We start from the raw sequence: 103,726 nt of genomic DNA, 5'->3' as shown, positions 1-103,726 counted from the left end.
AAATAATCTTATTAGAAGATTCTGCAATTGTCAATGGTACATGATTAACACAAACATGTATAAAGCTCTGAATTATTCCCATTTAAGAAATTTATTAAAAAACTTGCCTCTAAATTTTTTAAGAATCTTGATTCTCACGATAATGAAGCAGTTCTTGCTATTCCTAAATACATTCCTAATGTTGTTACTTTTCAACAATCTCAGCATGGTTTTTGAAGACAGCACATTTATTGGACATAGAAAACGAAAAGAAAAGAACACAGGTATTTACAATTACGCACACAGCATCTTGTTCGCGGGAGGAATGGTGCCGGAACGAAGCGCCAGAAGCGGAGTCACACAGATATTCCTACGCGAGAAAAATAGTCCGCTCGCTTCATCCCAACACACCCCTCCTGCGAGTGACATTTTTCGAGCCTTTATAATACACGTAAAAATTAAATGCACACAACAATACAAAAAATTATATGTACATACAAAAATTAAGAAATTAACGAAATATTTTTCACAGAATACTTTAGCTTTTCTTCACTTACAGCTTTTGTAAGAAAATCTGCAATTAAACATTCTGTTTGAACATATTTTAATTTAATTACATTATCTTTCAACAAATCTTTCACAAAATGAAAACGTAAATTCATATGTCTTGATTTATTTGAAGACCTGCTGCACTTAATCCACTGAATTGCTGCTTGACTATCTGAATTTAAGGTTACAGCATTATTTATAAATTGTTTACAGTTTAACTCAGTTAATAAGTTGACAGTCCAAATAATGTCTTTACATATTTCAGAAATAGCAAATAACTCAGCTTCACATGTTGACGGACTGACACTTTTTTGTTTATGACATTTCCATGAAATTAATGAATTACCTAATTTAATTACACCACCAGAAAATGATTTGCCATTTTCTGCATTCCCCCAACTAGCATCAGAACTTGCATTAAGAAAACCAAACATAAACAATTTTTTATATTTTGAACCCATTAAATATCTTAGTACTCTTTTAGCTAAGTTATAGTGCCTTTTTTCTGGTTTATGATTAAATTGTGACAAATATGGTGTTACAAATGATAAATCAAGCCGCGTTCTATTGGCTAAATATAAAAGTTCACCAATTAATTCTTGATACATCGTGATGTCAACCAGTTCATTTGTGGAAGGGAAACTCTTATCTTCTCCTTTTACAATTGGAGTTTTAACACTTTTACATTTTTCTAGATTATGTTTAATCAATAATGATTCAATATATTCAAATTGACACAGACCAATACCATTTTCATGTTTTACAATTTCTATACCTAAAAATTTACCGGTTTTGTTCTCTTGTAATTCAAATATGCTTTTGATGCTATTTACAATCTCTTGATACATTTCATCATTATTAGAAAAAATTGCTAAATCATCTACATACATACATAATATAAAAATATTTTTACCAACAGTTTTAATGAATACACAATTGTCAGAGGCCAGTTGCATCAATCCTAATTTTTCTAATTCACCTTTTATAGTCATATACCATTTTCTACCAGATTGTGGTAAGCCATAGATACTCTTTTGCAACTTAAAAACTTTTTCATCTCCAACTAATTTTTCATAACCAGGTGGAGGTAACATATAAACAGTTTCTTCAATATCACTATATAAATATGCAGTTTTGACATCAAAGAACTTAAAAAATAAATTTAATTTAGATGCAAGTGCCATTAACATTCTGAAAGATTCGATGTTCACAACGGGTGAATAAGACTCGGAAAAATCTTTATTTTTTATTTGATTAAAACCTGCTGCTACAAGTCTCGCTTCATATTTTTTTTCACCAGAGTTATCTTGTTTTAAAGAATATACCCATTTACTTTTTATTAGTTTTGTTTTTGCAGGCTTATTTACTATTTCCCAAACTTCATGTTTATTTAACGAATCCAATTCATTTTTCATTGCTCTTTCCCAGTTCTTCCAATCAGCACTATTTTTTGCCTCTAAGTATGTATTCGGAATGTTATAAACTACATTAGCTGACATTTGTTTAGATTTGACCCTTTCCGAATGTCTGACTGTAATCTGATTTAGGATATTATTACTACTTGATTCAACATCTGGTGTTTCGTTTTCATCCCCTATAGCGGCGTCTGTCTGACGCGAAGTTCTACTATGGTGTAGAATTGATGAATCACTATTCTCATCCTCTGCCGATTCATCAGGAATTTCTAAACTAGATATTTCATTTTTTGTTTTTTGATTTATCTCGCATGCCGCTGGAGAAGTTTCAAGCAGTGAATTAATATCCCAAGTTTCTGCTTTCGTTTTCCCCAAATACGTACTACCTTTTAAAGATTCATTGAATTTAACTGATCTCTCTTCTATTATTTTTCGGCTTTTTATGTCATAAATTCGATAACCCTTTCTTTCTCTAGCATATCCTAGCATTATACCACGTTTCCCTGGAACTTCAAATTTATTTCTCATTACTTTCGGAACGTGAAAATAAGCCACACAGCCGAATTTTTCAAGATAATTTAATTTCGGTTTTCTACCTGTCCAAATTTCAAGGGGTATTTTTTCTTTTCCTTTACGTGGGGTTACATTAGACACTTGGGTGCTACAATTAATGGCTTCGGCCCAAAATTTTAATGGAAGCTCACTTTCATATAACAAAGATCTAGCCCTTTCTAAAAGAATGCGGTTCGCCCTTTCAGCTTTACCGTTACTTTCACTATTGTATGGAATAGTTTTTTCATGAAATATTCCTGAATTAGCAAGATAAGTATCAAGTTGTTCATTTACAAATTCTAAGCCATTGTCAGTTCTTAATTTTTTAATTCTTTCATCGGTTAAATTTTCATATTTGGCTTTAAATTGTGAAAATATATTAAACACTTCATTTTTATTTTTTAAGAAATAAGTAAAATACATGCCAGAAAAATCATCCACCAATATCATGAAATATTTTGCGCCACCAAATGATTCAGGTTGAATAGGACCACACAGATCAGCATGAATCAATTCAAGAATTTCAGAACTTTGATTTACATCAATATTAGCCGGCGTCCTGGCATAAGGGTAGCGCGTCTTCCCCGTGATCTGGGCGTCCCGGTTTGGGCATGGTTGTTCTTCTGTTATTCTATCTGTGAGATGTGTGAATGTGCCCTCCTGTAAAAAGGGGTTGTGCAAGCGAATGAATGATGCGTGAGTGGCAAAGTCGTACTCTTGGCCCTAGTTGGCGCTGCTATAAAAAATAAGAGACGTTCCCCCTCAGGCTTAAATCGCTGTCTTCGTAACAGCGGGCTTGTCAGTGGCAAGTGCCATAAGAAAACAAACAAACAACGTCAATATTAGGATGAGTTTTTCTGGTTATCTTACTTATGTCACAAGTTTCACATCTAAAATCATTAATATCAATATAATCTTTCATTTTAAGCATATATTTAGGATTTAAATGACATAATCTGTAATGCCAAATCTCATAATTACTAGTGGATTGTTTAGAAAAATAACACTCTGAATTATACAATGGTTCCAAATATAATTCTAATCTATTGTTATTTTTAAATGCTTTAGTAACTAAATTATTATCTTTATCAAAAATCAACATACAGTTATTATTCGATTTAATTTTACAACCCTTATCCATCAAACAAGTTACTGACAATAAATTATATCTTAGTTCAGGAACATAGCTAACATTAGTAATTGTTAAATTTCTAGGATTATTACTTACAGTTTTTGTTTTAACTGTTCCGATTCCCTCGCACAAAATTTTAGAGTCTTTACCAGCTAAATAAATATCACTTGTTTCAGGGATTATTTTTTCAAACAACATACCGTCTTTGGCCATATGACAAGAAGCTCCACTGTCCAGCAACCATATTTTATCACTTAGGCTTTCTTCTTGATGAGAAGTAGTAAAGACATCACTAACACTTCGTCGTTTTGTTGATTGATTGGCACGATGTTGTGCATTTCTCCTTTGATTATTTTCATTACATGGAGCACTTCTACTAGCATTTTTATTCCTGTAAAAACAGTCCTTGGCGATATGATTTGGGCGTCTGCAGATGTAACAGAGCCTTACACCAGAACTTTTGTTTTTTCTAGAATAAAATACTTCCGCACTGATTCCTTCAGCGCGAGTACTCGTCGGCGAATAACAGGTATTTTCTTCTTCACGTAAAATTTCTAATATTTCGTCCATTGACTTGTCACGTTGGGTTTTTAGAATTTCTCGCACTTTAGAGAATTTTCCTTTTAGTCCGCGCACTGTATAAAAAACGAGCTCCCTAGGTGTGACATCCAGTCCTAAAGAATGACATTTTGTAGCAATTCCTCTTGCTCTGGCAACATAATCATTTGCCGATTCATTATTTTTCATTTGGAGATTTTTCAATTCATTGCCAGCATCCATTTTGCGGTCTTCTGCTTGACCCGTAAATGTTGACTTTATTTTATCCCAAAGAATTTTTGCATTTTCCTCTGCTGCGAACTGTAGGGCCTGTTCGTCTGACAATGATAATTTAATGTAAGCAACGGCGTCAGAATTTTTCTGGTTCCATTCTGCTGCATCTTTTTCACTTAGATTATCTGGTTTCACCACGGATATAACAGAGTCCAATCTTTTCAAACTCAGCGCTGCCTGTGTTTTCAATGCCCAAATAAAATAATTAGTTCCATTCAGCTCAGGGACATTTAATTTATCCATGCTGGAAATTTCGTTTTTGACAGTTTTGTTTCAGTCACACAGTTCATTTAGAAATTTTAACGAAACATTTACCACGAACCAGAACCACGCTCTGCTACCAATTTGTTGTTACTTTTCAATAATCTCCGCATGGTTTTTGAAGACAGCACATTTATTGGACATAGAAAACGAAAAGAAAAGAACACAGGTATTTACAATTACGCACACAGCATCTTGTTCGCGGGAGGAATGGTGCCGGAACGAAGCGCCAGAAGCGGAGTCACACAGATATTCCTACGCGAGAAAAATAGTCCGCTCGCTTCATCCCAATACCTAATTTACGTATTAAAAGGCAACGTAATATTCTGCTTTAACCCCCCTTTTTTAGTTTTACTGCTTAATTCAAATTCAACTTTAATTTTTTCATATCTTTAACCAATTGCCCTGTAGCGTTTTCCCAATCCTTGTTGCACCTCCTATCGCATCCTGACAGCCAACAGAAACTTGAGCTTCATCAAGCACCTCCCATCTCATCTCCAGCTAATACTACCTAAGCAACTTTGGACTTTTTCGAAGAAGATCACGGCAAATACTGAACTCAAGGCTTCTGGCAAGTCCTTTCATCTACCGGAGATTAAGCCCCAATCCTAGGAGTTAGGCGGTCCGTTAAACATATCATTAACCAGCTTCGGGGAAGTCGTGTGTGTGAGAAGTCGGAGTCGCCGCAAAGTAAGGAGTCTTCCAGAGAATAACGAAGAAGCAGCGAATTACTATCGTTATATGGAGCGTGTACTGAACTGCTGTGTGCCGAATCTTGTCGTCCACTGTGTCGTCGTATATGTTGTGTAGTAGCCAGTTGGGAGAAGTAGTGAGTCGGCAACTAAAGCGAAAAGTTCAGCCGTTGGAGAGACGGTAGAGCGAAGCTCCCAGCATCACCTCTCTTGCTGGATTCTGTCTGGCCGCTTCGTGCGCTGTGGACGATTACTACCTGTGGGCTACTGTCGTCGTAGTGTGCTATCCTGTGTTCGTCTCTGCTGTAAATATTTGTCGTCTATGTATTCGTCGTCTTTGTGCTGTCCTGTCTCTGTGTAAATAAACGTCGTTGTTTTCTACTGATTGTGTGTTCTCCACGCCATGTCACTACCACTATCCAAAAGAACCCGGCGATATAAGAAGAACATATTAACAATAAATAAGGAGAACATATATAACAATATTATTAATATCACAAATAATAGCATTTTCAGCACTTTTTATTATGGTTGCACAATAATCAATGGATTTTCCGAGACTCAATTTAAAGCATGCAACACAATTCAAACTATAGCCCTGAGAATTGCTTTAGGCCTCCCAAAATGGACCCCGAATGTTGTCCTTCTGAAAATTGCTTCTCAGGAAATTCTTTCTGAAAAAAAAAATCAAGAGATTAGCTTCCCAGTTTTTAATTAAACAAATTGCCAATGGTTTACATTCTCCACTTTTAACAGAACACTCCCATAATAATCAGGAAATTCAATTAACTACCAAACAGAAAAAATCTATTTCGCTTATACTCAATAATTTAAACGTTTATACCAACCAAATTATCACCTTGTCTGAAAAACCATTGATTAATTCTAATCACATTGAAATTTTCCTTATGGATTTTAAATTTCAAAATAAAAATCTCTTTGATTGAAATTAACAACTATTTTAATTAAGGCATTCGGAATTTCTTTCCTGAACATTTTATCATTGCTACTGATGCATCCAAAACACTCCAGCACACCTAGTTTTTCTACCATCCAAAAATTCACGTTTCGAGTCCATCATGTCAATTCCATTTTTACTGCAGAATGTTTAGTCATTGCTGAGGCACTAGATGTTCTCGTTGTTCCTGGAAAAGATTGTCTGATTCTTACAGATAGCTACTCTGCACTTAAATCGTTTAAAAATATCTCCATACAGTCGCCAAAAGTTATTCAACGTATAGCCTCCAAGGTTGAAACTTTAACCAAACTAAATCAAAAAATATCCTTTCTGTGGGTACCTGGTCACTCAAATATAATCTGGAACGCTTGCAGATCGCTTAGCCAAAGAAGTTACGGAAAATACACCTTGGATTGAATGGATCTCTCCTGAAGATAAAATTTCAAGCCTCAAAAAAGCGTCGCATCAGATCGCAATCAATAATTATAGAAGCAGTAAATATTTCCTCGCCTTAGGAGACATCCCTAGCATTGAAGCATTATCTTCTTGGTCCAAAACTCGGAGGGAAGATGTTGCTTTGGCCAGACTTATCAGTAAAACAATTATAACACATTATGAATGGTTTTAATCTCCAAAATGATCCCCTTTGTCATGAATGTAATGTATTAATGATATTGAACACATAATTCTTTCGTGCAAAAAGTATACATATTATAGAGACAAGTTGTGGACTTTTCTATAGTTAGATAAGCAAGATACCTCCTTCAAAAATGCTTTGGGTAAAATTACTGCAAACAAGATCAATCCGCAAATTTCTCTTTATCTCAACATCTATTAATTTTATTGACTACATTCTGTTGTGGTCTTTGTGTCTCTTTTCTTTATTCAACATTCCGTGTTGCGGGAACTGTCCGTCTTATTGTACCTCTTCTTTTCACTGGAACTTTAGAATCTCGAATATGTACTAAATCGCATCATCGCAACTGCTTTGTAACTGTTAACTGACTGAAACTTCATCTGGAAACAGGGGATAACAGCCATTGTTGCTATAAATCCCGATATCCTACGTCTTTTAAGCAGGCCAGATGGAATTACCTTTAACATGATTCGAAATTTGAATATCACTTCCCTTTCTAATCGGTTATTTCTATTCGACAGAATCTGGACTGAGAAGAAGTAACCTGCACAATAGCGTGAAACTATTGCGATTCCAATCCTAAAACCTGGCAAAGATTCATTTAACCCTCTGAACTACAGGCCAGTTGCTCTTACAAAATATGCTTATGTGAGATATGTAAGACCTTCGATCGTATAGCCAACACTCGTCTCATATACGAATTAGAGAACAAGAATGCATCTCCCCAGTTGCAGAGTGGTATTCGTATAGATAAATCTACTTTTGATAACCTCGTATTACTGGAAACCAAAATACGTAGCACTTTTGTCAGGATGAAAAATCTTATTTCCATAGTATTTGATATTGAGAAAGCATGCGACTATGTTTGGCGTTATGGCATACTTTCAATACTTATTAAAATTTGGTTTTAGGGGAAACTTGCCTGTATTATATATAAAAAAAAATGTCACATTGAGCTTTTAGTTTATGTGGGCCACTTTTATTCAGGCTGTGGGAGTTCCACAGGGAAACATCCTCAGTATTACATTTTTTATTATTCATCTAAGTCAAATTTTAACCCATTTGCCTTCATTTGTGTTTTCTAGACTACGTAGATCATCTATAGATATTATGCCAACGAAGTAGCAAAGATCCAATTGAACAATAGTTACAGATTGCCATAAAAAATTGAGAGCTTGGTGCGATAACAATGGACATACAGTCTCTCAGAAGAGTCGAAGCTTGCACTTCTGCCGAAAGAAAATCTTCACTTCGATCCGAAGGCTTCTATACGGAGCATCTTAATTCCTGGAGAATGAAATATGGTTTTTGGGAATGATTCTCGATAGGAGAATCATCTTCCTCCTTCACATTTCATACATGCGGAAGAAGTATTTTAAAGGTAAGTATTTAAAAGTATAAATTAAGTATTTTAAAGGTAAAATAAGTATTTAAAAGTAAAATATTTTAGTATTAAGTATTTTAAAGGCATTCTCAAAAACATCCTAGGGTGCCGATCGAACATCTCTACTCTGTATTTAACAAACAGTCATCCTCTCCCATATTGATTGCAGCTGCATCGCTCATAGTTCCGCACGGCCTACTGTTTTATGGCGACTGGATACATTCCGCATTGAGAATCTGCTAAGGAGCATTTCGTACTTCAGTAAAGAAGAGCTTGTACATTTTTTTGTTACCAGCTATGTCTTCATTTAAGGTATAAAAAATTATGTCCCTAACCATCCCATTTGACACAGGAAGCTTCCAGCAGGTCTTCGTATATTATTTGACGCCGGTCCCTCTTATATTCTCCCAGTCGACACAGCCAAAATGCTCCTTCATGACTCGGACCTTAACGATATTCATATTAAGGCTGTGAACTCTTTTTAACTTCCCACCCTGGGCTGATCCGCAGTTTTCTTATTTGTTGTTGCTAATCTCCATGGGCTGACTTAGTCAGACCTAATCCAAAAATCCGTTGACAAGAAGAAAGTCAAAAATGAGGAAAGGAGAAGAATACATTTCTCCCCAAAGTCCTAAACAGTCTAGAATGTTCAGCAGAGGCCTGATGTTGGCAGCATTACGGGCAAAGAGGGTAAAATTTTTCAACCTGAGAAAAGAAAAGACATTTAAGGTGGCCACTGGCAAGGCGCGACAGGTAAGTGTTGGTTTTTCTATCACAAGGAAGAATTATGGACTGGCCCGGCTTATTGGCTCTATACCAATCATGAGTAGGGGGAACCATCCAATTCTTCTTATTTAATAATTTCGCCTGAGAGAACAGTTCATTATCGCCTGACAGAACAGCTCATTAGAAGATGAAGTCGCTAGGCTGCTTCCTTTCTTTGCAAGCCTGTCTGCTATTTCGTTACCAAGTAGATCCACTGGAAATGAATATCATGTTGGAGTGAAATCTGCTTCAACTTCTGAAGAATAGACAAACTAAATCTTCTTATTTGAATCCCTTTACTGGATTCGATAAATCATCAACTCTGTACTGACGATGTAATGTTGTTTTCAACAGCTTTACATCATCGTTATCGGTATCTTTTGTACTATTTTTCATGAATGCCCAAATCAGATTGATATATTGATTGTGGCATCACACTGCCATATAATAGTGTCATCGTTTGCATATCTGTTGTTCCATATTTATCTGTAATATCTAAAAAATTTAACTTTCTATTCAGGAAATTTATTATTTATACCGATAGCATAAACGCTTTGGAGACACTTTATCACTATAACAATTGAATGCATCCGGTCGCTATTCGCATTTTGTTTACTTTACGTACACGAAAATAAAAAGCTGTTTAGATTTAAAGCATGGTCCAAAAATAACGCAAAATTTGAATTTGCTACCATTCGTGCAATAAAGTGTTGGCAACACTATTATAAAAATCATTTGACAATTGATGGTTTAGGGTTAGCAAAAATGGAGCGTTACATGATAGAACAACGTGTTTTCATTTAGGAACAATATTTCAAAAATAATGAAGGCCTGGCGGCCACAGTTCGAAAATGTGAGAATTGGGCCCTTATATAATGAGATTTAACACCACTGGATTTTTTTTTTTTTTTTTGAAGTCAAAGGCGTATGTCAACAAGCACGTGTGCACCGAAGGAGGAAATTCAACGCTGCATCAACGAAATTCAACCACATTCATGTAAAATGGTCATAGAAAAGTTCGACAAAAGTGTGTGTATGTGCCAGCAAAGCTGTGGAGACCATTTGTCTTATGCGTTATTCCATACATACTTATAATGTGCACTTTATGATTCAATTTTGTCTATGACAAGTGCCATCAGAAACAATATAAAAATACAACAATTTAAAGGGGGGGGACTGTATTTTTTATTTAATTCAAATCTTGCGTTAACACGTTGTTCTATCGTGTAACGCTACATTTTTTACTAACTGTAAACTACCAGATGTCAAAATAAAAAATAGGATTGCCAACACTTTACTGCACTAATAGTGGCAAATTCAAATCTTGCATTAATTTGCGGAGAAAATTTAGTTTGTGTAGGCATTCCTGGGAATGAAAAGACGGACAAAACTGCAAAAACTGACAGCTTTATTTGAGGAATGGACTTCTGTTTTGTGACGTTAAGATGGCATTCTCCCTTCATGAGGCATGGAATCTGTAGATTTATATTAAACTATGTGGTGAAGCTTTATAAGCCAGATAACCGCCTCTGGACAAGAGTGATCGTTTTTGTCTAGTGGACAATTTACTACGAACCATAAGGTTACGAGTTCGGTCCTCGCTATTACCAAATCACTACAGCTATGTTCTATTAAATCTACTATTGGTTTGTGGTCTGACTAGTCTTCATATAAGACACATTCACAGTTATTTCATTTTTGGTGATAGGTCACCAATGTATCTTGCATGTCATGTTGATTTTAGAATCAAACACATTTTTACTGTATGCCTGCTTTTAACTTTCAATGTGTCTTCTTTTTTCATACATCATGATCAACTTTATAAGACCTAGTGGGTTTAATACAACTTTACTAGACCATTTTTTTTTTTTTTTTTTTTTTTGCTTTGTAAAAGATGCTTATTTTTATAATTGTCTTTAGCACTTTTAACCTTAAGTTTGTGTTTTGCATTGTTTTATCTTTCGAATTAGTTTTTGATTTTTAGTTGCAAACACATTACACCATTGTCTGTTTATTATTTGAATTGTCATATTTTATGCATTTCTTTGTTGACACCATTGCTTTTATAATCTGCTCTATAACTTTACCATCTGCTTGACGCAACATAGACAAATAGGGCTTTGGCACCAAAATATTGAAGTAACCATCACCACTCTGAGCAATTTTATGAATTCTATCTGCAAATTTACTGTGATATAAAAAAAATGAACACAAATTTATATTTTCATAAGATTTTTCATATTTCAATCTACTTAAATTAAAAGAGTTGCAACCATAAATAAGATAATATGGAACAATGACAGAGGTCACTGAATTTTGAGTGTCTTCTGTTGAATTACTTAACACACGTAATAAATTTTTAAAAAAAAGAGATTATGAAGAAAAGACTGTTCAGCTTTTAAGTACAATAAAAATTATATAAGATTAATATTGATTTCTCATTAATTATACTTAATTTTCTTATATTTTGAGGCTTTTAAAATTAGTAATTCGAAAGGAGTTTTCTAAAATTATTTCTAATCAGGATGGCCATCATTTCAGCTGTTAAATTTTCCCTGATATTTTTTTGGATGTTTTTAATGTCTTCAGAATATTATTGCTTTATTTTAATCTCTTATTTATTAACCAACACTAGAATATACATGCCTATTTACACTGAGATTTAGCCAACCAGTCATATCTCAGAACTGTTTCTAAGATTTACAAGAAACAAAGAAAGATGCAGTACAAAAACAGCATTAACATCCAATATTTCATAAGTGAACAGAAATATCTCCCAAGAAATTCTAGTAAAATACTTATTTTATTACAATAAATTGTTTAAGAATTTATAATAAGAGGTCAACATTTTACATCCAGTTAAAACAGCATTGTCTATTATAACTCAAAATGCACACTGTCCCTTTCATAACAAGTAGTATAATCGACTTGACGTTGTAAGTAAGGGAATCAATGAGCTGGTTAACCGTTACAGAACAGTAAACACAATTTGAAGTAGAATTTAAACTAGCTGCACGACATTTATTCTTCAGAATATTAAAGGAACATTTTAAATATAACACTAACGATGCTACACACTGAAAATTTCCATCACTCAGAAAGTTAAATATAAATCTGCAGCCCTCTGGGCACATGCAAAGACTTGGATGGTCTCTGTTTTTGATTATCAGTAAATGAATGATTTTCATTAGTTTCTAATGATGTTTCGTTCTACTTATGTAAAAATACCAATGAACCATCAAGTTTGATAAAAAGTACCAATATAAAAACATTTCCAGTTTTAGAATAAATTTCCCTGACTTTTCTCAATCTTTCGGAATTTCTTGATGATTAGAGGTTTTTCTGGAAAGCTGGCCACCCTGCTAAAGTATCTGGGATAATAATTTTACAGTATCAGAACTGATTCAAGCTTAAGAGGTTTTTCAGATTTTAATATTAAAAAAATTGTTTGCTGGAGTTTAAGCATGAGGGGAGGGAGCAGATTTATACAACTAGGCTATGTGAGCTAAGCTTTTAACATCACCTATCAAAATGCACTTAAATATTAATGGAACTGATTTTAATCTTTTGTGCAAAAAACCTTTTCAAGAAATAAGAAGATGGCAGAAAGCAATGCAACTTATATACTTTTTTGAATAATTACTATTTTGATTTTACACAGATCAAGTAAATCATGAGATGTTGTTAAAGAGGAGGAATAAGTACTAATTCAATAAAAAGATTACAACTTTATTCAAAAAATAGTAATTTACAAATGATGACATGTGTCAAACATGTGGAATTCAACAATGATGGAAAAAAATCACAGTTTCAAAATCATCACAGATAGAGCAATTATTCTTGTAATTGCAGAAAATACTCCAAAATAAAAATTCCATTAAATTACTACTTTGGTTTGCAATACCTGTAATATGGTTTATGTGAATAAATGACTAAACAGTAATGAATAAATCCTCCATTTAGGATTTAATGCACACACATACATATATATATATATATTTATATAAAACTTTAACATCTATATATATAAACCATATAAAATTCTCTTGTATATGGCACTGATGAGAAAGAAATGTAATTTCAAAATTTAAGAATACTTTCTCTGCAATGAAAGATTTTTAGTGATGAAAAGAGATCCAGGAACTACAATGAGGCACTTTTTTGGGCATCGCATCTGGAGCGACAATAAGCTTCATATTTTGAAAGAAACCCTTTGCTAAGAAGTGTGCAAGAAGATGGCCTTCTTTCAGGATTGGCATCAATCAATGAAGAAAGGAAAGAATAATCTTTAGGCAAAATAAGTTCTTGTATCTGTAAAAAGAAGAAATATTAATTTAAATGAATTCCTAAAGAAAAACCAGTCCTAATTTTAGATTTACAATATGATTTAATGCCACAACAGTAGAAATCAGTTAATGAATATAATCATTTTAATAAGGATATTTATTATGACATTAATTTTTATAGAAGCATGATTAATTTCATCCCAGAAATATCAAAAATTTCATGTATCTCAGTTCTTTTCTAAATATTCTAGTGAACAGTTTTATTCAAAAGTAATATGCAATTTATAAATCACAAATTAATTAAAATAAAGAATTTCTTTAGCAAAATGTCTTTTTTTTTTTTTACTTTAAATATATATATATATATATATACTTATAACCTTAACCAATTACTCACTGCATTTTAAAATCTCTGAATTTAAATCTATATGTATAATGCAAATTTTTTTTTTGTGTGACAAGCACTGTAGCAAACAATGAATGCCTTTCTTTTGCATCAACTACATTTAAATTATTTGCTTTGTGAATTTTTAAAAACATATTAACAAGCACCACAGTGCAAAAGTTTCTTAAATATCTTTCTTTTCATGTTGCTAATCCTGATCTTTATTTTCAGAAACATCTATTGACTATCCTCAAACATTACAGATAAGCCAAAAATTGAACAACTATGTGGCTTTTATTGTGCATTGACTAATTAAGTTTTTATATATTTTTCATAATTTGTATCTAATAATGATTCATTAATTTTCACATCAGAAGACTATTCAAGGCAAACAGAAACTACAGATGTCATTAAAAATATTCTGCAAAAATAAATAAATAAATATAAAAAGAAATAAGTTTTTATTAAAATAACATATCATACATTTATAACAATATTCCAAGGTAATTTGAATTTTGTTGTCTCAATTTGCAAAGAGGTAACTATAAATCCCAAAACCAAATTATATATATGTAGCAAAATTAGCAATATATAAAACTCATTAACAGTACCAATATCCAGATAAAAATGAATGTACAAAAAGATTTCTTTAGAGAATGGTCATAAAACTGAGATATGTAGATCTACAAAAAAAGTGGAAAGGAAGCATACCAGTAATCATAAAGAGAATTTAATTTTTAAACTCCATTTCCAGATATTAGATCCGATATGAACTTTTACACTATATCCATTTATATATTTAATATAAATATATTCTGAAAACTCTTAACTAATACACTTTATATCATTCATTTATTATTCTGCATAGTATTATAGTGAATATTAATGTTTGTTTAGAATATTTAAAACTATAGAAATCAGGTTTACTGCAGAAGTGTAAAATCCGAATACATTATTAACACATATTTTTAAAAGTTAATAATAATCTATAACTTCAGATTATATATATAGTTTTTTTAAAACCATGCATCATATATGACTTTACAGTTAATCCACAAATAGTTGAAAGAGATCAAAGATCTATCTTTAAGAGACGTGAAAAGGAAAATAAAGTAAAATGTCTTTCTGTTTCTTCACCAAAATCCTTATTTTAAAATCTTTTATACTGTGATCAGAAATTTAATAATAAAACTTAAAATAAATGTACATAATACTGAACAACAAGAAGCTTTCTTTACAATTTTCAGTTTCCTTCTTTAGTAGATGCAACAAGAAATTTTATATAATAAAAATATTACAAATATATATTTATTTACTTACAATGCTTTTAAATGCAGTTATGTTTGGAACACCATCTTCAGTTAGAGTAAATGACAGATTAGGAAAAAGAACCTAAAAATATTTTGAAAGAAAATATACAGTACTTATTGTAAATGCACATATTCAAAGGGAATTTAAAACTAAATTTGATATGCAAAAACAACCTAAAATATTTACAAAACTACACAAGATATAAAGTCAGAATTACTATGTTGAGCATTTTGTATTATTTAGTATATTTTAGAGTTCTGAGCAAATTTATTACAAAAATGAGTATGTTTTAGTGCTTATAAAATATTTAATATACTGGGGTAATTTTATTTACTTTCTATTACACTATTTTCAAATGGTTTATTTTTTTTTTTATTTTTTTTTTTTTTTTTTTATTTTATTGATTAGCATGTAAACAGATCAATTAAACAAATACAATATATTCTTCAAGACATGTAAGGCAAAAGTTTCTAAAAATATATTTACAAATCGTCACTCACCATATCTATATTTATAATAAATCTGAATGTGTGTGTGTGTTAGGACTCTAAAAGCCAAACCATTTGGGCTGAGTTACCAGATTTGGCACATGTACACCCTGGAGATAGGGGAAAATGCACTTCAGGGCAATATTTTTTCTGAACTTTTAATTTGTAATGAAAACCGAGTCCAGTATTTTTTAATTCATACAGGAGCAAGATTCTCTCTATTTTTTTTTTTTAACCATGTTAAAAAAAAAACTTCACTAACTATCAGCATTACTGTGAGCAAGGATTCAGGAAGAGGGTACTTTCAGATTTTTGTGTTTTTCTGTAGTTTTTCACTGTATATTTGTAACTCCATAATTCCACTGCAATTGAACTAACATGGCCACTTTTTGGAATGCTTCTAGTTAAAAGTTTGATTAATCTTTTCTTTTGCTCTAAGGTCATTTTAAATAACGATTCACTACAACATGTATACTCCATGATTAAAATCTTATCAACTTTGTGATCACTTATACAGTTTCTCTGTAAGTAAATAAAAATTTAGCTTACTTCACTTTGCACAAAAGATATTTATTATATTTAGTGATGGGGAGAAATGTGAAATTTCTGAGCTGGGGCATCTTCCTGTGATGTTCTAACGCAGTGGTTTATGTCATTTTTATCAGTGGTAAATGGAAGAAGAAATACTGCTTTGTCAATATCTTCACAGTAAGCGAGAAAAGCGAAACTGGGGGTCTGGGAAGAGGGTATTTTTGACATTTTTATTGTACGAGACCCATACTTTATAACTATATATCTACATTCTCAAGTAATTTCCATAGCAACTACAGAAATTCCACAATTGTTTGAGAATTTGTGCAGGGAATTACAAACATGAAGTTAATTAAAAGTGATTAAATTGAAAATAAACACAACAAATATATAGAATTATAGAATCAATAAGTTACCAGAAGTGGCTAATATAATATAACACTATAAAAACTGACCCAAAGCACAAGGCATCCAAATCCATACATATCAGCTGATTCATGCGCTGCTTTGATCTCAGGCGGCAAGAAATTTATACCTTTGAAATTAACTCTTTCATCCACATATTTCTTCACAGGGAAGGGGAAAAAAAAATGCAACAAATGAATAAAATAGTGCATTAATTCAAAAACAAATAAATTATTGCTGTTTATCATTACTGAATACAATTTTTATTATTATTATATTTACTATCAAAATTTTTAATAACTATAATTACTAGAAATGCTGGAAAATTTTTTTATAATCAGACACTATTATTACCAAAATAAATAAATAATAACAATAAAAAAAAATCCTTGTCATGACTATTAAATAGTTGAAAATTCGGTACAATCAGCAAGACATACATGGATGGTAAGAGGGCATATGTGAACATGCACAGTAGATTTACATTAAAATTTTGAATTAATGATCATTTATACATTTCATCACATTTTACATAACCATACATTTTTATTTCTAAGAAAATATTTTATTTGAACAAATAATATGATATATATCACTGTTATTAAAAGAATGAGAAATTATTATTATAACATTTTTCAAAAACTTGAAATATTTTTACATATAAAAATAAGGGGAAAAAATATAGAAAAATTACTGCATTATAATCCAAAAAACACGTACACTTCAAAAGAATGCATTACACAAAATACTGAGTAATACTTAACATTCATAAAAGATTGAATATATACCTTCTGGAATATTTATTTTTTCCAAGATATGTTTTATTAAACAGTAAAAATTAATTGTAAATTTTTTGTTAAACAGTAAAATTAACAATCTTGCTAGAAATTATTTTTTTAATACCTAATACACAAAAATTTAATACCCAAGAATAATAAAAACACACAACTCATTTTCAAGAATTTTAAACCTTATCTATAGTTCTGTACTGAGAAGAAACTTTTGGTGATATTTTTAATAACTAAGGGAAACCCATGGCAATTGGTGTGTGTATAGTTTGCTATAGATAACGGTTTTGCATTTTACACTTCAACTATTAGAAGTGCAGCTAATGCATTTTAACAAGTGTTGTAAAAAAATGAGTTGCTAGTAGAAAGATAATGTCATGGAATGTAAAGAATTAAGTTAAGCTATCAGATGTTTTTAATTAATAATCTCTAAAATATTAACCACAAGTAATCTCTCCCTCTTTTGGATTTTGAAAGATTTTTTTAGACCAAACAACTTTACATGCATCTTTGTAAACAGGGCCAATGGATTTTGAAATTAGAAGAAAGTGTCAACAATATGATTTTTTTTTCTTTTATCATCAAAATATATGCTTATATTTAACTAAAATAGCATTTAGTTGAATATAATTAGTTCATTTATTATACAACTAGTATTATCTAATAAAATGGATATTTAAAGGACTTTGCAGTTCATGCTTTGAGTTCTTTTAGATCATTAAAAGACATCTTAGCTCAGAAAAATAAAATTCTAATGAAAATTCAGGGCAATTGCAAGAGAATATCTCTAAAAAACCTTTTATTCAAATTATAAATTGAAATAAATAAATTATATTCAAATTATTATGGATATAAAATCATATCTAGTTTTAATTCAAATAAATTTTCATATGATAACAAAATAATGGAAAAAATCTAAAAATTACATTAAAAAAATGATCTCAGAATATTTTATGCAAAGGTCATTTGTTTTTAAAGAACTTTTTAAAGATAAATAACACATACATATTTTAATACATATGAATAAAAATTTTCACAATTCTAAATGAATAATTAGAATATAGTCCACCATCCCTTTAAATGAAAAAAAATATTCTGTGGCATTTAAATTAATATTCAAGGAATAATATCATCAATATAATTATTCTTTAGAAAATATGCATGTTTGTTATAATTACAATTTATGTATTCCGAAGACTCTAAATTTTATGCTATGGCTTCAAATAAGTAGGGCATTCTATGAAAACTGAGGAGGGGAGAGACTGAAAAGCTAAAATTTTTACTAATACATGGTGCTGTTTCAAAGTCATTGGTAAATTTTGCATACAACAGTTGCATAGAACAATTGATTTGAATATTTTCAATTAAATAAAAAAATGAAGAAATTCGGTTTTTTTCAGCACCCCCCCCCCTCTTTTCTTCAAAATACTATTTTTGAGTACAATTTCTTATAGCTCATATCAAACTTTCTTAATGTTATTTCAATAACTTTTGTCAAATCATCCTTTTCAAACAGTTTAGCTATTACGATCACCTGATCGCACACAATTTGATTTTTAATTAAGGTTTTTAAAAAATAATGTCTAAAGACAGTAATTTAGACAGTCTAATCTGAAGGACAGTATTAAATTTCAATCCCACAACACACTTTATATACTGGACAGATGAGAGTGGTCTTTGGAACTGAATTCGGATAAAAATAATAAGAGTTCACTGAACATGCATGTTGTTGTTTCTGTTTATTCATCATCACAGGAAAAAATATTTTTATTTTTGTATGTATACACTGATTGCATCATGTAAAATTATCTTTTTTCCCTCTAATGTTTGGAGCCATATATTTAGCTCTAGTTTTTTGAATAGGCAATTTTATAACACTCTGTATTTGCTTTCAAGCAAAATTTGAGAAAGATAATGAGCACACTTCATGATTCTGGAAATTTCTGATTAAAAAAATTAAGGACTTTAGCTACATACAGATCATAATCAGTCCTAATTATTACAAAAGTAGGAAAAATATAACACTAAAACTAATTTATGCAAATGTAAAAATAACAATTTTTTTTGTTTTTTTAAAATTATTTGAAGAACATGCACAAATAAAGTAATGATTACTTACAGAATCAAAACAGAAATCAATCAAAGCCTTCTCATTTTCAATGACTATAGTGGTTGGATGGACAGCATGGTGAACAAAGCCCGCAGAATGAATGTCTTTTAAACCAATCAAAACTTGTCGGAGGATACGACATGCTTTTTCACCATCACAAGGTGAAGTAGGTGGAACATTTTTCAACAGAGTACTTGTTATAGGAGGCAAAATAGCACAAATAGTATTTTCATTCTAATAAAAAAATCATATAAAATTACAAAAATATGTCTAACTTCAGAAAATCTCATAGCTGATAATTTTTTTAAAAACAAAGTTATGGATTATTATTTTTGCAACAGAAAAAAGTATAATTTTACTAGTTCATGTTTATAATTTTGAAACACTTAACATTGTGTCCAATAACTACATAAACTGAGTTGCTTAAAATGATGCTTGCCAATTCGTATTGTCTGTCTTATTGAATCTATAAGAGCATTAGGCTAAGCGTACAACAAGAGGATAGAATTTCTTGCTGTAATCCATTTTTGTTGTTGTTAATATGAATTTGAGACTAGCAAAGAAATAGAGCAACTAAATATTTCAATCAGGAATGTGACAATATAACAAAGTACCATGACAGTCGATCTAATGCCAGGATAAAATAATTTAATGTGCAAAATCATTTATATTTAAAGATGACCAATTCATTTTTTTTTGTTTGGTTGCTATGAATTAAATTTCGGAAAATTATCTGTGATTACAATTTAAACAAAATATTTACGGCTGAGAAAACTGCAAGCAAAAATCGTCTTATGGCAGGAGAAATTTGATAGAAAGTTGAAAAGATATAAATTGTGGCACAAACTGAAAAAAAAATGACACTCAAATTTCTTGTATCTTGAATTTCATCCTACTGCAGATTTAGCCATCTGTAATATCAGTTCCTTCCAAAAATGCAAGATGGTCATATAAAGATGTCACTGACACCATAAAATTTTAAATTGCAGGAAAGCTGACTGTTTTTAATGAAAACAATGCAATTGGAACTAATATAATGAGACAGATGAGAAATAATTTAAAGAGATTAAATCTTACAAATTCTAAATTTTTGAATGCTTATTGTTTACAATGAATTTTCTTTAGAAGCCCAAAGAAAACCAAAATTAAATTTCTTTTTCTGAATGCTCATGGAAAGATGTTCCAACTGTTAAATGTTATGTAAATCTGTAACAGTTATATAAAGTTATTTTAGATGTGATTTTCACAACAAATAAAATGTCATTTCTACTTATGAATAATCATATAATTCCAATAATGTCTAAAAGATAATAAATATTTCACAAGTAGCTTATCAAAAACTCAGATTAATGAAAAACTTGTAATTTTCCTTCATTTATAATTATTTACATTACATATTCATAATGTTTTCTAAATTAAATCCATTTGAAAAAAATATTAAGACATTTTCAAATAATAAAAATGTAGAAAACAAACATCCTATATATAAGCATAAAATTACAGAGAATCAATACTTTGAAATACAATAAAAAATCATTAGTGTTAGTAAAGTCATAACAGTATAAGGATATAAAATCATAATAATGTAAACATTATAGGGTTTGCTTAATCTACAATAAAGCAATTTGATTATAATATTATATACACAATAACAGAAAAATAAACAAACCTTAAAAAATAATGCTTTGATTTTAACTATATGGTCACTTCGAACTTCATTCCATTGAACAGCTTTTCGAATGAAAGCATTACACTCTTCTACATTTTCAAACGAGTATTCCTACATTAAAATGACAGCAATTAGATAAAGACATATTTTCAGAGAATTCAGAGCTAAATAACTATGAAATATTTTTAGAATAAAAAGTAAATTTCTCAGTCTTAAAAAGCTGATGCATTTAATTTTCTGTAAATAAAAAAAAGTAAGATCAAGAAATTAGATTGAGAAATTTAACACTAATACAAAGTAATATTGTTCGAAATATTTATATTCTCTCATAATTAAAATAAGTTCAACTAGACTGCATACCAGTCCCAAAGAAGTCTTCATATACTGTCCTTATTATTGTTTTATATTCATGGGCAACTTACTTTTATTGTGATTGGTTCATCATTAATATAAGATTCATATGAAAACTCTCCTCTCTGGCCAGCACCAAAATTCAGAAAATAATCAGGTCTCCAGTTTTTTAAAAGTAATTTGTTTTCCTTTAAATAAACAACATTATTATAATAAATTCAAATATTGCCTATACTTATTTTATATAAATATTCATTACAATATTTAAGAAAATGGACATAGTAAAACACAGAACAAAGTGTACTAAAAATCTACAGTTATTATAAAATTTAAAATTTCTAATAAATAAACAAATATTTAATTGTTAATTAGAAAACTTTTATTAAATTTCTGAATATTTTAGAAGGATTCCAATTAAAATTTGTCACAAATAAAATTTCACATTTAAAAAGGTATCCTCTTAATCTTTAATCTTACATGCACAAGTATTTTGTAAATATATCTAATAGTTAAAGAGAAATTTATCTGACTTTAGAAAGCAAATAATAATCATATATTAAATCAACTTAAATTTCGTTTATATTAATATACAATATAGTAGCAACATGATTGCTACTTATACTGGGCAAATGTCTTTATGAGATGATTACAGTGACCCCCAATAAGGGCACTGCAATTATGAAACACCCTAAGACAAGGATGACATGAAGACAAAAACGTCTCCCAAATTTCCATGCTATATCAATGAGAAAAGGTAAATAGGTTCTTCAAAATGTGAACAGTGAAACATGTTTTCATTAATATTTAAACACGAAAATTTAATTATCACTTATAATCACTTACAATCACTTATAAAAAGTAATACCTACAATGTTAAGATTTTCAAACTTTTGCAAGCTATATAAAAATACACACTAGCATATACTTATGATGTAATAACTTTAAATTATGAACAGTTTATAAAAACAAGAAGGAATTATATTAATTTTTTTTTACTCTTAAGTGAACACTGACATAACAGCTTACATTACAATCAAAAATGAATCTTAATTGACATCTTCAAAATAATAATATAATCTTCAAATAAGATAGTAGTAACAATCCTTCGTGAAAAAATATGCTTAAACTTACTAAATAATTCTGTAAATTTAATTCAGGAACTTCAATAAACAGTTCTGGAAAATGGGATTCTGCTGCCTTGGCTAAAACTCCCTAAAAATTATGTTTTTTGCATTACTTTATAACAACATTGCATATTAAAACATAAAGGAACACTATTCAAAATACAGAATACATATTTCCATAAACTATAAACCACTGACTTAGATTTAAACAAGTATAGTCACCATGAATGAACTGATAATAATGAGGTTAAGTATTGCTTTAGACAGAGTTATGTCTTGTCTTGAAGCTACACAAAAGCTATTCTCAAATGGATATTATATATTTTGAATCATGATCAAATAATGTCCCACTTTCCAAATTTTCACATGTCAAAATGTTTCACAGCAAACTTAAAACAAACCACATATATCTACAATCTTCAGTGAAATTAGATTGTTAATCCACAATTCCCATATTTCACCTACATAACGCCAAGATACAAAATTTGCAGTTTTACAGTTAAATTTCTTGTTGTTTTTTGTCAATCTTCATTACCCTCTTGACTTATTAATTAAGAAAATTAATATATCAGACAATCAAATAAAAGCATTTAAGCAAGTTTGAACTGCCTAGACAAAAAGTAAATAGAGACCATCAATCTTCCAATATCTTCTTAAAGCAAATATGCTTCTTCAACCCATAGTTTTGCCACAGACACAACCACAGACTATTCAACAGTTCTTCAAAAATGATCAGGGGAATATTCAAAGTATAGTTAATTTAATGTAACTGTTTTTAGTTATTCACATATTTCTTAAGTAGAATTGAAAGAAATCCATTATTTCTTGTTTGGTAGAATGACTATTGAGAATTTACTTGAAAATTTTCTAGGATCTTAAGAGCCAATCAAAATTTGTAAGAAGATACCCGAGGCACAATTTGCATCATGTTAAAGCAAATTTAAAGATAACATTCTTATTTATATAAAACCAACATTTTCATTTGATCTTTAGCTTGAAATACTTAAATATAAGAGTCTACAAGTTATTTCTGAAGTGAACATAAAATATTTTCAAAGAGGTGGCTTACACTACATGAACATACTATTGTATTAATCAATAAATTCAAACAGAATCTATTTCCAGTCAAAAAATAAAATTAATCTCAAATCATTAAATATATTTAATTTGCCAACTGTATTGAATGATCCACTATCAATGGGTTTTAGAAATATAGTTTTCAGAACTCATCAAATTTTAATGTATTAATATTAAAATTACCATTTTAGTTCTACTAATCAACATTTTTTTTAAAAAACTTTTTCCATACAGAAACAGAGTTTTAACCTGAGTCATGGGTTGGAAAATTTGAATAAAATACTGTCAGTTAAATGAGAAAAGTTAAAACTACTTAATTATTTTAAGGTTTATAAACCTCTTTATTTAAGCACTATGTTTAAATTGTATGATTATGTAACACAAGGAAAATTTACATGCACCATCTAACTAAAAGATCAACAGATAATAATTAATTGAAAATATAAATTTTACTATGAGCAAATCTTCTTTTAATAAAGGACGATGAATTTGTTGTCTCAAAGCCAACATTTCCTGCTGTGCATCATTCCCATAAGAATCCTAGAAATAAATATAATTTTTAGTGAGGACATTATAAACATTTAAGACAGCTTAGATAATATTTTTTTATTCTAAGATTTAAAAAAAAAAAAAAAAAAATGTAAATTTTACCTCTTTATGACAAAGTTCTTCTGTCAATGTATGTACTTCCTTGCTAGTACCTTTTAATTCATCCAAAGTGTTTTTAATATCAGGTAGTTTGTTTAAATCATTGTATACAGCGTAATAATTCTCATAATGATCACATAAAGAATCAATTTTTTCTTTATGGACATCCAGAATATCTAGAAGGCATTGAATAACAGAATAATTTCCAGAGTCCTTATTCTAAAATGGAAATAGACAAAGTTATTAATATTTTTAGGTGTCTAGTGATAAATGAACCACTAGAATAACAGAATAAAAGTAATAATAGATTAAAAGAGAGTTCACTTACCACAGTTAAAGTCTGGATTTCTTCTTCTAAAGCATTTCCAAAGATTGTTAATGCTTTCTTTAATTGATCATCAAATGATGTAGTTTTGCCAATGTTATATACATTAGAATTAAAATTTGAAACTTCATTTTCTTCTAAAGTATTTAAATGAAATTCCTAGAATAAAACACAATTACATGAATGGAACTGAAGCATTTCAAGATAAATTTTTAATAGTAATTAAAGCAATAAAACATTAGATCAATCTTACAAAATGACGTGGCACTTAATTTTGTATGAAATTGAACTTAAAAAATATTTACATTTGTAGAGAACACAACATCAGATTATACAATCGCATTTGTATGTAAAGTTATGCAGAAAGTACAATTATTTAGGAACATTTTATTCTTCACATATAAATTAAAAAATACTCTGAATCAGAACTGAAAAGTAATAAAATAGCAATAAAAAATTACAAAGAGTATACCTTTTTTATGGTTGATAGTATATCATCAAACTGCTGATGAGCTTGATCTGTTTTTGCTCGTGTTTTAGACACCAAATTCCACCGTTCTTCCTAATTAAAAAAAAAAAAAAAAAGAAAAAGAATAAAGTAAATGAAAAAGAAAATTGAAGCAAATGCAGGGGGGGGGGAGATTTCAGAATTTTAAGTTAAAAATAAAAACACTAATTTAATATTTTTAAAAACAATTATTTAGAATTGTGTATCAGGAATAGCTCATATAAATAAATCTATTGTATTTATCTTTAAAAAAAAAAAAAAAAAAAAAATTGAAAGACAGATATAGTAGTTTTAAATTCAGTTATGAAGAGCTAGATTGTTTAAATGTTTTCACCATCTTCTAGGCATGAAAATAATTATTTAACTAAACAAAATAAATATTTTATTTAGTAAAAGACGTGTAATATACATTCTTACATTTAATAGGATGAAATAGATTGAGGTAGTAATTGCAGTTAATGATGTTAATAAAAATAATAAAAAAGGTTAGAATGCAAGTTCTACTAAAACTGCTTTTCCTTTCATATCACTATTCAACAATGGTTCCTTCAGTGTATTGCACAACTCTAATGTGAATTGCATGAAATTAATGTAGCACGTAATGCTCTAATAAAAAAGAAAATATATTTTTTAAAAATTGAAATTTAGGATATAAAATTTCATATACTACAAAGACAAACACAAGGAGAATACCTCTTAGCATTATGACTCATGCTAAGAACAGCTATTACAAATTCTTTTAAAATTTGAAATTAGCAAATAGTTAAAATATGACCATATGAAAATTCTTTAGACACATCAAAGAAAACTGCATTATAGCAAAATATTTCAAAGTAAATAAATATAACAGAAGATTCCCTTGTTGAAGACATAAAAATCAGAAAGTGCACAGATTACAATGCTATTTATATAACAAGCAATAGACTGAATTAAATGATATACAATCTAACAAATTCTTCATTTATGAAGCATTAAGAAATAAAATGGCATTATAACTAAAAGTCAAATACTGTTACTAAAAACTTAGTGAATATATAACAATAAATAAAAATGTAGTGTGCAAATAATTGCTTTCATAATAAGCAAGGAATTAGTAAGGTACATAAGATAAATAACTCAAATATCAATAATTCAAATCATCAAAAATCTAAACTATTCAGCGCCCCAAAATTTTTTATTAATTCAAGCACATGTGTTAATATTTCATACTGAATCAATGTTATGAGCGGTAGAAGATTGTTTCTTAAGGAAGGGGTAAAAAATTAAATATATTGCTTGAATGGAAATCAAAACTCCTTCTTGCTAACTATTTTTCTTTAACTATAAGTTATACTATTAAGCTTTAACTATAACTTTAACTATTAAGGCAAAAATGTTTTAAAAGTTGATATCAAATATCAGTAAATTTGGTTAAAACAAAAAATAAGTTTATCATGCAAAAAAACTATGTTCTGAAAATTTTAGACCTTAAATATCGACAAAATTCTTACATACAAATTAGAAGCAATTCATTCACCAACCTTTACTTTATTATATTCTACAATAAGTTCATCAATAGTTTCAGGTTTTTTCGGAAGTTGCACATTCATCCATGCATTTGAGTTGCTTTCTAGATCAGTTATGATTTTCTAAATCGGAATATAGAAAAATATATAGTTATAGCCATCATAAATAACTAGAAATAATATCTATAAAAAATACAAGTATCTATTAAATTTAATCTTTTAATACTCATACAATTAAAATTTTATGATATGTTAACATCAGCCTAAGTACAAAGTTAATCAATCCTTAGTTAATTATCAATTGTAATATTTTTGTTTTTCAGTTTTTAAGATTAAGTGTGGCTATATTCATCATACAATTTATATATTTAAAATAATAGGTAAATCCAAAGTAAAGAATCCCAGAGCTATCCACAGAAATGATTTTACCAATTTTTATTTTATACAAAAGCCCATAACACCTTGATATGTTATCAATTGCTTGTTCTACATCACCCATAATTTTTAAAAGAAATCTCACAAACATAACTTCATTGCATACTCTCTATAGGGTAGAACATTCAGAATCCCCAGTCCACAATCGCAATATTAATTTTATTTTTTTTTTTTAAAAAAAAAATAACATATGAAAGCTAATGCTCTTAGACATATCAATAATGACTGTCTCCTCCATTATTTTCTATTTTCAAGTGATACTACAAAATAAAAAAAATTTATTAAACTGACAGCCAACAACTGTACCGAATTTGCTAGCTTATTCTGCCACTTTTCAAGCATGCAATGAATCAAAATGTTTTATGCTTGGTGGGCAACTATAATTTAAAATAGTAGTTTCATTTGGTGTAATTAAATGTAATTCATTAAAGTTGGTTGGTATGACCATGTTAATGCTATTAATATGGTGCACAAACTGCAATTATCAAAAGTGGCTAGTGAGGCATTAAATCAAATCAGATGTAGGACAACTGAAAGATTATCTGAATAATTGCCTTCATTTTCTATAACATAAAATTACATTTTCAACATCACTAATGTGTTCATTTTAATTGTTTTCTATTGTTAACTACCTTAATAATGCAGAATGTTAGACAAATTTTTACTGATTTACCTTTGAATCTTTCTTTAAACATTTCTTATATCTCAGATATGTGGAATTGGACCCCCTGTTAACATTTCCACAAGAAAAACAAAACTAATAAACAAGTATCAATTAAAACTTTTATTAATGATTATATTCCCCTATATTGGATATTATTGTCATAAAATTCTCATGTTAGATCCAAGATTGGAAGCATAAATGCTACATATATAAGAAGCATTATAGATGACTTCAACAGCGAGGAATTATTAATTGTTTTTGCTGTTCACAATATTATATTTCTTGTTTTTCAGTTTTTAATTATAAATCTAATGCCTTCCTTTTCTGTATAAAATAATACCCAGTAATGAAAACAATTCCTTATGTTGCACTTTTTTTATCACAATTTTGAGAGAAATTCATTTATAGCACAAGGCTTTGCAAGGTTCAGGTTTACATCTATCCTTAGTTGAAAAATATATGTCGTTTTCCCAGCTTAACTATTGCAATTTGTATCAAGTTTACCCATGTTTAACAGTAATATGCATTTATAATTTGCAATGAAGTCCACAGCAGATTTTATCATTCACTGATTGCACACTGATTTAAGGTTGCTTAAGTCATAAAATTGACACTATTCAAAAGTTTTGCTTCATCTAAAGTGAAATGCATATCAATATCATTTTCTGATTTATAACTATAACGAAATTGATAGTAATACTTGTGAGGAACTATTTGAAGTTCTTTTTCAGCTATGTCTCAATATGCTTCTTATCCATTAATTTTATGGCTTTCAATTCTTTGGGAAAATTTTTTGTATTAAAGAATTCTCTTTTAATAGATGCACAAACAATTAAGTAATTCTGCCTTATTTGACACAAAAATCATAAGAGCTATGTTTTTAATCAAATTTTGTAGATTAGTTTTGAATGGTTCTATCTCACTAGATTGCACCTTGACCTGTATATTTTCCATTTCCAACTCTTTAACTAAAATGTGTTCACTTAGTTTTCACTAATTCTAACTTAAAATCATTGTCTAATTTTTTAATTGCTAGTTTACTTCTTTTTTTCTTCAATTATGCAATCAATTACATTTTACACAAAATCAATATTACTTTCATAAATAACATAATTTGCAGCTAGATTTTTAAATCTATAATTCTAGTTTAATAATCCACTAGGTTTTCAGCTCACCTCTTGATAACAGCTTTCATTAAAAGTTATGAAAATCAAAATAACAAATCCACACAATTAACAGAAATGCAGTATAACTAACTAATCCACAATATTGACTCAACACAACTAATGTAGTCATTAATGTTCACAATTAGGTATAACTGCATTGATATTACATCACAATTAACAACAAACAGATTCACCAATTTAAACACAAACTCACACTATCTAAACCAAATTTAAAGCTATTAGTTCCACAAATCTTCCTCATTGCACACAAGAGAAACTATATTTAAAATTCCACGTGTTTAACTTCTGACACCATGAAGTAGATTTATAATGGATAGATCCCAATTACTGACTACATATCATAATACTTGTTGCTAAAGTTAGTCAAACTTAAAAGCTCACAAGCATATGCTTAAAAGTAATTTGCAAAAATGTGAACTATACAAGGGAAGAGTAAAAGACTAAATACAAAAGATAAGGAATGCATTCAGCATCATCTATAATTTTCGACACAGTTATCAAAAACTGAGAAAATTGAATGCAGCTCATAGAGCAGTTATTTTTTTTTTTTTAAAATAAGAAATCTAGTACATACAAAGGTTTATTTCTAAATTTGAAGACACATATTTTTGTGAAACCACAAGCATTTAACCCTTAATTTACCAACGGCACTTTAAAAGAACCATTTAGATATGGCTAACCTTCACAATATGATTATTTCTTTCTAACAGTGTTTGAAAGAACATATTTCCAATAGAAAGCAGAAGATGCCAACTAAAAATAACATTAAAAATCTTTTATTGTTAATTTAAATAACTAAATTATTTTAATCAAAACAGTTTTATTCTTCTTCCTGGGTTTATTCTCTACCAAAACTTAACTAATGGCTCAAAAATAAATTTGAAAAATTAATGGTAAAATAATTCAGTAAATAAAAAGTCAATTTTTTTTTTTTTTTTTTTTTTTTTTTTTGCATAGCATAATATGAGATAAGTCTATTACAAATATATTTCAATTCTTTAACTTTTTTAAAATTTTTAATTCTGAAACAGATCCAAGTGACTTTTTGTAGATAAAATCAAAATTTATAATTTAATTGGGTTTTTCATAGTTAGCACATATCTCATAGCAGAGAGTTATATATATATTTTTTTTCTTGGGGGGGGGGACTTAAATATTTTTTTCTTTTTTGTTACAAATGATAAATATATCCTGAAGATGTTGCATTTTACAATGCATTACCACAATTAGAAGATATAGATGATTTAATCTGCATGATGATAAATATTATCATTTAAAAGACAATTTTCCTCCATTAAAATTTTAAAAATAAAGCTTCACAAGAATACTTTAGTAAGCATAAAAATCAAATAGGTTTGTAATCCTCTAATTTAAACAAAATAATCATTACAAATAATAACACACATAAGAAAACTTTATCAAACAAGAGATCAAACAGGAGATCCTTAAAAAATGAGACCTCACATAAGGATTGTAATATTATTCCGATTTTATTTTAAAATAATTACTTGGATCTTCTCTTTTCTTTGAAATATTGTACTGTCACAGCTTCCTAAATAATCCTCAAGTTTGTTAAAAAGGTCAACTCGGAATGAATCTCTGGCTGATTTTAAACAAGTCAGTCTTTCCTAGAAATAAAATCAGAATCATATAAGAGCATTAAATAAACGCACACATAATGCACTAATATTTTAAATAAATGAAATGGATAGTTTAAAAAAAATCCAATATTTTACCTCAAAAGAAGAAGGCAATCCCATGTTAGTACAAATTTCTCTTCTTTTTTCATTAACAAATCTCTTTAAATTTTCTACAGATTCCCAGTATTTTTGTGATGCAGAAATAACACTTTTAATAGATACTTCAGAGTGCACAATAGTAGTAATTTCATTTTTCAGCAACTCTACAGCGGAACTTATAATACTATCATCAGAAGATTGAGATACTAAACTCCTGATGTTGTTAATGAATTTCAAGTTAGGGTGAACTGAATCCAGCTAAAAAATTAATATAAAAATTAAATGAAATACTCTAACATTAGAACAGTTTCTAAATAATATTGCAATACACATTAGTAAAAAAAAGCACATGAAGATTGAATTAATTTCAGAAAGTCAGATATATGTTTGTAAAAATGAAAGAGGAGTTGTAAAAAAGGTATACATGAATAAATACACTTGGAATAAGGAACAATTTTATAAAGATTCTGTATAGGTGGTGGTGGGAGAAGGGTTTAAAAAAACTTTTGATCGGGACAGCCACCATTTCTGTGGTTTGAATTTCTCTGACTTTTCCAGGTTTTTAAAGAAATTTCCCTGATATTTTTTGGATGTTTTTAATATCTTCAGAACAACATTGCTTTATTTTATTCTCTTTAAATAATGCACAATATGTTCACAATTTTATTTGAAAAATTGTTCTACTCTTTTAACTAAAATTAATGTAAAATAAAATGTAATTATCAGGGAAAAACAACAACAAAATATTTCAGCTAATATTGAAAACCCTTCCACTTTTTTGCAAATGTATTAACCAACACTAGAGGATACATGCCCATACAAACCGACTTTTAGCCAACTAGTCATATCTCAAAACTGTTTGTTAAGTTTACTCACCAAAAAAAAAAAAAAAAAGTAGTGAAAAAATATACACACATTTACGGAGTGCTTAAGAATGAAATGATTTGTTTCCTTCCAGTGGGGTTTCCCTATCCATAATGTTCACCAACATCCAATCAGAACTAAACAATAATTTTACTAACAAAAATCTCCTTTATAAATACAAATGAAATTTTTGCATCAAAATGAGAAAAATTCTTCAATGAAATCGAAATTGCATTCACTTTTAGCTCACCAGCTATAATAATAAAACAGATTGCACAATGTTTAACCCATAAAATAAAGGAAAAAAGTAGAAAATTGGCCCTTATCAATTTTTTTCTTTGCAGCTTAAGAAGAAAAATGTTACAGAAGTATAAATTTCAAAAAGATAATATTAAATTTTAGTGTCAAACAGTTTCGTACACATCAATCCGCGTAAGAAAAACACTGCCCTACTCTTTTTTTAATAAATCGTGAAAAAATTACAAGAGGCATGTGTACCTATAATGTATCAAACAAATTAATTTCATGTGTTTAACATTATTTTAAAATTATAAAGAATTTTGTTGAATGTATAGGAAATTTTAAACGAACACAAAATTTAAAAAAATGTTAGCAATAACATCTGTTTCATGATGTCCATAGGATTCATTAAGATGAAGAATTTAGTAATCTGTGTTTATAATGCTAAAGATTAAATAAACACACACACAAAAATGTTTCAAGGAAATAATAGCAATAATGCCTGATACTTCAAAATTCAACAAAAATATCTCCAAGAAGAGGGGGAAAAATTATTGAAAAATACTTATTTAATTAAAATTAGTTGTTTTGGAAATATAATAATGGGGCAATGTTTTACAATTGCCATGATAGATTTGATGTTTGAAAGAAGAAAAGGGGAGGAATAGCTCCATATATATCTTTTTAAATAAAAGAGCTCATTAAAGCTTAAAATCATAACATCAATATGAACTGGGCAGGATTAAGCTGCCCTTTACAAAAGTATGCAAAACAATTTTTGCTAATTATGTTGATAACTTGTTGTTGTAGTGGGAAGCAAACAAAAACTTTTGGCAAAAATATTATATATTTATACATATATACAATTGGTGGACTACCAGTTAAAGTTTGATTTTCATTAGAATTCGCTAAAAATTACACATTTATAAAAAAAAATTTCAGTTTAATAATAAATTTCCTTGACTTTTCCCTAACCTCCCGGAATTCTCTGATGATTACTGGTTTCCTGGGCAGTTGATCCCGATGCTGATTAATAAGTAGTTATATAATATCAAGTATCTGATTTTTTTTTCAGTTTATGAACATTCCAATTAAAGAATTCACTTTTTTAAATATTTGATATAAAATTTAAGTTTTCTTAAACTATTGATAGATTTCCAGTTAACATAATATGAATGCATAGAAATCTATATATGACATGCAAAAAAGCATACAAAACTAAATAACTAAGTATTTCAATAAGTTTGTTTTATGAACTTCGTTACAAAACATGGACACAAATAATTCAATGTAGAGATGATTATTCAAGCAATTCTTTTTTTAATACATAAAAAGATAAACAAAATCTGTTTTTATGAAATGCTTCATACTACACTCTTTTTTAATCTCATACATAAATTTAAGGGTTTTTTCTGTCATCCCCCCCCCCCCGATCTTGAAGCATTAAAAAAAAGTGAGCTTACTAACCATGTAAGCAGAAGGCTGACTGGAATTCTTTTCTTTAGGTGAAGCCTCCAATGAACTTTTTCTAACTATATCACCAAGTTCACTACCTCTTTTTATTATCATTTTTGGATGAAATTCATTGTCTTTTCTAACTTCCTCAGCAATTCCATTGCAATATACTTCTTCACTCCTTGGGGATCCTTCCTTAGACTTACACTGGTTTTTCTGGGTCTTTTTGTTGTTATTTGCTGCACCATTAACAGGGGGTTCTAATGCTTTTGGTATATAAAGGGAAGATGCACAAGAATTGTAATTAGAAGATGCTCTATTTTCACTTCCACATGCATAAGCTCGACTTTTTGTATTTAACTCTTGGTTACAGGATTCAAGCCTAAAATGAAATATAATTAATTCAATTATTACAAAATTGGTGATAATTTAGTAAAAATATGTTTAGATATTAAAATATTAGGATCAACCAGTCCCAAGTCTTTTAATAAAAACTTATCTTATTTTTAATTGATAAATTTTAAATAATTTTACTTAACTTAAATAAATTTTTTTTTATCAAAAACAGAATAAAGTAACACAAATAACAAAGTAATGTTATGATTTAAATATGTAGTGAGTAACAATAATTTTGCTATTCAATCAACCCTTTAAAAATAAATAATTTTAACCACTGATAATATTAACAGAATCACAGAAGTTACCTCACAGGTTTGGCGAAACCCTTACTAATGATGTCTGAAATTACATCTTTGCCATTACAAGAACACCAAAAAACATGATATTCCATATTATGTGACAATCTTGCAGATAGGGTCATTCGTTTATTTACAAGCTGATGAAGGCACGATCTCTAAAAAGTTAATGATTACAGAATTATAAGTTATATTTAAGCATTATATTCATTACAATGAGTAAATATAATATTTTCAAATGAAAATGAAACAAATTTTTCAGTAATAGATAATCCATAGCTAGTAATAAGCTTTTGTTTTATATAATTATTTATAAAAATCCTTTATTTAATTATTACCTTATTGGTTGCCTTGGTATCACAGACTAAATGGGACAAAATAAATTTTGATGCCATTGGAGGCACCTTTTGTAAAGATTCTGGTATTTCAATAATATTCTGGTAGCTAATTTCTTCTCGATTTCCAAAATCAATGTAACGAACACAGCACTACAAAAACAAATGGAGTAATAATTTATAAAAGTTCAAAAGTGTAAAGAGCAATAACACATATTTAAATTTTCAGAACATATCGCATAAAATTAAAATGCCATTAAAAACAAAAGTTTCTGAAAATGAAATTCTTGTAACCAATTACCTTCCTGCCCAAATTATTCTTATTTAACAAACTTAATTTTTACCAAAATCAATTATAATTAAAATACTTTTTCTAACCAATCTTATCTTTTAAGTAATAAAATAATATTGACCAAAATAAGAAGAAAATACACACAATTATGCTCAGACACATAATTAATAAGATATCATATCCAATAGTGACTGTTAAAAATATCACACAATAAATGGAATTTTCACCAATGCCAGATACTATAACTGTTATGCAAAATTTCTACCTAGTAAGAAATGCACATTTTTTTTGTTTTAAATTCTGTACTAATTTGATTCCTTTGAATATGAATATACAGCCAATTCTCAGATACAGAAACCTTTGTGCTCTTGCACATGTGATTATTGCACATGTGATTATTATGTGTGATTTAAGCAAAATAAGAGTGAGATGAAAGAAATTACAAGATGGAAGTCAAGGTCAAGGCCTAACAAAAAATTCTGGAAATGTGCAGTTCTGAATTTGCTTCATCCCTTTGTGGAGTGAAATCATCTGAAAGTGGTGGGATCCTCAAAGGAAAAATATCTTCTAAGAAGCTGAGCTCTCTAGTGTTTTATAAGCAATGTTTAAATTTGTTGCTTTATATAAGTACTCCAATATAAGATACATTTCTTGTATTTAAAATTTAAATCTATAATACTGCAACTTGATAATTTTAAAGGCATGATTTTGACATGAATAAGAAATGGAAAGAAACTTTCTGATAGCATGTCCAAAGAATGAATTTAATTATGTTTAGTTTTTAATAAAGAGAATTTCATCTTGGGAAGTTATTTTGATGTTATAGAAAAATAGAGATTAACAAACAAAAAAAAGGGCAGGGGAGGTTAAGTATGATAGCATTAGTGCTAAGAAAAAAATTAATAAAATGACGTTTTTATTCTATTTACTTTCTTTCGAACTTAATTCGCTTTAATTTATAATTCATACTTACAAATATTATAGAATTTTTTACTAGCTTTTTTGAAATTTGCAATCAATTCGAACCTAACTATAAAATAAAAATTTTTGTTCAAATTAATAAATTCCCAAAATATTAATATATTTTATTATCACTGAGGATATATACACTCTGATAGATGACGTGATAAAATCAATTGCAGAATGAAACGAGTTTAATAGGAACATTAAAATATTTTCAAACAGTACAGAAAAAATACCAAGTACTTTTAACATATATATATATATATATATATATATATATATATATATATATATATATATATATATATATATATATATATATATATATATATATATAAAACAAATTATGTAACATTGCATTTTATTCATTTTGTGATTGGTAGAGAGTGAATTACCTGATCTATGACATTAGATGTTTGTTTTATCAATATTGTTTGAAATATTTAATGAATATTATTACATCATAGTAAGAATTAATGTTGCACTTGGAAGAGAAATGGAGACAAAAGGAAAAGTAAAGCTTTAATTAACACCAAATGAGTTTAAAAGAACATAATTTGTTAATTCTATTTTCAGAACACACTGTTTGTGACAACTCAAAAGAATAGCTTACTGATTTGTTTACCTCTCAAGAATGATGGAAATTTGTCTTTTGACAAGTAATCGTCTGAATGCCGAAGAAATACATGTGTTAACCCAGCATTGATTTTTTAAACAGTAACTAGGCATTCAGCAGTATCATATGAAGAAAAAAAAAAAAAAAAAAAAAAAAAATGCAAAGAAAAACTAAGCGAGAATCTGCCAATTTGAAAAGAAAAGTTGAAAAGGTTGCAATTTCTTGTTTGACTAGCTTTTTGCCATGATCATCAATAAGCCACAAGGTCAATGTTTCAGGCTGCCACTCAAAACAAGGAAAAGAATTTCCTGTATTTTCCCTGTATGTATATTCAAGATACAAAAAAATTTGCAAACAGCACTCAGTTATAATGCTATATGATTTTAAGGAGTGGAAAAAGCAAGGAAAGAAAGCAACAACTTAATACTATTCCAAATAATAGCATTTAAAAGTAGGTTTATATTCACATACAATAAAAATATGCTCTCTCTATTTATTATCTAGAATTTAGTATAACTATATTCATATATTAAGGAGGGGGATATATTATCTCTCATGCTCTTTAACTGTAAGTCACACAAAATTAAGGGCTTGGATGAAATAAAACACAAAACATTTGTTATCATGATACAAATCATTTAATAATCACTTGATTACCTTTTTTTTTTTATTTATTCCTTTTGTATACAATTCATGTATTTGGGCATCAAGTTAAGCAACTTCTGCAGATTTTTCAGCCATCAGTTTCATGGAGCTAATCCGTAACAAATAAAGTACGACGTTTATGCATGGCTTAATGTACATTTTTTAGTTATTTCACTATTAGTGAACATATGTTAAAATAATTCCGATATATCATTGAATGCATAAAGGACAAATGTGACGCAACAAGTTTTAGTATCCATAAAAATTCAGCTTTATAATTGCACTTAAATCTAAAAAATTTCAAAATTGGCTTATTTTTTTCACATTAAATTTGATGTTTTCGGATTTGACATCTTATTCTGTATTCTTTCTAAATACTAACATCAATGATGACTCTTCTAACTGGCATGAAGTATTGTATATTTTCCTCTTTTACATGACTAATAAGTGCCTGTTTTCCAATATTATTTAAGCTAATTATCTTCTTACAAAGCGAAAAGTATGCAACAATAGGATTTTGCAGAACTTTTCAAACCCATTCAACAAAATCAGAACTATTTTCCCTCCAATTTGCATGGATTTTGAGGTAAAATTGTTTTAAATAAAATCTCTAATCTATTTTTAATAAGCTTATAGTTTCTCAAGTAATAAGCAAGCTATTCAATAAAGTCAAGTATAGTAGACTTAACACCACAGCACATCTTCCGCAGATTTAATGTTTCTATTTCCTCCAGAGAAATGAACTCTGTTCTTTTACACAGTCACAGAAGTTTTGCACAAAATGGAACATTTTCACATGGTATGGAGCATTGTCCTAGGGTGAAATCTAGAGATGGAATTTGAATCCAGGGTAAAGTAAGTACACAGCATTAAAAGTATTGTTTTTAAAAACTTCTTAAAGAAGCCCTGCAGAAAAATTATTCTTATTATATATCGATTATGTGAGGTGATTGTCATATTAAATAGTTCAAAAATAGTGTTCATCATTTAACAATGTATTATCCAGACAATACATTGATGTCACATACAAACTGATATCAAATAAAATGCAAAATCCCTACAACACCGATGTAAAGGGATAGTAGCAACAAACTACAAAATATTTCGTATTTGTGGTAGAAGGAAGCATTTCTCTTATAGGTGTGGACATGAAAAACACTGAGAAAAAGTACATTAACACATTTTTACTTAATAAATAATTTTAAATAATGCAAAAAAGTTTACAACCAACTACAGAAATATATATAAAACATACCATTCCAGGTTTATTAGGCAAAGAAATTTTAACCACAGAACAGCGGTACCAAGAATTATCTTCTGAAAACAAAGCAGCATACACCTGAAAAAAAAATAATAACATTGCAAATTTTTAACAAGAATTTCCAAAATTGATATTAATTTTACTTATTTGATGAACTGATATATACTTTTGAATGCAAATAAACCACTTTGGGCTTGAATGAGTGTCTGTAATCAGCTACATATTTTTCTATAAACATGACAATACAATTAATGCTGATGAAAGAAAATAAACTTTTCCCAATTCAAGTAAAAAAAATAAGTATTTATGATTTTTTTTTAAATCTGTAAAATTAGATACAAGCAATTTCATTCATTTATTTATAAAGCAGTACAACATCTGTTGAAGTTCCAAGTCAATATTGTTTACACAAGCATCTGACTCTTAGTATTATTGCTTGTATCCATATCGTCAATCTTTAAGAACAAACTAAAATTCTACAATTCAAAACTCATGAATTTACAGAAAAATAATTTTGTAAAACTAAGTTCTATTTGACCTAAATCCAAGCTTTTAAATATAATTTATAATTTTCATTCGTAATAATAAATACAGACTAAAAGATTCACTCATTCAACTTAAGAACTTTTCTGTATTCCACAATACTGCATTTTAAAAATATTCATAAATAATTAATGAGTTTAGGTATTAATTAGATTTTAAACAAAAGAATAATAATTGCAATTTTTAAAACATTAATATTTTCCAAACTTAAAGGTATCAACAATTTTATGATGTTTACAAAGTTGCCAAAAACTCAATATTCAAGTTCCATACTCCCCATTCCATTTAGTTAATCTTTTATTTTCCCCAGTCATTCTTGAATAAAATTAAATAATGTAATAAAGGATTAAAAGTGTGTTTTAAAATTGATCCTTTAAAAGTTCAAACATTTTTAAAAGTAGATGAAATCAGTTTTTTTTTATATATAAAATCGAAACTAAGAGAAATAATGAAAAAGCTACTACAGTTAGGAGATAAATTTATGAAATAAATATTAAAAATGATCTAGAATAAATATTTAATAGTACATTGGGATTAAACAATAAAAAAAATCTTTTAAGAATTAAAATATACAAGCACATTACAACATCAAAACTTAAAAATGAAAACATGCCTTCTTCAAAGATGGTTTCTTTTCAAGAGGCTTGTGACTGAAATTCAAACTATTTAAGGAACTCGTAATCATCATAAGGTCTTCAGATCTATTTACTGGATAGCCATAAAAAGTTACTGGATCTTCTACACTAGAGCAAAGTACATCAAGTTTGACTGACTGAGAAATCTGAGGTCGAATCTAATTTAGAAAGAAAGATTCAACTCAAACTAATGTTGCCATAATAAAAACAATGTCATAAAATTACTATAAAAAAGTGAATTTTAATACAATGTATAGTAGATTTCAAAAAACACTGAATATTATATTACAGAATATACACTTTTTAACAAGTAAAACTATTTATAACATAAGTATAAAATTTGAGCACATAAATACATTATTATAGATTAATACATTATTACAGGGGGAATTTCAATTGTTTTAATATGAAATTAAAAAAAAAGGATAGCTTGAAATGAACAAATTTTATATACTTTAGATAAATTATTCTCAATACACTTAAATCATGTTTGTGGATAATTACACTAAAAAAAAATTACATCCATATATAAATTCATATCATTCCATAAAGAAATATCCATGGAGTACAGATAAAGCTAGAATTAAATTATTTTAAATTCAACCCAATATTTTAAAGAGCAAAAATAGTTATTTTGCATACCACTTGTTCATTGACAGGAGAAGGTGCAGGATACTGAAAATGTCCATAATCTAAAAGTAAAATGGATAGCATTTTTACAGTTCTTACATAAATACTTTTTAAAAATTTCAGATAAATAGAATTTAAATTATACAAAAATTGCAATGTCTTCTTCCATTTCTCAGAAATGCAAAAATGACAATAGCATAATTTGAGAAAGAAAGAAGTTTTATTTATCCCATTATTCTCCATTTTAATCCATTGCGGATACAAATGACTGGAAATGGGAAGTGAAAAGATAATTTCACTAATGCAATCAAATGAAACACAATTCTGTATGCTGTTTCAATATATATATATATATATATATATATATATATATATATAACAAAATATAAATAGCAAAAAGAGATTGCTTAAGGGAAACTACAAAAGATACTACCTTTCCTTTAAACATTCTTAAAGAATTAAGGTTTTAATATTGCAATAATCAAAATAAATTCACTTCTCTCTCTTACTGGGTAAAAATATACTGCATATTTAATTATATATTATATCTCATCCTTTTAAAAGAAAAAGGATGAGAATATATGCAGTTAAATGTATCTGAATAAGATAGATAGGACTTAAAGGAGTGGAAGAATTTTCCTTTTGTTAAATCACAGAAAAAAATACACCAATATATTACAACTGTAAAACTTAATAATGCAAGAACATGAGGACTGATTGATCTCAACATTAGTAAAATTGACAACAAAAACAGAGAATAATTATTGCAAACGGTAATAGACCACTGAAGCAAATTTGATTATCCATAGGTTTTTAGTTAGCATCATATATATTTAGAAGTAATCATATATATTTAGATATCATCATATACTATAGATATCATCATATACTAAAGTCATTCATAAGTAGTGTCATGAAAGAACAGAAAATGGTTTAAGGTTTCAAATGCAGCAAATTATCTGTAATTGTTGTTTTGATGGCTTTTAATTCAAAGTAATACATCCAAACTGTAATTCAAAACACCTATATAAATGCAAATGGAATCATAATTATCAGGATCAAAAGAGTAAGATTAAGCATGAGCAAATTATTACAATTAAAAATTAAGCATCTCTATTCTGTAACTACCAGGGATAAGATACTTGTACAATCAAATGATGCCTAATTTCATATGAGCATTGAATTATGTCATATACAAAATTTTTCAAATAGCAATAATCTTTTATAAATCACTGTTCAAGCATCATTTTTTTCTCTTGCGCAAATTCTTTTATGTATTTAAATTATGTTCATTTCTATACATCACTACAATAATATATGTTAATCTACTGCCTCTAACTTAATTAGCAATATATATCAGTAATATTATTTAGGGTGTTATATATAAGCTTCCATAAAACTTTTTATAAGAATGATATAATACCATTCTTATAGAAGTCTATTTTTTTAAATTTAATAGAAATCTTTTGATTTAAAATAATATTCTTGTAAAAGATAAATGAACAATATCCAAATGAACAATATATATAATGAACTATATCCAAATATATATAAATATTTCACCTTTAAAAAAAACATTACTTTCTTCTAAATAATTTATTTCCATTGTATTCAATTTTTTTTTATTCTAAGCTACCTTTATAGACAGCATATAGTTCCGTATCATATTATTTTAATCACAATTTATAATTCAATACTTTTTCTTCCAATGCACGGATTACTGTAATTTATTTATTTATTATTTGTAATATTTTGATATCAGAGTGGGGTCTCCTCCTCCCACCATAAGGGAAAGAGAAAAAACATACATAATAAAAAAATTTAAATAATATGAAGAATATTGACTTTCAAATGCAGAAAAAGTTCTTTACATTACAGACATTATTTAATTTGGAAGCAAGAGGTCATTTTCCAAAACATCAGATTATATACAAGGGAAACTATGGGGAAAAACAAGATCATTTAATATTTCCAACAGAAATATTTATGATAAAAGTTAAAAATAAAAGTTTTATACATAATTCCCAAGCCTTTTAATATTCACTAATATTAATGGGAAGTAATTGGGAAAGAAAGGCAAATCAGATAATACATCTACATTTAAATCTATTTACACAATCTATTTCAAAACTATTTTTTATACACACTAAACTGCAAATAACAATTTATTCATAGAACCATATATACATTTATTAATAAACAAAAATCGATACATGAAAATTATTATTTATCATTTTGAACCCAAATTTCATGAAGATTTGATTTAAACAACTGAACACAACTGACTTCAAGACAGACACACACACACACAAAAAAGCAAACTATAATTCTATAATTTAAAGAAATGTATTTAAACCCTCCTTATAAATATTAGTTTCATTAAAATTCTTTGCTTATAACAGTGAGCATTATTCTGTCATAGAAGCAAATTTGCCTAATTCCATATAAATTTTGCAAATTAAAAGAATCTGACGTTCCATCATTTTGGTAATTAGATAAGATTTATTTATAATATTTTGTCAATACTAAATGTTGATGCAGCATCAAAAACTTTTTTATAATAATCATACTAAATGTTATTTAACTTTTTTTAACCTATAGGTTTGTCAACATTTGCTTTATTGTTAATAATTAAAATAATTTTTAAAAGAAGTGATACATATAGCCACCAAATATTTAAGGAGGGAAAATGCTTTTCCACTATATTATTGCATCCACTTAAAGTAAATTGATACCATTGAAAAGTTACTTAAAAAAAAAAAAAACTGAGAGGATGTAAAAATAATTTTTGTACAATAATATGCTTTGATGTTAAGGCATTAAAATATTGATTTTACTTTTCAATTAAACTTCTAAATAATATTTTGAAAAAATCTGTTCTTAATAAGCCTCAAATATCCAAAAGGCAATTTTTTGCCAAATTTAATATTCCTAATACTTCCTTCAACGGTTTATATTGCCCATTGCTTTGTCAAACAGGACAAATTTTATATATAGAGAGAGAGATTTCACAAAAGAAAAAAAATTATCAATTACAAAAAGATAAAAATCATTAAAAAATGATAGAAACTGGACTCTAAAGAATAAAAGCTTTGAAACCTTCTTTAACTTAAGTTTAATAAAATAATTTTTAAATGTATGAAGACATTTAAAAAGAGTATCATAATAGAAATCATGATCACTGAAAACATGGACTCAAATCAACTAATGCAATTATATAATGAAATGAATCCTTTTACTAACTAAAGTAAACTTATTAGCAACTAACTTACTGGTAAAATATACTAAAATCCTTTTAATAGACAAATCAAGGGATTGCTCCAAAACAATATATTAATGAGAATAATGATCAAATGTGTAACATATTAAAAAGTCTTTACTATGTTTTTAGAGCAGTTTCTTTCATGTTTGATGCATCCATCTCTAAGGCACACAAAATTCATCTTGCTTTAATTTTATTTTCTGTTGATCAAACCAATTCACACAATCTTCTTTAAGAACATATAAAAGTTTAAACATACATTTATCAGTATAACTAAAATAAATTCTTCACCCTCTAATATACTAAAAATTAAAATTTGAATCTTTCTGGAGTTGCAACAAATTTGACACAGTATTTCATATTGCTCCTTCAAGATAACCATTCCAGTATTTCAATAAATGGCAATATTCATTGTGGAAGATAAAAGAGGAGGAAAAAGATGGTCATTAAATGGTATCTTAATATGTGTTGGCACTCCAGGAGAAGTTTCATCCTGGATTCATTTTCTTTTTCAATACATTCAGTAAATTAAGCTTTATGACAATGTTTTCCATATATCATAATCAATGTCTGAAGAGGGATTTTTTTTCTTTGGATTTCTCAAGAGAATTAGGCCCTTTTTAAGGATCTTTTTTCAAAATTAATCACTTTTAAGGAGTTTAAGAATGATTTTAAACCTCAATAAAAACTGTATGACATTAAATTTAATATTAATGAAATGATGACTTTCCACATTCTTAAATTTATTTAAAATATATCAAAATGCTGGACTTTTTTCGTCATGAAGAACTAAAAATTTATTATTTTTTTAAAGTGTTTTCTGGTAGTTAAGTATAAAATTTCCCTTTTTCATTTCTTCTATACTCTGTTTGTTTATCATTATCCTTTTTATATCATGTGAAAGGTATTCAAAAGTGTCTCCTTGAACAAACTTGATTGCATTTTAAGATAATTTCAAAAAGTTTAATAAAAATTAGAAGAACTTAAAAAGATACTTAAATCAGTATCATTGGGCAGACAACTGTGTACACTCTAAAATGACATAAATATAAATTTTTACAGTAATTCTTTAAATTATTAGTAGAAAATGTCTGTAATGTAGAAATTTGCCATCATTTTTAAATAATCAAATTTTGGAAAAAGAAAAGAGGGGCAATGTACAGACTTCCATCTTCCAAAAGCATACCAATGAAAAATTTGGTAGTTCTACTTTCATAAATCTGTTCTGTAGATCAAAAATGAACAGATTTTCATCATTATTAATATCAAAGATTAAACAAAGATTCAATTAATGAAGCATTTAGTAAGAGCTTGTGTAATAAACAGTTTCGCATGAAGTATAGCTTAAATTAAAAATAAATAATATTAGACAAAGAAAAAAAAAATTATCAACTTAAGGCAAGAATACATACCCGTATTTGAAAAATTTGATCCAGAGCATATCTGATTTTTGTTCATGTCAGAATATACATTGGGCTTATTTTCAAAGTTTGAACTGCCATTCTGAGTACTGGGAAAAGTGGAAAATTAAAACCAAAGATTCATTTATGAAAATTTTTAGACTTAAATATTCTCATAAGTAAACATATTTACTGCAAAATTTAACATAAAAAACATCTTAAATTTGAATCCAAAAATATGTTGCATTAACTTTAATATAAGACATGACATAGGTTGAAACAAAAATTCAACTTCATATGTAATGAAATATGCCAAACAAACACAGAAAAGTAAAATAAGTTCGATTTATTAGACAGTAATAATAATAATAATAATAAATTCATGTACAAAGTGCTTGGGATAACAAAAATACTGTAGAAATATTTTATGAAAGAAAATTAATAAATAGAAAATTAATCATCTAGAAAGCTTTGAAAAAAAAATTATAGTAAAAATGACACACATGCAAAGTAAACAAAAGATCATATCATCACCAAGAAAATATTATCATATAAATTGTTTTTATTTATACATTGTTTCATGTATGTGTATATATATATATATATACTAGTAATAAAAACCAAGTTAATAGAAAAAAAAGTATCAAAATTAAACCAAATAAAATAAGAATCCGGCCTGAAGACTTTCTCAAGGGTCACCCTCAGGCAGGGATTCAAAAAAAGGGATTTTTTTCTGTGAAGAATACAGACTAAAATGTCCATACTGTTGGACATTTTAGTCTGGATCCCTTTTTTTGAATCCCTGCCTGAGGGTGACCCTTGAGAAAGTCTTCAGGCTGGATTCTTATTTTATGTGGTTTAATCTTGATACTTTTTTTTTTCTATTAAAACTTGGTTTTTATTACTATTGTCTAGATTCATGTGTGTTTTAGTAGTAGCTGCATTTGCGCTCTCTAAATACAATATTCCTTTTTTAGTTTGATTCAGAAATAATTTTTTAGTTGCGATTCCGAAATAATTTTAATTTTAGATTGTTTCAATAATAGGTTTTAATTACATAATGCTTATATTTTTGGTTACTTATATATTTCAAGCTTCTTTTTATGCTTCAGAATGCTATTTTCTAACATTTTCAAATAATAATAAAAATATTTTGTTTTTTAGATGGAGAAAATGTTCTTTATTTTTCTCCTCTCTCTTCTTTGCTACCTCCTTAATTTTAAGTTTCTACTGGTAGCATTTCCTTGACGATCTCAGTGACAGTATCAACAGCATCATGCAAAATATTTCTTCTAAAATATTAAACAGCAGTCACCTCTTTGCTCATCATTTTGTATTAAACAGCTTGAAAAGAAAAATACGTTTTAATATGTATTTCTCCTATTTTTTTTTTTAATTCATCAGATTTGACATTATGTTAAATGAGTTCTGAGGACGTTTCAACTAGAAGATAAAGAAAACAATTAATTATAGTCTTTAAATCTTATTGAGACAAATATATTCTTCCATAATGCTTAATTTAGATGGCCATGAGAATAAATTTACTTCCCTTATCAACAAGAGATGACAGTTTTAATGATGAAAACTGATGATTAGTGAATTTCGAGTGCATTAGCCATTTTATATTTAGTAACTGCCAAAAATAGAAGTTGTAAGAAAATGGCCGTTTCTGCATTCTTTTATAACCCATTCATAAAGGACTGTACACCATTTGTGCAAAGAGTTTCGAAGACAAAAAGACGAGGCACAATATTGAATTGCAAATTTCAGCTATTGGGGATGGTCTAAAAAATGCCATCTCGAATGGTTTAAAATGCAACCTTTCCCATTAGAAATAGATAAATCAAGTAGATTATTTAATAAGATTTGCCAAAGGCAATTTCTTTCGTAATAATTAATACAATTTGCACAGGCTTTTCATATGCAGAAATTAAAATAACGAATTTTAGGCACTAAAATATATTTTCTGGAATAAAGTTCAACTTTAAAATAGTTTATTCATATTTTATGTAATTCGAGATAGTAAAAAAATTAACAAATGCATTCTGACTTCATTAAGATGTTCATACATTTGAACACTAAATCTAAGCTACAATCCCATTCACCAAATTCCCATACTCTCATAAAAATGTTAGTCTTTTGATTTAGGATGCACTGCCCAAATATACAGTTGAAATTCAATGAAATTAAGTTTTAAATTACCGATTTCTGGTCTTTAAGCAGAAATCTGCTTATTAAGCACAAATTTAACTCAAAAATAGAATACAAAAAAAAAAAAAAAAAAAAAGAAAGAAAGGTAAAAAAAAAAAATACCTATGTTCAGATCTTCGTGCTGTTTTAACTGGCATGGTATGACCATTTAAAGTTACTTCTTGGACTTCGCGAAGGATTCGATCAGCGTCTTTTTTGTATGAAAATTTGATGATCCTAAATTAGAAAAATTTGCATTTTATACTATGTCGGTGATATATTAATTTTAAACAACACAAAATTCAATAGTTTAAATTAATTTCCACAAAGAAAATGAAAAACCATGAAGCATAAAAAACAATCAATAAAATAAGAAATATCAATAAAAAAAATCAAAATATTAAAATAAATTTGGCAGATAATTCATAGTTTCCGTTTAGTATTTTTCAAAATTCATTTTTTCCCAGAAAATTTTCAGTTTTGAGTCTTTGCAAATTAACTTTTATTCTTATTTTGTTAAAATGTTTTTCATTTGATAGAAAATTAAATAACATTTCTGAAGAAAATGATTAAATGATGCTTTTATTTCATCATAATAAAAAATACAATTCATTGTTAAAATTTTCTAATTATTACATCTTTTTTTCACTAATGTTTTTATTTCATTTTAATGAAGAAAAAAAAACTAATTACAAATAAGGATGAATTAAGTTATTACATCATAAAATAGGTAATGAAACATTCACCAAAAGTCAGTGATGCTGAGATAAAATGTTTTATAAATAGTTTTGGTTTCAAATAATATATAATTATTTTTGGTATTAGTAATGAACTATTTGCTATAGATTGTTATAAAATTGATGCTAGTTAGCTATTTTTATTGCTTTTTTAGTTAGGACCATCTTCAAAACATTTTTTCTAATTTAAAATTATAGGCTTCCAATATTAATCTTCTAAGGAAGATGGAACAGCCTTTGTTCCATCTTTTTTAAAAAATAAATTTGTTTTTCCACACACACACACACACACACAAAAGTATTTTTACATATATTTGAATATTTCTTATATATATACAGGGTGTTTATAAAGTCCCGGACCCATTTTGATGTTTAATAACTCATAAAATAATAAAGATAGATTTAAATTAATAACATAAATGGTTAAATAGACTCAAAAAGTTTCATGACCCTTGTCAATGAACTTCCACGTGTGCCCCCTTCGTCGCGCGGAGAATATCAAGTCGATAGTCAATTTCACGCCAAGTAACAACAAGCATGTCGGCATCCACAGAGCCATTTGCGCACTTTATGGTGATTAACAATGCCAGAAACATGAAAGGATGCTTCATCGGAGAACATTATGCTCTTCAGAAAATCAGCAGCATCTTCTATCCTCCTTAGCATATCTGTTGCAAAGGCCATCTTCCTAGGTCTATCGTTCGGTTCCAAAACTTGAACAATTTGAAATTTGTATGCATGCAGTCTTAATTTTTTCTTAATAACCTTGTACACCGTCGAAATTGGCATATCCAATTCTGTTGCCGCTGATCTCACAGATATTCTAGGATTGTGTAAAAATGTCTCTCTGACACGCTCAACATCAAAATCACTTGTGCAAGGACGTCTGTAACGTTTCTTATCTTCGATACTTCCAATTTCTAGAAAATTCTTTTTCCACCGCAAGACGCTGCTTTTGGATGGAGGATCTTTTTGGTAAATTCTTCTGAAATTTCTCTGCGCTTGCACTATCGATTTCATTTCTATGAACCACCATAAAATCTGTGCTTTCTCTTGTGGTGTATGCATTCTCCTTAATATCCGCTCGAATTATTAAAACATCACATACAAAAGTACTACATAGAACAAACACATCAAAAGTAAACATAACATTGCAATAGTTGACAAAAACAAAAGAGAGAAAAATGCAATTAATAAGCAGACAATATTTAGAAAAGTACAGATATTTAGACTGGAAAATGAAATTATCTGAAATTAACCACACGCACAGACGATATTTACAAAAGTAAAAATATTCAAACCTGAAAAGGAAAATATATGAGTTATTCCATCAATAAATGTCATAAGTGTGTTTATATCTTTATTATTTTATGAGTTATTAAACATCAAAATGGGTCCAGGACTTTATAAACACCCTGTATATTTAAATGTCAGTAGTATTTAAAATTATTTAGAATATCTTAAAAGTAATTTTAAATTCATGTATTTTTAGACAATGAAATTTTTTTTTATTAGCAATGAATGGAAATGGCTCTTCAGATAAATATTTGCAGCAAACGAAATCTTTGAAACTCAAGGAATGTGTTCAAAAAAATTCATTCTTCAAAAGTTAAATTTTTTTTATTAATTATTAAAATTGAAAAAAGTGGGATAAAATTGGCCCTACATATATATATATATATATATATATATATATATATATATATATAATGGGATCAGGAAATAGAATGTTTTAGAATGAAGTTAATATGGGTTGAATTTGGATAAAACTTTGGAAATTAATTAGGGTTTAATTTAAGTTTTAAAGTATCATTAAAATTTTTCCACCCATTGCAAGACATAGAAGCCTTTGACACACAGCCATATCTTACAGTGGTGTCCAAGAAAGAAATTTAAATGCATATTAAAAGTCATATCCAAGTTTCCCTTACCTTTACATTGCCATAGAAATAATTTTCAACAAGGATATTAAGGAAATAAAAAGGTTAAGAATTATATTTGTAAAATTATTATATAAGCCTAAATAATCAGCACTTATAACAAAAACATAATTATTTTGATTTTTCTGTAGAAACTCAGCTGTTAAATTTAATTTGGCGAGGATAGTCAATGGTATATTATTCTTAAATGCTAGGAAGTCTGACTGAACAAGATTGTTAAATTAAGAAATAAAATCTTAAATTATTAAATAAAATATCAATATTGCTATTATTTCACCCAAATGAAATATCAATATTTTAAATGAAGTATTTGGAGTGAAGAGCAACGGCAGGTGACGAAAAGTGATTATTATATTGTGATAATGCAACACAAAAGTAACATCTTCCAAAACTGGATCATTCAGCACAGGCAAGGAGCTTCAACTTCTTGAAGATATAATAAGGAGCATGCATACAAAGATATGGAGCCCCAGAGCAGGAACATAGAAAGAAGTCGTAGATTACGGAAGGCATAGCATTCTATCGGTGATGTGGTCAGGAACGTAAAGCAGAGGATATTGAATCAATTGGCGTGAAACTTCAGCATAGCGAAACAGAGTGGCCAGATCCAAAGGCAGCGAAGCCACATCACAGGAAACAGTGTGACTGGCTGGTTGAGACAAAAAGCATTGGTTTCGGAACCAACGGCGAGCAGTGTTGTCACAACACAATGTCGAATTGCCTCTCCTCCCAGGGATTTCATTTTAATTCTTTTAATTCATTTGATAATTTTAGCACAGATAATAATTCTGTTGGCTCTAAAATGTAAACATAATTTTTTTAACAGAATCGTGGTCAAAGACAGAGAAGACACTTTGAATAATAGAACTTCACTTTTATTCTATCCCGGGGGAACGAGTTATGTACAAGCAGAAGCAGCGAGTACATCAAAACAGAACGACACAAGAGCGAAAAGGGAAAAAGCTAATGAAAGATTTATCCCCATGATATTTTATTCCATGTAAATATGAATATGGTTTAACTGAACTACCAGAGGAAACATACCCATAGCCAAAGTAATCTTCTTTCCACCGACAAAGAACTTGTTTAACTTCTCCATACTTACTAAATAAGTGTTTTAAGTCAATCTGCAAAAAATTAAAATTGCTAAGACAGTATCACTGAGTATATGATGATAAAGCTAAAACAGAAATTTTTAAAGGTAGTTGCATATTAACCACAGATGGTATGCATTTGCCATCAACAAATTTTTGGTTCAAATATACATCATTGATGAATATAATCAACAGAATAACATGACATCTTTCACTATCACAAGTTTCTAAGATATTATTTAATCATGTTTCTAACATAACAATTTTCCAAAATAATTCATCAGAATTTATTATTAGTTCAATTATTGCCAGAAAAATTTATAAGAATTAAATTATGCCAACTGGATCAGTGATGGCTGCATACTAAATTGAAAAGGCTGACTAATAGAAGATTTGTTTGTATTTTATTTATTACTTTAAAAAGAACTTATTCTTAATTTAATTTTAGTATTTGAAATATCACAAATGTATAGATTAAAAAAAAATCTTGTAGTGTTATTTTACAATTTTTTTTAAAGTTATATGTTGGTATTTGTACTCTATTTGCATTCTTATTTAATAATCTTACAAAAATAATATTTCACTGAATTAAGCTTAATTCACTATTAATAATGCACCTTATCTTTTAGAAGAGGAGGGATTATTTTATCTACATAGCATCTTTGAATAACAAATACAAACAAGGCAATCAATCACTTGCATTCAGTTAATACAAATACCTTTAAAAAGTATAGATTTGAGTAATGCTATGAACACATCTACTGATGTTTCTTTTATCTGAATTATAAAAGCATTCTTATGCAATCATATACTTGCAACATTCAATATTGCTACATAAAATAAAAAATAAAATTGAAAATCAATAAATTTTTAATTATGCACCATTAATATTTAAAAATGCTTTCAAAGAATATCCAACAAATAAATAGATATCTTTTCAGTTTATTGTAGATTTAAATAATAAAAAAATTGAATAGAATTGCAATTGACTACCAAAAGCAAAGCAGTCAAATGTAATTAAGAACACTCAAAAAGCTTCAAAGAACTTATCACTAAGGGATATGGCAATATAAGTTTCTGAGCATTTTAGGTCGAAGCCAGCCAGGTAAGTAAACAATGAATTTCACCATACAGAATATCAAAAATGATTTTAAAACTAGTTTCTTTTCAAATATATAAATTACTCTTAAATGCAAAAGAATCACATTCAAAACTATTTAACTGCATGCAAGATAAAGATTAAAAGCTGTCAGCATCATATTAATTCAAATAGTCTAATATAATCACATATTTTGTACATTTTCTTTTAATTAAAAAATAAATTGATTTCTCTTCGCTTTTCCCGAATTTACTTTTCAATAGTTTTTCCCCTTCTTTCATTCTTTAAGAAGCAATTTTATACTACATATATCTACTATGATCTATTCTTATTAAATATTATTTTAAAAAGAAAAAATAGAAGCATAAATAAATTCTATTTCTTTGATTTTTTTCCATATTCTGTTTTAATATTTTTAGACAGTTGCATTTAATTCTTTCCTTCTACATTAATCATTTTTTCTCTCTAAAAATCAATCAAATATTTAACAACTTGTATAGATAACAAAAGTTAAATAGAATGCAAATAACTGGCATAGAAATGTTATAACTAGACCTCAATTGAAAATGAAATATCCAAATGAACCTTCAATCATGATGTATGCTTTAATGAAATTAAAAAATAAAGTTATAACTATCTATTACATATATATAAGACAACAGACAGTTTATATACAATAAGGTAACAAATTCTCAGAGCATAAATTCTTTTGACAGCTTAAAATGTTCTAAATAACTTAATTTTAAAAAGGCTTCTCCCTCACTGAGTGCAATAAGAAGGATTTATAGAATATGTATCAAAGCTTAATGAGTGAACACAAAAATTTGAATCAAAACTTAAAACACCATGAATCATTTTCTTTGCATGAAAGTAATGAGTTGTTGACATTCAACTAACAGTAACTGAGGAAAAAAATATTAAAGTAAGTAAAAAATATTAAATATATCAGTAAAGTTACTTTATCTAAATTTTAGACAAAACTAAAAAAGATGCACAGACTTTTTTGCTGTTGATGATGATCTCTGCAAACAGTAAAAAACTCACTAAATAAAAATCTATGCCATAATTTTTCTTTCCATTACACTGAATAAAGTGCAATGCTTATACTTTTTCAGCTCAGTTTTAAATACTAGAAAGACATCAAATAATCACTTTTGAATAAGATTTTTACTGGAAACTTGTGCAATTATTTTATAAATAATATATAATTTTCTAAATAAACAATAAATATCAATAAACTAGGCAAGGCCAGAAAGAAATGCTTCTTTATTAACCCAACTTCCAATTACAAAAATACATAACCTTTAATAAAAAAAAGTTAATCGCAAAAACAAGTTTTTAATCAATTTCGAATTCAACCGTTAGCTTCGAACTATTTTTCTGAAAACATTAATATTTCTCAAAATGTTCTTCATAGCTTCTTCTCTGTTATACTTTCGCTCAATATATCAATCAAAGATAAAACACTTTATAATACTTTTTTATTTCTTTACAAAGAGAATCTATTTTGACAACTACGATAATAAGAAAAGTTATACTAAAATATTTACAGCAAAAATATTACTACAAATATTAAATACAGAAAAGCTATTTCAGTAAAACGAAATCGAGTTATTTATCACAGAAATCAAGTATAGACAATTTGTATAACACGTGTATTATACCTCGTTTATGTTCTTAGGGACATTTCCAACATAAACATCATAGGTTATTGTCTGATTTCCTTCTTTTTTATTCATTATTGGTTTCATTCTATGAAAATCATTTAGAAAAACAAAAATATACTACATGTCACTAATTGAGTTTCTTACGGAAAGAAACAATACACTTCAATGTTTTCATTCGCGGTTTTTCGAGTGATAAGGAGCATGCATTGCATATTGAAAAATCTCGATTAAGATACCATGAAACGATAAACATTTTTTTTTGTGTATCGATATGTGTTTTTTTTTTAATTCAATAGCACTAATTAAAAAAAAAGGAATAATTCTTAATATATTTCATTAATTTCATAACGAGTCAGTTGCAAGATTCTTTTTTGCCTTATGTTGTGGAAATACATTAGAAAAAGAGGGGAGAAAAATCACGATTAAGGCCTTATGACACGGCCAAATACCGTCTACATTTTCGTGGACAAAGGCTCACGGAAAAATGTGTGTAGTGACGTCACGTGAGGATTTGCTGTATGGTAAACCCAAAACACAGGTGTACTTTATGGCTAATTTATCGCTCTTTATTCGCTTTTTCTGTTTGGTGAATATCTGTAGTTTACTCATTTTGTTAGTGGGATTCCTGTTCATACATTATACTCTGGGATATATTGCTGTTTCATCAATTTTGTTAATTTTTCAGTAATAATGACAGGTTTACGGACAAAGAAAATCTAATAATTGCATAATGTATCTGTATTGGTATTTCATAGATTAAATTGTGAAAATCAAATTGAACAAAGAAATAGGCTAGCAAAGCGATTTTGTGAGTTGGATGTGCAATTAATTTTAAAAATAAAAACTTCACTACTATTTATTAATTAAAGCATTAAACAATAACAGAGTCATTCATATTCTGCAGTTCCCTTAAATGTACTATATAATGTGCTGAACAATATTTCAGCGGTAAGAAAATGAATTGATCCTTATTAACTTTCACAACAGCAAAGAATTAAATAATTTTTCAACTGTATGGAAGATATTAACTACATATTTTAAAAATTCAAAAATTTTACCACTATTTAAAAAAATTAAAGATTTAATCTAATCAAATACAATTCACAAAAAGAAGACAGTTCACACAAACATTAATAATTTTTTTTTTAATTCTGAAAATAAATTTTCTTGGTTTTAATGACTATCTACATTTGTCAATATCTCTTTTTCTTCTGATAATTATTGTACGAATTTCTTCATGTCACATTTGTCTTTAATAATGAATATTCAGTGGATTCCAAATAGCCGACCTTTTGATGAATAAAGTCGATCAAAGCCCATTTTTTTATCACACGACCATAGAACATTTTGGAAGTGTGTTTACAAATTAGTTTCATATTGGCGTCAATCTCGCCATTCTTGGCAACTACGTCAGTACCAAAGCCATGCACGATTGGTTGAATTTTGTTTGCAAACAATCTTTCCGTCGCTTTCGTCTACTTTTTCAAGTTGGTTGAAAAAAGTTCACGATGACGGAAAACTTGCTTGACCGGTTGCCTGCGGTAAAAACGGAAAATTGTCCACGAAAGTGTAGACGGTATTTGCCCGTGCTATAAGGCCTTTACATTTCTAGTAATTTCATTTGCATTTTCAAAATTATATACTATATATGTATATAATACCAAAGTTTTCTTTATTCGACAAAAAGCAGTTCCTTAAGAGTTTTTCACTGTCTGCACTTTAGACTTTTGGAAATTACAGTTCTGAGAATCTAGGATATTTGACTCCTGTATATCTGGATCTGATAAAAGTTTAAATTGCAATGGATGGCATATCCCCGTATTCCACTTTTTACGTGTTTCCGATTTTTATATAAGGGATTATTATTACAATCCCCTACTTTTAATTTATTCGCTGTGATGTGTTCCCGCAATTCTACATTGTTTTCTTTTGTGCAAAATGTCCCCTCACCTTTAATAAGAGTATTCATAAAAAAGATAATAATAAGCCATACGGTTGGAGAATACTGCCGACACATAGAAATATTGATCAGCTAAACTTCGACCTCAGACATACTATATTTCATTTATTTGAGGCGGAGTATATACATAAGTATATACCGTTTATTATAAACTGAAAGGATCACTCCAAGTGATGTAAATCGTAGGTTGCCGGATTATTAGAAATACAAAACAAGATCACTATTTTAAGTAAATTTAGTTTATTTTTGTGAAAAGAATGTTTGTTGCTGAGAAATAAAGTCTAGAACTCTGCATATAAATTATTATGTTGATATGTGGGACAAAATTAGATTCTTTAAAAAATTTTTGATCCGATCTTGTCAATTATATATATGAGCAATCAGGAATATCACCTAAATAGATGACATTAGGCTATGAAAAAATCGCAATCAAATGAATGAATATTATTTTTTTAAAAACATTAGCAGTATTTGTAGTAACTTATGAAACCTGAAGTATTTTCTGATAAAATTTTAGATTTCAGCAAAAAGTAATAGCAGTACAGAAAATTTTTTGTTGATTTTTACCACTTTTGAATGAATTATATTTAAATGTTACAGCAATAATAATAATAAATGATATATAATTTATAAGCTATAAGAAAAATAATCTGGTCCAATGCTAGCAATAATTCATTTTACATTTCATAATAACCTATTTAGTTCAATTTATTAGAAAAATGTACCATTTGAAAGTTACTCAAGTGATATAAAAGATTGACTACACACTTATAGATGTGGCAAGATGACAGCTTGTGTTACCATTGCACTTATCAAGGTTCCAGTTATTAGAGATCTATTAACATAGTGTCAATCAGGTCCATCAGTCCCATAAGGTTTCCAAACCCAAAGGTCAAACACCTTACTAATTTAAAAAAGCAATGTGTGAAGTAAAATAGTTAGATAAATAAGTTATCGGGAATACCTGCTTGAATTTCAATAATTCCTTAGACATTATTACCATTCAATATTGTGGAGGATAATTTCTTAATTATTTGAGACTATACTACCTGTTACTAAATCATAATAGTACTAATAAACATTTTTATTATAAAAAACTAATCTTACATAAAATACATTAACTTTTTATTTTGCTGATTCTAAGTGTTCAGTTTTTTTACTTTATTAATTATTAGATTAAATTATTCAGGAATGAGCAAGAATACATAAGTATAAAATTTCCTTTCTTGTTATGTTTTCATTATAAACTTTATTTCATAAAAAAATTTGAATTTTAATAATAATTTAAATTTATAATAATTTTGCAGTCAAATGTCAAGGAAAATTTATTTTATGATACTTATCATGAAAAAAATGACAGAATATATATTTTTTTCATTGGCATGTGGTTGATATAGTAAGTAGTGCATCATTTAATAGGCATTCAAAAATATTTATCTTTAAACACTGTCCAATGAAATTATCTTATTTCCCTTTATTGTTTTATCAAATTTTATTTCATATTTGAAACATGTGACTTTATTATGCATTCAGCTGGCATATCAAATACCTATACCTTTTTACACTTTTGATAAACAAACAATGGTTTTCACAGTAAGCTTGAGCTCATTTCATTGCATAAAAACCACTGTGGTCTGGTGGTAAGGTCTCAGCTTCAGAAACTGATTCCATCAAAGAATTGTCATGTAAGTGGGTCTGGAACATGTTAAATTAGTAATGTCAGGGCCAAGATCCGGTTAGAATTGAAAGTTTGGAGAGAAGGGTACCAGCGCAGATGTCATCCAATTACAGTTCAAAATTATAATGTTTGTCCCAAAATAACCTTAGTGTTGCTTTAAAACGAAACGTTAATGTAACTAAAAACTAAAACTTCACTACATAAAATTGTCAGTTTTTATATATTTTATCACATAGGCTAAAAACTTAAGCTGAACATGCCAATAAGGACTTTTTATATACTTTGACATATTACGAAAATTTCACTTCTTTTTAACTGTAATATCTACAATTCAGTAATTTTTTTCTCATCTACTATCACTAGGATTCAAATATTATATTACATGTCAGGGCTCCTAAATTAATACAAGTATGAATGAAGATTTTGAATGACACCAAAAAAAGTTTGCCTTATCTGAGAATTGTTAATATCTTCAGTTAAAATTTAAACCAATATCAATCTAGAAATTTTATATTTCTTCCAAGGCCAAATATATGTTGCTAAGATCAAGAATGAGAAATTTCCACAATCTTGACATCCATGCACAAATGGGCAGATAAAAAAAGTCCTTCATCCAAAAAGTTTGAATAATTAATAATTAACTTCATAACATTATTCTTAATTATTGAGGATCCCAAAACTTCATAATATAAAAATTGTAAACTGTACAACTGATATGTATTTTACTTCTTTTATAAACATAGGTGGATCCACAAGTAGTAGAGCAATTAGTCATCATATCGCTTGGGAATCATTGGGATCTCAAAGTCATTGGGGTTAAAAAAAGGTAAAGGTTACCTTTTACCTTTTCTCTCCTTCTATATATATAGCATAGATTTTGCATTCTAACAACTAATAAGAATATAAGATCATAAAAGATTTAAAACATGGGACAAGCATTCTATGCTTTACATTTCTTAAAATCATAAAAAGGCAAAAGAAATTTAGAAGAGCTTGAAAGAAAAAACGATTTTCTAAATTTTAGAAGTATTACTATGCATTCTTAAAATAGTGCTGTTTTAGACTGAAACAGTTTCAAAGTATTAACTCATAAGAACAACTAAAGTGAACATTAATCACAAAAAAGTTTCAAACCAAAAGAAACTTTTAATTTATAACTAAGAACACTGCTGTGATAAAATGTGTGAAAACTTTTTAAAGCATTATGTTATTTTTTGAAATATAGTGGTGGCCAAAATTGTGGACACTTTTGAAAATGGTTATGTTTTCTAAATTTGTATACTTATAGAAAATATTACATTTCACAAAATGCAAACTCTTACATATAATTTTAAAGAGAATTTAATGCTGATTTCAATACAAAAAGCAAAATTCGAATATTTTCAATACAAAAAAAGTTATTCTTACTTTAATCTAAATAACAAACACAGTGATGAAACTGATTGTAATTTCTAACTTTCCTGACCAATCACTGTTTTTATTCTGGGAGTCAATAAAATGTTAATAACTGCCAGAAGAAGATGACATCATGTTTAAAGTTGGAACAGGTCATTATTGTGTTTTTTTCTATAGGAGGAAGACTGTTTTTTTTTATGTAATGAAATCACAAATTTTGTTAAGCTTTTTAATATCTAGTAGGAATTGCTATAAATATTTCTAATATTTAGTCATGAATAGATTGGACAATTAGAAAGAGAACTAAGATTATTGTGTTACATGAATGTGGTCTTTCCAATGCTGAAATTGCAAGAGAGGTGGATGCTTCAGTGACTACACCTGGAGTCCGAAAGTTTTGTTTACGATACCAGGGGACAAATTCAATAAAAACAAAGCAGTAAATGGCTGACAAAGGTACACCACATCTGTTCATGTCAGAAGAATAAAAAGACTATATCTCCAAAATCGAAAAATGTCATCAACGGCCATCAGAAGTCAATTGAATGAAGCTGGCATTTATGTCAGTTCAAGAACAATCATGAGAAGATTATTAGATGTTAGACTAAGAGGTAGAATTCAACGACAAAATTTACAGCAGTGTATAAAAAGATTACAGTGGAACAAAGAACACATTAATTGGCCAGATGATGAGTGGTTACAAGTTATACGGAGTGATGAATCAAAGATGTTGTTTTTTGGTAGCGATGATGAATATAGGTAAGACATAGAATAGGTGAAGAGCTACCTCCTGACTTCATTCAGATAACTATGAAGAACTTATCAATTAGTGTAATGATTTGGTCATGCGTGTCAACAGACGGTATTGGTCTCTTTCATGTTATCCATGGGAAATTAAATGCAAGAAAATACATTGACACTATTCTAGAGCCAAAACTTACATCTTCCACAAGTGATCTATTTCCCAACAATGCATCATTTATTTTTCAGCAGGATACAGCTCCTTGTCATACAGCAAAAATATCAAAAGTGTGATTTAATACAAAGAGCATTGAATTGTTATCATGGTCAGAAAACAGCCCTAAAATCAAAATTTTGGAGAACTTATGGGATCATTTGCAAACTCTTATACATATGAAGCATTCATGAAATAAAAGAAGATTAATTGAGTCTATAATTGTTTCCTGGCATCAAGCAATAACGAAGGAAGAGCTTAAAACTCAATGAAAAATCAGTGTGAGGCTGTAATAAAAAATAAAGGCTACCTTACTAAGCACGTATAACTCACTGCAGTCATCAGCATCTAATGTATCTCGATAATTATTGCCTCTTAACTTTTTTTGTATTGCAAATATTTGAATTTTACTTTTGGTATTGAAATCAGAATTAAATTCCCTTTAAAATGATATGTAAATGTTTCCATTTTGTGAAATGTTACATTTTCAATAAGTATACAAAGTTAGAAAACATTAAAATTTTCAAAAGTGTCCACAATTTTGGCCACCACTGTATATAATTTCTTTAACCATGAAAGTATGAAACATGTTTTTAATGTGAATAATTATGAAACAGAATTAATGCTGATGAATATCAAGATTACAGAATAATTTTTTGAATAGTAACTAAATCAGTAACTAGAATAAATAGGACTAACATATACTTTATAATGCAATTGAAACATATTGACTTTCAATCATTAATGAGCCCAATTCTTATTAATTGAATTTCAATATTAGGTTATAGTCCCCATTTTTCAAGAGACAAAATGTCAAAAACCATGTAACTTCTATATTCTGAAAATATGATATATATTAAACTATATTAGAAAATATATCAGAATATATATATATATATATAATTAAAAATATTTTGGAAACAAAACTAAATTATTTTGGAATCGCAACTAAAAATTATTTCTGATTCAAACTAAAACAAAACAAAAAAGAACAGAAAAAGCACCATAGTACTTAGATAGTGCAAATGCAGCTACTACTAAAATACAGATGAATTAAGACAATAATAATAAAAACCAAGTTAATAGGAAAAAAAATCAAAATTAAACCAAATAAAATAAGAATCTGGCCTGAAGACTTTTTCAAGGGTCACTCTTAGGCCTAGATTTAAAAAAGGCAGGGATTTTTTTTCTGTGGAGGAATGCAGACTAAAAAGTCCAATACTGATTCCTCGTGACCCGAAAATTAGGCCTAAGAGCTATACCATTTTAACATGAAAGAAAAACACAAAACAATAAATTAGAAGAATACATCCACTAATAAGCAAAAATATAAGAACATAAAATAACATATAATAACACTCAAACACCAGTTACGAAAACAAAAAGGAAAGAACATACAAGACACAGGCAAAAAATTTTTTTCTTTAAACATAAGCTTTCCCGTGCTCTAAATTGCCCTAGCTAACGCCTATATATATATATCCACACCCATTGATAGATTATCACTTAACTGTCCAATAATATATTTTTAATTTTTGATGAACTAAAAAGTAATTACCTTTAATAAACTCTGGTTTCAGTTGATACTAACAAAACTGAACAATATAATATTAGATTTAAAGTATTTGCTAGTTTCTGATTTCACTACAATAAAAGTGTCGCAGATCAGATAAGGTATTTGGAAATCATGGTTTAATAATCTTAAATCACCAATGTAAAGAATTTCACATTTTGTTTCTTTATCTGGCAATTTTAATTTTATTCATTTAAAGATGATAAATTAATTAGTATAGTTCTAGAAACACTAATGAAACACTTAAACAAAGCATCTTATATACAGCATTATCAGATCTATAGATATCAGCCACTACAGATATTTTATGACAAAAATTAACAAAGGAGGACAATTATTATTTCCGCAAACAATTATTTAAAGTATTTTTATAAATGAAAATACTACTATGCACTCAGATCTACAGTGACTCAAACAATTGAGAGTACTTGATAAATAAGACTTTCAATATAAATAAAACATTACCCAGAAATGTAAACATGTTTTTATTTGTACACATAACAAATGGTTTAATTTAAAGTAAAAATAAAGAGAAGTCAATTAAAAAAAACTATTAAATTAAAAACTTTCAGAAATATTTTAAAATAAACATATGCAGGTTTTTGCCTAAAAAAATTGAGAATATGGAGGATGTTCACAAATTTTTTAGACAATTTTAATGGAATGTACAGAAAAAATTACATTCATATTTTGTGTTTTAAATATTCAATTTGATAGTGTTCTTAACTACCATTCTACATCGTAATTTCCACAACATAATTTTCTATCATGCCTTTTAGAGTATTTCTGAATTTGAAGTTTACAAAAACTTATTAAATGAAGACCAAAAACTTTTGGAAGAAAGTTATATTTAGTGATGAAAGTAAATTCAATAGTTTTAGCAATGACGGCCATTGAACTGTATAGAGAAAGCCCAATGTCGATTTGGATCCAAAACAAACTTATGTCCAAAAGTTAAACATGATGGTGACTCCCTCACGGTTTGGGGTTGTAAGGTTTCATTCGAGATAGGAAATCTAGTTTGAAAATCTTTATAGATGGCATTATGAACCATATGGTTTACTTGGATATACTTCGCAACATTTTAAAGGAAAGTGCTAAAAATTTGGAGTAAGATGGAAATTTCATTTTCCAGCAGGACAATCATCCCAAACATAAGGCATGCAACATAAAAATGTGGTGTCTTTTTTATTGTAAACAGCAGGTACGCACCTCACCACATCCCCCCCCCTGATATCAATGCCATTGAAAATCTGTGAGCCACATTTAAAACAGCCATCCAAAAACACGCAATTCAAAACAAAACCTGTTTAAAATAAGTGTTGTTAAGAAGAATGGGGCAAAACATACTGAGATACACTAAAAAGTTGGTCGAATCAGTACCATGATATTTAGAGGCCATTATAAAAGCCAAAGGACATGCACTTAAATATTGACACTTTCTTCGTATGTTGTTACACATCCCCCTGGAGAAGGAAAGCTTAGACCAGGTCCAGGAGGCTCCGTCACGTCAGTTCCTCATAAATCTGCAGAAAGTCCCGTTCAATCAACAGCTGCTTATAAGAAGCACTAAGACAAAAAAGAAGGTGAACAGGACTAGCAGGTTGGAGCAGGAACAAGGTTGGAAAGTCTTCTCCCCATTCTGAAACCTTAAACACTTAAGATGGCCACTACGAAATCTGGCCATGGCCGATTGGAAAGGCAGAGGGCCACATCATGTTATTGATAGGTCAGGGCGGTTGCCAGCATACCACTGATGAGATGGAGTACGGCGCCTTGCTGAAAGCAAGCGATGTTTTTCCAGGGAGTGGATCTCAGTGGGAGTAAGACGGTTCAAACAGTCCATTGGAAGATCACAGCCATTCTTGGCAACACATCAGCTGCCTCATTGCCATGTATCTCGACATGCGATGGAATCCATTGGAGATTTATAAGTGTATTCAGACCAATTTCGCACAGAAACTTCATAATCTCCTGGTCTGGAATATCAAATATTTCTGACCAGTTCTTGAAATACTGTACAGCACTCCAACTATCGGTCAATATCCAAATGCAATTATTATCTGTTCTCTGGGCATAATTAAGTTTCAAGTTCCAATTAAGTTAAGTTCCAGGCAATTCCAATTGCTATGATCTCCATCTAAAGACTGAACAATTGTCAGTGTTTTGGATACTGATCCTAACTTCGCTATCATTGCTGTGGATGAAAACACCACTCTCTGTTCTACCGTCTTCCATCTTGCTAGCATCAGTGTAGATTACCAAGACCCCAGAAAGGATACTATTGACAACCTCTAGGGCCAACTGTTTCAGCAGGTCTGGATGGTCCACTTGTTTATTGGCAGGAGACGTCAGTTCGTCATTAAAACTGATGTCCCTAAGCAGCATCGTAGGCGGCAAACAGTTTAGAGTGGTCGAAGGAACAACCTCGAAATTAATAACCCCCGTTTTTCTGACATATTCCAACGGGGTGTCTCTTTTCAAACGCTGGCTACCTCTCCAATTCAAGATATATGCAGCAGTCCTGTTAGAATCACCAAGGGTCATTAATTTATTAAAATATTTAAAGGAACCAATCTTAAATCTCGTAGCCAGAGGCACAATGTCTGCTTCATATAGAGCCACTTCATTAGGACAGCTATTCCTTAACCCATTAATTATTCTAGCTGCACTCAACTGGAAGCCATCCAGGATCTTTAAGTTAGAGGCTGCAGCCATTTGAAATATTTGATAGCCATACTCAAGAATGGGTTGCATGAGGGAGCAATAAGTAAATCTAAGGGCAGAGACATCAGCACCCCAGTCTCTACCCAAGATATACTTCAAAATTCGTAGGTGCTCTCTCGCTTTACCTGCTATTTTCTCAATATGTTTCCTATAATTTATCTCAGGATATAAAGTAAAACCCAAGTAACTTGGATGTTTGTCACAGTCCAGTAACTGATCAGAAAGATATACAGCAGGAGAATAATTGTAGAGGAGTCTATTTGTGATGAAGAAGCTACTAACAGACTTTGAAGGGTTAAAGTTTAACTTGTGGGAGAGTGAAAAATCCTGTACAGCTACCGAGGAATCGTTTATTTTAGATTCCAATCCACTAGACCACAATCTAGTGGTCATCTTCAAAACTGCCAATCTGACATTGAGAAACAGTTTTTTCAATCCCCACGATAAACATGGAGAACAGAGTAGGACTGAGAACGGATCCCGGGGGGATTTCTTGGTATATCTTTCTTCATATGCGAGACATTATAAAAATTTCACTGGCATATTCTTACTTATTTGAGACAAAAATCTGTATATGCTTAAAATACTTCTGTAACTTTTCAATTTAGAAGTTTTTTGTTGACTATTTTTACTTCAAATCAAACCATTTGTTATATGTAAAAATAAAAACATATTTGCACTTCTGAGTAATGTTTTATTTATATTGAAAGTCAGATTTATCAAGTAAAAGTAAGGTGTATTCTCAATTATTTAAGCCACTGTATATGGTCAGATGTGTGTGTGTGGTGGTGGGGGATCTTATTTTTTTACTCAATAGAACTAAAAATTTATATTTCATATAACAGGCAATTTTAAAATAGCAGCAGATCAAAGGTGAAATATACATAAACTCATATTTAATTGTTATTATTTAACTGCACAATTTTTAAATATCACTATTTAGATGCAAAATTTGCAATTAAGTTCAAATGAAATGAACTGATGCTATATGTTACATGATAATAATATGATATAATAAAATTCTGTAATTGCAAAAATAAACACCTGCAAACATGTGAGATGCAACAGAAAATGGATTGACTGCCAACCTGCGTAAATCGCAAGGTAAGCAGATGAAGGGTTATATTGTTTTCTACAAAATACATTATCAATGCTTAAAATCCAAAAAGTAAAATTAGCCCAGGGAGAAAGATAAAATCTCTTCTGTTACAAAGAGAGAAACATTCCAGACTTTTGCAAAACTTTTCAAACTATATTTTAAACTTATAAATAAAAAGTTAACAGACAACACTAAATCAAAAATTTTCAATTATTTTATTTAGTAACAAAGAAGAAAAATCAATTGAACTAATAACATAATTGATGAAACTGCTTCATGAAATGCATAAAAATATATATTACTGTTTTCATCAAAATACAACTATATGAGCAATAAATTAATTATAACTGAAATGCTATAACAGTTATATCTGTATTTTTTCAAACTATAAAGGTAATTGAGAAATAAAAAATTATTTTGGCATTGATAAGAAATATCATCACAGTAAAGTAAATACATTTTAAAAAAATCAGTACTTTTCCATTAGTGTAGCAATTGCCAAATCTTATGTCAAGTAAAGCAACTTTACAGGGAAACATGTAAAAATCATGTACATATTTATTTCCTAATTTACAGTAACCAATTTTTTTAGGTTATGTTATATTTTGCATGACACTAATAGAAAAGTGTCAAAAGAGAAATGATTACCAATCAAGATGTTAGTTTCTCCAAACTGATTGAATTGTTTGGAATTGACAGACATTATACAATGTACAGACAAACCATACAATATTATTAAGATTCTATTGTTTACTAAAAGTTTTCATAAACCTTCTTTCATATGAGAGAGCTCATGTTTTTCCAATTTATCTTCTTTTAGAAACTTTTTAGGACATTTCAGACAATAGTGATACTTTTTTTCTTTCATATGTGTGGCATAATGTCGTTTTAAGTTGCTTTTCTGGGTGAAACCTCGCTGGCAAATATCACATATATGTTTCTCCCCAGTATGAATGAGCCTATGAATTTGGAAAGTATAATTATCCGCATAACTTTTACCACAAATGTCACAAGAGAAGGGTTTTACAGCAAAATGAAGCATATAATGCCTTTTTAGGTTGGACTTTTGAGTAAACCCTTGATAACAAACATCACAGATAAACTTTTCTCCAGTATGAATAGCCAAATGCGTTTCCAAAGTATACTTATCGGTAAAGCGTTTTCCACAAATACCACAACCATGGGGCCTGTATTCTGAGTGATTAGTATAATGCCTTTTTAAATTCGATTTCTGCGTGAATTCTCTATGGCATATATCACAAACATGTTTTTCTCCACTATGAATCATTTTATGCATTTGAAATGTATATTTATCAGCAAATCCTTTATTACAAACATCGCATGTAAAAGGCTTTTCAGTGCTATGTATAAGTCTGTGTCGTTGTAAATTGCTTTTATTAGCAAATCCTTTTAGGCACACATCACAAACGAAAGGCTTCACTCCAGAATGTATGAGATAGTGCTCTTGAAACTTTTCTTCTGATAGGAAACTTTTTTCACATACTTCACATGATATAGCTTTTTCACGACTACCACGTTCTTTCATTTCTTTGCCGCAACTTGAACCTTCGGACATAGGTTCTTCTTTTATCCATACTTCATTTGCTGCCATAATTTGCTCATTATCTTCCATACAGTCTAGTTTAGCAATCTGCACTTCTTTATTACGATGCCGTGATGAGCGAGCTCGAGTTTCAGACATACTTTGTCTAATTATCAGACAGGAATTTAAACTTGACTTCAATTCTTCATATAAAACGTTAAACCTAACGACTACGCATACCAAATTATGACTTTTACTTTTGGAAAATTTGATCAACAATCAAAAAAACTTGTTAAGGCAGAAAAACTCCGATTCAAATATTTGGATAAATTGAAAAAAAAAATAATAAAAATCTTTCTTTAACTTCAGTTCAATTTCGTTAAGAAACAAATTCACCTGATTTCAATTCAGTTCAAGTATTAATGCTCCTCATTCTACAGTTCTAGCCATTTCCAGAATTACTGTTGCCAGGTGCAGTTACATTGAAGTTTGAACATTGGACGTTCTCCTATTTATCGCTCCAACGCTAGAGCTAACGTGCATGAGAATTGATAATAACAGATATAAATTCTTAGAATTATTTATATTTCAGAAATACATGAATTAAAATTCTTACCAACCCTGCAGTTTTTCATTAAATTTAACTTTATGCTGTATAGTGTCTTAGGATCTTTTGTTGCTAAAAGCATATAAATGTGAAATATGACAAAATCTTAAAAAATAAAGTGTATTTTCTGCAGTAAAATATGTACTTTGAAACCATCAATGCAATTTTTAAACGTTTTTTTATAAATATCAGAAAATAATCGATTTCAATTTTGCCATGCGACTCATAATCAACATCGCATTTATAAATAGTGAGTTTCGTATCATATCGTCTGGTCTGCACATTGTTAAATAGCAAACGTGTTGGGGCAATTAGTTATTTAATTAATCAATTTTTTAACCAAAATTGTTTTATTATTTATTGACTTTTATATTTTGTTATGTTTTGAATTTTACATAATTTCCATTATCGAAAAAAATGGGTAGACTTATAACATATGATTCTGTTGTGCAAGAAAAATTGAATTTGCTATCAAAACATAAGACGGTTCAAACTGGATTAATAATTGGACAGGTATTTTTCTTTATTGAAATTTAATTTTAAGTAGCGTATATTTGCCTCTCTGAGATAATTTTTTGTTTGTTTATTCAAAATATACCTAATCAAATATATAAATTTTAATTTATATGTAATATTGAGTTATTAACAGTGGCCTGTTGATTTTTAAATTGTTTAAAATATATGTAGTTTATTGTTTTTTTTATTTTTTGTAGCTTATTATTTTACAATTCTTAGATGAACTGTCATATGTTGCATTGATGTTCGAGAAACTTTAAAATGCCATTTATTGTTGTTGTCGTATCCATGGAAATGCAAAAAGTGAGGAAAGAAAATCAAAGAGATATTGTCAAAGTTCCGGAAGACCGCTGAAGGTTATAAAATGTATATCTTTTAAAGAGCAAAACAGAGGAAAAAGCATTTATTTCCTAAAATATTGCTATTAGGCATGCATTTTCAGTTTCAAAGATCCATCAAATAAAGTGCACAAATGGAAATAATTTGCCTTATATTAAGGGTAGTAATAAGTTATATAAATTAAATTTTTATAACGTCCTCATAGTGAAAAAATATCCACATGTAAAATATTTGTTACACTCAAACTAAAAGCACGCAAAGTTTCATCTGCTATTTTCATAGTTAACTGAAATATGAAAGGCATATTTATTGATAATATGATAACTTTTCATATATTAGGCTGGCCTTTTCTACTGGTCAGGTCAAAACAATCGTAAAATAAAAATTTCCTCACCACCTCAGATTTTCATAAAATTTGACAATGTTTTACTATTAAAATTTATTTGGAAAATTACCAAATTTCATTGAGATATGCTGTCTTGGTTTTGTAGTAACAGCTATATAAATTATTTTAAAAAATCAAAGAGAAGTTTTTGAATTACTGCAAGAGTCCTTTTAATTGAATTGAAAATTAGAAAAGGTATCTATTTATTGAAATATTCATGGTCTTTCTTGTTGTAGAGGCTAATATACAAAAATTTTTTCACTGTTTTGTTGAATAATTAGTCACTTCATAAAATATAAATTTAGATATAAACACTTAAAAACTTATGAAATACACTCACTTAATAAAATTTAAATTATAACAAAATAAAATAATAGGTTAATTATTAAAAAAAACAAATTTATTTTTATAAATTTCTGGTTTTTAGCTAAATAATACTAAAATGCTATTATTAATACTATCTTGAATGCTAGTCTGAAGAAAGAATACAATAATGTGTATAAAACAGTTAAATAGTAGATACTTGTAACCATCTGGCAATAATTAGTTCATACTTAAATTAATAAAGTTAAATAAAAATACTCACTTTTTAAAATTTTGTTTTTAGAAAGTTAATAAAATAATGTTAATAAAACAAACCATTGAAAATGTGACTTCAAATAAATATGGTATTTGACCCAGATTTCAAAAATTTTAAAACAAGATTTTTAATTTTTCAAACAAGCCAACCATACAATAAAAAAATAGGAATTTTCCTCAAATTGTTTTTGTGAAGATTTGAAATTGAACACATTATAGTATTTTTTTTTTTTTTGTCATGGTATTTGAAAAAGTGACTTTAACAGAAAAGGAGACTGCATGAAGAAACTGGTAATTCAAACTAGTTTGCAAAGGCAATAAGAAAATCAAATTCAAACCTCAAGGCAATTTCTAGAATGAGCAATTGAAAATATTACTAAACTACACTTGGAGTAATATATTGAGTTGGATTTTTTTCTCAAAAAGCCACTTTGATTAAGCATTCACAGAATACAGAAATGGTATGCATTCATTCCTAAAATTACACTAAAATTATTGGTAAAATACTTTTTAGATGATGTGTAGAGAAAAGGAAATGTCAAAATCTCCAGATAAACTTAACTTAGGTGTTATATCAGGATATATCACAGATATGAAGGAAATTGGTGGTTTGAGTATGTTTTGCAGAAATATATATATATTCTTCTTCATTCTTCTATACCTTCTACATCATTCTCATGTCCAAGAAATATTGTGGGTGTCTATTGAGGATGTTTTGACAAAAATGAATCTCATAGCTCTCATTGAAATAAGTTATATTCTGTTTGAAAGTGAATGTATACAAACCAATCTGCACTTTTTCAAATGATACATATATCTAACTATGTTGTCAAAAGTTTTACTTTAGACTGATTATTGTAATCTTTCTTCAAGTTTGTGCTCAAAATTTTTTTCAGGCAAGTGAGAAAAATTACGGTTGTGTTTTTTAGCCAAATTCAAGGTATTAATATAAAAACCAATCCTTACTTTTAAATTTACTTAAAAATTTATCCAGCATCTTAAAGTTCTATTTTCCCAGGTATTATAAAAATAATTACTCATAAAATTAAAAAAAAATTAAAATATGTACTTTTTGAAAAAATATGAAAGTTTTATATAAATGTTGACAAATTTTTGTATATTAGCTTGTAATATATTATGTACTGCAACAAACAGCATTAAAAAAACTTTGAAAAATAATACCTTTTCTAACTCAGTTTAAGAAAGTCCCTAAAGCAATTAAAAACATTTCCTTTGAAGTTTTTAGATAAATTCTCAAAAATATAAATAGCTGTAATTCAAAATTAAAGTGTCATATTTTAATGATATTTAATATTTTTTCTAGGTATATATGAATAGTATGCTTGTATCCAATTTCATAAGATAAAGATAATTTAAAATATTAAAGTTTATAGAATATGCTGAGTTGACCTGACAATATGTATATCACAATAGGGTATTTAAAGAATGAAATTCGAAAATAATAACATTTATTGATAAATTAAAAAGATTGCCAAATAATTCTTTGATTGGCTTACAAAACTTATACAAAATAAGCACCTTTGGTATCTTTGCAAATTTGAATTCTTTTAACAAAATGTGCATAAATGCAACCTATCCTATCACTTGTGGTATAAAGACAGGCTTCTTTTATTTGTTGGTAAATATATCCTACATTAATTGGAGCTATGTTATATATATATATATAGATGAATATAAGTAATACTGTAAATAAAGGCTAAGAGGTGTGAAGTCAGGTGATCTAGGAATAAATTTAACATATCCTTCTGAACCAATCCATCTGTCAGGAAATTCTGCATTTAGTCATTACCTTAACCTGAAAAGTGATGAAGAGGATCACCATCTAAATACAATATATGTGCGGAAGTACTGGAAAAGCATTTCACCCATCAGTTCAAAAATGCCATTCAAAACTAATTACTGTGTGTCCACCACGAGAACACTTCCAGACAACCGTCTATGTTTACGGCGGGCATTATAGAAACAGTTTCCGGCAAGGAAGATCCATTTTGAATGGGTGGAATCGGATGGACGTCTGGGGGTTATTCTTTTTTTGGCATCAATTTGAAGCAATAAAAAAAAACTTGCTCATTCGTCTTCTAGCTTTAGCTGCAGTTGCACGTGTCTATATTCACTTAGCTTATTTCTTTTATATTTTATTAACCTTTACTTTGGTTAATATTAACTTCATTTTTTTTTTATTTAATAATTTTTTTTTTTTTTTTTTTGTCTCTTAAATTGTAACATCCTTTAAAATGCCTTTTCAATTCAACCTTTCGCCGGGCGCGCGAATTTTCCTTTCACGACCGGGCGCGCGTTGTAAATTGTACAACAGGTGAAAAACATTTAATTTTAGCTGCTTTATTTTAATTTTACAAACAATTTTGCAAACAAGTAACATATAATTTATCTCTGATAACAATTTAAGAAAATATTGTACCATACATTTACATTTATTTTGTTATAGTATATTAAAACAGATGTTTAAACGTATGAAAAAGTAAATACTGCTACAATTACAAAAAATATTAATGAATAATGAATAACTAAAGAATTATAAAGTACTTTTGGACTTGCAGAATCATTTGGACATTTCACCTGCATTATATGCTTCACATGGCAGGCTTAGGATTTGCTTTTTTGAATGCTGTTTACATATGAACCTTAGGCATTTGTTACACCTCATTGTAGAGGAGGAATATTTAGGAGGAATTATATTTTTTCTGATATTTAGCTCCTTGTATATATTTATTTGTGCAATAAATTACTTCATTAATCATACTCAGATCAATCAATTTCAGAAAAGCGTCAATTTCGGAAGCAGTTCCTTTTGCATATGCAGTTGGTCCTGGCAGTTTCTTTATAATATTTTTATTCTTGGTTTTGGAGGTTTTTACGATTTTTTCTTTTTTCCATTTTGGGATTTTATCCTTTCCCGTATAACAATTTTCATCACTATTATTTTCAGTAATTTCGTCATCTGATGCAGTTATTTCAGAGTCACTGCTGTGATTTTCCTGTTCTAAATTTTCGTCACTCAAATCTGCGTCATATTCAGGAAATTGTAGATCATCTTCAATATCTTCACTATTAGAATCTTCATTCAAAATTTTCATTAGGTAATCCACCATTTCTTTGTGATCTTTAAAATATTGTTTCGTTTAGACATTATTTTATCTCAAATCCCATTCAAAATACTAATAATTTCACTTAGAAAGATTCTGTCGAAAAAGAATTTCACAAGAAGGCGCGTGTTGCATAAAGTACAACACCTCGGATGTTTACAGCTAAAAATGACAGGTGCAGCTGATTGCGCAATCAGAAACGCAAATAACTTTCAGGAAATGTGAAGGAAGATTCAATAAATGAATTCGCATGGGGATTAACGCCCTCTCAACTGTTGTACTTTTTACAACGGCGCGTCCGGCAGAAGGTTAAAAAAGGAGATACTTTAAAATCACAGTTAAAATTTAAAATTGAAGGACATTGGGAGTGAAGAATTTTAAACCCCGAAATGATAAAATGAATGCAAGAATTTATGGATCCTTTATTGCTTTGCTACTCATGATTACTGATATATATTGAAGAGAAAAGCTCATTTATCACCATATTATTTGAATTGACAGTTCATAAGAAAAAGTTTTCTTTGAAATGATTAGATTTCTTTTTCAAATCGAGGAAAATGAATGAATGGTCATCTGGAATACGACTTTAAAACAAACTTTTACAGATTTTTTTCGCAGAATAATGTAAAGTGATGTTGGACTTATTTATATGAGTTTTCCTTTTAAGTTTGGGACATTTGACACATACCTGAATGAATACTTGAATTATTTTCAAATTCGGAATTCTTTTACGAATAAGCTTTGCAAAATTAATTATATTGTAGAAAGCTTGTGCATATTAAAAATAAGTTACAAATCAAAGTTAGATTTTTAAAAATCTAAAAATTGATAGTATGGTAATTGTTAATTTTATGTTTCAGAAAATAACATACATATATATATATATATATATAATATAAATTTCGAAAGGTTTCAAGCTTTTTTCAAATGTTCATTTAACAATTAACATTTTACTTTATAACAGAATAAAAACAACCTTTTGTAAAAATAATGAAATAATTATGACTGATTATGCTATTGTTTTTATGTTAAATGAGACAGATTAAATCCCATTTACACCGGAGAATTTGATATTAACTATTTACATAAATTTAAAACAAATGAAATGAAGACGATTAATTTCTTGTTATGTGATTCTACTTCTTAATTATTTTTTTCTGCTTGTGCAATTGTTAGACATACAAATAATTATTCAGTCTTTCTAATTGATTTGCATTGTTCTTTGTATACATATGACAGAAATATTAGATATTTTCAATATTCCGAGTATGCAAATAATTTTCAGCTTAGTAAATTATTTTTCTGAATTTGTTTTCAAAAGTTAAATGCAATACCAAATATCGCCAATTTGGCGCTAAATGTGCCAACGTACGACACGTGTATGAATTTCTACCTCTGTGAAATGAATTCTTCCTTCAGTAACCTGTTTCTATAACGCCCGCTGTAAACATAGACCGTTGTCTGGAAGTGTTCTCGTGGTGGACACACAGTATATCAGTTACATTCAGCATGTTGTTATACAAAATTGAACTTCCTAAGAATTTCTGAAAATGTCACTCTACACATTTTATAGAAAATTCTTATTCGTGACACATGTCGTATGAAAAATATATTTTTATCTTTCCAAAACTCCCAAGACATTTGATGCTTCTGTCTTGATTAAATTGACACTTTTGTTCTGAATTATATTTCTGAGGAATGTATGACTTGAATCTACCTAATTATAAAATTATAAACACTGATCCTGATCTGATTGTAGATGTCTATGGAATTCATAAATGCTGTATGGATCCACAAGTGGTGTATCAGTTATTACGTTGAAGTGTTCTCAGTGGTATTGTGTTTGGAGTTTGAATTCTGAACAGTACATGCACCAGTTCAACACCAGCATGAGAACAACTTGAAAAATAAACCAAAATTTCAATTTCTCTGTTACTTGTATTATGTGTTATTCTCCTCAGAGGTGTAAGAATTCTGCAGGCAACTATTACTAAATCGTTCTATAAGTATATTTCCTGGTCAGGAATTCAGAAAATGCTGTTTGTTTTCTTCGGGAATTTGGCCATCAATATGATTACATACAGCAAAAATCATCAATATTTCAAAATATTCCTTGTTTCTGAAATATATAATTCCCTTATAAAGTTTTATACTATGCACACATTTACAAATAAAGACTTTAATTATCTGTTCTGTTATTTTACTAGCTCTTGGAGATACCTTAATGTTCAGTTTTCTAAATTTGAAATTCCTTCTTTAAACTTCTTCTTAAACTTGAAGTTTCAACTGTTAACCAATCAAAGTGTGCAGCAATATACATGATTACAAATTTTCTTCAAGCCATGATGATTGGGTACTACTATGCAATTATTTGCATATGACAGTTTTACTGTATTGTAATTTTGTATTGCTAAAATAAGTGTTTCAATTTGTGATAAGCCTTATGCTTAGCAATAAATATATCTCTATAAATATTATAAACAGAAGTGTGAAACTTTGTGTGTGCATAGATGAATAAAGAGAACATTTTACTAATTGATATTTTTTCTATTCTGGGAGGGGGGTCCTTATAAAAATTATTATTATTTTAGTTATTCACTCTCTACAAAAGCCAAATTATTTTCATATACTTTTCTCCGATTTAAGAAAACTTTGTAATCAGAAGCATATGCTTAGATGTAATATTTAGGGAAGCAGCTTAATGAAGTAGTTGAAAGTGTTTGTTCCATTTTTCGGAAACACTTTACATTTGGGGATATATATTTATATAAACATATAAAAAAGAAAATTACATAATTTAGTTGCTTAGTTTTAAAAATCATTAAAAAAAACATTTTACTATGGAGATATTAATATTTCAATCTTTGCATTCATATAACTGCAACTATTGAAGTAAAATACCTTTAGAAGGTTCACCCTCTATAGAAAAGCATGAGACTCCTAGTCCCAAGGTTCTCAGGAATCTTTCCTCACTCTAACTTTAAACTCCCTTTGAGCTTCTGTTGTTTGCTTTTTACTTCCATCCCTCAATGGCAACAATTTTCTTGTTGAAAAAGCTTTTTCTAGAAATATAGGCTAGGAAAAATATGTAAAGAAATTTCAGTCTGTTGATTTGCTAATTGAAGTTAGATTCCCTAAAGCCAAACAAATTGTAAACTTCAAATCATCTTCTACAGTTCCCATTCAAATCAATCCCCATGGAACTTTGACCTTATTCAAAAGAATTATTTCCTAATATAAAAATGCAACCAAAGGTGTTATATATTCAAAGTTTTAATAAAAAATGTTATCAAGTGTTAATCAGTGTGAGTGTGAAAAATTTCTCGCACACTGTCTAATAAAAGTGTTATACCAGCATTATATCTTGCATGGCATTGGTATACAATAGTTGGAAAATATTAACCTTTTGTGTGAATTTAGCATTTTTATTGAAACTGTTGGGTCATCTTTGTCGAGTTATTTTTATTATTAAGCCCTGACATGCGTTAATAATATATACAAAAGTTAAATTTGTGTTTTAGACACATTTTTCTCAATCAATTGAAACAAAACTTTGACATAAAATTGCACTTGTAGTCACAAAATCACAAAGTCCCTTATCAAATTTAATATATTTGCATCATTGTAATTTGAATTATTATGTTGACATATTTCTGTAAGCAAAGACATACAGATTGTCAACCTGTTTTTGGAAAAGGGTAAAATTATAATGGATGTCTACACTATAGATATTAAATGTGTGTGTCTAATTTTATCCATCTAGATCTCTTCGTTTTGGAGTTATCATATTAACTTATATTCCACCATCCAGGAATGTCTTCTCAGCTTTCTGTGAATAAATTTTGTTCAAAATTTGATACAAATCTACAAATTTGGTGTAAAGACCATGTACCAAATTTCATTTGTTTAACTCAAAGTGTTTTTGAATTATCTTTATCACAGATAGACAGACATTTTCCAAAAATATGATTTTCAAACCTGGGAAGGTCAAACGCGTGGAGATTCTTCAACATCTTGAGTTCTAATTTTTAAAAACAATTACTAAACTTTCTCTATACTACGTGTACAAGAAAGTGAAAAGTCAGTAGTGACTTGCATAAAAATATTTTATATTCAGAAAGATTGCCGGCTCCTGAATATTAAATACTTAATATTGACATTCATTTCTGTTAAATTTTCTCAGTGCATAAAGACTAGGCTTGAGCATTTTTCTGTTAGAACCTGTATTCCAAATCCATTATACTGTTTGAGTGTCAATGTTTTAATTTTTAAATTCATGCCTTAGGACTTCTATTTACTTTTGTTGTGCTTAAGTTGGCCATGATAGTACTGACCACTGTCAAAGAAAGTTTGTTAATTTAATGAGTGAACACATTTTTGTCTCTCAATACTATTTTTTGGAAACTAGAATTTTTTTTGTAAATTTTTAATTTTTATCAAACATGATGATTCTCTGGCATTTTTTTATTAGTACAATTAAACATCATTGACAATTGATGAAGATCAAACATTTAAAGATAGTCTAAAATGGAGACTGTCCTTGTTTCTGCCTATGTGTGAGGCTACGGAAGCTTTATATTTATATTTCTGAGGGAACGAAGTTTTGAGTATGTAGTATTGTCAGCGCTATATTTGGGAAGTTCCTTCAATTCTGAAGAACAACTCTTGTGCATCTAGCTTATATTGGGTTCTGATTCATAATTGTGCTCAATGTTTTGTGTCTGTTAATAAGTTTATTATTTGCCCTACTTTTATATTCTGTATCTTTATTTAAAAATTAATTTCTTTGCTCAATTTTTTTTGCATTATTTGTGGCATTGCAGTGATAATTTGATGGTATTATAATTCATTATTTCATGATTTTTAGATCGTGGCACAATTAAGGCTAGTTTCAGTATTAGCCAAAACAGCTTAGGTACAATAAAATTGGGGAAACATTACATAAAAATTACTTTTGAATGGGGAAAAAAAATTAAACTCTATTATATATTATAACGAAAGATTTGGCATTGCGTGCATGTGGAGCTATTTTTCCACTTTTTTCTTACTTTGAATATCATTATTCAAAAGTATTTAAACCAGATGTAAAATATTGACTCATTATTATAATTCTGGAACAATTTTAATAAAGTAAGTATTTTGCAATTTTTTTTTTTTCCCCCTCTTCATGGAGATTTTTTTGTTGAATTATGAAGTATCGAACATTATTGCTAATACTTCAATAAAACTTTTTTATTATTATTATTTTTAAACATTATGAATATGTATTAACTAAATTCTTCATATGGACGCATGTTATGCATGACATGAAATGGATGTTATTACTAATATTTTCATTTTTTTATATTTTGCATTCATTTAAACTTCTCTGTACATTCAACAAAATGCTCGATAATTTTAAAATGATAGTAATAACAAGAAATTAATTTGTTTGATGAATTATAACCACATATCTATCTTGTAATTTTCTCAAAAAAAATTTTTTTAAAGAGAAATGTTGAATTTTTTTATATGTTTTAATGTATATGAAATTGTTTGCCACAAAAATTTAGAAAATTTATCCATAATATCTTTTTTGAAATTATACCTCCAAATTTTTTTTCATACAATAAAGAAAAAAATTGATTGTGACCAGTTTTTCACTTTGTCTCTCTGGGTTAAACATTAAGGTGATTTTTTTTATTATAATTGGTGACTTAAAAGTCAATGCAATTTTGATATCATAAAACAACTTTTCTTATTTTGATGTGATTTCATTGTATATTTGTAAATGATTTTTTTCTTCTGTTAATAAAATTATTCAATTCTGATTTGCATGTTGATAAACATTATGAATATGGGAGAATAAACTGGAAGGAATGAAATAATTTCATTCTTAATTACTCTGCCAATATGCTTATGTTTTTGTACTGCATTATTCATGAGTAAATTTGACAAAAAGTTCTATGCTATGACTGGGTTGGCTTAAAGTCAGTCTAGATAGGCATATATCTTCTAGTGTTGGTTAATATATTTACAAAAAAGGGAAGTGTTTTACATAATTGAAGCTTTTCTAAAATTCACTTAGTGAAAATCATGTTTTTTTTTTTTCTTTTTCTGAGTATTAAATTTTATTTTATATTGACTTTAGTTAAAAGTGTAGAACAATTTTTCAAATACAGTTAAGTACATATTGTGTAATAATTAAAGAAACTTAAATAAAGTGACATCATTTTGAGGATATTAGATACATCCGAAAAAAGTCAAGGAAATTTGTTTAAAAAGCTGGAATTGTCAGAGAAATTCAGATAGCAGAAATGGCAGCCATCCTGCTATTTCAGTAGTATTTAGCTCATTTAGCTTACCAAATCCTTTCTCTGCTGCAATAGCCTATGAAAACATTTCAGCTTTACCTGAAATGAACTGGCTTTCAACTTGTGACACATGTGAAAAACGTTTTAAAAGATCTTTCCCGTTAAAACATAAACTGTCGCCAGTACTAAAAAAATTTCAAAATTTTATATTATCTTGCCTTGTCAACTTCCTACCGGAATTGCACTGCAAAGTATTGTTTTTAAAAAAGTATATATTTTTTTAAAAATCAAACATTTTAAGGATTAACATCAGTAACTAATTTTCAAAATAATAATTTTATGAATTTTAATTTTTTAAAAATTCAAAAGATAATTTTTTTTTTCAGTGTACGGATCAGAAAGATATAGCTATTCGGTTATGCCCAACACCTCAAAAAGATGATAATACTGATGTCAAAAATGAAGAAATTTCAAAAGACTCCAAACATAAGTCTAATGTTCCTGATCTTGATGAGCAATGGATATGTCAACATGCTAAGCAGGTATGCATATCAATCTTTTTTTAAAAAAAAGCTGGCTGTTTTAATTTAAGTAAAATTTGAATTAAAAATTACATTTCCTTGTTATTTATTCAGTAAAAATTTTATAATATTTAAAGAAATATGGTATTTTTTATTAAATTGTTTTCTGATGTGTACAAAATTATATAAATAAATAAAATCCTTTTTTTTTTTTATGTAGCTTGTGAGAGCTCTTCCTGGAGGGTTAAATATTTTAGGGTTTTACATTGCTGCTCCTTCAGATTATAGCACAAAACAACAAGCTCAGTTAAGACAGGTTGGTATTTGCTTTTTTTTATAAATTTTTGTGAATCTTTATTAGGGGAGAAGTTGGGAGGAGTGGGACAGATTTCACAATTTTTTTTTTTAATTCTCTTGTTTAGTGAATTTAAGAGTGCAGTTTATAAAAATCTAACAATATTTTTTTTAATTTAAAAAATGCATTTTTTTTTTCCTTTCACAAAATAGCTTATGTTCTGTGGATTGAAAATAATCCATATTATATGGTTTATTTTAAATATTTTCTTCAAAATATTCTTAAGCATAAGTGTCAATCAAGAAAATTGAGTCTTGACTAATATTTGCAAATTAATAGTATGACAACAATGTTATTATTATTATTTTGTAATTTGTTATTGTGGTGTAAATGTAGTTGACTTTAGATATTTGTTTTTAGACTGTAAATATTTTTGGTAATTTAATTTCAAGTTATGTTATATCGTACTATTCAAAGAGAGTGGAGAGGTATGTGTTTTTAATATTTACATGTAATGTGTTTAGGAAGATAATTGCCAGCTCTTCTTCATAGAACATATTCCATTTTTTTTTTTCATTACATTCATATATAAACGGACATGAGACATTTTCACAAAAATTTGCATTTCAGCCTCTTTGGAATTGAATTTTATCATTCTTGTTATTTATTAATTTTATGTTAAAATTTTTCACTGCTTTTAATATTTTTAGTAATTTTATAAATTTATTCAATTTATTGTTCAGATAATCATATTTATTTCGTTTCTTGATGTTAAAATACATATTTATGTTCATCTCTCTCTCTTTTTTTCGTTCCAAACCTGTGTCATGTCAAGCCATAACAATGGATTTTCAAACTACTGTTATGTTTTTTCTCTCTGACCTTGTGTTTGTGCTGACATTACTTCCATGATTCACTATTCAAGTTTAATTTTTCAAGTATGGATTCGTATGTCAATGTCAGCAAACGTAGAATAGGATTCATTGTTAAAAAGGACTTTCTATCTAAACAAAAATATATTATTTAAGAAATCTGAAATTTGAATATCAGGACTTGGTTATACCTTCATTTCCAAAACTATGGTTAATTCCTCAATCAATTCTGTTCCTACTAAGAGCATAAGTTAAATCTTTACAAGAATAGCTAAATAAGTGCATTCCTGCTATAATAAAATGAAAACTTTTTTTTTGTCCTCTTGAATTGTAAGTAACTGCAAGGGGAAAAAATGTGATATTACTTTAATAGAATTTAACAACTTCATGAAGGATGTACCTTGTAGTTCAGTAGAATTTGAAGAGTATGAAGTAACCAAAATTTGAATTGATAAGTTTGTATTAAAATATGTACATGATTAAAAGTCTTATCAGAAATTATGGGGGAAAAAATTGAGATTTTGATATTATCCTATGGTCAGACCATAATTGCTAGAGGAGTTTCCTTAAATAAAAATATTGAAGTTGGAAACTGTAAAGAGGAAACATATGTTGCAAAGCATTTTTTTTAGATGAACTGAAAATATTTGATAAGTAGAAAATTTCCAAATCACAAAAGAACTTTATATGCAGAAAATGCTACTGCATGTTGAAAACATGGACAAACAAACATTATAATCTAAAAATGATGTATGAAAAAGGATATATGGGATGTAAGACATTAATCTCAAAATCAAAAAGATTAAAAATTGTTTCTACCCTGCAAAAATAAGCTAATTAATTAATAAAAAATGCAAAAAAAAAAAATCTGTGTAAAGTAGAATTTATTAATTTTTGGAATTGGAACTTTTAATCAAACAACTTATAATGAAATTTAAATTAATTTAATAGCTTATTGTTTTCAGTTCATTTGTGTAAATGTAAATAAAGTCTTTTAGATTTATGTATTGTATTTACCCCGTTACCAAGTATTGGTCAAAAGAAGGTTAAAAGTCTTTATGGGATTTTTGTGTGTGTGTGTGTGTGTGTGTGTGTGTGTGTGTGTGTGTGTGTGTGTGTGTGTGTGTGTGTGTGTGTAGAATTCTGTTTCAGCTAAAGTGTGAATGTGTTTGTGAAGTGAGCAATAAGTAGTCATTTGTGTGAAATGAGCAGTAGTTATTCTGGAGTTAATACAGGGTGTCCCAAAAAAATGTATACACACTTTAAATAATTGTAAATTTGGGGTTTATTATAATTCGAATAATTTTCAACATGTAAAAGATTCTACAAATATCATTCTATTGTCTTGTTATCGCATGTTCTCAAACTGATGTCCGTTCTGCTCCAGACACTGCTAACAACGCGAAGCGATGGAATAGCACACATGATGGAACAATTCCCTTGGGATATTCGTACATTCATGTTCAATGGTTGCCCTCAATTGAACAACTGTTGCAGGTTTATGGACGTCCTGAACAGTTCCATCAGCTTCAAACTTATCTCTAATGCGAGTGATGGTAACTCGTGTAGGTGGTTCTTTGTTAAACTCCCTCTTAAATTGTCTTTGCACTTCTACTGCATTTTCATACTTCCAGTAGCATTTTAGAATAAATTTCCTTTCTTCAAATTCAAGTCTGTCTGCCATCACTCGGTTCAATGGGTTCAGTTTGTAAAGAAAGAAGAAATAACCAGCTGCTAAAATGTGTATATATTTTTTTGGGACACCCTGTAGTAAGGTGCTTGCATTGAGATCTTAAAATGTACTTTGGATTGTAAGGTTTAGCTGACTTATTGTAAGATTAGCAGTTTTCTCAGTACTGTTCATTTTAAGCATTTAAAAGTAATAAATAGGAAAGTATTAGCTCATCTGAATCCTAACAGTGAAAATGTTTACATTTTATCATATGCTTTTTTATGTCAAAAATATGTAATTTTATGATATTTGAATTTTCTTACTAAGGTCCTTGAATGTCTTTAATTTCTTTCTTTCTTTTTTTAAAAATAAGAGTGGGAGAACTGTAGAAATATATTGCAAACTAAGAATTTTTGTGAATTTTTCTCATTTTCATCAAAATTGTGTTAATTTTAAATGCGTTTAGTTGCAGATATGGCATTCATATTTGAATGATTTGTTTTCATCATCTAATTTAATTCTAAAATTTTATTTTTATTTTTGTTGTCAGTAGTTTTGAAAAGTTTTTAGTTGATATAAGATTTATGAATTTATTTTAGTTCATTAAAACACTTATGGAAATTGCTTATGCACATTACTGCATACCATTAACTGTGTCTTCTTTTTTTATAGATTCTCTTTGCCATATTCAAAACATTAAGTAAATCTCAGAAATCTAGTTTGTGTTTAAAAGAAAGAATTTTGCTTACAATATGCACTATTACTTCAAAGTATCCTTTTCCTGTATTGATGAATTTCTGTCTATTTTCAGCTGCTTCAGTTTTACATGTCAAAATATTTAAAGAGAATTAATTTTGAATGTAATGATTACGGTATTTTCTAGTTCTGAAAAAAAGTTCTAGTGAAATACTGTAAATTAGACTATATTTTGTGAAATAATGTATTTGTGGATATTAATTAATAATCTTGATTTTAAAAATTAATAATGATTGATTTTTATATATTATTCATACAATTAGTTCTTATTGCTGTAATTAGATTCATGATTAAGCTGTATTCCAATTCATTCCTTTTAATTTGTATGTTAGAATTTTTTGACATGGATTATGATTTTCTTACTCTAAACTTCCAATATATAGATTTCTTTTTCCATTATTTGAGTTCATTTGAAAAAGCGAGTTTTTACTTTTCTGGAATAAAGTTTACAGAAAATAAATATTATAAATGTCAAAAATTTGAACTTGGGATTTCATTGAATCTCTGCATTTTCTTCCTCCCTGAATCCGAGAAACATACTTTTGGAATTGTCACATCTATATGTGAATGTTATAACTCAGAAATGTTTGAGCAAAAAAATGAATTAAATGAATGACATTTGTTATGTGGGTTTTACACCAAATTTTGAATAAACTCTATTTAGGGGAAGTCTATCTGTTCGAGTACGATATTATAAAATGTAATGAAATAGTTTGATAAAATTTGGTATATAGTCACATCAAAAGTGTAAATTTTTATCAAAATTTTAACCAAATTGGTATGACAGTTGACTGCCAATTTCATACACAAATGAATCTGGTTACTCAAAAATACAATTTTAAATGAAATTTGGCCTGTGGCCGTGTGACTACTTTTGTTGTTGATCACTTAATTGTTGTTAATCTACAATCAATGCATAAAAAAAAAGTGTTAAAATACATACATTTCTTCTCTATTATACAAAGCATAAAATACTTGTGCTCTGAAAATAAGAATCTAAACAATTTTAGCATTCATGATCACAAAATCTACAATTTGATGCATAGGGGAAGTAGGATAATGCCTTTATTAAAAAGTATGCATGAAATTTTGAGAAGTCCTCTCAACCCCCCCCCCCATAGTGCTAGAAAACAAATCCTATGATAATGCCACATTGACAAAAATCAAAATTGCAAAAACTGATGTATTCTGTTGGTTATGCTAAAAACAGCCCCCCCCCTCTTCTTTCCTGAGAGAACAGTGATCATTGAAAACTCATCTGCCTGTGTAAATTTTCAATGGAAAGGGAAATTTCAAAGGGTTAAAAATGCTGTCCTGAATTTTTTTTCATCTGTGTTGAGTTTTAAAGTTTAATATCCAACAATTCAAAACTGTCTCAAAAAGTACTTGCAATCATATTGATGAATCAACTAGAGCCACAAGAGATTATGATCTTATAAATGCAGAAGAGACCCATTAACTTTTTAAAATATTGATGGTAAAATGACAAAATGAATATTCTAATAATTGTCTATTTATCTTGGAATCAAATGAAATCAAAATCAATAATAAAAACTGTATAAAAGAAAGAGTTTCAAGGGTTGATTTTCATTATAGTAATTATGAAACAGTGGTATTAAATGGAAATGAATAAAAATATTACAATGCAGAGACTATTTTTAATATTACATTAATTGTGACTTTAATTCCATTTAAAATATTCACAAATGAATATTTACTTTATTTGATGAAAATGATCCAATTTATTTGATGAGAATGATATTCTACCTGCAGAAACACTCAGCATTGTGCAGGATAAAATTTTCATATTTTCTATTAATGAAAAACTCATAGTTTTATAAAACCAACTTAATATTAGCACTCAACAAGATCTAACATGTCTGTAAATAAATGCTTTTTTAAATATTTATTTTAAAAACAAGTTTGTAAAAAAAAATCATACTACACAATTTTTATCATCTGCAATTTTATTTTTAATTAATATACTTTGGAATTTGTTTTGTATTAATAAAATAAAAAAATAACTGAAATATCAAAAAGTAAAAGTAGAATAATTGAGTCTCATCATTGTGTAGCATTGGATTATCTATCAATTTCCTTATTTTAAAATCGTCTGCATCTGTTCAATAATTTAGGAAATTTTGAAAAATTAACAGTAGATGTAGCATTAAAAAAGAAGCATCATTGAGAAGATAGAATTTTGAATTTTAAATGTTATAAAAATACTTTTCAATTATAATTTGTCCTAAGTTGCATTAATACAAAATTTCAATTCATTTCTGATCAACTGAATATGTAATTAAATTTTGCACTTTGAAAAGTTGATAGTATTCTTTAACTTATCTGAAATAAAAAGTGTGCAAAATCTGATTGAGACTAGCCTGTTTAGATGTATTTATATACCCTCTTAAAATGACACCACTGCAATGACTTATATCATTTTACCTCTTTAAATTTAAAACAAAAAATAATAAAATGATCCATCTTGATAAAAATTCAAGAAAGAATAAATGTGAATGTTTAACAGTTCATAAAAACTAACATGTTATTTAAAAAATGTGCAGCATTTAATTTCATAATTATATTAGAGCATAACTATATATTTTTTATTTTGGGATTTTAAAACTTACTAATACTTTTTTACAATTATGGTTATAATAATGTAAAAATATTATTGAAGGTTTATTGAAAATTAGACCTGGACAAATCTACTATATTGTTAAAATAAATTATTTACCACATTCAGAATTACGATTCAACATCATTTCTTTTTGAAGAAACTATGCTTTGAAGCCTTGAGCAGTATTCTTAAGAAGAGCTATTGGATTATGTAACTTATACAATACATTATAATATTATATATTTTATCTGTCATTTTCATAAAAATCATATTTTTTGAAGTTTGCTGATTCTTTAAATAAGGAAAGCTTTTTTTTTTTTTTATGAATGTGGATATAAATGGATCTTTTAAATTTCCTTAATGTGTCCAGAATAGTTTGTAGAACTTTTGATGTTGCCGATTTTAAGGTATGTTTAATTTACATATTTTTCTTTGCAACTTTGATATGGAAGACTCCATAATACTTCTAAAATTGGGATTAGTAATTATGTACATAATGCTTTTCTTAAGTTTTTTTTTTTTTTTTTATGTATGGAGGTATTAAATTGAGCAGTTTCTGTAAATAAAATTTATTTTCTTATCAGTTAAGACACCATATTGAGTTTTAAATAATTATTTGAAAAAATAAAAGTAAAAATCAACTGTCAATTTTTTTTCATACCATCCATTTTCACCCTCCCAGTATATAGCATTTAATTATATCATTTAGGAGTTTATGATTATATAATAAACAATGAATTATGAAAATTCTGAGTTTCTTTTTTTTCTTTCTTTTGAGTCTTAAAAGAATTTTCATATTTGAAATGTTTATAAAAAAAAAATCTGAATTCTTTTAACTTTCAGGAATTTATCTTATTTTTTTTCTTTATCCAAAGATAAAATAATAATAATAATAAAAAATAGAAGCACATGATTTGATCCCTTTGATCGAAAAATATAGAGCTGAACAAACAACTGTTGATTCATGAATTTTTCATTTTTCTCTTCAGGTTTCAGGCTCAACAGATTTTTTGTTTTAATTTCAATAATTTAAAATTGCTTTTCAATATCACTTAATTATAGAATTCTTAAATTTTTTTTGTTTTCAGTTTGTTATAATATTTCGATTATTTTTTTTTAACATAATACGATTTCTAAGTCTGTATTTTCCTAGTAATTTCTTTGATGTCTCATTTTTATTTTTTTATTTTTGTTAATTTAAAAATTGTTGATAGTAACCAAAATTATTTTTCTTAAAATAGATAGGAATTTTGAATGATATAATTTTTCAAAAACATCAGAAAAATTAATAATAATGCCGTAAAATATCAGAAGATGGTTTAGATATTTTATGTATTTAAAGTCCAAATTTCTATATTTTCATTAAATGTAACATTTGATGTATCATATCATATTGTATATTTTGTTTCAGAGTTTCTTCATTTCTCAAAATAATTTTTGATTTTCTCAATTCAGAGTTCTGCTATCCCTGCTGATTGGAAATTTCAAACAGGAAACTTCAAATGGCAGCAAGTACGATGTCAACTTGCTGTTGATTTGAAGTTTCCAATAAAGGAAGAAAATGGAAGCTTGAGCTTACAAAAACAAATTGAAATAGGACTGCATCCATTTCTGAAGACTATACAAGAAGCTCATACTCTTGTTGATGGATTGCAACGAGATTCAGATGAACTATTAGACACTTCTGTAGAAAGTAAACGGTCAAAGAAAAAGCAAACAAGTGATAAGGAAGAAAGGCTTCCTTCACCAGCATGGCACAATGTTGAGTTATTTATTTCATTGGTAATGATTATAGTCTTTTAATACTTTTTAAATTCTAATATGCAATGTGAATATTATTGATATTGTGTAAACTATACCAATCCCTTACTCTTATCATAGATATGTCATGAAGACTTTGACAGTGCCTACTTATATAAATTTCTCAAATATTAATAAGCTAAAATATCTAAGAATATTATCTTAAGAATTTCTGATTAAATTTTAAAAAATAACTAAATTAAGTGGTTTGGAATTTTTAGTTCATTTTCACATGTTAGTTCATTTTCACAAGTTTGAAATACTTTAACTGGTAAAAATGGGACAGCATTTTTTTTTAACTAAGAAACTTTTATTTAAGCAAGTACTTGTAAATTATAACCACTTCTTATATCATATCAAGTTATACCAATTCTTGTATTTTTTAATATTTTTATTCCCTACTTAAGATACTAATTTTTGTTCAATAAATGCCATCTTAAATCTTGATTTTCCCAACTATGCAGTTTGATTTATAGTGTCAGTTTAACATTAAATCTTGAAATTATTTAAATTGTTTTTAAAAAAAAATGGATATGATATTATTCGAGTTTTACCTCCTTTCTTTTTATTATAATGTATACAATGTAATTTTTATTTTCCTTAAACTTAAATATTTGATCATTCTTTTAGAATATAAAGTATTTTACAAGATTATAGCAATGAGGTTAAATACTACAAAGCAGAATGCAGAGTCTAGCATTGGTCTAGCTAGCAAGAAAATTCCACTTTTATTATATTAACAGTTCTGAACTGTAAGCATCAAATATCACGATTCATATGTATTTCAATATTTTTTTGTTATTCTCATTTAATATGGTGATTGTAATTCTCAAATTCTTAATGTATTCTGCACAAAAAAATTGCTGCTCCTTCCCAAACTGTAAAGTAGTGAATTTTAGTGAAATTTTCATTCATGTAAAGTAATTATAAGAAAGTTATTTTAATATATATGTCTTAATACAATTCTATCCTAGAAAATATTTTATTATAATGCAATTTTTATTTGGCAAATTTGAAATATGATCTTTATCATGTAAAAGTTTTTTAAAAAAATTCAGAATCAGTTATAAAATATTATTTACATTATCAATGGTAAATATGATATCAACTTTGAGCATTACTTTATTATTAATGAACTTTACCTGAAAAACAATGATACTTAATAATAAAGTTAATTGAGATTGCATGGAAAATATTAAAGAAAAGTTTTAAAAGGCTGGTAAAACAAAAGGGCAAATACATTACCTGAGTTTAAATAATTATATAGGTACAGAAACTGGTCTTCTGATATTGATAAATTGATTTTAGAAATGATTAAAATCTAAATATTTTTCTAGGAAGTTTATTTAAAATGTAAAGATTGTCAGAAATGTATAACCTGATTTCTAATGAAACTGCATGAAACTATTTCTGCACTTGTAAAGTAGCTCTGATTCAATATCTGTTATTATGTAACTATTTTAATCTTTAGGAAAATAATAACAATGTAAATCCTGAAGTATCTGATTGTGTGTGCATGATGACTGTTAAAGGCGCAGTTCAGTGTCGAGCATATGTACACGGAAAAGCTACTGTTGGGGATGCAGTTAATGTAAGTGTCAAAAGAAGATCAATATTTATTAATGTGTGGTTAAATCCAATTTAAAAATATAAGCTTTAAGTCAATGCCCATTTTCTTCAGTAATTTTTCTCAATTTTTAGAATTCAACAATTTTTTTGTAATTTGAAGGTAATTGCTCCCTTCTCACAGATAATTGCCATCTGGCAGAAATTGTTTTAGCAATTCTTTTGATGTTGTTTTTCCCCTCAGTCTGATTTAGTTTGATTGCTGAGAATTTTTCAGTATTTTACCAAGTTATATCAATTGTTTTCAATATATATATATATATATATATATATATATTATATAAAATATTATAAATAGTTTTCTTGATGGTCTTATAAAGATCATTACAGGGTAATCAGCTAATTAGGAATTATCAAGAAATTCTGGGAGGTTGGGAGAAACCATGGAAAAGTCAGGGAAATTTATTCTGAAACTGGAAATGTTTTATAAATTGATAATTCTTATCAAAACTGACAATTCCCAGATATTTTTTCATAAGTTGAATGAAATATCATTGGCAACTAATGGAAATGAATTATTTATTGAAAGTCAAAACAGAGACCTTATATGTGTGTGCACATGAATCAGATTGTTAAGATTTAAATTTAAATTTCTGAACGATTGAAATTTCAGGTATGTGGCATCATCAGTACTGTATTTCAAAAATTCCTACAATTTAGAAGAATACTCTTGTGCATCAAGAGTATAATAGATTCTGAATGAAATTGTGCTGGCTATTTTGTGTCTATTAACAAGTTTATTATTTGCCTTAACTTTTCTATTCCATATAATCTAAAAAATTTACTCATTTCCCACCCCCCTTTTTTTTGCATTATTTATGGCATTGCATTGATAAATTTGATGATGTTATTATAATTCATTAATTCATTGTTTTTAGATCTGGTCAGAGTTGAAGCTAGGTTTGGGCAAAACAGATTAGGTACAATAAAATTGGTTAAATTAACATTTGAACTACAATAGAAAGGAAAATTAAATATTGCATATTTATATATATGTAATATAAAAGTATAGTATTTCTCATGAAAATTTTGTTTGCTTTATTTTCAAGATAATAAATAATCAACATAAATAGCTAAAATTATTTTCCTTTTGCTTTCTATGGCAGAAAGGTAGCATAACTTGGGCCCAGCTCCATATTATTGTTATGGTCTTAAACTTTAATATTTTTTTTTTTTAATTAAAAGAAAATGTGTATTAAGAGAGCTTTTTTTCCTTTTTCTTCCTTCAAACATCAAGTTGATTTCACCACATGTTACAAATTTGAACAACATGAGTTTTAAATATTAATATTCAAAATTATTTTAAACTGGATGCAAAATATTGATCTATTATTATAATTCCGAAACAGTTTTTTGTAATTAAATGTGGTATTTTACAATAATTAATTTTTTTGCTCTTGGAGATTTTTTTGATAAATTATGAAATACCATCTAATTGCTTTTGGTTATTGCTGATATTTCTTGAAACCATTTTTTTCTCCTTCTTATTTTTAAACAATGAATGCAGGTCATTTATTTAATTCCTCATGTGAATGGATGTTATGGACACCTTGGAATAGTCTTTATTGCTAATATTTTCTTTTTGCCTTTTTTTTTTAAAAAAAATTGCAATTTTCTCAACAAAAAAATTTGCATAGGAATGGGCAGGGTTTTTTTTTTTTTTACATATTTTGATGTATAAGAAACTGATTGTCATAAAAATGTACAAAATTCTTTAATGCCATCTTCTTCTTCTTCTTCTTTTTAATTTATACTTCTAAAGCTTTTTCCATTTTGTACAATAAAAAATGATAAGGATTAATTTTCTACTTTTTTCTATATTCTAGTAATTGAACTTTCAACCAGTATGCAAGAGTTTTTTTTTTTTTTTTTAACTAGTGGGCTAAAAGTCAGGTGAGCTTAAACTAAACTGAACTACAGCTGGGCTTAATTTTCTCTAGAAGTATACAGAAAGATTTTTTTTTGTTTTGTTTCCCTACCTGTGGAAAAGCATTCAAAGGCATGGTCGCAAACACTTATTTACCTGATCAAACCTCTTGTTTGTTAGAAAAGAAAGGAATTTGGAGAAGTTAATCGAGGGTGAAATAGATTCTGACACATGTTAAGATAATACTTAATGAGCCTTTTTTTTTTTCACTCCAATTACTCTTTCTCCTCATTACCTTTTATTGAAATATTGGGATAATTATCTGGAAGTGGTAGTACGAAATGCATACTTATGCAATACTTATTGCAATAGTATATTGTGCCATAATTATTGCAATTTGTTAAACGTTTGAACCTCAATTTGTAGTGTTTTGGATGTTGAAAAATTTATGTGAGTTGTTAAGGAAAAATGTCCAGATTGGTCTGTTCAATTAAAATTAAGAATACAGCAGAATGAATTTGGTACGGAAAAGAGATATATTGAACATGGAAAGAGTTGCTCTAAAGATCTTTATAATATGTTATATATTCAGTCATCATTCTCATTAATATGTCGTTTCGGAGCAGCACATTGAATGACCTATTAAAAGGATTTTATTGTATTGAATTGTTGTAATTAATTGCTGCATGCAATTGCATTAATCGATTGCTGAAAATCTAATATAATGAGCTTTAAATTTGGAACCGTGATAATGATAGTGATTTTTTTAGTGTTTTCTGAATGCCCTATCTGTTTGCAAATTATTATTTCTTTGGCCAATCTCACAAAATTTTAGTTTTTACTGTGGGTGTGGGTAGGGGATCTGCTGGATTTGATACTTGAAAATTTTAAAAGGAAAAGGGGGAAAAAAATTTAAAAGTTTTATTCTTTTGTGTTCAGATTTTATAACGATTTTTCCTTTTGTTTTTAATATTATAGAATTTTTTTTTATAGTGAAATATTTCTTTTCACTTGAGATACTCTCTGTAAATGTTTGTCATAAAAAACATGCAGCATAAACCATTGAAATTAGGTGCATGAAATTTGTAAAGTTATTTTTGAATCAAAGAGCCCATTAAAAACTGTTTTTCTTTTTTGAATTTAGTTTAATTAAAAAATAAAACATAATTTTAGTGTGTTTTCATCATAATATCAAAGCATTTTATCACACACAAGTTATATTTTCCACATTTAAAGATTTTTTTTTAATGATACTGTGCAAGTTGGAGGTTCGAACTTGCAACGTTAGGGTTCATAGCCAAGTAACATAGCCACTAGACAAAATTGTACACTCTTCCCCGGAAGTTGTTATCTGGCTTATGATGTTACCACCATAATACCAATTTTATTTGAATGAATACATTTTTTTTCTGTAGTTTAGTAATTTAAAAAAAAAAATCGTTTTATGACACAATTTATAGCAGTGATTTATGTTATGAAATTTAAAACAATATTATTACTTCTTCAAATCTTTGAATCATATTATTTTGACATTGTTTTAAAGTCATGATTTAAAAAAAGGGCTTTCTTTTCTTTAATTTAAACTTTCAAAAATGTTAAGCAGTTCATTAAATAAGATTCTTTATTTGATGACTTTTGTTAAATTTTGAAGCAGTGTGATGTATATTCTGGTGCTTGTTTCTGAAAATATTTTTATAAAAAATGCTTCAGCTGGAATTTATTATTTTAATTTTGCTTTTTAGTTACAGAGATGACCTTTTTTTTAGCTTTATGAATTTGTTTCAGTTACTAAGGAAAACTAGGACTTGTTAAGCATTTTCATTTTTTCTTAAAATGCATATTCACAGGGTGTTTGTAATTTTTAAAAAGTTAAAATAATTTTTTTCCCCCATAAAGGCTAAAAAGCAAGTTAAATTGTCAAACTGTTTATAAAACAGCCTTCTCTAAACTTCAGAAGTAAAAAATGATAAGACAATTTTTGTATAATCTGAACATTTCTTAATGCTACTTTACTTTTCTGTTAAAAAAATGATCTAAAACACTTTGGCGTGGGTCTTAACACGCATTCCCAAATTTACTTTAAATTAAAGTATTAAAACATTTCTAATAAGTGAAAGACTGCCAGCCATGTAGGATAACAATAATAATTTTTAATTACAAATTAAATAAACAAATATAGATCATGATGCATTGGACGTATATCCATCGACCAGCGCGAGGCAGAAATTCGGAGCAAGCCGGCGAAGCCTGGAAATGAGTCACATGTTTTCATTGGAGAGCAAAGTTCATCTCCATAGGTGTGAGTGATACTTGTCGCCAGCTGTTTGGACGCTGCAACACATTTAGAATATAGCTTTGTTTCATCTTCAGTTTCATGGCAGTTTTGCCAGTCTTACAATCGTAGCCATTTTGAAATGTTTTAGTTTTATGAGATCGCAAATTAAATTACTAAATATAGTGAATTAATGCAAGGGGAAGTTTACACTTTCCATCTCAGCCACGTTGAATTTTATTTGCTATTGCATATATAAAAATAGATGCAAAATTTTTGATTATGCTATACTTCCTCATCTATATTGACATTTTCTGAAATGATGTTATTTAAAAATAATTTGTTAATTTTAAGAAATGATAAAAGGGATCAGAGATCTTTATTGTTAATCTTATAAAAGTGCTACTTTAATCTTAATATTTTGGTATTGATATTTTTTTTTTTTTTTTTTTCATTTTTCAACTACTTTTATGTTATGTGAAAAAAAAAACAAAAAAAACATAATTTGTTATACTATAGAAGACATTGTACAAATATAGGAATAATTATTAAAATTTAAAGAATACACATTTAAAATTAATTAAAGTTTTTTTCAATAAAAACTATAAATTATTATAAAATAGAACACATCCTTTGCTTAGAAAAAAAGATTTACTTATGCATACATGTTCAAAAGGTGCTTAATTTTATTAGTTAAGGTGTTTAAAAAGTACTTCTATTTAATTTTTGCAGCAGTTTCTCACTATGCACCCTGTTTAAATACTCAACTATAATTATATTTTCTGTTAATTGTTATTGTGTATATTTACTTTTTAAAAAATTGGTGCTTTTTTCTGATTTACACTTTTACCTTTTATACTTGCTATATCTTAACACTTTATGCACATATAAATGAATTAAAAATTATCTTCTATTGACATGATGTTTATTTATACACTTTATGACAATAGACTTGTATTTATTTTGTTTTATATTTTAATAGGCCTTAAAACAAGACATCATAAGGAATGTCATGGCTAGGTGTGAAATTCATTGTGAAGATTTATTACTTATTGAGGAAGAACAGAAAGGTATTTATTTAAATCTGAAATTATAAATATCTTTATAGTTCTGGTTTATAATAATAAAACTAAATACTGATAAAAATATAAATTTTCAGTATAATAAATATATAAAATGCTTACTAATTGCATCAAGCAATAAGTATTAAATATAAGTATTTGCTAAGAATATGTATCTAAGTTTGAAAATTTTATTGATCTATTTGCAAGATAAATTTGCTTATTGGAACAATCTTTTTTATTTATAATTTAAATTATATCATCTTATTTTATAAAACATATTATCTATATCAGTTAAATATGTATGCAGAAAAATTTCTAATTAAATTAGGGTTGTCATGCAACTGGTAGAATCAGAAAAATACAGGGAATTTAAAAATCTGGCAAAAAACAGAAAGGTGAAGGGTAATTGAAAATTTTCATTAAAGTCGAGAATTTTAAGTTTCTTCCTATTTAAAATTGCCAATCTCTAAAGGTTGAAAGAATAAAAAATTGTAGTCATAATTTCCAAAAACAAAACAATATCATTCGCGATTATATGCCCCTTTTTTATTTGACCCTTTTATCTGTATAGATCAGTCTAATTACGATTTCAGAGACATTTGTTCTTTTTTCATGAGATTCCAAAATTGCACCTAATGAGGATGTACAAGATTGCTATAACAGCATGGAACAATAAAATACATTTTTTCTGTCACAAACATTAAATCTGCTAAAGCAACATGGTGGTATTTATTCTTCCAAATTTGAATTTATTGAATGGATTGTTTATTATTTAAGAAACTGTGAGCTTATTCAAAATACATTAGAAACAATGTGAAACGATTGTAATCATTCAAAAACAATGAGCCGCTTAAAATTCGTATTTAATCAAATTGATGTATAAAATAAAGTCAATCCTGATTTTTCTGAATGGGATTGAGAAGTTCTGCAAAAATTCATTTGTTGCATGCTGCCCCCCCCTTTGTAAGATAATAAGTCTAAATTATATGGGAGAACAGGCACTTACTAGTCATGCCAAAAGAGGTAAACATACAAGATTGCCTGCCAGCTCATCATTGATGTTGAACTTAGTATCTAAAAGGAATGCAGGAAAATATAACATGTCAAAGAATAAACTGATTTTGAACTTTTTAGCACAAGAACAATAATTTAAAGCTGAATTTTTATGAACATTAAAACTTGTTGCATCACATACATCCTTTAGTGCATTCAATGAAATATCAGAAATGTCTTCACATGTTTTCACTGAAAGTGAAATGGGTAAAAAATGTATGTTAGACCATACAAAAATTTCATACTTTATTTGTTAAGGGTAAGTAAGCTCCATGAAACTGATGGCTGATAAATCTGCAGAAATTGATACCCAATTATATAAATTGATGAAAATGAATAAATTAAAAAAATAATCGTGCTTTGTAATGTTTTTTGTTGAGTAGTCATTTATTTGTATCATGATTACAAAAATGTTTTGTGTTTTATTTTCATCCATGTTCATTTTTTTTTTTTCATTTCATTTTTGTGTGACTTACTGTTAAACAGCATGAGAGGTAATATATCCCCCTCCCCTCTTAATATATAAATTTGTCTTGTTAAATTCTAGATAATAAATAAAGAGAAATTTTTTGTATGTAAATATAAATCTTCTCTTAATATGCTGTTATTTCGATTAATGTTAAATTGTTGCTTCCTTTCCTTGCTTTTACCACTCCTTAAAATCTTATTGCATTATGTAACTAGCACGAGTGCTATTCACATATTACCTTGTATCTTGAATATACGCACAGGCAAAACTCGGAGAATTTTTTTTTTTTTTTTTTTCCAGATTTGAGTGGCAACCCTGTTAAATGTTTTTAGATTCCTAAAATTATTGAAATTTTTTATTTGAACTTGTGACACTGTGAATAATTTTGTTTCATGGAGTTATTAAAAACAACTTACTGGTAATCTTGAGTTCAATAATATATCATCTGCTGAATTATATTATTTTTGTATACATAATATCTTATATATAAAAATGAATTTTTGTTTGTTCGTATTTTATATAAAATTTTGCCTGCACTTGTGTGAAGATTGTAGGCTTAGTACAAATATTAGCATTTATTTTGAACATGATAAGATTTATGAACAAATAGTTTTGTATGTTTTTATTATTCAAAATAATTAAAAATTGTCAGTTGATAATCGACAAAAGACAAGCAGTAAATGGCAAACAGCACATGTCATCGGAGTTCTTAGTAGATATATCAAACAAAATAAAATTATTATAAACCATGCCAATCAGTGGGAGTGAAATGAAATCAAAAATATTTAGTGCAAGCGCTAATTTTTTTTCTTTCCATTAATGAATAGTCATCTACACAAGATATTGTCATTTTACAGGCTCAATATTTAGGTTCTAACGAACCAATCATATTATTTAGTTTATCTCACACATACAAAATAGAATTATGATCGATGCTGATCACTGTAAGTTATATGTAATATAAATTTTCCAGTTTAAACAGCAATTTTCCTATTTATTCAGTGAATTGACAAACAATATTTCGATTATACAAGTTTATGTCATGATAATTGCTTCATCAAAAAATGTGTCCCAAGCGTTCATCTCTTAGCAGATCTACAAGTGTAGCACGTAGAAATAAGCAAATTCAAGCTCCTCAAATAAATGAGGGGCAACAAGTGAGCAGTGAAACAAATCATTTACGAATTGCAAATTCACATGCTTCAAGAATCTCAATATCAACATGCAGCTAGAATCGAAAGACGATGTCTATGTGCTAACCGATAACGCACATCAGAATCAGAAGACCAACATATGGCAAGAATCAAGGCACTTATTTATATTGGAGAAAGTTGAATGGAGATGTGCTCATTCTACTTGTTCCCATTATTTCCACCAACATGTGTTTGGATTTCACATGTCGATGTAGTTCTCCATTCAACTTACATTCTCAAAGACCATCAACTAGGCACAAGGTCAATCACTTCAAGCTTGCCGATTGAACCTAGAATATCAATGTTTTTCTCAAGGCTAGTTGTATGCTCACTTACAGCCAAGAAATTAATTATTAATTTAATTGATCTATACTTTTAATGAAATTTAAAGTGTTATAATTAAGTTGTATCCTATAAGAATGTTTTAAAAGTATTTTACTGTATTGAAATTATGAAATTTATCGTATCTTATCTTACTTGTGTTAACTTTTTACTTCATTATTAAATTTGACAATTACTCTATTTGATTTCAGATCCTCTGGTGGTTCATGAGTTGCCAAGAAGAGTGTTTGCTTGCTTACCACAAACTGATATTTGTGTTTGCGATTATCAGTTTCATAGTGATACAGCTAGTGATTCCCTTGATGCCTTTAAAGAATTACTTGATTTGGAGCTTGCAGAACAAGACATTGATACTTCGTGTGAAATTTCGCCAAGTATGTTTGTTTTTATAGAAACTTTGATTATTTAAATGAGCTCTTCAACTTTTCTAAAAGTTCAGTGTCCTATTGCTATTTTTTTTCTAGCAATGTTTTAACATTTGAAATAGTCTTTAACTTTCTAAATAGCAGAACCATCTCCCTACCCCCAGGTTTATTGTTTGTTTTTCAAGCTAAATAACTCATATTTGTAAGAAAATTTCTGGATAAAATATTTTTTTATTTGATTCAATTATATATTAAAGGAAAGTGCTGAAGTATTCTCAGTGCTGAAAGACTTTATACCAAAATAATTGGTTAGTTTAAAAGTTAAATGTTGCTAAATTCCATTTGATTTTAAAACATTCTTCTTTCAGTTAATCATTTTATTTTGTAGTTGTAAATAAGATTAAATAAATCTTGTTTTGTAAACAAATTGTATGTTTCTGTAACTGATTATTTTGATCAAACAAACTTTTGAAAAATTATTTGCATCTTTTTTTTTTTTTTAGTTTATACCAATAAATTGTGTGAATGTTTTTTTTAAATTTAATTTTCTTTATTTTGCTTATCATCCCATTTTAACCCCCTTCTCCATTTTTGCTTAAGGGTGGTACAACTGTTATACCAATGATGAGTTAGGATTTCCTTTCCCCGTGTAAACTTCCCACCAATACACTAATTGCCCAATAAAATCATTTCCCTGCTGTCCCCTATAGGCTCAAGAGATTGCCATTAGCAGAATTTTAAAATGAGTGTTGATGCTGGTGCGTTTTCAGACATATATTTGGGTGACTTTTCTTTTTTCAAAGTTTTAAGATGTATGGAATAAGTATGCTTAGTATCATTCATGAATTATACTAGACACAATCAAATTGCTTTTTTTACACATTCCATAATTTTGTGAGATCACTTTTCCTTTCCTAATACCAGTCTTCAAGAATGAATGCTGACCTATATTGAAAATTCTTGAAGTGTGAAGCTTTATGATGATGCTTCCAGATAAAGAACTGGAGATATTTCAGCAATAATGCAATTTACTTTTAAATATAATATGGTCCCAACTATAATATTATGTTGAAAAGTAGTAATTTATAGACAAATTACCAGTTATATCAACTTATATGCATGAAATAACGTATAGGTGATAATCAACACCTGCATATGAAATGCTAAGTAAACCGTATACAATTTTACTTTATTAAAATCTATTTTTGAATTTATTTTTTTTTTTTTTTTGCATTTTAGAAAATTTTTGGATTGTAAAATATATTTTTTAATTCATTTGCCAATTATATTAAGTGAATTTTCTGAAAAAGCAATACATGTTTTAAATGAATGACATTCATATTAAAAATTTTTAAACATGCATACTAAGTGTTAAAAACATAGTGAAAAATCTACTGTTTATTTATATTACAAAAGCTTCAAACTACATTAAATAAAAACTATAATAAATTTTGTATTCAATATATTCAATCATGAAATACTCAGTTATGCTTTTATCATATTCAATAGAAGAATAGTGTAGCCTGTGTGCTATACAAAGAAAGAAGTTAGCATTTTTAAATAGAAAGTAATTAGTAATTATATTTAAAATTTTATGCATAAATTACACCTTGTTTATATGTAATTGATTTGTTAAAAATATAAAAATAAAATGAAGTTCACTTTGCAATATGTAAGTTTTAAAAGAAATAAAATTTATATTTCAGCAACAACTTTGACATTTAATAAATTTCATTTATGTTCCACATTACAGAATAATCTCAGTGGAAATTTCTATTCATATTATATCTATAAATAAATGATTATCTGTATAAATAAATGATTATAAAATTGGCACTTAATCAGCCAAATATAAGGCAGCAGAAAATTTGATTTAATTTATTCAGCATTGTTATATCAAATTTGGTAGTGCCCCTTCAAAATTAGTGATTACTAATTTAGAGTGAAAATGAAATAAAACTAGTATTATCAGCTATATCTAGGAAAGAGACAAAACTGCAAAAGAGCAACCTATTTACTATGGTGGGAAAAGATAACTCTTTAATGCTACAGGTGGCTGAAATCAAAGGGGTCATTTTCAACAAATACAGTTAGAAGAAGGGAAAGCCATTTTTGAGTTTTTCTCGTTGAGAGCCTGGAGTTGGAGGAATTTTTCAGAGTTCCAAAGCCTAAAGGCTAAGCAAATTTTCACTTTGCAACTATATGTATATATTGTTATGAACTTGTAATGTTTTTTTTTTTTGACATAATTTGTTATATTTCTAAGAGCACAGTATTACTGATAGTTATGATGGATGCTGAATACATGTTGGGTCAATGACCTCTGGACTTGTCAGTGAACTTGGCGGCCAAATTCATACTTTCGGTCTTCAGGAATTTTAATTATAGGTCAATTTAGATGTGACTTACAGTTATTTTTTCTTGAACTTTCTCTGCCTAGTCTCAAATACTATAAAAAGCCAGAAGACCAAGTGATTAGTCATTGGGGTAGGCAATTAATTAGTCATGTGCCAAATATTGAAGCAAGTATTTAAGCAATGAATGAACTGCGTGATGAGTAGCAAATTGAAGTTGAATTTTGAATGCATGAAAATACTGTATGTGTACTACAATTTTATTTTTTGTTTTAGAAAAGCATGTCATAGTAAAGTTTCATAGTTTTAAAAAGCTTAATTTTTTAATTTATGTTGAAATACTATCATATGTTATAAAGCATTGCGAATTTCAAAAATTATTGCATTTGTTTAAAAATTGTATTACTTTTATGAATATATATATATATATATATATATATATATATTTCATTGCTTGAAAAAAGGTCAGTAAACGTCTTCTGTAAGTATTATGAATGTTTTAAATAAAAGTGTAAAGATTGTAATTTAAATGCTAATTATTTTCAAATATTTTAGCTACAAGTACTTTAATATTACCTGATGTCATGGAAGATAGACTGTCTGAATTTGGCGATACACCAACACATTCCACTATGAATATGTATAGTAAGTAAAATTCTCTCTTTAAACAAAAACAAACAAAAAAAATCTTTACCCACATGAAATTATGGAGAAATGAATTAATGTTTCATATATGCCCTTGTAAAATAATAACTATTAATTTTTTTAACTTGTTTAAAAAATAGAGGAAAATTGCTTTTTATTCTGTATAATTTACTGGGGTTATTTATTCTCTTTCCTTTGTATAAACTATATTGTTTGTAAGAAATATGAATGAAATTAATACTAAATTATGTTGGATTTGTAATGCCTCAAATATATAAACTAAGTTACTTTTATCTGAACAAATATATGCTATAATTTTTGGGAATATAAAAAAGAAGAAACTTGCCACATATGGTATGAAACATTTATGTGTTAAGATTGTAATCTTCATATTTAAGTGGTTAGTAATTTCATTAAAATAACTTATGTTTCAAAGTAAAACATTATTATCATAATGAAAAAAGATTATATAATTTAAACAACTTAATGCTATATATTCCTGAATATGGTATATGAAGTATTTAAAAAAGCGGGAAATTCCAAAGATTAAATAGCCAGCCTTTTGTAAGTCATATTGTTACTAAATACTAATAGTTCCATAGGATAGTTCATAGTTCAGTAGTTCCATAGGAATAAATACCATAGTTCTGTAAATCATATTGAACAGTTGAAACTTATTTTTGAGAATTACTTATGAGTTTATTTTTTGAAATTTCTTTGGGCTCTTTGCTTAATAGTCGGTGATCTGTTGAAAATGAATCTTTGACATCATTCACATAGTTACTGCTATAAATACTGTTGGCATGCCAACAGAAATGATTGGTTAAGTTATATCTGTAAATTGTTTATTAGAAAGAAAAGACATAATAATAAAATAGCTGAATGTAACGGAATTATTACATCTAAAATATGAATGAAATATTTAATGTTATTTTTCTTTCTGAATGATATTCTTGTGTTTTCTTAAATATATGTTCATACATAGTAAAGCATTATTTTTTTTGTAGTTCCTATTGCTGGTGTTGTAGCGACAGTGGCTGTAGGTCTTGCATCGTACATGATGAGTTTCAATGCTACATAAAACAAAACCAGATCTAATCTATTAAATATTTGCTTCTTTTAATATTGTAAAGTATTGAACATTTTGGTCAGAGAATTTATGAACTAATGTAATAAAAGATATATTTGTCTCTATTATATTTATTTATTTTTATAATGTTCCTGTGAAGCATTTAAGTTTTTTAAAATAAAGTTAAATTTTGGCTCAATTTTTAAATTGTCTTTTATTTAATAATACTAAACATATTTGCCATGGCACTGGGAGAATTGGAAAAATATGGAGAATTAAAAAACAGGGAAACTGCTGGAAAATTTGAAAATTACCATAAAAATCGGGAAAATATAGGAAATTTTAAACTTTTTTTTTTTTCCATCTAAAAAATGCTGGTTTCTGAACATTGCAAGAATAAAAGATCCTGTGTAACAACAACTGTGTAAGCATGGAAACTCACCCCATTTCTACTCATTTCCCCTTTTTATCTGTTTAGATCAATCTAATTACAATTTTAAATACAATTGTTCTCCTTCCTTGAGATTCCTGAATTGCAGCTAATAAAGTTGCATGAGACTGCTATAACTGAATGAGAGATTAGAAAAAATATTTTTGGTGGGAATAGCAACATTCAATATACCAAAACATTGCTGTGGTGTTTTGACACTCACACTAGAGTTTACTGAATGGTTTGTTTATTATTTGTGATTTTATTCAGAATAGATAAGAATTTAAAGAAAAAACTATGAGCTGCTCAAAATCATATTTATTGCAGATAGGACAAATATGAATCCTGTCGTTACTAAATGGGTTGGAAAAGTTCCACAAAATTCATTGGCTGCTTACTGTTTGCTATGTAAGAAGATAATAAGCTTAAGTAATATGGGAAAACATGCACTTTTTAGTAATGTCAAATGAGGAAAATATACTAAATTGATGCCAGTTTCGTCCACGGGTTGACTGTCTATTTATCTGTGCATTCATATTCAGGACAAATATGATAACTTAAAACGCAATGACTTAGATAAATTTGGTATTCAACTTTTTACAAAAAATTAGTTTTTTTTTTTTTTTTTTTTTGTTACATGTTACTTTTAATTGATCGACAAAGGTGTGAAAAATATGTACTCGGTTTTCTTCACTGTACAACAAAGCTTAAAACGCTCATGAGTGAGACTCAGAAAATAAAAATTTGAATGTTTTGGTGTTCATGATCTAGTGCACTAAATCTTGATCTTGTACACAAGGTGGCCAGTTTGGAGGGTTTATGCAGGGCTCAAGATGGCAGCAGAATAACACTTTTATTAGAGAAAATTTCGAGGAGACCTCTCGCTCGGGTTTGTATAGACTCGAAATAAAAATGTAAAAAAAAAAAAAATCTTTTAGTGCATGAAATTAAAATAAATCCCCTAACCCTTATAAAATACCAATTAATAATTAAAGCGGTTCACTTCCATAGAAAAAAAAATCCCTTTTTAACATTAAAATCAGAAAAAATTCATTTTTAAATTGATTTGATTAGTTTGAAGTTATATTCAACTGGAGGATCATTTCTACTAGATGATAATTTAATAAGAATACAATAAATTTTTAAAAATGAATGCTGTGTCGAATTTTTATTTAAAAATATAGTTATATAAATAACTTGCTATTTGAAAAAAAAAATGCAAATAAATGTACTTAAATTTATCTTTTTAATTTTCTCTTCTCATTTAATTAATTAGCTATACATTTTTATATATAACCATTTTATATTAACTATATTTTCAATAATTCTTGAAGTATAGTCGTACATTTCTTCATTAATTTAATCAATTTTCTAAATAATTTAAAAAATATTTGAAAACAAATATTCCATCAATAAAAATAAATTTTAGAGGGTTTTGTTGTTGTTAAAAACGATTACGGAATCAAACTCATACTTAGTAAAGATTGCCTTTAAAAATATCGCATGCTATTAAAAAAAACAAAAAAAACTCGCATTTAAAATATATTAGCTTGGGGAAAAAGAAATCCATTATTTTTTTAGATAGATGGTTGTAGTGATCAATATCTCTAAGACCCGATCAAACAATTTCAGATTTATGCTAGTTGGAAAGGTGACATTTGACGCTAAATAAAAATTCTTTGGGTTTTTTTTTTTTTTGCTTGGTTTGTTAAGTTGTGAGTTACAGGGTGTTAAAAATAGAAGTCAACAAAGAGAAAATTCGGCATATTTTACAGTTTTTCTTGGATAAGGGCGAAAATGCAAGCCAGGGTGCTGAAATTGTGAATGGTGCTTATGGTACCGATACTATAATAGCCAATGACGTGCAATTTTGGTTTCGTCTATTCCGTTCAGATATTTTTGATGTTAAAGATGATGAACATGATGGATCGAATTTCCATCTGCGAAATCTTGGTTAAACGGAATGAAATCGGCCCATTTTTTAAAACTGATGTTGACTTGGAATGAGAAATGGATCACATATGAAAACATTGTGGGGAAACGATCGTGGTCAAAGCGTAGTGAAACAGCTCAAAAGGTGGCCAAACCAGGACTAACGGCCACGGACTTCCTGCTTTGCATTTGGTGACACTGGAAAGGAATAATTTATTATGAGTTGCTTCTATATGGCCGAACACTAAAATTCATATCTCTCCTGTCAACAGTTGGGCCCTTTAAAACTAGCAAGTGACAAGAAACGTCCAGAATTGGCTTACAGGAGAGGTGTTGTGTTCCATCAGTACGCACACGTCTATAGGGACTCGCCGGAAACTCCGGGAGTTTGGTTGGGAAATTTTGATGCATCCACCGTTTAGTTCGGACCTGGCACCAAGCTACACAATCCAGTCATAGTAGTGTGATCACTGGCTACTTT

At 28.1% G+C, this 103,726-nt stretch overlaps 4 protein-coding genes across 5 annotated transcripts; 1 reads left to right on the top strand and 3 right to left on the bottom strand.

Annotated features, from left to right (window-relative positions):
* Positions 1-12,868: 12,868 nt before the first annotated feature.
* Positions 12,869-53,477, bottom strand: LOC129963248 (serine/threonine-protein kinase 31-like). Of its 2 annotated transcripts, XM_056077484.1 has the most exons (24): positions 53,252-53,477; positions 50,439-50,521; positions 46,841-46,954; positions 44,540-44,637; positions 39,878-39,927; positions 39,214-39,393; positions 38,052-38,135; positions 34,284-34,433; positions 33,955-34,103; positions 33,263-33,632; positions 30,689-30,949; positions 30,461-30,580; positions 26,682-26,789; positions 25,126-25,215; positions 24,657-24,812; positions 24,332-24,547; positions 24,134-24,220; positions 22,611-22,691; positions 21,551-21,667; positions 21,129-21,239; positions 19,469-19,693; positions 16,612-16,722; positions 15,147-15,218; positions 12,869-13,466 (listed from the first exon to the last, which is right to left on the bottom strand). In XM_056077484.1, the coding sequence occupies exons 1-24, from the start codon at positions 53,336-53,338 to the stop codon at positions 13,299-13,301; spliced, it is 3,288 nt and encodes a 1,095-aa protein (XP_055933459.1). In that variant the 5' UTR covers positions 53,339-53,477; the 3' UTR covers positions 12,869-13,298. The 2 variants fall into 2 exon arrangements, with proteins under 2 accessions (XP_055933459.1, XP_055933460.1); XM_056077485.1 differs by lacking the exon at positions 50,439-50,521 and having other exon boundaries at positions 53,252-53,476.
* A 9,465-nt stretch (positions 53,478-62,942) lies between these two features.
* Positions 62,943-63,935, bottom strand: LOC129964259 (uncharacterized). Its single transcript, XM_056079008.1, has one exon. It carries the CDS (start codon positions 63,933-63,935, stop codon positions 62,943-62,945), a length of 993 nt encoding a protein of 330 aa, XP_055934983.1.
* A 1,469-nt stretch (positions 63,936-65,404) lies between these two features.
* On the bottom strand, positions 65,405-66,343 carry LOC129964254 (gastrula zinc finger protein XlCGF8.2DB-like). The gene has a single exon (XM_056079000.1). It carries the CDS (start codon positions 66,341-66,343, stop codon positions 65,405-65,407), a length of 939 nt encoding a protein of 312 aa, XP_055934975.1.
* A 698-nt stretch (positions 66,344-67,041) lies between these two features.
* Positions 67,042-101,082, top strand: LOC129963250 (protein odr-4 homolog). Its single transcript, XM_056077487.1, has 11 exons — positions 67,042-67,304; positions 78,415-78,570; positions 78,770-78,865; positions 82,061-82,158; positions 85,135-85,171; positions 86,220-86,546; positions 88,036-88,155; positions 93,312-93,399; positions 96,642-96,824; positions 99,725-99,814; positions 100,822-101,082. The coding sequence occupies exons 1-11, from the start codon at positions 67,209-67,211 to the stop codon at positions 100,893-100,895; spliced, it is 1,365 nt and encodes a 454-aa protein (XP_055933462.1). The 5' UTR covers positions 67,042-67,208; the 3' UTR covers positions 100,896-101,082.
* The last annotated feature ends 2,644 nt before the right edge of the window (positions 101,083-103,726 follow it).

The sequence above is a fragment of the Argiope bruennichi genome, chromosome 3 (genome assembly GCF_947563725.1).
Source record: "Argiope bruennichi chromosome 3, qqArgBrue1.1, whole genome shotgun sequence".
NCBI classification, from domain to species: Eukaryota; Metazoa; Arthropoda; class Arachnida; order Araneae; family Araneidae; genus Argiope; species Argiope bruennichi.
This window is presented reverse-complemented; position numbering and strand designations above follow the sequence as displayed.

Excerpts from the sequence above, each read along its gene's own strand:
- LOC129963250 (XM_056077487.1), top strand. The coding sequence starts at position 67,209 with ATGGGTAGACTTATAACATATGATTCTGTTGTGCAAGAAAAATTGAAT. Across the intron at positions 93,400-96,641 it reads TATTGAGGAAGAACAGAAAG|ATCCTCTGGTGGTTCATGAG; the intron begins GTATTTATTTAA and ends ATTTGATTTCAG. Across the intron at positions 96,825-99,724 it reads TTCGTGTGAAATTTCGCCAA|CTACAAGTACTTTAATATTA; the intron begins GTATGTTTGTTT and ends CAAATATTTTAG.
- LOC129964254 (XM_056079000.1), bottom strand. The coding sequence starts at position 66,343 with ATGTCTGAAACTCGAGCTCGCTCATCACGGCATCGTAATAAAGAAGTG.
- LOC129964259 (XM_056079008.1), bottom strand. The coding sequence starts at position 63,935 with ATGACCACTAGATTGTGGTCTAGTGGATTGGAATCTAAAATAAACGAT.
- LOC129963248 (XM_056077484.1), bottom strand. The coding sequence starts at position 53,338 with ATGAAACCAATAATGAATAAAAAAGAAGGAAATCAGACAATAACCTAT. Across the intron at positions 30,950-33,262 it reads GTCAGCCTTCTGCTTACATG|CTGGATTCAGTTCACCCTAA; the intron begins GTTAGTAAGCTC and ends TTAATTTTTTAG. Across the intron at positions 16,723-19,468 it reads TTGATTTCTGTTTTGATTCT|AAATATGTGGATGAAAGAGT; the intron begins GTAAGTAATCAT and ends TTCCCTGTGAAG.